Genomic DNA, 144179 nt, shown 5'->3' on the forward strand with positions numbered 1-144179 from the left:
GAATTTCTGTATCTTTGAGATAATATACCGGTAATTATATCTAATTGAATATAAATGAGAAAACCTAGCAGCTAATGTTGTGTACTCAGATTACACTCTCAGTCTGGCACAGTCTTGGTGCATGAGTATTTGTTTTCCTCTTTTCTGTTGTCCATTTTTCATGTCTCATTGTACATTAAGATTGAAGTTGGCATCATGCACTTTAACAAATTACCGGAGGTTATTTTTGTACACTGTAGTGAATATAAATTGCTTGAATATCCTATTTCTAGATTTCCTTTTACTTTCTTTAGTTGAGTAGTCCTTATTTGGACTATGCATTCTGGTTAGTTTTGTATGCTATGGTGAATTACATAACTCTTGGAATATGTTATGATATACCCATGTGAGTTAAACACCTGGAACATGTTATGATGTACTCAAGTGGGTTAAAGCAACTGGGAATGTATTAAATCTTTGATGTAAGAATTCCTTACTGTGTCTTAGTTATATTAGTTAGATGGGTTCAAAAGGGAGGCATGTCTTCTGCTGAATGGATATTCTTTCTTGTTTTGCAATTTCATTACAAATATTAAGGTCTTGTTTGGAGTGTAGGGGCCTACAGACTCCAATACAGATGAAATATCAGTGATCAGAGTTAAGGGGTGCTGAGATAGTATTCCTCCTTGAAATTCACCTATGCCCATAAGCACTTACGCACATATTTAACTTCAAGCATGTCACTAGTGCCATTGACATCAATGGAATGACTGATGTGCTTGAAGATAAGTACATGTTTAAGAGCTTTGCTGAGTCAGGATCTTAATCAGTAGAAAACAAACTGTACTAAACCCAAAGAAATGTAAGTAGATCAAGTTTTGTTTTCTTCCTTTAATTCTCACAGTTGTGATGGGACAATTTTAATACATAAATTGTTTAAACTTGTAGTTATGGATAGTGGATGTGAAATCCTGGACCCACTGAAGTCAATGGCTTCAGTACAGGCAGGATTTCACCTATAATTTCATACTGAATTAGTTTCTGTTTCATAATGATGAGGATGCCCTGTGTTGCAAACTACGTATTTGTACTACATTTGTATCCAATAGTTCTGACTTGAATTTCTTTAAAAATATCTTGGCATTAGTCACAACAAATTTTGTGTGCCCACTTGATAGCTCTGGGTGTTTATTTTATGTATCTATTTAATATCGGATGCTGTGCTCATTGGTTTCTCTTTCTTTCTCACACACAAAACTTTTTTTGTTCATTCTGTACCAAGGAAATAGTGCTTTAACAACATTTGTTGGATGGAGGATTCTTAACATTAATTTGAAATGGTAATCTTATTCATAAATGACTGATTATGAAAAATAGTCAGATAAATAGTATGGAGTACTTTCACATGGACAAAATAGATTACTGGATCCATTTAGATTGCTTTTGTGTGGTTATATTAAGTTCCTGGAGGATTAGGTCCATCAATGGCTATTTGCCAGGATGGGCAGGGATGCCAAACCATACTCTGAAATGTCCCTAACCTCTGTTTGCTAGAAGCTAGGAATGGGCGACAGGGGATGAACCACTTGATGATTACGTGTTCTGTTCATTCCCTCTGAAGCACCTGGCATTGGCTACTGTCGGAAGACAGGATACTGGGCTAGATGGACCATTGGTCTGACACAGTATGGCCATTCTTATGTTCTTATTGTGACAGCATTTGGACTCCATCATCAGTAATGCCCTGGACAGGAGTTTCAGGACTGACAAGAAAGTAACTGAAAGAAGAGTATATTCATTTTCAAGATTACATTTTTAAAATGTAATCCATTTTTATAATCACTTACTTAAAATTTGATTATATATGGCTGTTTCTTGTAAACAATTTCATAAACATCCTCGGTCACAGGGCAAGCATTTTAAACACTATTTGTTTTCTGGATTGTTTCATAAGAGATATTATTTCATATAAAACTGCTAAACAAAAAAGTCTAAGCAAATTTAGATTAGAGAATTCCAAAAGCCATCTGTGATTATGAGAGAATTTACCAAAAAAGTATTTCAGTAAAAATATCTTAGAATTGAAAGCCAGAAATACAGCTTTGAGTAATTACATTGACTAAAATAATATGTCCAAATTATGGTTCAAAGTGAAGTTTTTCACATATGGAAGTAAATCCATTAGATTACTTTTACAGCCTGTCAATGTTATGGGGGCTGCTAACATGATATCAGCTGTGAGGACTGAGAAGGGGCAGAATAATTTGTATTTGGGTTATCCAAATGGCATTAGAAAGGAGGAGTGTCTTGTAAGGCAAAACTCTGGCTTTCAACTATAGTATTCTTTGAAGGTTTTAACTTTGCATTGTTGATATATATTAACAACTGTATACTTCCAGCTTAATTTTTGTTATGGAAGTTTTTTTACTGTTTTGATGAATGACTCTGTGACACTTTGATGTCCATTACTGTTTCAAAAATTGGAGTGTATTTTAATCTATATTGATTTGATACAGGTATCACTTGCTTAAATTCTATGCTTTGTGTTCTGGAGGTCAGACTAAATCATAATGGGCCTTTCTACAGGACTGAAAAGCTCTACAGTAGTCCAGCCAGAAGTTCAAAGTTCTGCAAAAGCCATGCAAAGTTTATAATAACTATAATCTCAGCCAAACTCCATGTAGGTTTTATGGACATATTAAGAGGCACAACAGACCACACAGAGCTTGCAGTATTTGTAGGCTGCCCCTGTAGGTATTGTAATGTCCATGTCGATGTCATAATGCCGATGATTACATTATTAGTAGGCTGCTCTTGCCAATCCTGTAAGATTCACATCAGATATCACAGATAATAAAGTGTACATCTGACCTCATGGAACTCTCAAAATTCTCCACAAATGGACTGAATTCACTACTCAACTTTTCAGTATCATTGAAGGCAACAAAATAAATTGATATTGGAGTCCAAGCTGTTCATGCCACAATGTTCCCAAAAAAAACACCCCAAAAGTTTAGGAGACTTTTCAAAAGTGAAATACTTCTGACTTTTCACATTATCATGCCTTGTCTCATAACTACACCTCAAAAGTACATTTCCTAAAAATTCTCCTCTGCCAGAGGAGCACACTTGATAAGTTTCAGACAGATTATTACTGTTTTGATGAAACTGGAGGGGGTTGAAATCTAATTTATAACAGAAAGCTAAACCAGCTCAGTGGCAGATTAATGATTTTGCCGCCCCTGGGCCCTGAAATAATTGCTGCCCCTCCCCCAGCAGCTCCCGGCCCCCCCGCCGCAGCTCACCTCCACTCCAACTCCGCCTCTGCCTCCTCCCCTGAGTGCACCGCCGGGTCCTGCTTCTCCCCGCTCCCTGCCAGTGCTTATGCGCGAAACAGCTTTGCGAAGGAGGGGGAAAGAGGAGGGAACGCAGTGTGCTCAGAAGAGGAGGTGGGGCCAGGGCGGGGATTTGGGGAAGGGGACCAATAGGGGCAGGGAGGGGGTGGGAATGGGGGCGGGGAAAGGGTGGAGTTGGGGTGGGGCCAGAGGCGGAGGGCGCAAACCGGCGCCAAGGGAAGCAGCCTCTGGCTATTATGAATTTGCCATCCCTGCAAATTTGCCACCCTAGGCCTAGGCCTTCTCGGCCTAGGAGTTAATATGCCGCTGAACCAGCTGCTATGGAGATACTACCTGTCTACTGTCCAGAAGATATAAAGATGGAGTTATGGCTCAGTACTTTTTGTATATGCTAGAAATCCAATAGCACTTAGATGAGATGGATATTTTAACAGATGATGGAACCAAAGACCTCTTTCCTGCCAGTATCTGGAATGAGTGTGAGGAAAAAAATCTATCCTTTGCATTTTCAAAGTGATGTGCTGGGGTTTGGTCACATGAATTTAATCAATAATTACTTCTTATATGCTATATTGCATGTAATAATGTTAATAAAGAGTTGCATGGCTGCTTAGTCTGTCATTTGCTTTGAATATTTTGAAGTTTTTCTACATGTATTTTGACATTTCAGTTTTATTTGCAGCTGAAACTGGTTCGCCCCATTAGGCTTTTAGTTTGTTTGTTTTTTGTTTCCCAAAGTTTATTTTCAATATAACATTTCCGAAGTTCTAAAATTAGCAGGATGTTGTTTTTTTCTTTTGGAGGATTTATAATTACTGGCCACTGTTAGGGGTTTTTGCAAGATTGTGCCACGTGAGCATTCAGAAAAATTCAGGAGCACCTTATTTTTAATAATGTCTCTATCACAAGTTGTTATTGAAATTGTAGGATTATGTCTATATAGTTGCATAACATTTAAGTTGTTACATGCTGATGGATTTCCCTGTGAGTGTAATCTTACACTTCTAATAGATTCTGCCTGTAACAAATACAGTAAATGAAAAGGTTAAATTATGCCATTCCTATTTTCAAATATAAACTTCTCTGTCAAGAGGAAATTAATATAATGCAAATATATTTGGGATTATTCCATGGTTGAATCAGCAAAAGACTGCATAAGCATCTGCAGAAGCAGTTTTGTGGGTAGAAAGATTGAATAGCTGTCCATAGGTGCTGTTATAGTGGAATCCCTTTGCTCAATATTCTCCTGTCCAATGAGGTGGAATGTTTCAAAGGCACATGGTTTATGCTGCTCAAAATAACTTGGGACCTGCAAACTGACAAATGCTATTGCTCCGGTGGTGACAGGTTGTCCGGCTTCTTACAGCCATCCTCACTATAACTAAGGTTAACTCCTTTCACCTATGGACTTCTAGTTGTTTCTGTTCCTAAGAACCTGAAGAATTCCTGTGCTTCTATAACTTTAAGTTTATAATTGCATCGTTGCTGAGTGCCAGAGTTGGACATCAACATCTGGAGAAATTGAAAAAGGTAATGTCTTTACTTTAGATTGTTACTGTGTTTTGATAACACTGCACAGGTGCACAGAGGGTCGATGAAAATGTATACCGCAGTGCTACTTTTTGCAGATCAGAAATATGCAGGGAGCAGATCGCTTTTAAACCATCTGATTTAAATTACACTGAAGCATTTGAGTTAGAGTGAAAGAGAAACAATGTCCTGTAGGATCGTAAAGAGCTTGAATAGGATTGGTGGGGTTCCTAAATTCCCTCAGCCTGTTTGCCTCTGAGGGAAGAATCAACAGAAGGCAGCAATGACATGAAAATTGCATTGCTGGAATTTTACTTTTGTTTTCCCCCCTTTTACCATATAGCGAAATGATTACTTTATAATTGCTAGAATTACACCAATATACAGTAATTTGCATTTCCTTCATCAAGAAAATCGAGCCTAATTTAATATGACTCCTTGGTTAAATACTTTCTTTCTTTTTTTCAAGTAAAATGACACTGCTGGCTATATTTAGTGTTGGGAGATCTGCTCTCTGGATTAATGTACACAACAGCTGCAGAAACACTCCAGATAGAAGGGCATTGCTCTCTCCCCGGCCCCACCTCACTCAGAAAGACATTGACTGTCAGTGGCAAGTGTTTGGCCCAATATATTGCAACATTAAGCAGTAATCAGAAGCACATCTTGAATTATATTAAATAATACATAATTTAAAAGAGAATAGAGTAGCTCTTGAGCTCATCTGCTTTGTCAGGATAGTATTATGCAGATCATGTTAAGCAAATTGATCACTATATTGTTAGATTTTTGTTCACATCATTAGGTTTAAATTTACTTAGAAGCTCTTAGGTTTGTAAACTAAATAAAAAATCAGCAAATATTAAAGGATCCAATTTCATATATTTCAACTCTACTCTTTCCCCTGGCCTTCCTAAAAGTTCATGAGTACAGGATATATTTTCTTTCCTCTTTTTTCCTCAGAGAATGCTATCAACATTAAATAAAATTAAATGTATTTGTACTGATAACTAAAAGTAATTACTTATTTAAGCTAATAAAAACTCCTTCTACAATAAGTTCAGGAGCAAGCTTTTATAGACAATAGTCTATCATAGTTAAAGACCATGACACAACATAGTTCAGACTTTTTAGGTACTATTCCTGTATATTCTTTTAAAATTTTACAACAGTTTTGTTATGGGACTGAAGGAATTATACAGACCTTCAATGTTTCCTGCCAACAGCTAGCATTAGCAGGGTAAGTAAATTTTTATAAGTAATGCTATAGTGAGATTTTGGGCTTTAAAAATTACATAGAACAATAAAGAACAATTGTATAATGCAGTCAAAGATCATAAACCATTGTCTGAGTGATTAGTAAATCAGTATCGCTCAGTACAAATCAGTCCATTATACTAATTAATATTTCACTTGTTTTAATAACCAATGTACTGCAGGGATGGGCAAACTCATTTTGCCTAATTTCATACTCACTCAAATCTCGTAGTTTGAAAGTCTGATAACTTCAGTGTTAATTGATTTCACATTTTGTTTAGGAGAGGCTGCAAAAAAAAAAAAAGGAAGAAAAATGTAGTGAAAAAATTGGGGTGAAAATGGAGCATACAACAGGCAGAGAGAAAAACAAATATAGCGGGACTGTGGGGAAAAAAGAGTGAAGAAAAGTAGTCAGAAAAAAATTCTAATGAGGAAAAATACAGGTTATCTATTGTAAATAAGGCATCCACCTGTGACAGCCCAGTATTTGGCAGGAGGAAAGGCTTCCTTTTCACTAGAAAATGTTTTTATTTAAACTGAATCTCCCTTGAGAAATCATAGGTTTAAATTACAAGAGGAAAAGTTTTGTGATCTCAAGCAAGTTTGCACACCCAAAAACCAGGACTACCCAACAAGAAATCTCAAATACCACTAAGTTTGTCCATCCCTATCATACAGACTGTTAGCTGAATTCTGCTTCAGGTATACCAGTACAACCCCACTGAAGTAATGCCCTCGTGTGCATGGTATAACACAGCAGAACATAGCTCATTGTTTAAATAATGTAAAATACCACACAGTACCTTGTTGGGTATCTTAATGTGTCAGCCTAACAATGAACACATGAAATATATTAAAATTATATCTGAGCGCTAACATTTAAGTTTTGGCTTCAGACATGAACTAAGGTTGTATTCAAGCTGTCCTCAGTCCTATTCATAGTGCTCCCATGCATTGATCAGTCCTAATACGAGCAAGAATAATATAAAGAATTGGGGTGGATAAGACTGAGGCTAAATCAGGCTACATATTCCATAAAACATTTGGGCCCCAATCTCTGATCTTTAACTTCTGCCTGGAAAGCTTATCTATAGTTCTGGGCACAGAGGACCCATCGAGTCAAGTCTCCTTATGTTTGGATGGGAGCCAGAATAGAAGCACAAAGTTTTGTCACTCTTACTTTGCTTTATAGTTGTGGCTTTTTTGTATCTATACATAACATCCTGTTCTCCCTTTGGGTTTACCAAAGCAGTGCTGTGCAAAATCTTTGGGACAAATATTTTATTAGCCAAAGAGTGCATTTTTGGGTTGAGCAAAACTACTAAAAAATTTGTGTTGAATTCAGTGAATAGTTTCATCTGAAAAAAAATTAGTTTTAATGTAGAAGAATTCAAACCATTTTTATACAAGTTTCTAAACAAAACATTTTGATTTTTTTTACATTTTAAATATTTTTTTTACATTTTGATGTTTGTTTTGAAACTTGTTTAAACTAATTTTTAAAGGGTTAAAGAATCTAAAAATGAAACTAAACGTTTTTGTTTCAGGTTGAACAAAATGTTTCAATCAACCCGAAACTTATTTTTGTTTGTTTTTCATTTCACTGAGAAAACTGATATTTTTTGTTTGTTTGTTTGTTTGTTTTAGGTAGACCCAAAATGAATTTTTTATGGTATTTTGGGCTGGGCAGCAAACAGAAAAATCAGTTGTTCACACAGCTCTAGAGAGCTAAATCTCAAAGTCTACAAACTGTGGGCCCAGAATCAGAGGTGATGCGTGTGGGAGCGGAGCACCCAGGGGTCATGTGACACCCCCACCCCCCTCCCCGATTTCTCGGGATGCCTCTCACCAGGACACCCAGTAACAAGAAGGATGTGGGTCCCCCTAGCGGCAGCACTCGCCGTGTGTCCATGCAGCATGGGGAGAGAGGAAGCAACAGGGAGGCTGGCTGAGCTCCCCACATCTGCTACACGGGGCTGCTTCTCCTCCCTGCTGCTGGAGTCTCAGCACTTTCTGCTGCCTGCCTTGCAGACCGACTGATGTGAGTCGGAGATGGAGGCAGAGGCAACACATGGGGTGGTCACATATCCCTGCCCCCCCAAATGTTTTAATGGTGCCCCTCCCCCCACTATCCACAGTTATGCATCATCTCTGGGCCCAGTTATACAAACTCTTTCTTATGGGGGTAATCCTTGATGTAAATGGGACGGTCCATGTGATTAAGGACTACTTGAGTCAAAAAAGGCTTACAGTATCAGGGTGTACAATACTGTATTTAGGGCCCATTGACATTGGTTCCGGCCTCACATCCCAGTAGGAGAGGAAGACATCTGGTTGTGGAAAAGCAACTACGTCAGCCCTCGAAGACTGCAGCACTAATGCTGACTTCTGATAAGTAATAGATAATTTAGAAAACATGTTCATCTTTAGCAGTTTTATATTTTAAAATTAATCCTGAATTTATTTAAATTTCAATCTGACTTCAGCTAGTATTGCTCAAAGATATTGTTTGCTTTGCAGTCCAAAGAGAGCTGCTGAGAAGGCAAAAACAACTCAAAATCAGGGTAAGAGAGGGTCTTAACTAGTCTCATTTTATTAGAGCACCATGCATCTAAACTTTGAACTAGGGATAATATCTGTTGTGCACGATAATCACAAAAGTGGTTTATTGTGACCATACTCCAATACCATATATATAGTTCCTAATATATGGCAAGATTAAAGAAGCTTTAAAAAAGAACAATATAAAGGAAAAGGGAAATTTTCTATGTGTTTTTTTAATTTCATGAAGGTTTGAAAGTTCTACGTTGCTTCTTTCTTCGACATCCCATTGATGTAACTCTGAGATTGAGGGTCAGGTGAATAAATATTCAAGGGCAAGGCTTAAAATATATATTCATAAGAATGGCCTCTGCAGAAATATGTCAACACTCACTAATAAAAATGTAATTGTCCTCCACAATTCAGCAACACTCTACCTTGTTCATTAGATTTTGTTCACACAGAAGACCTGGTTCTGATCCAATCTAAGTCAATGACAAAATTCCCATTGACTTCCGTAGAAGCTGTAGCAGTCCCAAAGGGAGTCAGTGTTTTCTCCATAGATCCTCAGTTTACATCAATTATAACCACAATTTTCAAAAAATCCATGAGAAACTAGATACTTACATACAACCTAGAGGCTGGAATAACAGTATGTGGAGATATTTAAATTATTTTTACTTATTTACAAAATTATGTAACAATGAGCAAACACTTGTAAGAATTTCTTAGCCTCCCAATCAAATTATGTTTGTAACTATTAGGGATTCTAAAATGTATTATAGATTAAACAAAGCAGGATGCATATTAAAATGTGAATGATGAAAAGTAAATTATCTAGAAAAATATATCTGAAGCAATAGACAGACTTGCATTTTACCCCACTTATTATTATAGGTATTTTTCCTATCAGAGGCTGTTCCTTTCTCTGAGAACTGGGAAGCTTCCTTTATTTTTCTTTGTTTTCATGCCAGTATTTTGAAATGCAATTTCTATTATGAAGTTAACAGCAATTGGTGTGGGCAGCTGAATTAAAAACTACTACCTGTATCTAAAAACTACTACCTGTATCTAAAAGTGATATACCATTTTCTTGTAAGTAATTTTCCATAATACATTTTTTTTAAAAAGCCTTAGGAACACAGAACACAGCTGACTTAACTCCCCAGCTCCAGCCTAACCTTTCATGAGTGTCTCAAAGTCTGTCATATCAACAGGCAGTAACCGGAAACAGAAACTAGGACAACTGTTATGTGACAATTCCCACAAGCATGTGGGAATGTGATTGTGATCTTTAGATATCTGAAAGATCACTTGTGACATCTATGTGCTTGTTTTTTAATTGCCTATGTACCATTTTAATTATTAAAAACTAATTTGTTTAGTGTTTGTGTTTGATTAACGTTACATTTTATAAATTGGGTAGGGATGACTTATGTTAAATGAAATTAATTGGAGATGGATATAGTCTAATATCACTAATGATTTAGATTTTTAACCAGAAGCAGTAGAAATACAGGAAGAAGGCCTCAGCTCGTGTGACATGAACAGAGCAACATCAATTCTCAACCTCTCAGCATCTGACCCACAAATTTCAATATGCAAGAAAAAAGGTCAAACTAGCAATTTGCTAGTTATTCTATGGCTGGAGGTTTTAAACCTCAGTTTCTTTCATATTCTATTAATGGGAGTTAGAAGTGGCAGGCAGAAATGATATATATTGACTAAATCTACTCATTTTAAAATCAGACTGAATGCCAAAGAAGGTGTTTGAATGCTTCACTTCCAGATTACCACTTTATTATTATATCGCTTGTAACATCAGGCATTCAAATTTTTCCCTAGCCAAACACAGGAGCTGACTTGTGTCCAAGAATTCTCCCTATTTGCTAAGATTTCACTATCATTTATCTCAACAAGACTCAAGATTCTTTCGGTGACAAGAAGAGAATGAATTTAAGTGACTCCATACTAAACAAAATGAATTGGCATGTGACAGTCTCATGGGACAAGCTTCTGTCATTTAGGAATCCCCTTGCTTTCAACATATGACATTTAGGTCAAGCCATTGCCAAAATCGACTTGTGGAAGCCAATTCGAGCATTGTGGTATATCTTACCCTAAAGGACATTTGGCTCACAACAGAACATTGGCAGAAATGTAGGCTTTTTGGAACTCAGTGTTTATCCAGTTAATTGAATCCAAATTAGCACGGTGGACAGAAGAACCATGTATAGTCAATGTTGCTAGACTCTGTCCTTGTGTCAGTGGAGAAAATCAGGTTTTATCTCCCCATTTTCCATCCTAAATATCACTAACAAGCTATTTAGAAATAGCTCACAATTTCTCCTGTTGACTTTTGGTTTACTAAAACAGATGCTCTTTTTTCCAATCTCCACTAAAAATTTGGCTAAGGTTTTGGTGCTTTGATTTATCTGAGAAAATCTAGTCTAGTGTGTCCTTGCTAGAGACTGTCTCTGTTGAGTAGCGCTTTACTGCGGTGGGAGGGTGTCAAGTCACAGAGTCTAAATAGAGAGATGCATAACTCTGTATAAGCTTTATTGATCACATCAGCACTGTATGGGTATCTCACACATCACTGACTAATCTCTCAAACTTCTATCCTGCTATGCATTGGGTTCACTGTGAAGCATGGAATAGATTATGTGGGGCAAACTCTTCTTTGGCTGTTCCAACATTCTGATGAGAAAAATGAAGAGGAAATCCCCAAGACATAACCAGGCCAAACCAAAATCCTGATATTTGAGCCAGAAAGGAGATGTTAAAGCCAAATCTGGATACTTTGCAGTTCAGATACCAATTTGAAATCAGGACAGTTTTAGCTTACCCAAATGTACTTCACATTCCTCTGTAGTCCCTACCATTGCAATATAGGAACTCTCTATGTACTTCTTTATCACTTTGCTCTGTGGAGTCCTTGAAGAGTACAACTTCTTTTAATAAAATAAAATAAATTGCACATCTCTCAAGGCTTATTTGTAATTAGGTTGTTCGATTTTCTCAAAGCAAGTCCTTGGTGAAACTCAGCATTTTTTCATTTGACTCTAGCTATCATATTGTTCACAATATTTCTGATTTTAGATAACCAAATGCTGTCTCAAAGTGTGATGTTTGACTAGCAGCCAACTTCTACCTTACTAAAAATAGAACAAAAGAATTATCTTCTAGGCAAGCTGAAAATAGAGTTAGATACAACAATTTGACCCTGAATGATCTCTAAAGAAAAATGTAAGCATAACTAGGATTAGATTGAGCTTTTTATGTTCAGCCTAAGTATGAAGATATGCCTAGATGCACTTTCCTAGGAGGAACTCTGTGCTCCACTCCTGCTCTGATGGATAGGAGGAAGAAAGTTAACTCATCCCCTTTCTGGGGTACTGTTTGTTTTCCCACCTCATGCCTGACCAGATTTGCTGGCTGGCACATAGTTGGGTGGAGCCTTAGTTTTGCCTATTTCCTGCCCACATGCTTACAGGGGTCAGTGTTAGGTACAGAGCCTCAGCTCTCCCCCAGTGTCTGAGGTCTGAGTCATCAGGCAAGCAGCCCTAGTCTGGCCACATGAGAGGGGAGACACTTTGTACTCCCCTATGTGATTGTGTTATAACTAGTCAAAATCTAGCCATTGGTATTTTAAAGTTATCAGGCTTCAGTTATACATGTTTTGGTTTTTGTTATTTTTATTAAAGATCCTTTCTGAAGAATTTGCATGACCATAAGAATTTGCATAAAATATCTGCTATTTTATATTTTCAAAGTAATGCTCCTTTTTTTGTTATTGAAAGATGCCTATTTATTGTACTCTTTTGCTAGTGTACATTCTCCAACTACTTTGCTAAGCCAAATGTTCCTCCTAATGACTGGCTTCAGTGACCTACCAGACATCAGAATTTTACTTCTTCAGGGAATTAGAGATCATTTTATTTGTGTTTCAATGTTTTTTATGAAGAATCCAGAGGAACAACAAAGCCCTAGCACAAAGATTCAGAAGAAACACACAGAAACACAACTGTTTGTTTTGTCTAGGTGCAGAAAAACTGCATGATGATTAATGAGGACCGTGGGAATAGACATCACACTGAAATGAGAAATTTGTAATCCCAATAGATCTATATAAATGAAATCTGGATTAGTCATCATTAGATGAGTCCATATATCTTCTCCATCCAATCAATTTATGAAGCATTTACCTTTATTTCTCTGCAGGAGATGACAGGGTTTGGTCTCATCGAGTTATTTTTCAACTTGTATCTCCTCCTGTGACCACCCATTGTGCTCATATTTGTACAGGAATGCATCCTTCCTCTTCAGGTCTTGATGGACAATGCATTTAGTTTTACAGAGAGCACAGAAATGGAGTGACATTGTGGTTAAATATAATGAATTTTTCAGGATAACAAACGTGCCCAGGCAAATCAGTGGGACAAATACTGCTGTTAGTTACACTTGTACAATTCATGTAAAATATCAAACCATTCCCATGTATAAAACCACAAAGAGACAGATTGTAACATTTAGCCTCAGCCTTAAATGGAGTGATATGAAACTGCCCCAGTCCAGAGACACTCTGTAAGGGATTGTGTCTCTGACAGCCTTAAATGGGAACAGGCAATGTGCTTTCCTCCCCATGCCCAGCCAGCTCCATAGTATGGAGTAGGAACGAGGCTATGGCTCTGCCTCTTCTTCCCCACCTGCTCTGGAATGATTTATGCCCCTGGTGAGCCCAACAGAGGGACTGAAATTGTCCATGGCCCAGGTGTGATATAGATAAATAGGAGAAGAAGTCTCCTTGTGCCCTCCCATTTACATACACATATACATGCTAAGGACAACTTGGCTGACAAGTTAGGTTATTACAATCTTGGAGGGTCTACCAGTTCTTCTTGTTTGATGTTATCTGCCTTTCTGATAGTCATCTCCTTAGGGCAGTGGTTGTGTCTTTATTTGTGGCTTGTACAGCATCTTGCACGCTATCAGCAGATACAATATTCTACTTTAGCTCCATTATATTTCAGTAAGATTGCATGGTTGTAAACGAGATCAGAAGCTGGCCCAGCAATTATTGTAGCATCTATACTGGCATTGACCTATGTATTAGAAAGACATTGTCCTCTAAGAGGTAATATTCCCTTCTCTGTCCAGTCATTTACAAAGCTGTGAGCCTCCCAAATCACTGTTCTTTTATGTGCCAAAATTCCACTGGAATGTTGTGTCAACCAAGCACAGCGGGGCAGGAGGGTATGGTCAAGAGCTGGTACCTATCTCTCTCCCCAGGAGACAGGTCCTTGGGAGCCAGTTCTCTCTCTCTCCAGCTGAGCTGCAGCTCCTCCAGGCAGCAGCAGCTGCTCTCCCTGCCCTCCTGGTGGGGAGGTTTATTGCAGTTACTCCTGTAACTGGACTTTTAGTGTCAGGACACTGCCAGGTCTGCTTTTTGACTGGACTTTCCAGTTGAAAACTGGACAGGCTGGCAACCATAATGGGCCCCTTCCGAGTGTAGGCCTGGTGCAATGGCACCATTGGCAACATTGTAAACCCAGTACTGGATGCAAGGGTTGACTTGTCCTGGTTGGCTAAGCCTGACTCTTACGAACAGAAGACAAAAAGAGAAAGATAGAGAAGAGACAGAAGCAGTAAGTTTTGTGAGGAAACTGACCCACTATGGAAGCAGTAATAGTAGAACATTAGGTTCCAATTTTAGGAGTTGCTTAAGATAAAGCCATGGAAATAATGATAATGTCTGGTTCCCCTCCTTCCATCTGGTCTGTGGAGAACATCTTACAGGATCAGGAAAAATAAAATGTAGTGGTGTCTCTGAGTCACAGCATGGGTTGGTGATGATGAAGGCCAAGATGACAGTGATCCTTGTTAATGCGTCCTCCAGGCATAAACCAGTTGCCAAGTACTCCCCAGAAAGGGAGTGTACAAAAGGGATGGCAACCTTGCCCCATCCAAACTGGCTAATGAAAACAAGTGTCTGATGGTCCACATATGCACACTTTCTCTGATCTTGCATTTGGGCCTGTTGCTATAACAATTCTGTAATCCTGAAAATCCTTTATCAGCAGTTCTTTTAGTTCAGAAAAATTCAGTTTACACTGTTCTTTGACTTCTTTCTGTGCTTCTTTCCGCAACAACTTTACATAACATGTGTATAGCTAAAATGGTCTTTCTACCACCTTTTACCCACTTTGGATAATTTAAGGCTTCAAGCCTGATGTAGTTCCAATCTATAAAATTAAGACTGGGATTCAGGCAGCACTTTGGGAAATGGGCTGCTTATTGCAGAATTATAGCTAGGAGGTGACAGGGCAGCAAGAGAAGTATAATAGCACAGTCCATCAGCAGGGCTAGCTAGACAGGGGACGTTTCAGGTCTCAAGGTATGGATGAGAAAATGATGTAAAGAGGAGGGATTTACATTTATTAGACACTAGAAGTCTGTTGGGGGAAGGTGGAACCTATATAAATATAAAATAGATGTTTCACCTTTAAGAACCTTTCCTTTTAACAAACACTAAGATAAGGAATAAATAAAGTAAGAAAGAGGTACTCTACTTTGCATCTTTTGGTATTGGTAAACTCAGTAACTAGCCATACCTGTATTAACTTCATTCAGAGAACATTTACTATATATATACACACACACATCTACTACCTAGTCCTCTGCATGGAATCTCTCCTTTTCTTCTAAACAACTTCAAGCTGAATTTTCAAAATATAAGCACCTTAATAGGATATTCAAGTCCCACATTTGGATATTCATATTGGGCCTTATATGCATAAAACAAGAATTTATGTGCTGAAATGCTGATCTGAGCATCCAAATGTAGGATTTCGAATTCTTATTAAGGCATTTAGAATTGAAATTTGGGCTTCCCAATACCATCTTGTCATCTTTAATGGTTCACTGCATCTTGGCTCACTTGACTCAAATAGTTTTATATGGTCCAATTATAGAAATTATAGAAATGGCATTCTTGTCAAAGTATAAAATCAATATCCACCTTTACTCAAATACATATTGTGAAGTTAATGTGCTGAACTGTGTGTCTTAATCAATGGATAAAACAATTCATAATATTCTAAGTATGTAAAGTAAGTAAAGTACAGTACATGCTGTGCCATAATTTGTTTTTTGTAATGGTTGAAGCTATAGTAAAGAACAGTATTATCAGACGCATAGATAAACATGATGTTGGGAGTCAACATGGCTATTATAAAAGGAAATCATGCCTCACTCATCTATTAGAATTCTCTGAGAGTGCCAACAAGCATGTGGACAAGGCAGGAGCGTTGGAAGCTCTCTAGAAGTGCGGAGGTGACTAACGCTTGAACTGTAGCCTGATCTGCCCCTCCCACGTGAGGCTCCATTCCACCTCTTCCCTTGCGCCCCCATCCCTGCTCCACCGAGGCCCCGCCCCCACTCTGCCTCTTCCTCTGAGACCCTGCCCTCACTGCGCCTCTTCTCCCGAGGCTCTGCACACTGCTTGCTCCTCTCCGCCCCCCTGCCCCCCATCACTTGCCCTTAAGGCAGGAAAAAAGTTATGGAGCCATGGCCACTTCCTCCCTCCCACCCCATTCCAGCGCCCCTCAATATATTGCCAGTCAATATAGTGTACTTGGACTTTCAGAAAGCCCTTGACAAGGTCCCTCACCAAAGGTACTTAAGCAAAGTAAGCAGTCATGGGATAAGAGGGAATGTCCTCTCATGGATCAGTAACTAGTAAAAAGATAGGAAACAAAGGGTAGGAATTAGGGCTGTCAAGCAATTAAAAAAATTAATCGCAATTAATCACGATTAATCGTGCTGTGAAACAGTAATAGAATACTATTTACTTAAATATTTTGGATGTTTTCCACATTTTCAAATATATTGATTTCAATTACAATACAGAATGCAAAGTTTACAGTGCTCACTTTATATTTTTTTTATTATAAATATTTGGACTGTAAAAATAAAAGTAATAGTATTTTTCAATTCACTTAATACAAGTACTGTAGTGCAATCTCTTTATCATGAAAGTTGAACTTACAACTTATGTACAAAAAATAACTGCATTCAAAAATAAAACAACGAAAAACTTTAGAGCCTACAAATCCACTCAGTCCTACTTCTTGTTGAGCCAATCACAGACAAACAAGTTTGTTTACATTTGCAGGTGATAATGCTTCCCGCTTCTTGTTTACAATGTCACCTGAAAGTGAGAATAGGCATTCGCATGGCATTGTTGTAGCCGGTGTTGCAAAATATTTACACGCCAGATGCGCTAAAGATTCATATGTCTCTTGATGCTTCAACCACCATTCCAGAGGACATGCGTCCATTTTGATGATGGGTTCTGCTCAATGATCCAAAGCAGTGCAGACCAATGTATGTTCATTTTCATCATCCTGAGTCAGATGCCACCAGCAGAAGGTTGATTTTCTTTTTCGGTGGTTTTGGGTTCTGTAGTTTCCGCATCGGAGTGTTGCTCTTTTAAGACTTCTAAAAGCATGCTTCACACCCCGTCCCGATCAGATTTTGGAAGGCACTTCAGATTCTTAAATCTTGGGTTGAAAGCTGTAGTTATCTTTAGAAATCTCACATTAGGATACCTTCTTTGTGTTTTGTCAAATCTGCAGTGAAAGTGTTCTTAAAATGAACAACATGATGGGTCATCATCCGAGACTGATATAACATGAAATATATGGCAGGATGCAGGTAAAACACACAGCAGCAAACATACAATTCTCCCCCAAGTAGTTCAGTCACAAATTTAATTAACACATTTTTTAACAAGTTTCATCAGCATAGAAGCATGTCCTCTGGAACAGTGGCCAAAGCATGAAGGGGCATATGTTTAGCATATCTGGCACGTAAATACCTTGCAATGCTGGCTACAAAAGTCCCATGTGAACATCTGTCTTCACTTTCAGGTGACATTGTAAATAAGAAGTGGGAAGCATTATCTGCCATAAATGTAAACAAACTTGTTTCTCGTAGTGATTGGCTGAACAAGAAGTAGGACTGAGTGGACTTGTAGGCTCTAAAGTTTTACATTGTTTTAGTTTTTAATGCAGTTTTTTTTGTACATAATTCTACACTTGTAAGTTCAACTTTCATGATAAAGAGATTGCACTACAGTACTTGTATTAGGTGAATTAAAAATACTATTTCTTTTGTCATTTTTACAGTGCAAATATTTGTAATAAAAATAATATAAAGTGAGTACTGTACACTTTGTATTCTGTATTGTAATTTAAATCAATATATTTGAAAACGTAGAAAAAATATTTAATAAATTTCAATTGGTATTCTATTGTTTAACAGTGCGATTAAAACTGTGATTAATCGCAATTAATTTTTTTGAGTTAATCTGGTGAGTTAACTGCAATTAATAGACAGCCTAGTAGGAATAAATTTAGAGAGTTAAATAGCGAGGTCCCCCAAGGGTCTGTATGGAGACCTGTCCTGTTCAACATATTCATAAATGATCTGTAAAAGGGGATGAACATGGGAAATTGTGAAGGCCTAAAGTATAACTGGGTTTCAAAAAGAATTAGATAAGTTCATGGAGGATAGATCCATCAGTGGCTATTAGCCAAGATGTTAAGAGACACAACCGTATTCTCCAGGTGTCCCTAAGGCTTCAACTGCCAGAAGCTGGGACAGGATGACAGGGGATGGATCACTCAAAATTACCCTGTTCTGTTCATACCCTCTGAAGTATCTGGCACTGGTCACTGTTAGAGACGGAATACTGAGTTAGATGGACCATTGGTCTGACCTAGCATGGCTATTCTTATGTACTTAATATATTATTTTCTATGAGTTTTCAATGAAAAATTGCCATTAGAGTGTGTTTTAACCCCAAAAATTGACTTTGTGGGGTTATATACTTATTGACTCTCAGTGATTTCAAACCAAAGTTGCTCAGTTTATAAGTACCGTAAAGCTGTTTGTTTGTTTTTTCTCCTAATTGTCAGTCCTACAAATTCAGCATCAAATCTAAAAGTCAAAGCTGGCTTGCACATAGTCAACCATAAAGGCTTTGCAACTGGAAGTTATTTAACAATTTTCTTGACCTATTACCTGGGAATAGAATAGTTCTGCAAGTCTAACAGGAGTAAAAAGTAATAAAAACTGATTTTAGTTCACAAAGGAAGCAGATCTGACTCTGAATTACACAAGAACAGGTCTATTTAATAAAAAGAGCCCATTTTTAAAAGAAAATGTTTAGAATAGAAGTACAATTTAAAATCTTTGTGTTCTGCTTTTCAGACGCATATAATTCTGTGCTGGTAACTAATTTACTATTGATGAGGTGTGGTCCTATTTGTCCTTTTTGTTGACAGCATGCAAGACAACAGTTTAGAATCTTCCACTTCAATATCTCAACTTCTGAGAGAGAGTTATTTAGCTGAAACCAGACATCAAGGGAACAGTGAAAGAAGTAGATCAGAAGCATCTCCACACACTTTCCATTATGGCAGTACTTCTGGGGCTTCAGAGGAAGTAGATGGCCAAGATGACCTTCCAGATCTCTCTGCCTTTTTGAGCCAAGAAGAATTAGATGAAAGTGTAAATCTGGCAAGACAAGCAATTGATCAAGATCCACTTGAAAAACAGGATGAGCAACAGACACATGTACATTATAGCTCTGATCAAGTGAAAAACTGTGGAAAAACAGTTTCAAACAAACAAGTGCCCCAGTCCACAGTTTTGCCAACTTCAGACAATGGTCTCCACTCAAACTTTTGCCTGGATCATGTCACAGAAACAAAAGGTTTCAAAGAGAGCACTCAGGATCTAAAGAAACAACAGTTTGGTTCTGAAGCAGAATCCAAAAAGGAATTCCTAAACAAGGCAGCAGATTTTATTGAGGAGCTTTCTTCACTTTTCAAAGCACATAATTCTAAAAGAATAAGACCTAAAACGTGCAAAAACTACAGGAGCAAACTTGAAAAATCTAAAAATAAGGCTGCTCAAGAAGGTAGCCCTAGTTTCCCAAAGCTGTCAGAAAAGAGAGAACGACCTTCTATTCCAGTACCTCAAGACTTGGATAATAAAGCAGAGCATATACTTGAAAAAACAAATGATCAACAGGAGGAAAACTTGGAAGCTATAAATCAATTAGAAAGTACAGACTTAAGAACAGAGGCAGCACCCACATCTTTATATTTTGAGGAGCCCATCGGACAGCCACCACGCTTTACACAAAAACTGAAAAGCAGAGAAGTTCCTGAAGGAACCAAAGTGCAGTTGGACTGCATTGTGGTAGGAATTCCAGCACCTGAAGTCAGGTAAACATATTCAACTTTTGCCATTTTGCATTTCTGTAATGGCAGGTGGATGTGTTACACCTCTAAGATGGTTTTGTGTATATGTTTTAAAAGTTTGTAGCAGAAATTCTTTGATCTTGGTTATTAACATTAATTAGGAAAAACAATTGCTTTCTTTAAATCATCCAGAGGGTTGTTGCTGTTTAAACTTAAGACATTTAGGGGGCATGCTTTTTCTCTGAATTGTAGAGGAGATACCTGTTAAGAGCTACACTTCTGTAATTAGAAAATGTGTTATCTCCTTTCTGAGAAAGATTTGTTCTTTTTATGGGAACTGAGTGATTAATCAAAGTGAACCAGGTGAAAATAGCTATGTGCATGATTCTTGTTGCTATAGTTTGAATGCATTTGGGTTGAGTAAGTACAAGATTGTATGACCAAGAGGTTTTCACTAATAAATGCATAATATAAATGATGAGAGATTAAAAATCCCCTCTTCAGTTATTACACTCGGAGCCAGGAATTTCTTAATTCTAATACAGGGTCTGACAAGGATTCCCTCTGTAGCCTTGGGAAAGTCACGTAACCTTAGAGTCTTCAACTGTGAAATGCTTTAACTAATCACTGTTTGTTACCCATGTGGTTGAACAGCTACACCATGTGGTATAGTTTCTGCCTACATCTCAGGGGAATGTCAAGGATTAATTAGGTAATATTTGTAAAGACCTTTGGTGATGAAAGGCACTATAAAAGTGCTAAACATTATATGCCAGGGACACAGATTGGGAAATAGTTTATTAAAATTTTCACTTTTACCTTCAAATTCTCAGATTTTATTAGTGTTTCTCAACCTAAACTTGTTTAAAGATAGCCCATAGACTAAATGTTCTCAGTCACCTGGGTGCAACCCCAGTGACTGCAATGAGGATGCATCACAGTGACTGAAAGGAGAATTCAACCTATCCTCTAACGAAAAGTCATGCTATTTACTTTTATTTCCCAATTAATATTGACAGTATCTTAAATAGCCCAATAGCTCAGACAGTCATCTACTATTTTCTTCATAGTTTAGAAGTCCCTTTTAAAATATATTGCAGGGTCTTTCTTGCATCTTCAGAGTCGCCATTCCCAACTAGGTTTATCATTTCTCTCACAAGAATAACAGGCTTCAGCATCAAGTGAAAGACATACCGAGATTTTTGTAGTAAAAAATCTTTGTCTTCCACTCTCCCAGCTTTTTTCCCCAAGAATTGCTACTTCTCAGAAAGAAGCAGTCACGGCAGCACATTTCTGTAATAAGAACAAAGGAATGAGCATCTACAAACAAATCCTTTGGTTTTGGCCACGTTTCAGCTATGAGAAATCCTTCCAAGAAGACAAGAAGTGGGATAGGATACAGAGGGATCTAGACAAATTGGAGGATTGGGCCAAAAGAAATCTGATGAGGTTCAATAAGGATAAGTGCAGGGTCCTGCACTTAGGACGGAAGAACCCAATGCACAGCTACAGACTAGGGACCGAATGGCTAGGCAGCAGTTCTGCGGAAAAGGACCTAGGGGTGACAGTGGACAAGAAGCTGGATATGAGTCAGCAGTGTGCCCTTGTTGCCAAGAAGGCCAATGGCATTTTGGGATGTATAAGTAGGGGCATAGCGAGCAGATCGAGGGACGTGATCGTCGCCCTCTATTCGACATTGGTGAGGCCTCATCTGGAGTACTGTGTCCAGTTTTGGGCCCCACACTACAAGAAGGATGTGGATAAATTGGAAAGAGTCCAGCGAAGGGCAACAAAAATTATTAGGGGTCTGGAACACATGACTTATGAGGAGAGGCTGAGGGAACTGGGATTGTTTAGTCTGCAGAAGAGAAGAATGAGGGGGGATTTGATAGTTTCTTTCAACTACCTGAGAGGTGGTTCCAGAGAGGATGGTTCTAGACTATTCTCAGTGGTAGAAGAGGACAGGACAAGGAGTAATGGTCTCAAGTTGCAGTGGGGGAGGTTTAGGTTGGATATTAGGAAAAACTTTTTCACTAGGAGGGTGGTGAAACACTGGAATGCGTTACCTAGGGAGGTTGTAGAATCTCCTTCCTTAGAAGTTTTTAAGGTCAGGCTTGACAAAGCCCTGGCTGGGATGATTTTATTGGGGATTGGTCCTGCTTTTGAGCAGGGGGTTGGACTAGATGACCTCCTGAGGTCCCTTCCAACCCTGATATTCTATGATTCTATGATTCTAAGTCCTGAAATGTATGGGGCTCCACTCTTATCTGACACTGCCAGATCATTTTTATTCTTGGTGAGCCTAGCTTCTGAACCCCCAACCAGGTCACAACCCATGGTGCCACAAAGAATTTCTTGCTAAGTTTCTCAATAGCAATAATGTGCCCTTCCTCCACAGGAACTGATTGTTATTAATAGAGGAGGTAAGGGTATATTATTTCTAGGCTGAAATCAAAGGGAAGCATCTTAATGGGTAGCAATGTGCATTCCAGTATGTTCCCTGCCCAAACTCACTGCTCTGATTAACAGTTTCCTCTGAGCCTTTCTTTGTACTCCTCTTGTTCAGCCTCCATCATCACAAATGCCAAATTGAATTCAGCTCTTTGTTTGGTAGAAGAGAAAGAGGATGAAAGAAGATAGTAGTGTAAGGGAGTTGATTTTCCTGAAGAGACTAGAGGGGAAACATTGCCAAGTCCTAGATACAAATTCCCTACTTTGAAGAAATCTCTAACTTCTCAGATTCCAAAGACTCCGGGGCTGACTTGTCCAGGCACTTTGCCTTCAAGGATCTTTCCTATAATACATTTTAAAAAATTCCACAAGACCCACACTGACTCACACTGGGAGCCAGACAAGTGGGTCCTATGAGATGTAACTTTGTGAGAATGAGTGAGAGCATTATGTGGTATTTTGTGCTGCTTGATTGCATCGGTCTATATTATACATTTCCATATACAATGATCCTGACTTACTCATAGTCATTAGTTCCAGGAAAAATAAAATCCGAAAATAATTTACTTGTGGACCAACTTCCAATGAGCTATGGGGACTTGAGCATACAACTCACTAAAAATATTGGGTATCTTTGGCCTGGTGTATAGAGCTGTCAATGACAGTAAAGAAGGTATCTTGTTGCCTGTAGATGCTGAAATGTGTTGACCATGGATTAGAAAAAGTATTGGAGATCAGCCTACTTTGAGGGTAGCACTTTTTAAGAAGGTGTGTGGTTGGTTAATGTAATGGCTGAGAAGTTATGCAAGGAGCAGACAGCTATATTCTAATAGCCAAGAAAGACAGATACAAAAAAGTCAGCAGCCTCTGGAAAGCAGGAATTTATCACCAGTTCATGAAGCAGAACTTAATGCGGGGTTCATGGAATGCTTGTCCCTTCCCCTAACCTTGCAGAAGCCCCTCTCTGAATGCTCAATTGCTTTAATAGTCTGTGGTTAGAGAAGGGCAATGGCTTCTCTCCAAATCATAATTCACCCCCCTCCTCCCCACCACTCCTAGGCCTGTAGGACATTCTGGCACAAGTTAATACGAGAGTGTGTCAGTAGTAACTCGTGGAAGGTAGCCTGAGGAATGAGGGCATGGATTGTCATGTTGGATGTGACAGCATGGCTTCTGATGGAGTATTTGAGTGGCAGAAAGGTAATTTGTTTCTATGGTACAACCTGGGTCTTAAAAATATACCCCTACAAAGACTATTTCAAAAACTGTGTAGAAGAGATGGTTCAAACTACAACCTCTAGTCTGAGGTTTGGATACAAGCTATTGCCTGGAACCTATAATTCCTAAATCCAAATACCAAATTTGAATGAATATGACTTGAAGGAAGTTTTGATTTGGACTTTGAAACTCCAGGTTTAGAAGTGCTTAGTTCCATCATGTTGGTTTGATCTATTAGAGTTATTCTGACCTCATTTACACTGGTGTAAATCTGAATAACTCCACTGACGTCAAAAAAGAATGATTGTCAACACAAAATGTTGTTTAAACAGGTTCCTTTTCTGATTCATAAACCTGTGTTAAGATAGTATTAAGAAAGAATAGAAACTAACTTTATCATTTGACATTCGGTTCACATTGCTGGTATCAGCCATCTTGACAGAATGTACTGGCCTTCTGCACACAAAGTGGTGGAATAGATGACCTAGAGAAGAATGCCTAAAAGGAACACAGTATCGTGGGTTGTCTGCAGCTACAATTTTGATTTATGTTTTTGCTGGGCTTCAAAGCAAATGATAGTGATCCTTCTTTTTCCAAGAGTGCATTTACTTTTTGTAGCCACTATCTGAGGTAAATGTCAATTAACTTTTAGCAGATATTGGGATTGCAATGTGGGTTTTGTTATTACTGATTTACTTTTCACATGTTAGCTTGTCATTACTGCTGCTGAACAAGCACTTTTCTAAACAAGTAATTTAAATCCAAAATGTTATCATGATTTCAGTGCTTCTAAATCAACGAGTTTCAGTACTGCAGAGAGATGGGTGCAAAGAATTTCCATCAGAGACAGATGGATTAATAGGAATAACTGCCACCAAATGGGCAATAGTAGCAAGAAATCAGACAGTCTAGTTCTTCTGACTCAATGGCAAGATGGAAGAAGTCAGAGGTTTGAGATAAAATATCCTGATTATCATATTAGAGGTTGGAGTCTTGAACTGAACCTCTCATCCCTGAGACTGCCTGAATGATTTGAGGGGTGGGGACTGGAAGTTTCCTAAGGGATCTGATTGGAAATAGTAATGTAGGGAGGGGACACTGTCTACTCTATGACCACTAGACCTGATTGAACTATTCATTATGCATATGATTCAATGTTAATTTAGCCACTTATTTGCCTAATGAATTATTCATACAGTGATGATTTTCTTTAAATATATTTCTCATTTGTAAATTTTTGCTGAATAATTAGAAAAATAACTTTCAGACTATAAGAGACAAGATGAGTGAAACAGACAAGCTTTCAGACCTGAAGAAGAGCTCTGTGTCTCTTGTCTCTCTCACCAACAGAAGTCCATCCAAAAAGAGATATTACCTCACTCACCTGATCTCTCTAATATCCTGGGACCAACACAGCAATAACACTCCAAACTTTCAGACTGAGTTGTTCATAAACTGTTCACTTTGACTATTCATTGTTTCCATTGTGTGATGGAACAGCTAAGATACATGATATAATTTCTGCTTTGATTGGCTGACAAAAACTCTTTTTAAAGGATGAATAATGAATAGTAAATAACATACTTCAGTATGAATTTTCAGACAAATAATCATTTGTGCTAAAATTTTCCAAACTTTAGGATTCACAGATATTTTCACAAATGCCCAGCAGTTGTCTGAACACCTATTCATAATAAATAATACAACTTCACGAACCGTAGCAAACCAAACTTGGCATTTTTGTTTGCAAAAGTGTCCATTAATTTTTAGAAAACTATTTGACCAGCTCTGGTGAGAACACTTAAAGCATGTTATTATAGCAACAATGAGGTATCAGGGAGACAACTTTTACCCCAGAAAATGTATACAAATAAAATATGAGTTATTTGATGGCAACAGAATTCATTTGTAAATTTCCCTCTAAACCCAAACACAAAATTCCCTTATTTAGCTCAGCTTTTATATCTCCAGAACCATCTGAGACATCAATAAAAATCATTCTTTTAAAGTTACATTTGTACAGCAGTATTCAGTATCCACTTGTTGTGTCTATAGTGTTCTCTGAAATACTGCTATTTGAAATGGGAATATGGCAAAGAGCATTACAGAACTCCCAGTGTGCTGTAGTAAGGGCCATACAACCAGTTAGTATGCAACAAGGTCGTGCACTGTAGATTCACATCCTGGCTTGCTGTACGCTAACTCATTGTGTAGACAGGCTCCTTGTCTCAGGTGTGAGTCACTTTGGAACATATCTCTCTTATTTTTTAATGGTATTGATATACTGCCATGTATTTGCACCTGATTTGACAGTGCCACTCTGTATGTGGTTAATTCCATGTGCAGTGACTTGTTCATGTGTTTGTGGTTATAAGTTTCAGTTACTATATGTGGAAATAGAGTGCAATGTGATGAAAACCTAGGCTTTGCTGCAGTGTCATTTCTCCTTTCCATTTTCAAGTTTTACACTTGTATAACATGAAACTGTTTCAGAATAGCAGCCGTGTTAGTCTGTATTCGCAAAAAGAAAAGGAGTACTTGTGGCACCTTAGAAACTAACAAATTTATTTGAGCACAAGCTTTCATGAGCTACAGCTCATTGTTTCAGAGTAACAGCCGTGTGCCACAAGTACTCCAGCTCACTGTTTGTTTACTTCAAGAAAAAGGGTTAATAATCCAGTTACTCCCTGTACATGATCAAGTTTCTTTACACTCTGTTTGTTCAGCACTTGACTTACTGTTTGTAAAAGTGGCATTGTAAGAATATTTTGTACTTGTTATAAGGAAGGACTTAACTGATATTTTTAACATAAGAACATAAGAATGGCCATATTGGCTCAGACCAGTATCCTGTCTACCGACAGTGGCCAACACCAGGTGCCCCAGAGGGAGCAAACCTAACAGGCAAGGATCAAGTGATCTCTCTCCTGCCATCCACCTCCACCCTCTGACAAACAGAGGCCAGGGACACCATTCCTTATCCATCCTGACAAATAGACATTAATGGACTTGACCTCCATGAATTTATCCAGCCCTCTTTCAAACCCTGTTATAATCCTAGCCTTCACAACCTCCTCAGGCAAGGAATTCCACAGGTTGACTGTGCGCTGTGTGAAGAAGAACTTCCTTTTATTTGTTTTAAACCTGCTGCCCATTAATTTCATTTGGTGGCCCCCAGTTCTTATATTATGGGAACAAGTAACTAAGGTTTCCTTATTCACTTTCTCCACACCACTCATGATTTTATATACCTCTATCTTATCCCCGCTTAGTCTCCTCTTTTCCAAGCTGAAAATCCTAACCTCTTTAATCTCTCCTCATATGGGACCCGTTCCAAACCCCTAATCATTTTAGTTGCCCTTCTCTGAACCTTTTCTAATGCCAGTATATCTTTTTTGAGATGAGGAGACCACATCTGTATGCAGTATTCAAGATGTGGGCATACCATGGATTTGTATACGTTGTATATAGATACACTTATATATATAAATATATATATGTGTATTTATAGATACATACGTTATATATAGATACACTTACATAGATAAGTTGTATATAGATACATTTTTGTATCTATATTTTAATGTTGCATTTATAATATTGTAATTTTTCTTTCTAAATGAGAACTCTTACATTTAGTGGATGTAACATAGAGACTTGCAAAATTAAATTAAATAATTTACTGTATTTTAATGCTAATTATGTAACTGTAATTACTAAAAATTACAAACTACAGAACTGGCCAAACCAATCCCACTCAGTGTCTTCTGCAGGAGTTCTCTCTGAAACTTGGACAACAGCCATCCAGGGACAGGAAAGCCATTTTTAAGGTGTAACACAGAGCCCCTTTGTGGATCATCATCCATAAGGAATGAACCCAAGACCTCAGGATATAAAAGTATGAGCCTCTACTGCCTGAGCTAAAAGATCCTGCTCTGTCAACCAAGGCTGCTGCAGACCTATCAACCTATACCTGTAGCCCAGCAACCACCATTAGAGGGGGACCAAGCACCACACTGAATGGGTGGAGGTCAGATGATGTTACAGAGATAAGAAGTTTAGATACTAGGTGAAATACAAAAAGAGCAGAAGTCCATGATTGGAATTTTGATATGTCTGACATTCATAAGTCAAATTGAAAAATAAAACACTATGGAACGAATACAATGGTAATGTAAATAGTAGTGTAAATCATGTTGGGTGGAACTGGGCCAGAAAACAGGTGTAAATGGTGAAGTAGTGTAATCTACCAATTGGGCAAGTATTTGTGGGTAATCAGTGAGGGACAGAAAGAGGGGTGGCACAAGAAGCTGATTTAAAATAGTGGTAAGTGAGCCTCTGAAGATTTGATTGTTTTGATTTGGATACTTATCCGGACCCATCCAAACCTTTGAGGCAACCAGGGCTTAATGTAAAGATGGTTGTGTGTAAAATGTAGTGTAAATAAGCCCACAGGTGGCAAATGAGGCAATGCCAGATGCCTCAGGAAGATTTAAGAAATTAAGCACATCACTAGGTGAAGTTGGTTAAGCTTATCTACAAAGACGTTTCAATGTATCCAAACTTTATCCCTTTTATTTTATATCAGTTTTATGCAATGCCATAAAAAAAGGAAAAATCAAAGAATGACAACACAAAATCTGGGTATACTGACCCCAAAACTGAGTTCACAGCTAGAGAGAAACACTTAGCTTATTATTATTTAACATTTATGTTGAGGTAGCACCTAGAGGCCACCGAAGATCCAGCTTCATTGTACAAGGCATTGCATGAAGACATAGAAAACAACTGCCTTGCTCCAAAGCATGTATAGTTTAAAAAGTTAATTTGAATTACAATTTAACCCCTGCCCCCAAAAAACTCTGAAACAGTGAGTCACATTTACTTTAGCTACAGGTCAGATATACAATAGGTATTTGGGGTGAGGACCATTAAATTATTTTCATGGAGCTAAAGATTGTGAGGACTTCTCTCCATGCTTCCTTCTGCATCTCTCTTTTTTTTTAATTACTAAAGTAGTAGGTATAACATACATCCTTCGTATTGGTGGCAGATGGCCCCTCCTTATCCGCTCAGGCTAAGAGAGGTCTAAATTTTTTCCAAACTGTTTGGCTCCTCTCTGATAAGTTAATTTTACTTATGAATCACATTGCATGATTTGGCACACACAACCATTCTGTAAGTGTCATGAGGATTTGAAGTGCTATAAACAGGCTGCATGTCATGAAATTTCTATGAGAACACTCTCTAACATACACACAGATAGCTAAAAAAGGTTCATTTGAGCACTGCTTTGTTTAAGAAAATAGATCTGTGATTGATTAATTTGTAGTTAAATTTAAAAGTCATATAATCTCCATTAAGTTGAAAATATTTCTGAGTTTAATAAAAACTCATTTATTGTTTTTTATCTCTTTAAGCCATGGGGCCAATCTTGTCTTTGATATAACTCCATTCAAGTCAGTGGAGTTATGCCAGAGATGAATTTGGCCATAAGTGTTTGATGCTGGTCGGGCTTCATGTGAATCTGACTTGTGTAGTGGAACTATCACCACAATTTGTGGCAGGAATAAAATGTCAGTGACAGAGAGTATTGATACTTTAGTCACGCCACGTATCTCAGTGTCAGTACTCCTTTTATGACTAACATTTCATTGCTGCCATGGACAGTATTTCAATGGTAAGAATAAAATGTTCATTAATAAGGATTATATCACAATCTGACATTTTATATGATGGATGAAAAATCCTACTAAAACATTTCCTAAAATGTTATTTTACAATTTGTGGTAGTGAGGAGAGGACTATTGGTGTAAAAACATACCTTTTATTTATAAAAATTACAAGGGTATATTGTACTCTTGATCTTTTTGGGTTTTGTTTCTGTAATCTCAAAATAATTAGTGTACGAACTTTAAGTAAGATGGAAGTAGTGATTAAAAATATACTTCTTGGGAAAACTGAGCCTATGTCTGAAAACTCTGAAATATGTCTGAAGCATAAGTTGAAGTTTACTTTACTAACTTATGCTGCTCATTTTGAAGGGATGAGAGAAATAGTAACTGCAGAGGAAAGAACAGCAGTTACTGAGTTATACATTGTCATCTGTAGTGCTCTGTAACAGAAGACTGCATTCATGCAAGTTAATAGGAAGAAATGGTTTACATGACAATACACTTGATAAACAATGGAATGAAGAATAGATTCCGACCTACCCCAATAGAATTTTATTCAAAAAGTTGATCAGAAGGAGCACATATAGCCTTTCCATTTTAGTGTTTCTTGCTTTGTCTGTGCTTTGTCATACACAAACACACACACAGAGCAAAGAACCATATAATCTTACTGTAGCCAGTAGAATAGCTCTAGTACTAGGCTGCCCAATCAGTCCTTTAAAAGAGAGGCTTCTTTTGAAGCTTCTTTATTTTCAGTCCCCTGCCTTTGTCTTTTTATACTAATTTTGAAGATTTGTCTCTTTGGCCATTTTGGAAATTTTCTATAGTCCGTTTGGCTTTTTAAGGAATGTGTGACTGTCTCTGCTCCTTTTATAATAACGATTGCAGATAATGGTATTTTGTAAACTTCTGACTGAGCTCCTCACTACTGAATTTGGCTTCCAATAACAGAGTTTTTAAGAAGTGTTTTGAAACATATTTAACAAGGTCCATGAAGCTTAGAGGCAGCATCAGTGGTTGCTATGAAGTACAGTATATTGGATCACAGCTCTGTCCTGGTCAAATTGCTGACTGAAAAAACATGCCAGGGCATCTAATTATGCCCACCCAAGAGTTGAAGACCTAGAAAATGAGCAAAGCAGGACTGGAAGGGATACAGGAATGTGATCCAAGTCTTCCCTAGATGATGACCAATTAAGAGATCAGGGCTTTGAGCATAAAATGTTGCCATTTTCTCAATGGCAAAATTTCACAAAAACAATGTGAATATATTTCACATAAGCAAATCTGTATTTCATCTGTGAAAAATTTAGGAAGTGAAAATTGAGTATATGTCAAAGTTCTCTCTATTCTCAGTCTGTTGTAATAAAATTATGTTACAGGGCTCTTTTCTTTATATATGCTTACATATTTGTCAGTTGTAATTGGTGGTTTTAAATTTGTAAGTACTTATTCATTAAATCAGTTTATAGTGCTTGTTACAGTAGAGGCTAGTAATTTGTGAAAGTGGATAGGTAAAACTGACACTTAAAGGCACAGAACTGATACATACAGTCATTCAGCCTTGAAATCCTACTCTGCGGTTATAAAGGAGTGTCTTTCTAACAGGATGCCAGTGTGGTAGGCAACTGAGTTCACTCTGCAAGGCAGAAACTCCCCTGAAGAATAGATAGAGTTTACAAGTTCCAGGACTGAACACTCAAAGTCAATTAATTGGACAGGTATAGCTCATACTATGTCTTATTCAAAATAATAGGGAATATACCCTGTCCTCACATTAGGCTTTTAGGATTTATGGGGCACAAATAGTAACTAGTTTGCATCTCAGTTATGTAATAAGTATTGAAGTTCCACTTCTTCCTGCGTGCCTATCGTGCTGTGTTTGTTACAGAGCTCCCTCAGGCCTCACTTATCAGTCTGCACATAATTCTGTTAGAGTTCATCTTTCAGTGGTATAGGCTACTTACCCTTCTTTTCTCAGGAAGATCTTTTGGGGATCCAGAGTTTATATACTGTCTGATATACACCCCAAACTGATCTGAAATGCAGTACTTCCAACATGCTAATGCAACTAAAGTGTTAAATGTGAGCAATTTTATTTGTTTAGTCATATTCTTAAAGATCTGAGGTACAAACAAATTCTTTATGATCTGACCCTCATGATGTGTGCTAAGAGACACTGTGCAAGCACAGTATAGTTTATTGTTTGAAAGTCTTTCCTAAAGTTTTCTACAATGAATTTAAATTTGCTGTAATATAGTTTTACTTGCCAGTTCTTTGATAATATTTGCTTGTTCTCAGTGGCTTGTATACAGCTTTTACTTAGTTGAATTATTTCTAGAGCTGGGTGAAGAGTTAAATCATAAGAACAGTTATACTGGGTCAGACAAATGATCCGTCTAGCTCAGTATCCTGTCTTTGACAGTGGCCAGTGCAAGATGCTTCAGAGGGAATGAACAGAACAGGGCAATTTTGCGTGATCCATCCGCTGTCATCCAGTCCCAGCTCTTGGAGGTTTAGGGACATCTGGAGCATGAGCTTGCATCCATGATCATATTAGCTAATAGCCATTGATGGACCTATTCTCCATTATCTTATCTAATTCTTTTTTTAACCCAGTTATACTTTTGGCATTCACACCATCCCTGGCAATGAATTCCACAGGTTGACTGTGAGTAGTGTGAAAAAGTACTTCCCTTTGGTTTAAACCTGCTGCCTATTAATTTCAATGGGTGCCCCTGGCTCTTCTGTTATGTGAAAGGGGTAAATGACACTTCCTTATTCACTTTTTCCATGCCATTCATGATTATATAGACCTCAATCAGTAGGGCTCCGTGTCTGTCAAGGAGATCACAGAAGTCAGAGTTTCCGTGACTTCCTGAGACCTCTGTGACTTTTGCAGTGGCTGGTGTGGCTGACCCCAGGGCGTCCCAAGCAGCTGGCCCTGGGGCCAGCAGCTCAGGCAGACCTGGAGACACCACACCAGCTGCTGCTGGAGCAGCTCTGCAGCCAGCCACTCATGTAGCCCCGCAGTCAGCCTCACCGGCCACTGCTGGAGCAGCCCCAGCTCCGTGGCCAGCCACACCAGCCAATAGGACCTGGGGGCGGTGCCTGCGGGCAAGAGCAGCATGCGGAGCCTCCTGCCCCCCAATCCTCTCCCGACCCCCACCACCTAGGTGCTGGACCTACTGGCCACTTCCGGGGGGCAGCACGGAGCCAGGACAGGCGGGGAGCCTGCCTTAGCCCTGCTGTGCCACTGACCAGGAGCCGCCTGAAGTAAGCCCACGCCCCAACCCCCTGCCCAGCTCTAAGCCCCCCCCACACCATGAGCCCCCTCACGAACCCCAAACCCCTCATCCCCAACCCCACCCCAGAGCCCGCACCCCCAGCCAGAGCCCTCAACCCCTCCCACATCCCAACCCCCTGCCTCAACCCGCAGTCCCCTCCCACACACCAAATCCCTCAGCCCTACCCCCCAGCGTAGACCCCTCCCCGCACACCAAACCCCTCATCCCTGGTGCCAGCCCAGAGCCCACACCCCCAGCCCAGAGCCCATACCCTCTTCCATGTCCTAACCCCCTGCCTCAACCCACAGTCCTCTCCCACACACCAAATCCCTCAGCCCCACCCCCAGCCTAAACCCCCCCATCCTGCACCCCAAACCCCTCATCCCCAGCTCCAGTCTAGAGCCCACACCCCCAGCCCAGAGCCCGAACCCCCTTCCGTATCCTAACCCCCACCTCAACCCACAGCCCCCTCCCACACACCAAATCCCTTGGCCCCACCCCCCAAGTTCTGAGCCCCCTCCCACACCCCAATCCCCTCATCCCCGGCCCCGCCCCAGACCCTGCACCCCCAGCCAGAGACCTCACCCCCACCGCACTCCAACCCTCTGCCCCAGCCCTGAGCCCCCTCCCACGCTCCGAACCCCTCAGCCCCGCCCTCACCACATGAATTTTGTTATTGACACATCACCTTCATATTGGTCACATAACAAAATTCATTCTGTGCATGAATGTAAAAAATTAAAGGGAACATTGATGCCTGAGCAATGGTCCCCTTAGCTTTTTTGACTGCCACTGCACACTAAGTGCATATTTTCAGGGAATTATGTTATTTGACAATCAAATGTATTTGAAAAAAATCAGAATTCACTGAATAATATCCACGGAATACTTTATTCAACCAGTCTTAATTATTTCTTTGAGTTAATTAGAAAAATGGCAGAAAACAGAAAATACAACTATTGCTTGTAAGAAACAGTATTGCATATACGTGGAAACCATTGGGCTGGATAAACTGGACAGACCTCAAAAGGTTTATAGTTCAGAATTAGTTTAGTTCAAAATCTAAAAACAGATGCTTCTGCACTTTACCCAGAACTTTTAATTCCTGACTTCAATAAACCATAGTACCTTTCCTTCTCCCCACCCTCCATCAATCTGAGTTTTGCTTTGGAGTGAAACCCAGCTGCTTTTTACCTTCCTCCATCATTCCCTCCACATCATTACAGGGCAGCAGAATGACCTCCTCTCTCCTCCAGCTTGTTTGCGTAAGGGTGAGCTGATTGGTGCTGAGATTGCCTATCTCATGGAGCTGCCTTCTGAGGTGCTGCTTTTCAAACAAAATCTAGACATGCTCCTTTGTTTCCTGCATCTTCTACTGCATTGGCTCTTTGAAATGCTGAAGAGATTTGATATCTCTAAGTGTCTAATGAAATGTTGTGAAATCCCTGTTTTTACATGAGAAATTGGATTTGGGATTTCAGGTTCACACCCAGTGTAATCTGCAGCATCTAAATGAGGGTTAAAAAGCAAATGGAGCAACAGGACCTAGAGAAGAATTTAGGGTCCAGCTGCCTGAATGGCCATCTGCCCCTGAGAAGACTTGTCCATGGAGATGTCTTACAATGTGGAAGAAAGCCTCTTTTCCTTGGGATATAAACATTAACCTTATATATGTAATCATCAAGTGGTCATAAATATGCAGCAACACATGACAATGTAAAGAGTCATGTTAAATTAAATTCCAGTCCTTTTCTTTACTTTGTTCCAAGCTGAACGTGACATTTTACAGGGATGAAGTTTAAGAGAAATTTCTATATCAGGAATTTATACCAGGCAAGTACAGATGGGTCTGAACTAAAACACCAGACCTGAACACTCCCAAACTTTGGATGAGTTCAGATCTGGATCTGAACTTTATGGGTTGGGCCTAGCTGTGCTGGAAAGGCGGATGAGGCGCCACCTCCTTTGGCCCACACAGAGTAACCCATCTTATCTGCTCCCTCTTGGACTTTCATAACTGCATTGATCTTTTTAAAAAGTTGTTAAACTCATGTACCAGAAACATGGATACCACAACAAAAAACAAGGAAGAATAACAATCTTTACTACTGTGCAGTGATCCAGTCAATCTTTCCAATCCCCAGGCCACACATAACAGATATCAGAAAGGTATTCTATTTGAACGATAAGATACTTACGTAAACAAGCTAGTGAAATGGAGTCAGTCAAGAGATGCTTGAAAGTTTGAGATTAGATTTTTCTATATGTCCAAAAACTAACGTACATTGTACATTACATAATGTTTTTGAAGTAAATCTAATGTAATTCATATGACGTAATGAGAAACTAAAGCTGAGTTCAAATTAGGAGTCTATTCTCTTCCCCTGTCATGTTAGCAGTGAGATCCCTATGCCTGGAAAAATACCTCATTGTTGTCTGACATAAACTAGTATGTTAATAGGTATAAGTACTGTACAGATTGTAGCTCTATTATTTGCTGTAATTATGTGTTCCAAAAACAATCAACCATTTATTCTTTCAACTGTCAGTTTAATTTGCCTAAGGTATCTCTCTGCTTAGGGCAATAAGCCATCTGTTTTGTTGTTAAACTGCCTTCTGGTTGTCAAGTTTTTGTTATGATAAACTGTAATCTTGCCTTGCAGGTGGTACAGTGAAGGAAAGGAGCTTGAAAACTCACCAGATATTCACATTATCCAGTCAGGAGATCTGCACTCATTGATTATAGTTGAAGCTTTTGAAGAGGACACCGGACGTTATTCTTGCTTTGCTTCAAACATCTATGGGACAGACTCAACTTCTGCAGAGATATACATAGAAGGTAACATTATAAATCTTTGCAAAATGAACTGATTATAAATCTTTAAAAACAGAAAGATGTGTTTTATTTACTAGCACTAAATTTACTGGTTTGCTGCACAGCTGATCAGCGGAAAGTCAACAATTCCAGTCTATTAATACATTTTATCATTTTCTCTCTGAAAGTTCTTTTATATAGGTATTCTTATTGCTCTTTAAATACATTTTTACTAAGCCTTGAGCCTGCAACAAACTCAGATCCAGGACCTCTTGCAGATCTCATTGTAAGATCAGGGACTAAAAGTGCTGAGATTGTTATACCGCTCTATAGTGCTTTTCTGTAGCTCCTCTAGAAAAAAGAAAACTCAACCTATGTGTCTAATTCCCCATCAATCTGTTTTTCTCGCACTTGTTGCACAAACATTTGAGGAATATGATAGTTCTAGCAATAATTATTATTTCAACAAGGAAAACTGAAATGTAGCCTGAGATTAACCTGTTATCCCCAACTTGCAGCTGTATACAAACAAGTCCGACACATACTTTGATCCTTATATCTGCATATAATATGTACTGTAAATGAAACTGAATGTATTTGTTTTCACAGATTTAAGCCTCTTATCTCATATTTTCCATCCTTATGTTCCAAAACCAAGCCATTTAGCTTAAAGTGAGTTCTGTCTATCATGGCTAGGTTTTTACACTGGACCCATTATCATAGTAGCTGGAGGGCCTCACAAGTTTTAAAAGAAATTCATAGGATCTTGGTTTCTCTCTCTCTTTCCAGACTCTAAGCAGAAGGGGTTTTTATGTCATATTTTTGTTAAGAGTGTGTGTTTATTGTGAGTTATATGACCTAACTTAGTTTGGCACTATTCCCCTCCTAACTGGTCAGCTGCTCTTGGTGCCAAAAACTATTAACTGGCTAAACACTGGCTGTAACACTACTACCGACAATAAAGAAATCTCAGTACGAGGTAACTCTTGTATTGTAGCTCATGTAGGGCAAAATTACCTTCTATTTCAGACATTTACACTTTTGCTTGGTTTCAGCCTTGTGAGCCACATTTTGGAGAAAAACGGGAAAACAAAATAAAATTGTGCAAAAATATTAACATGCAGTTTAATATTTGTGGTTGCACGGGAAAGAACAGGGGGGCCTTCAATCAAGCAGACAGTGACCCTTTATTGAGTTCTGATTGGTTAAAGATGTCTCACTTTGGGATCTACATCTCTGTGTAGATAGAATGAGGGTCACCTCACCAGAGCCTTTTCATTTTTTATGGGAATGAAGAGGCACCTCTTTTGTAAACTTAATTGCTCTTCAGTTGATTCAGGCCCTGAATTAACAAAGGACTCTTATAAGCTTAGTTTATTTTAATGGCTTATCCCAACGCTTTACTCAACTCTGTCCTAAGGGTCAAAGGCAAAGTTTAAACCTTGTTACCCCAATTTCATTTGTGATTTCAGTCTCATAAAATGTAATAGAATAACAACATTATTCTATTTTTTCAGTCATTTTAATTGTAATAATATATTTCCATGGGTGTATTCTCTTATTTTTATATAATAGAAAGATAGTTTTCAAGTTTTCAGTTATTTATCTTACTACTTCCAATCATTACATTTTTAAAAATTGCTCTGGAATGGGAATATTGATTTTAATATACATTTTGATATCTATGTAGAGTAAAGTTTTTCCTTGTATCTATTTGGTTCCAAAATTGAATATTTAAAGTGTAAGAGTATTTATGGGATATATATATATGTGCCTTCTACTTGGTTTGGCAATGTAATATTACATTGCCAAACCTAGCAAAACCTGCTGTAGTTCCATTTTCTATGTATTTTGTACATGCTACTGTATTTAGGGCCAGATTGTGAGATCCTTACTCTTGCTAATGAGTATCTTACACCGTGACTACTCCCATTAAACTCAATGAGACTGTTTGCGGAGGAAGGTACTACTCAATATAAAGGTATCACAAACTATCCCTTAATAATATTCTCTCTCTGTTTCTGTAATTTGCCAATGAAGAGACAAATCATGGGAAGTGCTGATTACCTGCAACACCCACTTAAAACAGTGGGAGTTGTGGGTACTCAGCAGGCGCTTACTACCTCTCCAGATTTGGGCCACAATCTGCTTTTATAAAAGACAATTGGAATTGGATAGGAGACACCGCAATGGAGACATTCTCTACTAGGCACCTCAAAGAAAAAAACAGATTCTGATCACAGGGAAAGCAGAGTCAGATATTGTCTTGAGTACCAGGCCACTGACAAATGGAGCTATGATTCCTCTTACCAAAACAGTGCTAAATGGGCAGTGGCTGGAGGAGGAACCAGTAACCCGAAGAATACTATATGTGGTTACAGGTCCCTGATGTTTTTGTGGTAGTAATACCAAACATCTAAGTATAAGCTCTTATTTGACTACACAATATTTCCAAAGGCATGTGCCACAGAGCATAGAACAGTCAAAAGACTTAGATATTAGTGACATTTTAAGGAGGAATTGTGGGGCATCGAGCCAGACATTCACTTCAGATGCTGTTTTCCTCGCTTGAATCCATCCCATTTCAAATCTGTATTGGCCCAAGATTTATCATTAGTAGTGTTGGATTTAATTCAGTATACTGTATTACTTCGTTTTTACTGCACATAATCTTTTGGTTTGTTTTAACTTTATAATCCTAATTTTAAAAGGCTATATAAGAAATCCTAATAATGGAGGTTTGCGTACTTGCTAGACAAATTACTGAAAATTTTGATTCCATGTGAAATGTTTTTCCCTTCCACAGGTGCCTCCTCTTCTGAATCTGAAGGTGAAATTAGCACAGAAGAAATGGATCAGTAAGTACTGCTTGTGTTAAGATATTCCAAAAATGTTATTGAAAAAAAAAAGTAGGTGTGTGATTAAGTTTTTAAAATATTTTTAACCTCTAAAATATAAAATGGGAGAATTTGTGGTTGTTTAAGTGAGCAGTTTCCCTTCTGCAAAGTGGTAGGTGCACAGATTCTCAGTGTGGGTCACCACCTGTCTGTAGCCATAAAGTACAGAACCAGAAGTTGACTGGATGCTTGACAAAAGACTACAAAAGACTACCCCCCCTTTCCAGGGACCCCCGCAGTTTCAAGACACTTCCAAAGCTAGCCCCTCTGGACTCTGAAACAAAAAACCCGAATCTCTCGTTCTGCATCAGCACCTTGCAAAAATAATACTCAGCAAGAAAAATTTTACTACTGCAGAGAACTGTAACCATAAGTTTAAAAGATCTCCCTTTTTCAGGAGGTCTGGATCCATGGACCTATCCCTTCAAAGAAGGGGAAATTGTCAGGTAAGCAACCACAAATTCTCCAATTCTCTCTCAGGGCTAGCTCCATAGATCCTCAGTGTGCGATTTTTTCAACAGTAACAAAATTCCTAGGGAACGATCAAAATAATGTCACTGAGAGAAAAGGATTCCCCTACTCTATGAAAGCACTGCAGCGTGCAAGACTTGCCTGTCAACATCTGCATCAGCTGAATACTGTGTATATCTTGTAAAACTTGGTAAATGAATACAGGGATGACCATGTCGTAGCTTTACAGATTTCATCATAAGAGACCTCCCTTTCTCATCTCATGATGCCACCAGCGCTTGTACTAAGTGAGCTCTGATGCCCATTGGAGGTTTGAATTGTTTTGCTCTATATGCCTCAGCAATGCATCAGCATATCCACTGTGAGATTGATGATTCTGATGCCTTAGTACTTTTATTTTTTTTGGATGAAATAAGACCAGTAAGGCTGTTTTTCTTATGCAGTTCTTTTCAGACAAAACTTTAAAGCTTTCCTTACATTCAGCTAATGCCATAGCTTCTCCTTTGGATGAGACGGATGTGGACAAAAAGAAGGCAATGAGATCTCTTGTGCTCAATGAAAAATCAAATCTACTTTTGGAATAAAGGTGGGATGCATTCTCAAATTCACCTTATCTTTGTGAAACTTGCAGCAGGATGGATCAACTGAAAAAGCTCCCTACTCTGACAACCTTCTTGCCAAAGTGATAGCGATCAAAAACGTCTTTTGATAGTCAATTAATACAATGAAACTGATTTCATAGGTTCAAAGGGCGCCTGGATTAAGGCATTGAGCAGCACAATGTTCAAATCCCAAGACAAAGCTTGCTGCACCTTATGGAGATGCAATAGCTGAACAACTGTAATGAAGCACTGAGATTGTTGAAGATGACTCAGAAATTTACTATACATCTATGCTGTTGCCACATTTGGATCAGTGACTGAGTCGCTTGAGTGAGCCCCTCCTTGGATGGGACTCTGATTAGAATGTTGCCCAGAAAAGGGTATACCTGTATCCTCTTCTGCCTGCGAAGGTCCATTATAAAGTAAAATTATGAACATAAGCTAAAATTATGACTGAAATGTATTTATCAGACTAGTATGGGGAGTGGGTAAACCTGTTCCTCGAAGACAAAGGACAAGCTGATGCCTCTAGCCAGGTGTCATCAAAGTTGATTGTCATCACCTGTCAAGAGGCCATTCTTTGGCAATGAAGAGGGACAGGAATAGGTTGAGCTGCATTTTAACAAACAACATGGAACCTCTTTCACCACAAGACTCTGTGTCTCCATCCTCACAGTGGGAAGGCATTTTATCTAGGCATAACTCCAGGAAAATGCAGGAACTCTGCTGAACAAGTGAGGCATTATATCTAGTGTTGGAATTTGTATTGCAGGAAGATTTGTTTCTCCCCTTTCAGGCTTAGCCTTGGTCCATTTGCTTTTGCAATAGTCTTGCCTTCTGTGATTAGAGGAGTAGTCATGAAAAGGATATATAGGCTGTAATAAGACCAGCTATTCCTTTTCCTGGATTTGGAGTTAAGAGGGTTCCGTAAAGCCATTTTTAATTTAATTGAGGATTCCACCACCATTTTGTCAAACTACTCCCCACATAAGCAACTTCCTGAATATTTTGAAGCCCCTAACATGATTTCAGCCTGTATATTTCCAGCTCATTATGAGAGGTGCCATCTGGTCACCAAATTGGAGGCCAAGATATGTGCTGAAAACATCAAAGCATCCCTGGTTGCATCAACTTTGAATGCTGAAACCATTGAGATGTTCTTTAACTCCAAACCTAACTACAATGATTTCTTAGCCTTTTTTGGCAGTTTGGCTGCCAAACTGTCAGTCAAAGCCAGTACCACAGAGAGGAACATACAGCCTCAAATGACTCAGGTTGGCTTGGTTCATGAATCTTCCTCAAATTTTGGAATTGACATGAAGCTAGAGTTGAGCAAATAACTGATTTTTCAGCTTGGTGACTGTACCAACTTTTTTGTTTGTTTGTTTTGTTTCTGCTTTGGGTGTTTTTTAAACTCCCTATTTCTGTTGTTCTTCTTTGTTTTTTAAATAAGTCTAGCTGAATTTCAAAATGAAATGTCATTTCAAAACAAAAAGTCAAAACATTTTGTTTCAAAAATGTTGAAATAAAACATTCAGACTTTTTTTAAAATAATTTGTTTTGGCTGAAACTATTAACTGAATTTGACCAATCAACTGCATTTTTTGGCAAATAAAACTATTTGAAATTTTTGCCCTGCTCTACCAAAAGCCCTACATGAAATCAGGAGAGTTCCACCAGTCTTCAAGTTTCAAAATGAAAGTTTTGCACAGCACTAGCAATGGCTTTTCTAAGGGTCTCATTCCTAACCGTTCTTCTCTTTCGCAAGATTATTATAGGATGAGCTATTTGATGCCTCCAGGTCTGTCAACTATTTTCCTGCTCTTAAAAAGATGGGAAAACACCACCTGATTGTTGTCTCCAGGTTGCTTGCTTCAGTTAGGTTTTGAAGCCATGTACTGCAGTCCTATATTTCTTGGTAAAGAGAATGCTGCTCTGAGTTAGTAGCTAGATGTCCCCAAAGAACAGGATGATGTTGGACTAGATGTAGGATAACCAGAATTTCCTTTTCTTGCTACTTAGCTTCCAGCTGTCATCACATGAACCTGAATATTCTATATTTAAAGGAAATGAATACTACATCATCTGCTAAAAACATAACAATTCTCACATTTGCAAATAAGAAAGCAATGTTTCCTAAAGCTGAATACTCAGTTTGCAGCAGTGTTTTTTCAGACTCTTGAGTCTGGCTTCCCTGGGAAGGCTCTGATACCTTCCAGAGGAGGTGCACATATGGCCCAAAGAAAATGAAAAAGAAGACTGGCTCTTCGTTTTAATCATTTTTACTTAGCGCTAAAAATAAAACAGAACCAGCTATCATATTCAGGATGTTAGCTGAATTATAAATGGAAATGACATAGCAGAAATAAAAAAACCGTAATTACATCTGTAAAATGTGCTACCAAAATTCTTAATATTTTTGTCAAAGTGAAGATATTCCTGCTGCTCTTTTTTAAGAACCAGATTATTTATTCTGTGTCATAGTGGACAACAACATTTCTGTTAGACTCTGAGAGCCAGATCCTCACATGTGCCTAAGGAGTATTGAGTACAATTGAGGAAGGAATGGTATGCACCCCTTGTTCCTAAAGTTGGCTCTGTGCTGGTCCAATCCCCCACAATAGATTGGAGCAGTTTTAGAGATACAAATTTGGTTAATCCATGCTGGTTTTTATAATATACTGTAAAACTAAATCAGCCACCTGAGTAGTATATGGCAAATTTATGCAACAAAATTATTAACTCCACATATATATTCCCACATGAAATTGACTTTATCATATTGATTTAGATGAGACCTAAAGTTAATCCTAAAATGAAGTTTTTATAGTATTGTAATACCGTGCATATTATGGGAGCATAATCAGAGAGAACATCTATGCAATACTATCCACTACTCACAAAAGCACAGTGCTCATTTTTAGAAAAAATTGTTTGTTTGTTTAAATATTTCACAGAGTCCAGAAACCAACTGATGTCTCTTTGAATGCACCATCTCCTGCTACTAACAGTACAACCACTCATCAAGAGACACCAAAGGTGCCATCTACTGTGGGTCAGCCAGTTTATCAGGTACAGGAGACAATATTCTATATGATCTATTTAAGAAAAATCTTTCTTTAAAATATACATCTTATACAGTTCAATTTTTACACACGATGTGCCTGTCTGATAGACTTGTAGCTCTGCACCTCATGACGATACGTGGCTGCATGCACACATAGATATCATGACTGCTAGCTAACCATATAACACATGGCAGAGAGAGTGGAGCCTCTTGCTCCCAGAGCATAGGCATCAGAAGCCCCGGGAAAGTGGTGGGTTTCAGAGCCCAAGCCTAAAGGTCTACACAGCTTTTTTTAGCTCTATAGCACGAGCCTGACACTGTAGACCTAGGCTCGCCTCTGAGATTTGCTGCCAAGGGTTTTAAAATGCAGCATAGCCATACCCTATGGGTATGTCTACACTATGAAATTAGGTTGAATTTACAGAAATCGTTTTTTTAGAAATCGTTTTATACAGTCGATTGTGTGTGTCCCCACACAAAATGCTCTAAGTGCATTAAGTGCATTAACTCGGCAGAGTGCTTCCACAGTACCGAGGCAAGCATCGACTTCCGGAGTGTTGCACTGTGAGTAGCTATCCCACAGTTCCCGCAGTCTCCGCTGCCCATTGGAATTCTGGGTTGAGATCCCAATGCCTGATGGGGCAAAAAACATTGTCGCGCGTGGTTCTGGGTACATGTTGTCAGGCCCTCCCTCCCTCCCTCTGTGAAAGCAACGGCAGACAATCATTTCACGCCTTTTTTCCTGAGTTACCTGTGCAGACGCCATACCACAGCAAGCATGGAGCCCACTCAGCTCACTGTCACCGTATGTCTCCTGGGTGCTGGCAGACGCGGTACTGCATTGCTACACAGCAGCAGCAACCCATTGCCTTGTGGCAGCAGATGGTGCAATAGGCCTGAAAATCATCCTCATCGTGTCCGAGGTGCTCCTGGCCGCCTCAGTAAGGTTGGTCAGGAGCGCCCGGGCAGACATGGGTGCAGGGACTAAATTAGGAGTGACTCGACCAGATCATTCTCTTTAGTCCTGCAGGCAGTCCTATTGCACCATCTTCTGCCGAGCAGCCAGGAGATGTGGATGGCTTGCAGTCCTACTGCACTGTCTGCTGCCAGCCAAAGATGTAAAAGATAGATGGAGTGGATCAAAACAAGAAATAGACCAGATTTGTTTTGTATTCATTTGCTCCCCCCTCCCTCCCTCCTTCCCTCTGTGATACCAACGGCCGACAATCGTTTTGGTGAGGTCTGTCAGGGGCACCTTGAAAACTTTAATAAGAGATTCAGTCCTGCCTGAAATACCAGAGGGAGGGATAGCTTAGTGGGTTGAGCATTGGCCTGCTAAACCCAGGGTTTTGAGTTCAATCGTTGACGGGGCCATTCTGTGTGACAGTTGTTTTTGTTTCTCCTTGATGTAAAGCCACCCCCTTTGTTGATTTTAATTCCCTGTAAGCCAACCCTGTAAGCCATGTCATCATTCACCCCTCCCTCCATCAGAGCAACGGCAGACAATCGTTCTGCGCCTTTTTTCTGTGCAGACGCCATACCACGGCAAGCATGGAGCCCACTCAGATCACTTTGGCAATTAGGAGCACATTAAACACAACGCGCATTATCCAGCAGTATATGCAGCACCAGAATCTGGCAAAGCGAAATCGGGCCAGTAGGCGACGTCAGCGCGCTGACGAGAGTGATGAGGACATGGACACAGACTTCTCTCAAAGCACGGGCCCTGGCAATGAGGGCTTCATGGTGCTAATGGGGCAGGTTAATGCGGTGGAACACCGATTCTGGGTCCGGGAAAAAAGCACAGACTGGTGGGACCGCATAGTGTTGCAGGTCTGGGAGGATTCCCAGTGGCTGTGAAACTTTTGCATGCGTAAGGGCACTTTCATGGAAGTTTGTGACTTGCTTTCCCCTGCCCTGAAGCGCATGAATACCAAGATGAGAGCAGCCCTCACAGTTGAGAAGCAAGTGGCAATAGCCGTGTGGAAGCTTGCAACACCAGCTACCAGTCAGTCGGGAATCAATTTGGAGTGGGCAAATCTACTGTGGGAGCTGCTGTGATGCAAGTAGCCAACGCAATCAAAGATCTGCTGATATCAAGGGTAGTGACCCTGGGAAATGTGCAGGTCATAGTGGATGGCTTTGCTGAAATGGGATTTCCTAACTGTGGTGGGGCCATAGATGGAACTCATATCCCTATCTTGGCACCGGAGCACCACGCCGGCGAGTACATAAACCACAAGGGGTACTTTTCAATAGTGCTGCAAGCACTGGTGGATCACAAGGGACGTTTCACCAACATCAACGTGGGATGGCTGGGAAAGGTACATGACGCTCGCATCTTCAGGAACTCTGGTCTGTTTCAAAAGCTGCAAGAAGGGACTTTATTCCCAGACCAGAAAATAACCGTTGGGGATGTTGAAATGCCTATAGTTATCGTTGGGGACCCAGCCTACCCCTTAATGCCATGGCTCATGAAGCCATACACAGGCAGCCTGGACAGTAGTCAGGAGCTGTTCAACTACAGGCTGAGCAAGTGCAGAATGGTGGTAGAATGTGCATTTGGACATTTATAAGCGCGCTGGCGCAGTTTACTGACTCGGTTAGACCTCAGCGAAACCAATATTCCCACTGTTATTACTGCTTGCTGTGTGCTCCACAATATCTTTGAGAGTAAGGGGGAGACGTTTATGGTGGAGTGGGAGTTTGAGGCAAATCACCTGGCCGCTGGTTACACGCAGCCAGACACCAGGGCGGTTAGAAGAGCACAGGAGGGCGTGATGCGCATCAGAGAAGCTTTGAAAACCAGTTTCATGACTGGACAGGCTACGGTGTGAAAATTCTGTTTGTTTCTCCTTGATGAAACCCCCCGCCCCTTGGTTCACTCTACTTCCCTGTAAGCTAACCGCCCTCCCCTCCTCCCTTCGATCACCACTTGTAGAGGCAATAACGTCATTGTTGCTTCACATTCATGCATTCTTTATTAATTCATCACACAAATAGGGGGATAACTGCCAAGGTAGCCCGGGAGGGGTGGTGGAGGACAGAAGCACCAGGAAGGGTGGTGGAAGAGGGAGAGACAAGGCCACACAGCACTTTAAAAGTTTAAAACTTTAAAACTTATTGAATGCCAGCCTTCTGTTGCTTGGGCAATCCTCTGGGGTGGAGTGGCTGGGTGACCGGAGGGCACCTCACCGTGTTCTTGGGCATCTGGGTGAGGAGGCTATGGAACTTGGGGAGGAAGGCGGTTGGTTACACAGGGGCTGTAGTGGCGGTCTTTGCTCCTGCTGCCTTTCCTGCAGCTCAACCATACGCTGGAGCATATTAGTTTGATCCTCCAGCAGCCTCAGCATTGAATCCTGCCTCCTCTCATCATGCTGCTGCCACCTTTCAGCTTCAGCCCTCTCTTCAGCCCGCCACTTACTCTCTTCCACTCGCCACCTCTCCTCCCGGTCATTTTGTGCTTTCCTGCACTCTGACATTGTCTGCCTTCACGCATTCATATGTGCTCTGTCAGAGTGGGAGGACAGCATGAGCTCAGAGAACATTTCATTGCAAGTGCATTTTTTTCACCTTCTAATCTTCACTAGTCTCTGGGAAGGAGAAGATCCTGTAATACTTGAAACACATGCAGCTGGTGGAGGAAAAAAACAGGACAGTGGTATTTCAAAAGACACATTTTATAGCACAATGGGTACACTCTTTCACGGTAAACCTTGCTGTTAACATTACATACATAGCACATGTGCTTTCGTTCCAAGGTCGCATTTTGCCTCCCCCCACCACGTGGCTAGCCCCTCAACCCTCACTCTTCCACATGGCTAACAGCGGGGAACATTTCTGTTCAGCCACAGGCAAACAGCCCAGCAGGAACAGCACCTCTGAATGTCCCCTTAAGAAAAGAACCCTATTTCAACCAGGTGACCATGAATGATATCACTCTCCTGAGGATAACAAAGAGAGATAAAGAACGGATGTTGTTTGAATGCCAGCAAACATACACTGCAATGCTTTGTTCTACAATGATTTCCAAGTATGTGCTACTGGCCTGGAGTGGTAAAGTGTCCTACCACAGTGGCCAGAATAAGGATGCCCTCCCCAGAAACCTTTTGCAAAGGCTTTGGGAGTACATCCAGGAGAGCCGCGAATGCCAGGGCAAATTAATCATTAAACATGCTTGCTTTTAAACCATGTATAGTATTTTAAAAGGTACACTCACCAGAGGTCCCTTCTCCACCTGGCGGGTCCGGGAGGCAGCCTTGGGTGGGTTCCGGGGGTACTGGCTCCAGGTCCAGGGTGAGAAACAGTTCTTGGCTGTCGGGAAAAGCGGTTTCTCCGCTTGCTTGCTGTGAGCTATCTACAACTTCATCATCATCATCTTCCTCATCCCCAAAACTTGCTTCCGTGTTGCCTCCATTTCCACTGAAGGAGTCAAACAACACAGCTGGGATAGTGGTGGCTGAACCCCCTAAAATGGCATGCAGCTCATCATAGAAGTGGCATGTTTGGGGCTCTGACCCGGAGAGGCCGTTTGCCTCTCTGGTTTTCTGGTAGGCTTGCCTCAGCTCCTTAAGTTTCCACGTGGCACTGCTTCAGGTCCCTGTTATGGCCTCTGTCCTTCATGCCCTGGGAGATTTTGACAAATGTTTTGGCATTTCAAAAACTGGAATGGAGTTCTGATAGCATGGATTCCTCTCCCCATACAGCGATCAGATCCCATACCTCCTGTTCGGTCCATGTTGGAGCTCTTTTGCGATTCTGGACTTCTTCATGGTCCCCTCTGCTGATGAGCTCTGCATGGTCACCTCTGCTGACAAGCTCTGCACTCACCTGCAGCTTGCCACGCTGTCCAAACAGGAAATTGAAATTCAAAAGTTCGCAGGCCTTTACCTGGCCAGTGCATCTGAGTTGAGAGTGCTGTCCAGAGTGGTCACAATGGAGCACTCTGAGATAGCTCCCAGAGGCCAATACTGTCAAATTGGTCCACAGTACCCCAAATTCGACCCAGCAAGGCCAATTTCAGGGCTAATCCCCTTGTCGGGGGTGGAGTAAGGAAATGGATTTTAAGAGCCCTCTAAGTCAAAAAAAAGGGCTTCATCGTGTGGACAGGTGCAGGGTTAAATTGATTTAACGCAGCTAAATTCAACCTCTACTCCTAGTGTAGATCAGGGCTAAGACTATGAGGCAATGAGCAAAAGGAGCAGCTGTACCATCTCAGCCAATAGAGGGAATTCATGCACTCTCTACCAGGTCAGACATTCCATGTAGTAAAGGGCAGTTGCATCTGTAGATCAGTTCATTAGTGTCTTCACATTACAGACTGATTTGTTCACATTCAGTAGTGATAGACATATCATATAATGTAGCCTCTTTTTTCCTGATGGGACTCATTGCAATTAATTTTAATTCAGTGACACTGCTATGATTTGTGTTAAAATAGTTTCTATAATGTTTTTATTTAGCATATTATTTCATATTTTAATATTCCTATTTAGAGTTTTCTAATTGATCTTAGCTTATAATTCTTCTCCTTTCTGAAGGCAGAATATTTGCCTTTAAGAGTAAACTATTTCCCTCTGTACAGGAAACCGCTAGCCATATTGTTTAATTGAAAAGTTGTGAGCAGATATGACTGAATCCTTGATGACCAACTTCCTTAAAATGTTATGTCTAAGCCTATTTGCCTACTCTTTGCCAAGAGTATAAATGAGCTATTTATTTCGCCGGACTTCATTATACAGATAGTTAGTGGTGTATTGTATTGTACCTATATAATATTTAGGAAAGGTATGAAATACACTGGCAAAATATTATTTGTACAACACATTTTTACTATATTTTATGGCTTGATGAGCTAACAAAATAGTGCACCAAATTCAGCTCTCACTTATATTACGGTATAGCTGAATTAACCTCCTTTAAAGCAGAGTTACTCTGGATGTACACCACTGTAACTGAGAGCTGAATTTCTTTCAGGAAGTTAAATGTAAATAATGGCAGTTACACAATGGAATCGTGGTAACAATAGCACAAAGTAAAGATACCCATTTAACTGGACATCTTAGGTCTATTAGGAGGGAGTAAAATGGATAATAGCCAAGGTGTTAGACACAGTAGGTACAAGTCCTCCTTTGTTAAACTCTCTACACCTTCATTATCTTTTCCATTTTCTTATGTGAAATCATATAGATGAGGCATGCTCTCAAGAGACAAAGTGCTGTATATCAGTTCTGATTGACAAGGGAACAGGCCTTTCATTCTGTGACACTATACCAGTACAGAGAGGAGGATGTGTATAAGGATATTCAAAGTAGTTTTCACTCACCCATCTTTTCCTGGAAAATAATCTCTTACCGTTGTTTTGTTTTCCTCCTATGGACTCTAACGACTTAATTGCTCATCAGCTTTTTTCTCCTACAGACTTTGAGGGTCACATTTTCAAGAGTGGGCTTTCATTTTGTACTTTTATACTTGAATTAAACACAAATTGAGTAGTTAGGTGTGCAAATGTCCAGTTTGCAAACACAAATGCAGAAATTGTGCTCCCATGGTTGCATACACAATTTACTTCAGCAAAATTAAAGGCCATCTTAAAATGTGCTTCTATATGCTATCAAAATAAGATTACCTTGTGATTTCTGTAAGTCATTTTCACCTCAGAGGCTCAGTTTAGTTAACCAAAGGCTCACCATCATAGTCATTAGCACATCTCACTTACAAGAACTGAAAGGTTTATACATCTGCATAAGAAGTCTGTATACAGTAGCAAGTTACTGTGAAACAATTAGCCATCTTGGGCCAGATTTGTAAAGATATTTGGGCACTCAAAGATGCAGGTAGTTACCCAGTGGAATTTACAAAAGCCCACCTAATGCCTACCTGTATCTTTAGGCACTTGAATACCTTTAAAAATCTGGCCCCTTATGTATAGAAAACTCTCTGTGATGCTTTCCAGGGATACCTAGGGTCATGAGGCCCCTCGCTACCACCTGACCTTAGCATTAGGATGTCTTGTCAGTTCCCTGATTCTTGCTGTCTATGTTAGCAATAGACACACATTAACCCCCAAGGCCTCGAAGCCTCCCTCAGGCCTGCCCAGCCCATGACCCACTGAACACTCACTGAATTTATAGATTCTCTACTCCCAAAGGAAGAGTACACATCAGCTTACTACCTGTGACTCAGGATCACCACTCTTCTTAACACATCACATTTATATATATATTTATAGTGAAAACAAGATTACATTTATTATCAAAGAACAAAAATTCGAATTATAGTAAGTAAAAATATTGGAAACAAATGGTTACATATAAAACAAAATCATAACATGCTTTCTAGAGCCTAAACTTAATTCACGGGACATTCCTTAGCCTCATATAGCATGGCTTACCCCAAATCCTTTCTCCAGTGTTTTCAGCCAAGATGGCTGAGATCCTCCTTTCATAAGATCAAGCCCATTGCCAGTTTCTCTGCCCAGACTGAAGGATGCCCAGTGCACCTCTGTTTCCCCCAGTTACACCCCTAAAAGTTCATTATCTGTACTTGTAAACAGGATAACCCCTCTGTTGTTTTTTCCTCTAGCACTCGCAATCTATTCATAAGCATTTGAATTAATATGCAAATAGACTTCCATTGTAAAATACACAATACACAATGGTCAGCCAGGGAGATAAGTATCTCCTATCTCCTGCCTGGAGAAGTCTGACTCATTGCATATTATCTCTGTGTGACCTGCCTTTACCTACAAGACCTTAAGGATATAATGTTCTGTATATGTACAAAACTGATTACACATTATCTGCAGATACATTTCACAATAATTATGACGACGAATGTGACACATGCTTTCAGTAGAGACCTTACATGACCTCTTTTGGTGAACCCAGGGGATACCTGTAACCCTATGTACCCCTGTTTCCTGTCTGCCAGTGGCCATCAAGTAGTCCTTGGGTCACACTCCTCACTCTTAAATTCTGATGAACTAAAAATCTTGATTGTACTACCCTGGGGAGCCTGCTATACTTTTCAGCTCTTTACCAGACATTTTCAAGATATCAGTCAACACGGATTTTAGATGCCTATGTAAAAATGAGGTCTGCTGCACCATGGTAAATTTCTCCATTTCCTGGAATTAGGCTGGTAACGTCCAACCTGATGCTAAATCACTGAACTAATGGGAATTTGCTGTTGACTTCAACAAGAACAGGTCCTTTGAGTGAACCCAGCTTTGACAGCATTGCCTGGGGCATGCAAGCAAGTCCATCAGTTGTCCAGAAAAAGTCATCAGTTTCAATTTTGTTGGCTTGTAAGAGACTGCCTTTGAAATTTGAAAGCCTCCTCTCTCCAGTGAAACTGAAAATTTAATTATACTGCTTTTGGGCTATTTCTCCTCCCCCAGAAAGGAATTGTATATCAAGTTTTCGTCAGCAAGTTATGCAATGTAGATTAGAGAAACTCTGCCAGCAGCATGATATTTTCATTTTGATTCCACTCACCCAGCTGAGTAAGGTCAGTGCTGAGGTATTCCACCTCTGTAAATCTGTTTGCTTTGGCAGATGAAGGTCACATGTATGATTTAAATTTCTAAGAATTAACACCCCCTAAGTATTTTGTAAATCGGAATGCTCACTTAAAAGGAGCCTACCTCTCAGGCAGCCTACATGGATTTGCCTTGCTGCAGTACCCATGGCAGATACAATGCCTGTAATGAAGAATTCAGTCCTCTTTTTTAGGGTTAACATAGTCAAACAACTCTTTTTAAAAGGTTTAGTGGTACACAGGCAACAGCATACCCAGGAAGATTACTACCGTTATCAGTCTTCTACAGATCAACTTCTTTTCTCCAGTTTAAATATCCTAGTCTGGATCCTGAACCCCATTGTTTTTCATACTGTATACTAGGTAATGCCATGAAAGAACTCATGACTGTAAAACTAAACAGGCTTTTTATTATGAAAATTATTTACAGAAAAGCAACTGTAGCTATCATTCTAGTCACATGCACACAAACTGGCTTCCTCGTAACTAGGGTTGCCCACTCCCTATTTGCAGAAAACCTAATGCCCTTGCCACGCCCCGTCATGCCCCTTCTCTGAGGCTCCGCCCCTGCTCACTCCATCCGCCCCCCCCCATCGCTCGCTCTCCCCCACCCTCGCTCATTTTCACTGGGCTGAGGCACGAGATTGGGGTACGAGAGTGGGTGAAAGCTCCAGCTGGGGATGAGGGGTCTGGGGTGGGGCTGGCGATGAGGAGTATGGGGTGCAGGAGGGACTTTGGGCTCAGGGTAGGGGCCAAAGGGTTCAGAGTGTGGGAGGGGGCTCCAGGCTGGGGCAGGATGTTGGGATGTGGGAGCGGGTACGAGCTCTGGGCAGGTGGCACAGGCTCCAAAGTGGGGCCAGAAATGAGGGGTTCAGGGTGTCGGAGGGGACTCCGGGCTAGGGCCGAGGGGTTCAGATTGCAGGAGGGGGCTCAGGGCTGGAGTAGGGGGTTGGGGCATGGGAGGAGGTTTGGGGTGGGGGCTCTGGGCAGCACTTACCTCAGGTAGCTCCCGGGAAGCTGCCGGCATGTCTGGCTCCTAGGTGGAGGCACTGCCAGGTGGCTCTGCAGTCTGCACACTGTCCCTGCCTGCAAGCGCCACCCCAACAGCTCCCATTGTCCGGGAACTGCGGAGCCGGTGCTAGGGGGAGAGGGGAAAGCAGTGCGTGGAGCTCCCCTGGCATCCCATAATCCTAGGAACCAGAGGGAGATGCTGGCAGCTTTCTGGGAGCTGCGTGGAGCTGGGCAGGCACCCTGCCTGCTCCACTGTGGGCAGCCAACTGAACTTTTAATGGCCTGGTCAGCAGTGTTGACCAGAGCCACCACGATCCCTTTTCAATGGGTCTTCCAGTCAAAAAACCCTACTCGTACCGCCTCCAAACTCTTCCCTCCTGCAACCTGTGCTCCTCCTTGCAAGTTCTATGCAGTTTGCTACCCCCACTAAATCTACTTTGTGACATTCTAGTAACACAAAGCACACTTAACATAAAGCTGGTCACAATTCAGCCTGCTAAGGATTCCCCTTGCATGCTGCTATAAAGCCTGTGTAGCCATCTCCCTTTGTAGAATAATTTTATGAAGGAAAACCAAATGTGTTTTGTGTTTCTTTGGTACACAATACCTGAATGGTTTTTCAATTTATAGTTCATTAACAAGAAATTCAGGCAAACACTTCTCCAATTTCTCTTGTTCTTTGTTCCATTTTTTCTTAGTAAAGAACCAGTGTATTGATTTGATTAGAAATCACGGGGGCTTTTTGCCTATCATACAGCCATTTTACAAGGTGGGCTGTAGTTGTAACTGTGAGCAATGATTTATATACATTTGTTTAATTTTGCTTAAATGGGCTGTTCAATAAGTAAAACTAAAGTCTTCAAATTTAGTAAGAGTGCTTAACAAATTTAGAAAGAAAACTCATGGTGGAATCAGGGCTGGATTAAGGTTATGAAGGGCCTCAGGCTAATGGGAGTGAAGGGCCAAAGTATGAATTACATATTGCAAAAAAAATTATGAAGTCATCAAATATTTAGCTACATACATATTTACATATTATTTATTTATTTAAATTTAAAATGTTTATTCTACTCTCACTACACTCAATTCTTCAAACAGATACTTCTGAGTAAGAGGTAGCACGAGGGATGCTGCACTGTCCTTCTCTTAGGGTATGTCTACACTACGAAATTAGGTCGAATTTATAAAAGTCAGTTTTGTAGAAAGCGGTTTTATACAGTTGATTGTGTGTGTCCCCACACAAGTGCTCTAAGTGCATGTAGTCGGCGGAGTGTGTCCACAGTACCGAGGCAACTGTCAACTTCCAGAGCGTTGCACTGTGGGTGGCTATCCCACAGTTCCCGCAGTCTCCACCGCCCATCTGAATTCTGGGTAGAAATCCCAGTGCCTGATGGGGCTAAAACATTGTCGTGGGTGGTTCTGGGTACATATCGTCAGGCCCCCATTCCCTCCCTCCCTCCATGAAAGCAAGGGCAGACAATCGTTTTGCACCTTTTTTCTTGAGTTACCTGTGCAGACGCCATACCACAGCAACCATGGAGCCCACTCAGCAAACCGTCACCGTATGTCTCCTGGGTGCTGGCAGATGTGGTACTGCATTGCTACACAGCAGCAGTTAATTGCCTTTTGGCAGCAGACAGTGCAGTATGACTGGTAGCCGTCATCGACGTAGTCCTGGGTGCTCTTTTAATCGGGCGCCTGGGCAAACATGGGAGTGACTCAGCCAGGTCATTTCCCTTTTAAGTTTCGTCTCGTGGTGATTCAGTCCTACCGGCAGTGCACTGTCTTTTAACCTCCAGCCAGCAGAAGATGATGGCTAGTCGTCATACTGCACCGTCTTCTGCCAAGCACCCAGGAGATGATGACAGCTAGCAGTCGTACTGCATAGTCTGCTGCCAGCAAGATGTACAAAGATAGATGAAGTGGCTCAAAACGAGAAATAGACCAGATTTGTTTTGTATTCATTTTCTCCTCTTTCCCTCTGTGAAATCAGTGGCCTGCCAAACCCAGTTTTGAGTTCTATCCTTGAGGTTTTGAGTTCTATCCTTGAGGGGGCCATTCAGCTTCTCACAAAGCCACCCCCTTTGTTGATTTTAATTCCCTGTAAGCCATGTCGTCAGTTGCCCCTCCCTCCGTCAGAGCAATGGCAGACAATTGTTCTGCACCTTTTTTCTGTGCAGACGCCATACCACGGCAAGCATGGAGCCCGCTCAGATCACTTTGGCAATTAGGAGCACATTAAACACCACGCGCATTAGCCAGCAGTATATGCAGCACCAGAACCTGGCAAAGCAAAATCGGGACAGTAGGCAAGATCAGCACACTGACGAGAGTGATGAGGACATGGACACAGACTTGCTCAAAGCACGGGCCCTGGCAATGTGGGCATCATGGTGCTAATGGGCCAGGTTCATGCGGTGGAATGCCGATTCTGGGTCCGGGAAAAAAGCACAGACTGGTGGGACTGCACAGTGTTGCAGGTCTGGGACGATTCCCAGTGGTTGAGAAACTTTCGCATGCGTAAGGGCACTTTTATGGAACTTTGTGACTTGCTTTCCCCTGCCCTGAGGCGCAAGAACACCAAGATGAGAGCAGCCCTCACAGTTGAGAAGCGAGTGGCAATAGCCGTGTGGAAGCTTGCAATGTCAGACAGTTACCGGTCAGTCCGGAATCAATTTGGAGTGGGCAAATCTACTGTGGGGGCTGCTGTGATGCAAGTAGCCCACGCAATCAATAGTGCTGCAAGCACTGGTGGATCACAAGGGACGTTTCACCAACATCAACGTGGGATGGCTGGGAAAGGTACATGACGCTCGCATCTTCAGGAACTCTGGTCTGTTTCAAAAGCTGCAAGAAGGGACTTTATTCCCAGACCAGAAAATAACCGTTGGGGATGTTGAAATGCCTATAGTTATCGTTGGGGACCCAGCCTACCCCTTAATGCCATGGCTCATGAAGCCATACACAGGCAGCCTGGACAGTAGTCAGGAGCTGTTCAACTACAGGCTGAGCAAGTGCAGAATGGTGGTAGAATGTGCACTTGGACGTTTAAAAGCGCGCTGGCGCAGTTTACTGACTCAGTTAGACCTCAGCGAAACCAATATTCCCACTGTTATTACTGCTTGCTGTGCGCTCCATAATATCTGTGAGAGTAAGGGAGAGACGTTTATGGCGGGGTGGGAGGTTGAAGCAAATCACCTGGCTGCTGGTTTTGCACAGCCAGACACCAGGGCGGTTAGAAGAGCACAGGAGGGCGTGATGCGCATCAGAGAAGCTTTGAAAACCAGTTTCATGACTGGACAGGCTACAGTATGAAAGTTCTGTTTGTTTCTCCTTGATGAAACCCCCCGCCTCTTGGTTCACTCTACTTCCCTGTAAGTTAACCACCCTCCCCTCCTCCCTTCACTCACCGCTGTCAGAGGCAATAAAGTCATTGTTGCTTCACATTCATGCATTCTTTATTAATTCATCACACAAATAGGGGGATAACTGCCAAGGTAGCCCAGGAGGGGTGGTGGAGGAGAGAAGCACCAGGAGGGGTGGTGGAGGAGGGAAGGACAAGGCCACACAGCACTTTAAAAGTTTAAAACTTTAAAACTTATTGAATGCCGGCCTTCTGTTGCTTGGGCAATCCTCTGGGGTGGAGTGGCCGGGTGGCCGGAGGCCCCCCCACCGCGTTCTTGGGCGTCCGGGTGAGAAGGCTATGGAACGTGGGGAGGAGGGCAGTTGGTTACACAGGGGCTGTAGCGGCGGTCTGTGCTCCTGCTGCCTTTCCTGCAGCTCAACCATACGCTGGAGCATATTAGTTTGATCCTCCAGCAGCCTCAGCATTGAATCCTGACTCCTCTCATCATGCTGCCGCCACATTTGAGCTTCAGCCCTCTCTTCAGCCCCCCACTTTCTCTCTTCAGCCTGCCACTTACTCTCTTCAGCCTGATGAGCTCTGACCAGTGTGGCAAGCTGCAAGTGACCATGCAAACAGGAAATTGAAATTCAAAAGTTCACGGGCCTTTTCTGTCTACCGGGCCAGTGCATCTAAGTTGAGAGTGCTGTCCAGAGCGGTCACAATAGAGCACTCTGGGATAGCTCCCGGATGCCAATACTGTCTAATTGCATCCACAGTACCCCAAATTCGACCCGGCAAGGCCGATTTAAGCGCTAATCCACTTGTCAGAGGTGGATTAAGGAAATCGATTTTAAGAGCCCTTTAAGTCGAAAAAAGGGCTTCATCGTGTGGACGGGTGCAGGTTTACATTGATTTAATGCTGCTAAATTCGACCTAAACTCCTAGTGTAGACCAGGGCTTAGGCATCCTTCCTCCTAGGTAGTGGAGTGTTCATCTATATGAGGATACACACTGCAACATTCTCCATCCTGCTCACCTCTTTTAACCTTGTGCTTCTACCCTTAGCTCAGTGCATGGCACAGGGCAAAGCCAAGCCCTGCAGGCATTTCCCCCAAGCTATGGACTCTACACCACATCCCTATCTCACTCTGACTGCAGTCTGGGAGGCAGTCAGCTTTTATTATGTACAAGAACACCACGCAAGTGTAAAATCCACTGAAGTAGAGGAAGTAGTAGTGGGAAAATTACATTGGATGGCATTGTATTTTAGGCTGTCTTGCGCTGAAAGCTGCCTCCCAGTGTTGCACTGGCTGAGGACAATGAATTACTGTTTTGACATTGAACCCAAATATTATTTGTGGGATGATACCCAGTTTGTGTCGTTAATCTCCAGTGATTCACCACATCAGGCCATTCTGTCACCAAGCTCTTCCACAATTAGAATCATAGAATAGAATCATCGGACTTGAAGGGACCTCAAGAGGTCATCTAGTCCAGTCCCCTGTATTATCTAGAATGGGTGATCACCAGCTCCGACATGAGGTGTTTTAAGCATGAGTTCTGTGTGCACCAGCCTCTTATGGTTTGCATTTGTTTGTTTTAAGCTTTCTGTAAGAAAAAGGTAACAGCTAGAAGGGACACAGATCTTTAGATGGTTGCCCAGTCATAATATTTAGCACTTCTGTACTATGTTAGCTCTTCAAAATCACTGTAAAAAGATTAAACAAACAATCTAAAGCCTTTCAGCTTTTGAATGACTAGGAACTGACAAAACAGAGCTATTCCCTGTTGTGTTCTCTGCCCCCCTGAACAAGAAGACTTCACTGAAAATCAGCATCTTAAAAGAACCATTAGGGATCTTTCAAAAGAACAGTCCAACCAAGGCTGCTGTAGTGACACCCTTGTTACATCAGGTCTGGTGTTTGTTTAAGGCTGGTGTTTCTGTTTCATTTGCGTGTGTAAATCAAGCAGACCTTGCTTATTTTTTTCCTTAAAGTGCTCAGAGTTTAGGGGAGGAAAGTAAATGAGATTCCGCTTATACCAGGTGTGAAAAAGCAGAAGGGACCAAAATCTATTCTTGTGCAAAAATCTGTTCTCCCTGAAGTCAATAAAGCTACACAGGTGTACCTGTCAGCAGGAATTGGCCTGTGTTCTCATTCCCTTCTCAAATCACATTCCATGCTTACCCAACATTTTCCACTTGGGAAAGAAGTTAGTTTTAGTTGGGGCAGAAAAATGAGGACTAACTTCAGGTTTATTTAACTTTAAGTTTTTGGAATGAAACTCAAAAGAAATTAAATGTGAGGTACTTTTATGATGGATTGAACTGCTAGAGTACCAGCAAATGGACAGAATTTGCCTTTAGTCTATTCAGCCAATCTTTCTATCATAGCCTGCTAAGAAGTGGATTTAAAATCCTGAGGGAGAGGGGAGGGAGAAACCTTCAACATTGTGTGTTGAGCTTCCTCCAGTACTTTTGCAACCCCTTAAAAGTACAAAGATGCATTGGCCTGTGGAACTAGGCTGATCATAAGGAAATAGCTTGGTTCCCTGTGCATCCCAGTGCAGAAAAATACATCAAAGAAAAAGATTGGATTTCTTTGATTTTTAATACAGTTCAATACAGTATTGAACACAGTGTATCATAAATCTGAAGCCCCTCGATGGAAGGTTCTGTAAAAGTTAAAGTACTGGTATCCAGAATGGGATGTTTTGTTTTGTTTTTCCTACAAATGTGTGGGCATTTATTCCTTATACATGGGAGGGGCAATAGTTCTGCCTGGAGCGGGATAGAGTTTGTGCAGATTCTGTGCAAGCTGCCCACCCTACCGCTCTGGTACTGGCTCTTCCCCTGCCAGCCCCTTGCCCTGCCCTCCCACAGGCACTCACCAGTTGTCCAGAAACGGGACTCAGCACACATAAAAGATTATGGTTACAGGCACTAGGACCCAGGAGGAAGCTTCCTGGAGCTGTCTGTCAGGCTCAGCAGAGGAGAGGGACAGAGGGAGCCTCTTCCCTCCCTGACAGCTAAGCAGAGCTCTGGAGAAATTGGGAGTGGGGGAATAATACCTGCTTAAACTACACCCATAGCTGGCATGGGTTCCCATGGTAACTGGATTTTTAGTGTCCGGTCACCAGTGTTAAGCGGATACCTGGCAGTGTGTTCCTCCAGCTGGTGATGGCTACTGGCTGAGCTCCTTCCTAGCCACAGGGGGCTGCTTTGCCTTTCCTGCTGGCAGGGAAGTGCTCCAGTAGGGCTACATGAGGAAGCTCACTCTCCGCCCCCTCTCCCCCTCCCCCGGCCCTGCCTGCACCCCTGCCTGACCAATAGGGCCTAAAAAATAGGTGGGCCTAAGGCTATAGCCTTACTAGCCTAATGGTTAATCCAGCCCTGGGTAGAATATATTTTCCTACCTGCAATCCGAAGTTTGGACTGGAGAGTCAAGGGGTCCCCCATGGAAATCAATGGCAAAACTCCATTGACTTAAATGGGGATAGGATTTCTCCTAAGATTTTTGTGTGGAAAGCCTATCTTTCAGCCTATAAAGCTCCCTATCCAGTTTGGAGATTAACTCATTCAACATACTTTTAAAAATGAACAGCCAATAGTTTTAGAAGAAAACTTTTGTATATTATGCTTTAAAGATCTGCATGTTACTATGCTTAACTGTGGTATAATCAAATCTGCCATATCAATCCATTGTCTATTTTATTTATTTTATTTTAAATTTAGAAGTGCACATGCTAAGATATAGTTGTCCAGTTACTGAGAGACAAATCTCATTATGGACTGTCTCAGCCAGTCAGAGGAATTACTCTTTAGCCCTAGTCTTTTTTCTAAAATGTTTTCTGCGATTAGTAACACCTCGTCGGTCCCACCAGCAGTGACAATGTGGGAGCACTAGCTCAGGGCTCTGCCAGCTCCCAGCATTTTTACCACTGTCAAGAAGACTTGCTATGACCAGGATTAGACAGCACAATGTGCTTAAGAGCTCGGCATATCTCTAGAGTTTTACCTATGCTAGCACGCCCACTGCTGCTACTGCTGGTACAACTGCAGATGTATTTTATACATGTTTTTTAAATGCTAGAATAGATACAGGGTTGGTGGTCAGAGGGCAGGGTGTGGGGAATACGCTTTTTTCAAAGGACACAGAGGAGAAACATGAGTAGATAGCGACAGGATTGGGGTTATGTGGGGTAGGGCTATGAAAGGGTCAAGTGAGATGCTGAGGCAGCCATTTGTTATGGGTAAATAGACCAAGTTCTGAGGACAGTAGCCAATCAGAGCAGAGTGATGTACAGTAGCCAGTCAAGCAAGGACTGATATAACTGCAAGGACATTTCAGTGTAGCAACAACTTGAGGATGTTCCCTGTTAATTTGGTAATAACTATCCTGAACTAAATAAATTCCTCAGAATTTATTAGAGAAGGGAACAGTTATAAACTTGTGAACACAAAACACTTTCAAGGTAACATGTAAATAGACTGGTAATGAGCCTTCTGACTTTTCAGCAGATTCCATTTGAAGTGTGAGGGATATCGTATGTTTCTCTTGTCTACTGCATAATACCCATTGTATATCTAAACTTCACCATTGCATGTCTCTTAACCTCCAGAGTCAAAGCCCCACTAATTATTTGCAAGGATTGGATGGAAGACCCTTAATAGCTGCTCCTGTGTTTACAAAGGTAATTTGTTTTGAATACACATTTCAAAATGAAACAAGTCAACTAATTTTTATGCATACATAACTTAAAACATTGTTTCCTACTGTTGCTATATAGCAAAAAAGGAAATCTACAGCATTCTTGTCTATCAGATTTTTTTTAATATGTTGCAAAGTCATAAAGACTTAGTTTTACTTCCAGAATCATTAAACAATGTATTGATCTTTTTTATATTTTAGATGCTACAGGATATTTCAGCTTCTGAGGGTCAGCTGGTTGTCTTTGAGTGCAGGGTGAAAGGAGCTCCTTCTCCAAAGGTTGAATGGTACAGAGAAGGGACATTAATACAAGATTCTCCAGATTTTAGAATATTACAAAAAAGTATGTTTCCTGCATGGAAATGGTTTGTGTGCCATATTATAGACATTTAAACAAAAATTCGGACATATTTGCTCTTGGACTGTTTGGTTACAATGTATAGAGCTATATTAAACTGTGATTTATGCTAACAGACCAGAGTCCTCATCAGCAGTAGTGTTGCATTGGCTCAAGATACACACAAGTCTCACTTCTCTGGAATCCCTCAAGGAGCCAGTGTTGCCTCAAAGAGTGGGTGGTGCTTCACGGAAGGGTGTAGCGAAGGGGCTGTACTCATTCAGAGCATCTCCTCAGTAGGTGCTATTTGCAATTTAAAATTGGTGTCCTGTGGCAGAATGCCTGAATGTGGTATGAACAGCAATGCAAAGACTGTGTGCTCTCCCATGGGGTAAAGCTTGCTCTCCTTTACATCTGTGGAAGATAATCTACATCATTATGTGACAAGTAGAGTCCTTGCTAGTGGGCCCCAATTCTGAAGTTCTGATTTAGAATTTAGTTGTCAGAATTCACATTGTTTTATCGTGGGGTTTACTGAGGAAGGACTGGGAAATGATTCCAGTCTAACCAGTCCTACATACTCAGACTGATTTCCTGAATGGACAGAGTAGACACAAGTCCTTGGAGACATCACTGTAACACTCTATAATAGGCGCTGACTCCGTGGGTGCTCTGGGGCTGGAGCACCCACAAAAAAAGAATACTGGGTGCTCAGCACCCACCAGCGGACCCTGCCAATCAACTCCTCCCCCTCCCGCACAGCACCTCCTGCCCACCACTGATCAGCTGTTCAGTGACGGGCAGGAGGTACTGGGGAGGAGAGGGAAGAGCGGAGTCAGGAAGAGGCAGAGTGAGGACAGGATGTGTTCAGGGGAGGGGGCAGAATGGGGAGGGAAGAGGCGGGGCGGGGTGAAGTGGGGGCAGAAAGAGGCGGGAGGGGATGGGGTTTTGGGGGAAGGGGTGGAGTGGGGGCAGGGCCTGGGGCGGAGCAGGGTTGAGCACTCCCGAGGAAATCAGAAAGTCAGTGCCTGTGATTCTATATGCTGATTTCACCTACATATAAAGGGCCAGATTATGGCTTTTCCCATATGACTGCACTTTAGAGTGGGGCCACAAGCAATCACAATTTCTATTTGTTTGTTTTTTGTTTTTGTTTCTCTTGAGTTTGCGACCAAATATTCCTTTGTCTTCCTATCCTTACATAGTTTCTTTGAGTTCTATGTTACTGCTTTCTTTTGCTTCCATCTCCCTCTACTCCTCCTTTGCCTGTTTCCTGGTTTGTCTGTCTTCTTTCTCTATTTGTCTCCTACTCCATTTCTGTATAATCCCATCAACTGAGATGTGTTTAATCTTTAATGGTAACCCCTAGTATATTGGTGTTTATGGACTGCTAGCTACCTATTTGCCTACGCAGTTAGCCTCATTCACACACTAACTCCACACATTTGTGGTAAATAATCAGTAAAATTTCACGTGTATGTATACATATGGACTTACAAACAACTATTTTTAAAATGTGGATAATGTCTTTCTGCTGTTTTTAAAGAGTTAATTGGAACATTACTCTCTGTTGACCAGCCCAGAGCAGGAGAATGCACTTTATGGATTTGCTATTCTCTTGACACTAAAAATTCAGGTTTTTTGCTGGCACATCAACAGAAATTTATATTGCAAGGTATGTTACAGTAAATGGAGAATTGAGACATCACTTCATAGTGGGTCATAGTGAGAAAAATGAAGCATATTCATAAAATAAATCATATATTTAATCCAATAATTATTTTGCTATTGTTTTTCCCCTTTAGAACCTCGATCTATGACTGAGCCAGGTAAATATAATCTATCATTTTATTTCTTTAGGATTATATAAACATGAGGATTTAGTCGGATAAAATAAAAAGAATGATAACAATGAAAACAAATAAGGTCGGTGGTAATGTTTACTCATGGTTGCAGTTTTTTTCTGGGTGCAAATTTCTGTATTTGAATGCAAAAAGTAAATTTCACATAGACTTTTCTTTTATCCATTTAGCTGTTATGCAAATATTTACTGTACAGTGTTCCATAAAGGTGAAAGTATAGAAGCTCTGAAAAAGAGAAAACCCACTAAAACAAAATAACTTCTCTCATTTTAGAAGAAAACAATAAGGCCTCCACTCTGTTCTGATGTGACCTGACCTGGGACCCAAGTATTCTTTCTCACAGGCTAAACCTGAATGGAATAGTCTGTATTAAGGTCCCCTATTTTCTTGGGGTCAGATGTACATCAGATGATGTAGAAATAGACTATTTTTATCCAGTTTGCCAGTCAGGGAGCATTGTCTCAGATGTTTAGCCATGTCAGCTATTCCCTCTTACCTCCCCAGCCCCCAACAAATGAAATCTGAGAGTGCCACATCAGACATTCGACCCCTGACATCAGAGAATCCTCTCAGTGGCTGGATTTGCCAATGTCAGGGGCCAGGGCTGAGCATGGGCTACCCTTCACAGTGTAATTTAGAAATACAAAAATAAACATACAAAAACGCAGAAGATTTGGAATTTGTGATTGCTTCCCCATAAGGAAGTCTCTGCTCTAACTATTAAAGAATAAAGGTGCCTATTTGAAAACAGAAAGTTCCCTGCACCTGAGAAAGTAGCCGTAAATTACTGAATCACTATTTTTAACTGTCAGTTTTATAAATAAGAAGTTTAACATCAGCCCCTTGCAGAGAGGTTTTTTGTTTTGTTTTAAGGTCTCCAACAAATCCCTGTGGATTCCTACATTTTCTCCTGCTCCACAATAGCTTTCACGTCAGCTCAGGAATGACTAGATGGAACTTCCACCAGAATCTACCAATGCCATCATTTATCAGCTAGTGGTATCACTGCTTAATGTGAAGCAGTTGTTAGCAGGTAATCAGCTGGGTGCAGTTGCCACTGACTCATCATCCACTGCTCATTCAAAAAGAATCTGGATTTCCACATAAGCAGTGGTTGGCAAATCTTAGCATAAGCTAGGTACTATAATACGACAAACTAGCATTATAATAAACTATCATTCTGTTACCATCATTGGCAAGTAACCTCTGTACTGCTACTGGATTCTCCCAATAAGTACAAAGGGTTAACAAATCAAAATGTGGCATGGTCCGTCCCCCCACAAGATACTAATAGAAGATTGATCACCTGTTCTTCCTGGCAAAGTTCTTACAAAGCAACAGTAAAACCTTCACTGGTCCTTGAAGAAAACTTTGTCAGCCCAGACTTCTATAATCTTGAAATGCTATCCAAACTTGACTAAATACAAACAATCCTACCATGATGGGTATTTATCAGCTTGCAGCAGCTGCCAGGACATGTCAGACACTGGTCAGCCAGGAACAGCATAGTCACAGATTTCATTTTCAAACCAAGTTACCAAATTTGTATTCAGAATTTGGTGCCCACAACGAGTCTCCATGGTACAGAAAGAGTGACTTTCTGATGTGGGTGACAGTTCACTCCATGTGCAAAATTGTACCTGTAAATTTGAAAGTCAGGACCTAAGTGTAGGTTTGGTCTTTGTTTTTTCACCACAGGGGATGATCCTACCAAAACTGTTTCCAGCTAACTGCACCCATTTTTCCACCTATCTTAGGGCCTTAAGCGCCTTTTTGTGGTAGTTTGGAAAAATTTGGCCCATTGTATTTGCTTAAATTCAATTTTAAGCTCCTTAGTGAAGGGGAGCTTGTTTTCTGGCCTTGTATATAGTAGGGACTAAGAATGCCAGGTGTCCAGTTTTCGACTTGAAAGTCCAGTCGAAAGGGGCACCTGGCAATGTCCGGTCAGAAGCAGTAACCGGACACCGAAAGTATGGTTAGGCGACGCGTTGGGGGGTGCACATACAGGGTCGAGTCCCCCCCACAGCAGCTGGCCCAGGCGGGGAGTGGAAGGGGTGGGACCAGAGCAGCTGCCTGGGAGAGAACCTGGCAGGGAAGGGGCAGCAGTGGCAGGCTGCTCCCTGCCCAGGCTCAGCTTCCGGGGGCAGCGACTGAGCATGTCCCCCCTGGCATGCTTGTCTCCTGTCTAGGGTTGCCAACTTTCTAATGGCACAAAACCGAACACCCCTTCCCCGTGGCCCTGCCCATGCCCTGCCCCTTCTCCGAGGCCCCACTCCCGCTCGCCCCATACCCTCTCCCTCCATTGCTGCTCTCCCCCACCCTCACTTGCTTTCACTCGGTTGGGGCAGGGGATTGGGGTGTGGGAGGGGGGTGAGGGCTCCAGCTGGGGGTGCAGGCTCTGAGGTGGGGCTGGGGATGAGGGCTTTGGGGCGTGGGACGGGGCTCTGAGCTGGGGCAGGGGGTTGCGGTGTGAGGGGGAGTATGGGCTGTGGGTGCGGGCTCCAGGTGGGGCCAGAAATGAGGGGTTCAGGATGCTGGAGAGGGCTCCAGGATGGGGCAGGGTATTGAGGTGCAGGGCGGGTGGTGAGGACTCCAGCTGGGGGTGTAGGCTCTGGGGTGGGGTTGGGGATGAGGAGTTTGGGGTATAGGAGGGGGCTCAGGGCTGGGTGTTGAGGGGATGCAGGGTGCGGGCTCTGGGAGGGAGTTTGGGTGCAGGAGGGGACTCTGGGCTGGGGGAGGGGGTTGGTGTGCGGGATCCCGGCGGCGCTTACCGCAGCTCCCAGGAAGCGTCCGCCAGGTCCCTTCAGCCCCTAGGCTCATGGGTGGCTAGAGAGGTTCCACATGCAGCCCTCCCACCCACAGGTGCCGCCTCCGCATCGCCCATTGGTCGTGGTTCCCGGCCAATGTGAGCTGTAGAGCCGGCACTGGGGGTGGGGACAGCGTGCAGAGCCTCCCTGGCAGCCCATGCGCCTAGGGGCTGAAGGGACCTGGCAGCTGCTTCCTGGAGCCACACGGAGCTAGGGCAGGCAGGGAGCCTGCCTTAGACCCAGGCCCCTGCTGCACTGCCGACCACACTTTTAACGGCCCAGTCAGCAGAGCCGACCAGAGCCGCCAGGTCCCTTTTAAACCGGGTGTTCTGGTTGAAAAGCGGACACCTGGCAACCCTATTCCTGTCCCCGGAAGCCGAGCCCTGGCAGGCAGTAGGCTGCCACTGCCACCCCTCCCCAGCCAGGCTCTCTCCCAAGCAGCTGGCCACACTGCACAGAGCAGCAACCGGGAGCAGCTCCCTCCCACTCCCCACTCAGGCCTGGCTGCCAGGGAGGGCGGCCGAACATGGTGTGGGGAGCCGGCGCAAGGGAGGACAGAGCACCTCTCCCGCCCCCAGGTAACGTGGAATGGGGAGGGGCATGGGGAGAACATGGGGTGCCCTGGGCTGGGGAGGTGGGCCGGGGGAGGTTCTAGCACTCCTGCTGGAGTGTCTGGGTTTTAAATATTACAAAGTTGGCATCCCTAGTAAGGACATTTTAGAAAATGTTCCCAATATTGCTATCACCTGTTCAGCTTCACTTGTGCAAGCAATGTTAGAGCCCTATTATAGATTGGACACCAATTGCTGCAGATCTGCCAATGACAGCTGGTAGCCAACTTATGCTAGGGCTGCCAACATTGTTAACACTGGTGAAGCTAAATCACTCTTAGCAGTAGTGGGAAATTTTTAGAAAATGTCCTAATGTAGGCAAGGCCTTTATGTGTTTCATTAGCATGACTTCACTTACAGTGGGCTATAAAACACTAATATTTCTGCTGATGAATTTCAGAGGACATTTGCACTTTGGTAATTGCTGAGGTGTTTTCAGAAGATTCTGGGAATTTCACATGTACTGCAAGCAATAAATATGGCACTGTCTCTAGCATTGCTTGTCTAACTGTTAAAGGTAAGAGAGAATTTTTAGTAACTTTCTTGCAAGTACATATAAATGGATCAGGCTGTGATATTGTATAGAGCAGATTGCTGTGTCTTTTCAGAACTTCACTTCTCCAGTTAGAGTACTTCTGTCCATCCTGGTAGGACATGAAGGGACAAATCCTGCAGCATCTTTTCTCGAGCTAAACTGTCACTGACCTCAGGATTTGATCAATAATCTTTTTTGTAATCTCCCTGGATTCTCTCCAGTGTATCAGTTCTCTTACTATAGTATAAAGCCCAAAACAAACACGTTGGCCCAGATCCTCAACTGCCACTCTCCTGCTCTGAGCTTCTGAGATACAAAGCAGCTGGTTGAGTAACGCATCAATAAATGGAAAGAAAGACTCAGCACAGCATTAGTTTGCATTTCGCTCATGTTTGGAAGGTTTCCTTTGCAACCATAAAAGCTAGAGAATTTTTCTGACTGATTCTGAGATGCTTGCAAACTCATTGGGGAACAGGGGTGTAGTCACCTCTAGATCTTTCCAATTGTAGAAAAATTATTTTTTTTCTCTTTATAATATTCCCTGTTAAGTTTAAGAAATAGGTATGTGTATGTGTATGAATACAGCAAAGCAATTCATTCCAAAGCTAGGTAAGGCATTAATCTGAGCTTTCCCAACTGCAACAGTTATGATTTTACTGTAATCTAATTCACCACATTTAAGTAACAATATAAGTTTAATATTTGCCATTTCAGGGCCTGAGGACCATAGCAATACTGCTGCCCTTCATACAATGAGTTCAATCAACTTAATTGCTGCTGAACAACATCCTACCGCACTCATCCCTTCACTTCCAGTGGTGGATCAGCCTCCAAAACCTAAATTAGAAGGAGTTCTTGTGAACCACAATGAACCCAGGTCAAGTTCTAAGATAGGCCTCCGGGTGCACTTTAAACTGCCTGAAGATGATAAAGAAAGTGAAACATCATCAGAAGATGGAGGAGTATCTGCAAACCAGATTAGACCACACTACTTCCAGGCAAGTAGTGGACAGACAATGAAAATACCAGAGCCAACCTCACCTACAAAAGAGCCCCCTCCAGTACTGGCTAAACCAAAACTGTAAGTAAAAGGGATTTTAAGTCTTAATATGAGTGTTAGAAATCACATTCCATTAAATTAACTCTGATTTCATGTGTATTTCATGAGAAAATGAAAGTGCATTACAACATTTTTTTAAAATTCAAAAATATTTTCCCATTTCTTTTTGTGTTATGAATTCTGTGATATTTTGTGTGTGTTGTTGCAAGTAAGAGATTAATCATACTGCCTGGATCCAGGCAAAATGCAAGCACACTCTGCAAGTTTCTCACTCAGCTCTGCTTATGTAATCTTATCTGGAGTAGATACATACAATTGGGTATTTCATATAGATAAGTAGGTGTAGTATTTCTTGACTGAAACTGAAGATTCATGAGACCTTCCCTTATAACTTTATAACCCAGAAAATTAATCTCATCCTGAGACAAATCAAATATTTAGAGGTTTAAGACGGTGTGATACCAGTGCAGGATTACAGCACTGTGTGGTCTGAGGGGAGATTTTAAGGACCAGTGTAATTTTGTTCAAGGGCAACTTCTGGAATCCCAGCCATGATTTACACTCAAACTGCATCCTCTTTTATCTGGACACCCTTTTGCAGTTAATTAAAGAAATAAACTTCTATCTTTTTGCTAATGGAACTTACAGAGCTCCTTGCCTCAAATCCAATTTAGCAAGCAGTGTAGAGCCCTTCATAAAAAACAAACAAACAAACAAGCAAACCTACATAGCATCTTTCATTTAAAGATCTAAAAGTACTTTACAAAATTAACTAATTAATACTCTGAGGCAAGTGTGTAGTATTTTACAGATGAGAAAACAGAGAGTAAGTGACTTGCCAACAGCTTGTTTGGCACATTTGGAAGGAAAAATCAAATGCACAACTACAAAATGTGGAATAATAAGCTAGATGGTAGTACTGCAGAAAAGGATTTGGGAGTTATAACGGATCACAAATTGAATCTGAGTCAACAGTGTGATGCTTTTGTGAAAAAGGAAAATGTAATTCTGGGATGTATTATGTAAGCCAAGGGAGGTAGCTGTTCTACTCTATTTGGCACTGCTGAGGCCTCAACTGGAGTAACGTGTCCAGTTTTGGGTACCACACATTAAGAAAGAAACAAACTGGAGAGAGTCCAAAAGAGAGCAACAATAATGATAAGAGATGTAGAAAACCTGACATGATGAACGGTTGAAAGAATTGCGCATGTTTAGTCTAGAGACAAAAAGGCCGAGGAGGGACATGGTAAGTCTTCACAACATTATTAATGTTGCCGAACACGTGAATGACTACGGAGTTCTGTGGAAAAAATAATATGTGATCATGTAATTACAGGCTGTATCATAATGCAGATGCCCAAGGAGGCCAAACTAAACTTGCACAGGCAACCTTAATTCTGGCATTTTGTAACTTTTCAGTGCTTGACTTTGAAATCTTAATAATGTTCTTTTAACATAGTTTTTTGTGGGTACTAAATTATGTGAAGAACAACAGTTACATTTAAATAAATCTGAAGGTCCACTAAATTCATGGGGTTTGGATTTGGAGTGCCAGAAAGATAAATTTTCATATGCAATTTATAAATCTTGTGAAGAAAATGTAAGTCAATTCATAGACAGATGAATGCACCATAAGGTTTGAAGACTCTGCATAGAATGGTGAAGATTAAAGTGCAATATAAAATGAACATTAAAAAAATAAGCAATAGCAGTTTGTCTATCTTTCTTTGTTAGATATTAAAGAAAAATTGAGCAATTTATTACATGATGACTCTTCACATCCCATATTGGTTATTTATGTTGTTTTTCACTAAGGGGAAAGGCAGCCTATTATCCATATGCTATATTTCCACATGCATAATAACAAAATATATCACATAATGTGGGAAAGAATTTGCCTTGACTGCAAAGTAAACAAAGACATCCACTATAAATAACATCTAGGAAATAAAAATTGCATGAAATGCAGCTACTCCCTGAATGATGTACTCCAGCCCTGCACTGAATATCAACACTAGCCAAATTAAGGCTGATTACATTTACTCTTGAAGTGTAGTTATTACAGAGTTTTGTTTACCATACTATTGGTTTCAGCACTCAGTTTAAACTCTTAACCCATGTTAACAAGGTAGGCTTGATATTGGATTGTAAAAGTTAATTTTAATTGTTCTCTCAGTTACACCAGTGCAAGCTCACAGACTTCAGTGGAGATGAACTACTGAGTACTAACTATAACAGCAAAATCTGACTCTCTTAAAATAAAGGAAGTGAAGTCTCCAGATCAGAGTTTTATATTCCTGCGAATAGTTCTCTTCACCTGTTAAAGTTTAAAAAAACAAAACTGTCCCAATCAAATAGTATGTATTATGGCAGTGGGAAGAAAGGGGAAGGGCTTTTAGCAGGGGAAAGGAGTGGTTTATTTTAACAGTATTTTCTTTCCACCCGATATCATTCTCTTTGCTTGATGCCACAGTACATGGTATGTAACTGGAGCTGGGAGAAGGAAAGACGCTCTCCCTAGTTTTTGTTATCAGTATCACAATTTCCTCCCCTTTCCTTTTGAGCCCAAGGTGTGACCAGCTGCACATGAAAATTTATACTCTCAGAATTACAGTGGCAGCGCAGACAATCTGTTTAACAGTTTGGTGTGGCACATGACAGATTTCACCTATCCTTGTTTTGTATACAGCGATCCCACCCAGTTACAACAGCTCCACAACCAAGTCTTGCTTGAACAGCAGCATCTACAGCAGCCATCTCCCACATCTCCAAGAGAACTGCCATTCAACACAGGTATATTGAACTCTGCTACTTCATTCAACCAGCAGTCTACATCAACTATATACAAGCAGGCCAAAGTCTCTCCTTCCCAGACATTCAGCTATACCCGACCGAAACAGTTCCTTGTTTCCCAGAACACCACACCACCTATCAACTCCCCTTCCAGCTCCCCAGTGCCTACATTCAGCAGCATGTCTCAAGGAACCGAAAGAACAATGAACAAGGAAAATTTCGTAGGATCTCCTCCACCAATCCAGACAAGGTCTCCAGGAAGGTTTACAAGCCAAAGTGAGCAGCCTCTAGCAAGTCCCAAAGAATCAGTGTTGCCTCCACTATTGCTTTCTATATCTAGCCTGAACCAGTTTCAGCCCCACAGCGTACTTCCTACTCCTGTCTCTCCAATCAGCCGGATTCAGAACCCAGTAGCCTTTCTCAGTTCTGTCCTTCCTTCACTTCCTTCTATACCACCAACCAATGCTATGGGTCTGCCTAGAAGCGCACCAGCTGCGTAAGTAGCACAAACTTACAAGCTGAAGTTGGTACAGGAGGTTACTTTGAAACCATGGTTAATTTCTGTTTTGTGCTCACATGGATGTTTTGTTGAAATAATGTCATTCATGAAAGAGAAATAAAAAGATATTGGTGGGTTTTTATCCTTTAGCAGCATGCCCACTTCTTGGAAAGGAGGATTTGATTCATTCAACCCTTATGCCCAATTAAGGAAGCTTTGAGGCAGGCCCATCTGGAAGGATGGTAGCTACAACATGATACCTGGAGGACAGGGTGGACTCAGGATGACAAGATGGTAGGGTTAAAATGGATGGAGGTGGGAGATATTGAGGACTCTCAAGACTTCGTCAGGGATGCAGAGAATTCTGTTAGTGGGAGGAAGAGATTTTACAGAATAAGTAATCTAAACCCTATCTAAAATTTATCTGTGAGCTATAAAAGCTATATAAATCTAAAATTTATCTGTGAGCTATAAAAGCTCATTTACCTACTGTGCGTAAATTATTTAAAATTTTTTAAAGGATTTGGTAACCAAGACACGGTGACCCAATGGTAGGCATATAGAATAGGTATATCTAAAAATAATTTACAAAAGGATGCTGTTTTGTTTGCAATTGTTAAATATTTAAAGACCCGTATAAAAGTTCTGATGAATTAATAGTTTCCAAATAAATGGTAATTTAATTATTAGAACAAGCGGTAGAGAGAGGTTTATGTGACAGACTAGTGTGCTCTATGTAACCAAACAAGTAAGATGTTATACCCAAAAGATTAATGTTTCAAGTGTCTCGTTTTTTTGTTAGAGAAACAAGGTGAGTGAGGTAATATCTTTTATTGGACCAACTTCTATTGGTGAGAGAGACAAGCTTTTGAGCTTACACAGAGCTCCTCTTCAGGTCTGGGAAATGTACTCAGTGTGGAACAGATTGTTAAGAATAAGTAGATGACACATATTTCAAGGGACTGTTCAAGGTGTTCAAGGCCAGTTAATACCGCTGCAGTCATGGGGGGAAAGAGGAAAAAAAAGCTGGGTGTGGGGGGGTTAGTGGGTTATATAGTGTTTTACATAAATCTAGTGCCTCTATTCAGTCCAGGATTTTTAGAGTCTAGTAAAGTTATGAATTTAAGCTCCCAGGCTTGTTTTTTGAAGGTGTTGTGCAGGTGTCCTTTGAGAATGAAGACTGATAGGTCAGATATGGAGTGATTGCTTTGTGAAAAGTGTTCACCATGGTGTTTTTGTCTTTTATTATTTTCCTGTGTGAGTTCATTTGAGAGCGTAGGGATTGTCTGGGATTGTTATTGGGGAATTTAGTACACTGGATGAGGTATACCCCATATTGTGATTGGCATGTGTAGGACCCATAGATCTTGAAAGGTATGTGGTTGGGGGTATTGATAATCGTAGCAGTGAAGATAACATCTAGAGTTTTTGCATCTATTGTTCTGGCTGGGTCTGGTGCTACTTGGAGTTGGTGTGTCCTGGTCTGTAGGAAGCTTGTTTCTGATGATGAGCTGGGAGAGGCTGGGGGGTTGCCTGAAGGCCAGAAGAGGGTGTTCTGTCATTGTTTTCTTGACAGAGTTGAGATTAATAATAATAATAACTGCTGTATCTCACACCAACACTGCGTGAGACTGTAACACTTTTAAAGATCTTTTCATGAATAGACCTCCAAACTCTTTACAAAGGGGGAGTTAGCATTACTATCCTTATCTTACACATGGAGTAAATGAGAGACAGCAAGGCAGTGACTGTCAAGAATAAACCTAGAGTCTCCTAACTCACAGTCCTGTGTGCAGTCCCCATGACCATAACTTTATGTCAAATACAGACAAATCTAGGAATTTACAAAAATTTATGTCTACTCCCAACACTCACCAGTCTTTCACAGTAAAGTTCGAAGAAACCTCTCCCCTTGTACATTTAAGATTGCTCAGCACCACCAGGTAATTGGTTTCTGCTGAGCTCAGCAACATTTCTAGAACACATGCCTGGAGTCTTCTGTAGTCTCAGCATGGAAAGCAGACACATGAAACAGAGCTGTAATGTTCTTAGTTACGATTTTAACCCTACCCCACCAAACAGTGAATGAGATCTCTGCAGGCTTTTACAACCTCACAACAACAACAATAGGCAAAAAACAAACAAACAAAAACCCAGTTGGAGCTAGTGCATAAGTACTGCAGAATAATTGTTCCCTTCACATTAATCACACTTCATGTTTATATAGCACTTTACAATCATTAACTAATTAATCCTCAGAATACTGAGGTATGGTAGGTAACTATTATTTTCCATATTATTCAGTTCCTGGCTCATAGCCCAGAGCTAACTCCACATGTAAATAGCTCCTAAACTGCCAAGGGCCACATGTGCATCTTAATATGGGAGCAAGCATCAAAATGAGGGGCACAAAAATAATCATACAGAGGAGCTGAAAATTATTTGAGTTAACAGATGAACATTTAGGTCTAGATATACTTGGTCCTACCTCAGTGAAGTGTGTTGGACTAGATGACCTCTTGAGGTGCCTTCCAGCCCTACATTTCCATGATTTACCAGAACTTTAGCTTCATTATTTTTCATTGGTGATGTTAAGAGTTACTGCAGTAGGAATGGTGAGATAACACCAAACTTGTGCGGGATGATCTAAAATAAATGTGCTTTTCATAGTGAGGGACTGTTACCCCTTCTACCGTTACTTCCCATTAGTCAGAACACAACTAATTAATTATATTAGTACATTCCAGATTTACTCCCCAATTGCTTTTGGGGCAGGAAGGCCATCGTGTTCCAATATCATAGTCGCTTAGTGTAGAGACTGTTGTTTAATATTCAAACATTTATTAAAGTTTTATTTAGTTTAAAAAGAGACAGCATCTCAGAAATTGAAAAGTAGCGATTTGGCTTAGAAGAACCAGGAAGGGGAGGGCACAGAAAGGAAAGAATGATCAGGGAAAATATCAGAAGAGAAGGGGAGAATGAAGACACACCCACTGCATGGTTACCCTGGTAAGGTAAACACCATTAACTGTTTTGGTATGTTACATCTATGTCTCTGTGTACCTATGCCTAGATGTACACACATTTCTTGAACAGCTTGGTGTTATTCTGATGACATCATTCCAGAAAGGAAGGATCTGGAACCAAGATGTAGTATATAATGTGTATTCTTTTCTAGATGTGCATTCTTAATTCCTACTGGCATTAAGGAGAGTTAAATGCACACAGTAAGATAGTAAGTTTTTTTCTCTGTTTAATAGATAAAGCAGTCAGCTGATTTCTTTGCATATTTAGAGTATAATGAATGACATTACAAAAGTGATTGACTACTATTTATCATTATCAGCATTTTAGTAACAGATCTGTTTTCTAGAGCAACCCATGGACTAATGAAGAAAAATGTAAAGCCCCAGCAATTAGCAACAGATGATTATATTCATGACAATAAAGCTGCAGTTGTAAGGGACCTGCAGAGAAAAATGAATTTCAAAGAGGATGTCCATCGACATAGTAGTCAGCAGGTAAAAATATTGATTGTTATTAAAGTGCACTTCATTCACTCATCACAAGCAAGATAGATGTTGAGTCTTATGGGACATAGATGCTTGTAAGGCTGTGAGGTCTCGTAGTACGTACTGCTTTACAATAACAAACTGGAGTTTTTAAAAGGATAGAAAGAGGTATGGATTGTAGAATTTTGTACTGTGAGAGTTCTTATGACTGAATTACATTTTTGCTTGATAATCTCTAATAGAGAAAATTTAGGTAGCAATGCAGGAATATAAAACCTTATCTGGGCATAGGCTCCTCACCTGTAATGGATTTCACTTCCTCACTTTTCATGACATTTAATTAATTACACACATCTTAATTCATCTACTATACATATCTGTTACAACTTAAGTAGAGGCAACTAATTGTATGAAAGATTGCTTGTTTACTTGGGTTGAAATAGTATGAATTAATATGCCATTTTAATTCTTTTTGTTATGAACATTTTTTCAGACAGCTTAGTAATATTAGTTGAGAGGTTATTTCATTATCAGCTTATCATAAAAATGTTTGTGGTAGCCGTTATGTCCTTCAGTAGGAACTTCAAAGCCAGTTTTAGGTGAGCTTGATTAAATAAGTTTTTAACAAAGCTCAAGAAAGTGAATATCAGTTGAAATAAGTATGATCAGTAAATACTTCAAAATGTGGGTGAATAAGAAATTAAGGTGGCAACAAAATGTTGGGGGAGGCTGGGGAAATTCCTTGATAATGCAGATTCAACAGCCATTTAATAATATTGGTATGAACTTGGACATGAAGGACTGAGCATGTACTAATGGCTACAGAGTAGCCATTTTATCTGTGGGAAAGTATTCTATCCTCACCACTTACATGGGACCCCTGGTACTAAACCTGTTTACTGAGGCTTAGTCCCAAAAGGAAGGATTTGCCCAAGTTTCTCACAAAGAAGAACTTTTTAAAAAGTGTATGTAAGCATCTCTGAAAGAGAATACACAGGTATCTGAAAACTGTGGCTCTGTGGAGTCAGTTACCCACTGTTACAACTGCTGTTGTAATCTCTGGCTTTTTAATTATGCTGTTAACCTTTCCTCTCATGGATTCCCCTCCTAGAATACTTCTAGTAAAACAATTGGCATGTGGTATGTTTTGCAGATGAATCACAAGTGTTACAGTTTGTACTTGCTATGGTAGTAAGACAAATTATTTAGATAACTACTGTGAAATACACGTCAGTCTGTAAAGTTAACTGCATGATAATCTCTGTAGAAACAAGGGGCACTGCATAGTATTAAAGTTATCTGCTGATACTACAAGTTATTTATATACTGTATTTATCATTGGGAATGAGGCCAAATCAAAATCCTGAATCCTGCAGCCCAAGAACTTCAAGGAAGTTCAGATTTGACCCATCTCTAATTACTAAAATAACTTGCCAGACAACATACAATTTTGGGGAGGTTCAACAAAAGTTAATGTTAAAAAAGAGGGGAAGTCTAGTTCCACCGCAAAATGAACAATCCATCTCCTCCGCAATGGACTCAGTGTTAGAGCTAAATCCACTGTTTTCACCTCTGCTTCCAGATCCCCACCTGAGTCACTAACATTTTTATACCTCCACAACTCGGGGAGGATACTGGTTTGGTTGATACTAGCACCTGAAAGTTTGAGAGAAAACCTCTTGGTATTGGTCTTCAGACAGAACATGAAATGAAGGAGGGGGAAAAAAAGAACAGTGGACATATGGTGTTTTCCACTAATACCATTGTTTTTGGCAGGTGGGCAAAAATCACCATACTGAAATTGATGCACTATATCTAGATGTTTCTGTACTTTGTCCCAACAAATGAAATATTGAAAAATATTTTTTTTTAATTTTGTATCAGGTATTTCTTCATTAACTTGGCTTTTTGTTTGTTTATTTGTGGGGGTTATTTATTTATTTATTTATTTATTTTGAGTACCAGGAGACAGTTCTTTTTTAGGAATTTGTATTCAGCTTTTATCAAACATTGATAAATCAGTCCTGCATAGAAAAGACAAGTATTTAATGAATGGATATGAGTATTGTCCTATATTGAGCTTAGCTAGTAGTTTCACTATATTTGATTTTCTCAATATTGTTTTTACTAGGGCTGTCAAGCGATTTAAAAAATTAATCGCAATTAATCGCACAATTAAAAAAATTAATTGTGATTAATTGCGCTGTTAAACAATAACAGATTACCATTTATTTAAATACTCTTCAATTTTTCTACATTTTCAAATGTATTGATTTCAATTACAACACAGAATACAAAGTGTACAGTACTCACTGTATATTTATTTTTTATTACAAATATTTGCACTGTAAAAAAAATAGTATTTTTCAATTCACATAATACAAGTGCTGTAGTGCAATTTCTTTATCATGAAAGTTGAACTTACAAATGTAAAATTATGTGCAAAAAAACCCTGCAGTCAAAAATAAAACAATGTAAAACTTTAGAGCCTACAAGTCCAATCAGTCGTACTTCAGACAAACAAGTTTGTTTACAGTTGCAGAAGATAATGCTGCCTGTTTCTTGTTTACAGTGTCACCTGAAAGTGAGAACAGGCGTTTGTATGGCACTGTTCTAGCTGGTGTCGCAAGATATTTACATGCTAAATGCGCTAAAGATTCATATGTCCCTTGATGCTTCAACCACCATTCCAGAGGACATGCGTCCATGCTGATAATGGGTTCTGCTCAATAACTATCCAAACAGAGTGGACCGACACATGTTCATTTTCATCATCTGAGTCAGATGCCACCAGCAGAAGGTTGATTTTCTTTTTTGGTGGTTCAGGTTCTGTAGTTTCCGCATCAGAGTGTTGCTCTTTTAAGACATCTGAAAGCGTGCTCCACACCTCGTGCATCTCAGATTTTGAAAGGCACTTCAGATTCTTAAACCTTGGGTTGAGTGCTGTAACTATCTTTAGAAATCTCACATTGGTATCTTCTTTGCATGTTGTCAAATCTTTAATGACAGTGTTCTTAAAATGAACAACATGTGCTGGGTCATCATCTGAGACTGCTATAACATGAAATATATGGCAGAATGCAGGTAGAACAGAGCAGGAGACATACAATTTTCCCCCAAGTAGTTCAATCACAAATCTCATTAACGCATTGTTTTTTTAACGAGCGCCATCAGCATGGAAACATGTCCTCTGGAACGATGGCCGAAGCATGAAGAGGCACATGAATCTTTAGCACATCTGGCGCGTAAATATCTTGCGACACCAGCTGCAACAGTGCCATGTGAATGCCTATTCTCACTTTCAGGTGACATTGTAATTAAGAAGTGGGAAGCATTATCTCCCATAAATGTAAACAAACTTGTTTCTCTTAGCGATTGGCTGAACAAGAAGTAGGACTGAGTGGACTTGTAGGCTCTAAAGTTTTACATTGTTTTATTTTTGAATGCAGGGGTTTTTTGTACATAATTCTCTATTTGTTAGTTCAGCTTTCATGATAAAGAGATTGTACTACAGTACTTGTATGAGGTGAATTAAAAAATACTATTTCTTTTATCATTTTTACAGAGCAAATATCTGTAATCAAAAATAATATAAAGTGAGCATTGTACACTTTGTATGTTGTGTTGTAATTGAAATTGATATATTTGAAAATGTAGAAAACCACCCAAAAATATTTAATAAATTTCAATTGGCATTCTATTGTTTAACAGTGCAGTTAATCGCCATTAATTTTTTAAATCACAATTAATTTTTTGAGTTAATCGCGTGAGTTAACTGTGATTAATCGACAGCCTTAGTTTGTACACATATTACCTCCACCTCCTCCTAAAAATTGTTGTATAGGATTTCTCTTTTGCAGAGTGTTGTATTATATCTCAAGTATCAGAGGGGTAGCCGTGTTAGTCTGTATCCACAAAAACAACTGAAGAGGTGGGTTTTTTACCCACGAAAGCTTATGCCCAAATAAATTTGTTAGTCTTTAAGGTGCCACTGGACTCCGCATTGGTATTGTATCTTAGAGTTGTCCGAATTTCAGTGGCAGGGAAAGTGATTGCTGTATAATACAATTTGTGAAGCATCTTGGGATCATCCGGAATGAAAGATGTACTATGCTGAACTGTAAATATAAAGTGCTGCTATCATTTTATTATATTACTATAATTACTATTATATTACACAAGAGTGATTCCATATACATTTACATCTTGATTTCCTATTATCCAACAAGGACTTTCATGTGAAATCTGTTCAGCTTACAAGTCAAGAGTTTGCTAACTGTGCACTCAGCATGATATTTTATAATCCAGATGTGTTCCTTAGCTTCATCCAGTATATCATTCATCACCAACAATAAAGGATTCTAGATTCAGAATATAGCCAGTAATTTTGCTGATGATGCATGAGGTGGAATAGATTATAATATAGTCTTCCCCAGCTATGTTAGCTGTGCAGTGCTGGCAGGAGTAAAAACATGTTTTTACTAATAGCAGATGTAAATTTTACTGTGTGTGCAGTAATAAGATGCCATTTTTACTAAATACGTTAATCCTCATAACCATACTTTAAACTGAATTATACTTACAAGGTTCATTTCAATGGGACTATGAATGGGAAAAGTTCTACTATTTGGACAACATTTGTGAGTTAACATCAGTGTTATTTCCTTGGAAAGCTACCATACAAGTTATATAATTGATTGGAAAACAAAGATAAATAAATCTCAGAACCCTGTGTTACAGTAAAATTAAGGGAACTAGATCTACAATAATCAAGGAAAGTTAGAGTTAAGGAATGAGAACAAGGAGTTGGATTAGTTGTGTGAGTAGAACCCTTGCAGCCCTAAGAATTATGAATTGTACCCACCCATTTATGTTGTTTACCAGGAAGAAAACCATGCAGCAGTGCTTTCTGGCTATATCTCATATGAGACATTGAGAGCAGCATGTGATTGTTTTATTGTTAGTACAAAGAGTAAAGCTGCAGATGATTAAGTAATGGACATTTTGGGCCCTTTCACAATACAGGAGGGAGAGAGTTTATCCAATGGCTCATCTAGGCACCCTAACCAAAAACAGAACGACACCTCATGAAAACCAAACACAGCAACAGCAGATCAGAGTTCATTTCCTTTTCAATCATTCTGCACCACCAACAACAAAACAACCAATCATTGATAACCACAATTATCTCATCTCAGAGCCCACAAAACACAGTCACACCCCACAAAGACCCCCCAAAACTCCCTCAGAAAACCCTGTACCCTAAAGCACGATAATCACACATACTTCAGCCATCCCAAAAAGCAACATACAAATGTAGGCTATTTTGGATAAAGGGAGGGAACTAAATTCCAAAGTCAAGGTGCCCTCATGGAGAATGCCCAGTTGTATAATACAAGACAAAACAGGGTTAGTAATTGGCAATATGCCAAAGGATATAATTCAAGACCTTGGTATTAATATGTAAAACTCTTAGCAATCTAGGCTCTCTGGAAATGTCTACACAGCAAAAACAATCCTGTGGCAGTGAGTCTCAGAGCCCGGGTCAACTGGTTTAGGATTGAGGGGCTCACGCTGGCTAAAAACAGCAATGTAGACTTTCAGGCTTGGGCTGGAGCCCAGGTTCTGAGACCTGGCAAGAGGGGAACGGTCTCAGAGCCCAGATTCCAGCCAGAGCATCTACACTGCTATTTTTATCCCACCAGCACAAGCCTCATGAGCCCAGGCTCCAAGAGTTGCTGTTGTGAGGGGGTGGGGGAGTTGCTGTGTAGATGTACCCTAATTACTTGAGCAGTCACCAGTTGCGTTATGTCCCTGGCTGACTGTTATGGTCTTTTTTAAGGCCCTAGGTCTAATCAAGATCAAAGAGAAAGGTCTCTTTTGGACAACGGTCCTCACTGATAGAATTCACCACCTAGAAAACAGTCATTGAGATTTTCACATTCTGCTTGTTGGGACACTGCAAACCCATTAATTTCAGTTGATCTGCCTTGTACAGTTTGCGTGCACCTTGCCCTCCCCTCTGACACCCCCCCTCCCCACATTTGCTCTTTCTTCTGTTTTAGTCTTGCATCTGACTACTTGAGAACTGATCATTTGGGGGTGGTTTGTATTTTTGATGCCTGTGTATTATATGTGAGTGGCTGTGATATTAGATTTTTACTATTTTATATTTCATTTTTGACTGTATAGCAAGATGTCACCGTGACGGTTTCCCCCTGGGATGCCACTTGGAACTGGGGTACCACTGACCTCACCTGACCCACCAGCCTGGGCTCCTTTTCACACTTTGGTGCTGTGATAAGTTGCCAAACTCTCCAAGCTTGCTCTTTCACCAGCATACACACAGATAGGGACACGCCCAGCTGCAGCTTTACAAATAGATGCTGAGATCATCTGCATGGAAGGCTCAGCTAAGGCACCTCCCAGTTGCTAAGGCATGCACCCCCCTCCCGGAGTGTAAATCCAAAATTGTACCATCTCACGCTGCACAGGGAACTACACAGCATAAGCTCATAAAATTCGCCTCCTCCCTCAATGTGGAGAGAGATATGCAATAGCTTTCTGCCCTAAATTATAATCTACACACGCACTGGTTTTAGACAAAACAAAAACAAGTTTATTAACCACAAAAGATAGATTTTAAGTGATTATAAGTGCTAGCAAACAGATCAAAGCAGATTACCTTAGTAAATAAACAAAACCACAAACTGAGTTTAACACACTAGATAGGAAGGATATGAATTAGCAAATTCTCACCCTGAGTGATAAACAGGCTGGCAGATTCTTAAGGCACAAGCTGCCTTGGCTTTCCCAGGTTTTCATACACAGGCTAAAAATCCCTCTAGCCTGGGACCATCACTTTCCACAGTTCTGTCCTTGCCCCTCAGGTGTTTCCAGGTGTGTTGTTGTAGGGAGAATGAGGTACCATCATTGAACCCCTTTTATATCTTCTTCCCACTTGGTGGAAAGCTCTTTTGCTGTGACCTGGGTCAAACAGTTCCCATTGTGTAGTACTATCTCTGAGAGGTTTCTATTGTACACAGTTCCTGGGGTAATCCTCGGGGTATTTCCTCAATAAGCCATTAACATTCTTTGGCCTTTTTAATTTTGTACCTGAAAGGCTGCTTGTGGATGTTTTCAACCTTAAATGTTTCAGAAACACATATATAGCCAAACTTCATAACTTCACATATGATGATAGCACATACAATCCAATGAGATATTACTGTCTAGCAGATCAAGACTTTTAGAATGATACCTCACAAGGCATACTTTGTACAAAATATATCCTAATTACATCACAGTGGTGAATATTGGGATACCAGGGTGTCACAGTCACCACCAGCTGAAGGAACAAAGAACCTTGAATTTTAGTCCTTAAATTGCAGCTCAAGCCTTTGTTCTCTTCCCTTCAGCCAGTTTATTGTCCAGGACTCCAGTCTAGATTTATTACTCAAACTTGTGATCATAAATTACTTTACTGTGTGATGCTTTATGAAATGCTTTACTGATGTCCAAGTTAGTCCCAATCAGAACCACCTTTCTCTAATCTTTCTATGTAAATCACCCTTTAAAAAATTCTATAACCTTTGTTTGACAAGATCAGTCATTCAGAAAACCTGTCGGCAATCACTTTGTTTCTGTTCTTTCATACTAATCCTACAAACAAAAACAAATCAAACACACACACACAATGAGTAAATAGACAAATAGACTAAAGTCTATTAAATTTTACAGTATTTACTTACTTCAGCAAGAGATTCATGTTCCCCATTTTAAGTTTCTTATGATACCTTCACTCAATAAAAGTTAAAGTTAAGATTCCTACAGCAATATTAACATGGCCTTGTTTTACTTTATATATTATTATAGTTTTTACAAATCTATTGAATTATAGACATAACAAGAAAAAACAGGAAGAGGAAATACGACACCTACAACTTTCCTGAGTTAATTCTACTGTAGGAACCTTATCTTCGTCATTTCCTGACTTTTAAAATTTAAACTGTGCAAATCTAGGCCATGATTCTGCATAGTCATCTGGGTGCACAGACTGCTGTGTCTGCATGAAGCCCCACTTACATCTCTGGGACTCCACATGAGCACAACAGTTTGCCAGCATGTATCACAGTGCAGGATCAGGATGTTGCAATAACATGGTCATTTTTGCATGCCATACTTTTAATTAAAGAAACACACAAGAAAGAAAAAATGCCTATGGTTGACTTTTAAATGGCTCCATCAGATGGACTCTCTCCTCCCATATTCTCTGCTGTAAAGTAGCACAATATAAAGAAGAAAATGCCCTTATTTTGTAATTACATACTGCATCTTTTTTTTGATAGCAGCCAGTATAAAATAAAAATCTGCAGAAAAACTGCTGAAATACCCCAAGTATCTAGAACAAGTATCAGACTCTCCAATTATGTTGTAATATTTCATTACTTCTGAACTTCATTCATTATATTTTTATTCCGAAATCAGCTCCAGATTCATTAAAATTATGCCTTTAAGTGTTATGGTACTATCTTCCTAATCCCATTACTTCCCTCTGCTAGAGAACAACATATGATGAAAAACTGACCCGCAGACTTCAGGGACCAAGCAATGATTCCCCAGTCTTCAACTATATAACTCAAGATGTATCAAAGGTACAACATTATTATCCAACTTTTGTTACAACATATGTAATTCTTGTCACTAGATTTTTCTTTTCCAAATTCTGCCTTTGACACAATTGGTTAAAAAAAAGGTGATATGAAAATAATTGCTTCATTGTTCTAAAAAGTTATTATATTTGCATTTCTTTGTAGGTTTGAAAAATTGCATGATCAGCATTTGTGCTGCTAAACACACTAATATAGTTTAAAACTATACAGTTGAGCCAGTCCAGTAGCAGGTCTTTGCACTGCTACACAAAGACCCTATGTAAAAATCTCTGGGCTCAAACTGTGGTCCTTACGGTAGCAGGGGCTGGGAGTGCTGTGAAGACATCACACTTGGCAGAATGGAATGCCTTTTGTTGCTTGATATTGACTACTCTGGAGGTTTAAAGAGCAGTAACCATTCCAACAATTCTGCTGTGTTGGGTTGGGTTCTCCTTTGTACTGTAATAACTCAAATGACTATACGAGAGAAGATTCATGTGCTATGCGTTCTTCTTTGTTCCTTTGTTCTTTATTACAATGTGCGTAAAAACCAAGGGTTTATTAGCTTCTGTAGTCCAACTCCCCATCCTCTAAATTTTCAGTTGTGGTCACGCAACTTGCTTACTCCATGAAGACATAACACTCCCCATCCTCATTCAAGTTCCATCTCATTCAACTGTAGCTAAAAGTTGCCTTCTTGAATTCTCCAAATTGTTCATGGATTTACTGTACCTTACTTCTGATCCCATATCCTCTACCTAATCACCTGTTCAATCACCCTATTTTTCCTCCGAGCCCTGTAGCTACACAAATGCACATGACACTTTACAAAACAGTGTAGCCAGGGCACTGCTGAGAGATAAAAGCTGTTGGAAGAGATTTTCTGATGTCCTAAATATACAAAAAACAACATTTTTGTTTAGTAACTCACAGACAACTTCACAATTGTTAATCTGCAACCACAGTTTAAAGGTGAGATAATGGATGCAGGAAAAGATCCCTGATATTAAGGTGTAACTGGAACTAAACCTCCAGTATAGTTTGATTTGACAGGTATGGTACTTGGGGAAGCCATGCCTGGAAAGTAAATGATCAACATAGATCAGAAGTCTCCCTAATACAATGTATCCTGTTCAGATCAAGATACTTATTTGATGGGTTATTCTTTCAACATTCCAAGGAAGGAATGGAAAAGTGCTTAACATACTAGTCTGGGACATGGGAGACCTAGATTCAATGACTTGCTCCACCACAGACTTCCCATATGATGTTGGACAAGTCACTTAGTATCTGTAAAATGGGAAAAACAGTACTTTCCTACCTCTCTGAGGTGTTGTGAGGGTAAATGCAGTAAAAAGTGATTGTCAGCTGCTCAGATACTATGATAAATGGGGACTATATAAGTACTTGAGATACAGTAGAACCTCAAAGTTACGAACTGAACAGTCAACCACACATCTCATTTGGAACCAGAAGTATGCAATCAGGCAACATCAGAGACAACCAAAACCAGCAAATACAGTACAATAGGGCAGTGGTTTTCAAACTGTGGGTTGGTCGCGACCCAGTACTGGGTCGTGGAATGTAAGGCACTGGGTTGCGACAACTCTGGTCAGCACCGCTGACCAGGCCATTAAAAGTGCCCACCTGTACGCTAGTGCCTACCTGTTCTGACACCATGCTGTGCCCCAGAAGTGGCCAGCAGCAAGTCTGGCTCTTAGGTGGGGGGGCCGCAGGGCTCCACGTAAGGGCCCGAGCACCAGCTCCACACTCCCATTGGCCAGTTCCTGGCCAATGGGAGCTGGGGGGGGTGGGGTGCCTGCGGGCAAGAGCTGCGCGAAGTCGCTTATGTACCTCCGCCTAGGAGCTGGACCTCCTGCTGACTGCTTCTGGGTCACAGTGCGGTCCGCGGTGCCTGGACAGGCAGGAAGCCTGCCTCTGCACCCCTGCTGTGCCGCTGACTGGGAGCCGCTCGAGGTAAGCCTGTGCCCCAACCCCGTGCCCCAATCCCCTGCCCTGAGCCCCCCTCAAACCCAGAGCCCCTGTCTGCACCCCAAACCCCTCACCCCAGAGTTTGCACCCCCAGCCCACAGCCCTGAACCTCTCCCACACTCCAGCCCCCTGCCCCAGCCCTGAGCCCCTACCATACCCCAAACCCCTCTTCCCAGCTCCGTTGGGTCGCAGGCTTCAACAATTTTCTTCAACTGGATCACCAGAAAAAAAGTTTGAAAACCACTGCAATAGTGTGTTAAATGTAAACAACTAAAAAAAGGGGGGAAAGCAGCATTTTTTCTTCTGCATAGTAAAGTTTCAAAGCTGCTTTAAGTCAGTGTTCAGTCGTAAACTTTTGAAAGAACAACCATAACGTTTTGTTCAGAGTTGAGAACATTTCAGAGTTACTAACAACCTCCATTCCCAAGGTGTTCGTAACTCTGAGATGCTACTGTAGATAGATTTCTTCCTAACAGCATGTTACGAAGCAACATATTGTGCTAGTTTCTGATCATAAGCCATAAGTCAAAAAATCAATATCCCTTGAGCAAAATAAAAGGAAAAGGAAGAGAAAATGTTTCCCAATGTTTCTATAAATCTAGCCAAATACTCTGAAGTATGTGCCTTCCTACTTTAAAGTTATGCTGTAACAAACCTCAATGTCAGGACACAATTGTATCATTTGTGGGGAAAGTAAAGTGTGTGATAGGTATATGATCATGATCCCTTGAAATATGTTTACTTATGCTAAACAAACAATCTGTTCCACCTTGTATTTACCTGTGACACTCTGAATACTTTCCCCAGACCTGAAGAAGAGCTCTGTGTGGCTCAAAAGCTTGTCTCTGTGACCAACAGAAGCAGGTCCAATAAAAGACATGACCTCACCCACCTTGTCTCTCAAAGGAAATACAGGATGTCAAGACCAAGAAAAAAATTCTGTTCTGGTGGTAGACAAGCTATTTGTCCAGTTTGAAACCAGACAGTCCTGTTTTCATATGGTTTGTGCCTGTCTGATACTAATAAACAACTAGACATGGTTTTGTCTGGTATCATACACGAAGGATGCCATTTTCCAGAGAACACCCCTCTGCCCCCACTGGCATGACCTCACATGCACCGTGTGTGTGAGGTCACGCTGGCTAGGGTGGGGCAGTACACTCTGAACAATGGCATCCTCTGTGCAATTTGTGAGAGGTCATGCTGGCAAGGGTGGAGAGGTCACGTAGGTCGGGGTGGGGAGAACCGAGAGAATGTCCTATATTCTGGAGATGCATCAGTGGCCATCCTGTGGGGCCTTAGAGAAACTAGTAATAATGTCTTCAGGTCTTGGGAGATGGTGGGGGGAGTCTGCACAAGTGTTTGCTCTCTGCTCTCAGGAGCTACCTGAAGAATTCCAAAGAAGCCCTTAGAAGTTCTCACAGCAAATTTCAAATCTAAGAAGAATGAAATGAGATATCAGAAAAGTGTGGACATGGAAAAAAAGAGAAATATCTGCTTAGAATCACAGCTTATGAGAGAAACTGGTGTATCTGAATTTGGATGATTTAATTTATGAGTAACTCCAGGAAAAAGGGAGATGACTATGAAGCATTTTAATGCCAAGGTTATTTCTTAAAATACACAAATCACTCTCTGATTTCATATGGAATCTGCCCCCACACAGTCCTGTTTCCAACACCAGAAAAAACAATTGATTGCTTAACTTCCCCGTAGACATGTACAAAGGCCAAGACCTGTAGTCTGCTGGAAAACATGATAAACTTGGTAAATCTGAAATCAGAGTAACTCCTGATTTATGCTAGTGTAACAGATTAGAATTTCGCCTGTCATATAAAGTGATGTGCTAAGACACGCTTTGTGAAAGAAAAAACTAAACAAGATGAAATTCAGTCAGGATGTAGAGTAACAGCCGTGTTAGTCTGTATTCTGCATGCATCCGATGAAGTGAGCTGTAGCTCACAAAAGCTTATGCTCAAATAAATTGGTTAGTCTCTAAGGTGCCACAAGTACTCCTTTTCTTTTTGCGAGCAATGTTGTATTCAGCTTGCCAGATGGTGGTGAGCCATAGGGTAAATCTTAACCAACCATTACAGCAGGTAACACCATCTTGCACAATACCACAGACTTGTGGGCTCAGGAACTCTGATCTGGCTGTGTGGTGTTCACTGCAGGGGAGGGAGACAAAAATGTGTTTCCCCAACCTTTCTGCTCCCTCAACTCCCATTCTGGGTTAGCCAGTTCAGCATCCCACAGAAGTTAGAGAAGTCTGAAGGCTGTAGTGTGCACGGGCTGGTAACTGTATCTTAGGGCATCAGAATGTACAGTATCCCTCCTCAGCCACACACCCTCATATCCCCACCATGCCCCCTACACTGGGTTGTTAGGACAGGGGAGTGATGAGCCAGATCTATGCCAGCCAGGGATTCCCTTACACAGGGAAATCTATAACTAGCCTAGTAAGGCAGTTCCTGTGGTACAAGGAGGGCTGGGCAGTGGAGAAGGAGCCTACGGTCTGTAGGTAGCAACTTTTAACGACCACAAAAAGGAGAGTCCTTCTAGTTGAGTAAAAGGAACTGTGCTGCACTTCTTATCTGACAGGCGATCTTTGCTTATCTTGCACATGAGGGTATTAACGTAAGTCATGTGGGGTGTTAAGAGGGTTGATTCATAAATATTTGTAAATCTTTAGAGGGAAGATGCTTTAGAAATTCAAGTATTATTATCCTGAATAAAGAAAAATCATCACTATCTTTTCAGAAATACTTAATTTCTGAAATATGTCTCTTAGGGTCTTGGAACCTTTCCTTACTGAATATTCTTAGATCAAAGCAGCCTGTATTTTATCACAGTTCCAGTCCCTGTTTGCAGGCAGTTAAAACTCAGTTTTGATGACACACATCTGCGTCAGAAATAGGATAAGGACAGAATCTATTCCCAGTGAAATCAATGGCAAAAACTACTATGGACTTCAACAGAAGCAGGAGCAATGGTGTATTTTCGCCTAGGCCGACAAATTTGCAGGGGCGGCAAATTTATAATAGCAGCATTTTTGTAATCGAGGCATTTTTGCACACGCCCACTGGCTGTCGGATGCCTGTATCGTTGTTTGTTCATATTGTAACTGCCCACCAAACTGAAGCATCAGTGATGCCGCGATTCTACCAATCATAGCGCGTATTAAAACCACCCATGACAGCACGACGCCATTTAGTAAACATACTTGCGACAATCCTAAGTGTTAATAATATGACCGGAAGGAAGAAATTAAGCGGTTCTCAGTTAAAAATAAATGCTATACAAAAGAAAGAAAGAGAAAATCAAATGATAGCAAAAATGCACAAAATAGATTCCTTTGTTGTATCAGTTAGTATGGTTCACAAGTTCATATGGGGGCGGCAAAATCATTAATCCGCCACTGAGTAGGAGACATATCTTTGTGTCAAATAGAGAGGAGGCTGACACTGTATGTACAGATCTCATAATAAGAGAAGTTTTGGATAGACTTCTCATTGGCATTGAGAGGAAGGTGCAGCTGAGCAATTTGTGAGTCTTTCCATTGATTTCAGTGGCTTTGGATCAGGCCCTTAATGATTCAAACAGATTATAACTGGTTGTTCACACTGGAATGGTCACTGTTGCACCATACATTTTATCATCTAAAGACCAGTTTCAAACTTACATTTTTACATCATGGGCCAGATTGTGCTCTCAGTTACACCAGTGCAAATCCAAAGTAATTCCACTGGTCAAGATTTTGGCAGTAAGGTAAGTAAACCCGAAAATGTTTCATATTTTTTAATCTTGATATCTTTGTCTTTTGGCAGCTATACTTTCGTTTATTTAAATATGAATTAAATTATTACACAAAAAGGCAGTACTTTGTATATTTAGCAGGCTATTAGTTCTGGAAAACACCCTTGAAAATCGCAGTCTACTCTTTCAGTGTGCCACATTCTCGAGAGAGGCCTAAAGGAGTTATGTGCACAGCTCCCATTGAAGAGGTGCAACTCCCTTTGACAAATCTCAGTCTTAGTCTCATTTTCATGAAACATACACACCGAAGTTACAATAAGAGCCTGTGGGTGCACATATTGGTGTATACTGCTGCACAATGCACAATGCACCAGTTCACCTACTGTTGGGGTTAGGGTTTTTTAGCTTTTCAGGTCTTTTAGATGACATTTGGTTTAAGACAACAAGTGACTGGAAATACCTTTGAGTGTAATAGTGTTCTTCAGATCACTGCCAATATAATTCTGCAGGAATACAAGATTTCAAGCTTTGAACAGAGGTTGATGAATGAAATAGAGTTTCGCCTGGAACGCACCCCAGTGGATGAATCAGATGATGAAATCCAACATGATGAAATACCTATGGGCAAGTGCATAGCACCCATCTTTGACAAGAGACTCAAGCATTTTCGGGTCATGGAAGGATCTCCTATTACATTCACCTGCAAAATTGTTGGAATACCCATACCCAAGGTAGGTGATGCTTATAGTCAGATGGACAGAAATAAAGGGTACTTACCATTAATTCCAGTATATCACTTCTGCAGACCCTCACTCCCAAGACTGTTGTTCTGCATAGGTAGTTCTCAAAGTAATCAGTAAAGCAGTTAATATAGCAACATCTCCCCACTACTACTTAGTGAAAGTCAGCCCTAAGTGATCTGTATGGACTGATCTCCAGATCTCTTTTGATCAAAGGAAAACAAAACTTGACAAAAATATTATGGTCTGATTCAGTCTCATATACGTGGGCTGATTTGATGAGATGTCTAGCAGTGCACATACTCATACAGCCAAGATAACAGTTCTGTAATGTTAACTTACATTACCCCAATACTGAAACATTCAGTCGTTTATTTTAAATGTGCGGTAGCAAATGTTCAGCAAACACATTTTACTCTTATCTGCAGATTGCCTTGTCACTATTCAACTGCAAAACAAATGTAAATAGCTGTTTTTCTTTATGATCACTTTCAGGTATATTGGTTCAAGGATGGCAAGCAGATTTCAAAGAAAAATGAACATTGCAAAATGAAGAGAGAGGGAGATGGAACATGTTCTCTACACATTGAAGCTACTACTAATGATGATGATGGAAACTATACAATAATGGCGGCAAATCCTCAAGTAAGGGAATTTTTTCTTTCCAAATGAGTGTTTTTTTTCCAGCTTATAAAGATAAGTAATTAGGAACATAAGAATTGCCATACCGGATGAGACCAGTGGTTCATTTAGTCCAGCAATCTGTTTGTGACAATGGCTAGAACCAGATGCGTAGAAGCAGCCACGTAGTAGACAGTTATGGAAAACTTGCCTATGCTCTTACTCATTTCCTCTCTGAATTAAACGGTCACAATCAGTTTCCCTTTGTATGAACGTGTCTGTGCCTCTAATCATTTTTGGTCACCCATTCCAAATATCTTCTATTTCTGCTATATCTTTTTTGAGACAAGGAGATAGGAAATGGATGCAATATTTCAGGTGGGAGCAATATTTATATAAATGCCATTATAATATTTTCAGTATTAGTTTTTGTTCCATTCTTTATACATTCTAATATTTTGTTTTCTTTTTTAACAACTGCTGTAAATTGACCACAGATCAGTGCATAATGAGGTTTGCATGGTGACCTGTTTAAAAATTGTAAATCTAAAACGTTACCTTTGTTTTGCTCAAAATTTCCCATCTATTCTTAGCAAGTTTCACTATTATAGTTTTACTATAAATATTTTTGATTATATAGTCCCCAAACCAGATAGATTAAGTTGTTATGGTGCATTTGCTATGGTGCATTTGCTTAAAGTAACATGATAGTTGACAACAGCTTGATTCTCCACTCTGTTACTGCAGTTTTGTGTTCGTGGAATGATATTGAAGTCAATTGAATTACACTGGTGTAAAAGTACTTGTGGCACCTTAGAGACTAACAAATTTATTTGAGCTACAGCTCATGAAAGCTTATGCTCAAATAAATTTGTTAGTCTCTAAGGTGCCACAAGTACTCCTTTTCTTTTTGTGGATACAGACTAACACGGCTGCTACTCTGAAAACTGGCGTAAAACGGGTTGAACCTATGGTGGGTCTAGCAAAGCAGAGTAGAGTTCTATGTGTGGACAACAGTTGTGTTGTCAAATACATGTTCTTTGATTGACAAATGTCTGGTGAGGATGAGGTTAGTCACACAGTTGGTGGGTTCCTTTGTTTGTGTTTTACTCTATAAAGATAGAACTGCTATAATTTATATATAGTGGGCCAAATTCATCCCTGGTGTAATTCTAGGCTTGTATGATCTTTCCTTTATTTCATTGACTTGTATGGATTTGATTTCAATAGATTTACCCTGTTCCAGTAGAGCTACACAGGAGATGAACTTGGACCCTTAAATGTTAATATACTTTGAAAGATGTGAAATTGCAAATTGTTTTGTGGCACTTCCCAGTACTTAAGTAATACTGTTTTATTAAAGATATTATATAAAAGCCCTGTAGTACATTCACAGTTTAAAATATATTAGTTCTGTAATGTACTGTAGAGGATCAAACACTTGTAATGAAGAATTGAACGAGTAGTTAACTGACAATTGATTCTATTTCCATTGTTTTTTAGGGAAGAATCAGTTGTTCTGGCCACTTGATGGTTCAGACTGTTCCCATGCGTGGCCGATTAACAACTACTCAGTCTCATAGGTAAGATGAAGTACAATACCAGAATCATACAGTTTTGCTTTACTGAGGTTGCCATTTTGACCCAGAATATTTTTCAGGTTGAGTGATTTACTTGAATTTCTTGGTGCTGATTGGTCCAGAGCCATAGAATTTTATGGGCATGGTTAAAATTTGCTATCTGTCCCAACATTATCTGCTCATCTTTTGATCCTTCATTGATATTTTGGTGTAATTTAGTTTCTAGAGGGTTTGCACTTAGCAGATTAATTGAGGAAGGATGGTCTGTGACCAAAAGCACAGAACTTTGAGTTGGTGAGTGAAATCCTGGCTCCATTGAAGTCAAAGGCAAAACTCCCACTGTCTTCAATGGGAGCAAGATTTCACCCAGAGGATCCAAGTTCCATTCCTGCTCCTGCCATGGACTTCCTGTGTTAATGCGTTCAAATCACTCAGGTCAAGGTTTTCAAATGTTACCAGTGAATTTGGGTGCCAGACTGGAGGCACCCTAAAGTGACTTGATTTTCAGAAACTGCTGAGCACCCACCTTCTGAAAATCAAGCCCCTTTAATGTGTCTCAATTTGGACACTCAACATCACTGGTCATTTTTTAAAATTTGGCTTCAGTCCCACCGTCTGTATCTCACTCTCCACATCTGTAAAATGAGGATAATAATGCTTCCCTATCTCCCTAGTTGTGGGCTTTAATTCACGAATGTCAATACAGTGTTTGATATCATCAGGTGGAAGGTACTAATTAAATACAAAGTATTATTATTACAGTTAGTTAATCACAATTGCAATGGAGTTAGTGGAAATGGATGGAATAATAAAAATAAATTCTGCCAGAAAAATATGGAATGACTTAGGAATCCAGTTTTACTTACTAAATTAAAAGTTCATTTGATAATCCTAACAAATCTAAAATATGCACTCATTATATTGTACTTAATGCTTTTCTTTGTACACCTGTTCTGGTCATTACTTTTTGGACCTAAATATCTGTTGATCATTTTCTACAGTTTGAGCCCCATACCAAATTTTAGGAAAATAATTTATATTTCTTCCAAGCACATACTGCAGTTTTGTATTGCAGAGCAAGGTCCCGTGTGCAAGAAGGAGATAAAGAACCACTACAAGAACGCTTTTTCCGGCCATATTTTTTGCAGGCACCTGGAGACATGGTAGCTCATGAGGGGCGACTTTGTAGACTGGACTGTAAGGTATTTTCATGGCTCACTCTTACTCTCTCTGTATACATACTGGAAGCTGTCTTCTTTAATAGGCGTTCTTCAATACTTTCTTCTAATATTTAATGCCTTTCTTGTGTTTGTTCTCTCATTTCTTACTACCACTCTGTCTGAGCTTCAGGTGTTTTCTACGTAGCACATGCCAAATGGAATGAAAAACGCTGTATAAATTTCACCAAAACTAGAAGGCTCATTTACAACAGAGTTCATACAATTTATGTGGCTTAGTTTCTAACAGCCTTTTAGCAGAGTGGCAAACTGAAGGAACTTCCATAGAGATGTAGGGCTCCTCTGCTGAGTCATTGAGTCATCCTGTAAACAGGTGCTTGAACACACCCCCATATAGCTATAAAAGTGGGGCAGAAATGATTGAAGATACTGTATGCTGTTCATTCCAAGGTTCATACTGTATTTTATTGATAGTAAGAAGACTAATATTTTTAGAAAAATGCAACAGAGCCTCGATCATTCCCTCTTTCTCTCAAGGGCACAGAGAAGAAAAACTCCCAACCTACTGACCCATGCTCCCAACTCTGAGGAGTTGTGGGTCACAGTGATCAGTGTCTGCCCAAATGAGCTAAGCAGTGGTATAGCATTTGTGCAGAACCCAGGGACTTTTAAGCAATTCATAGCCTCCACCATTCCAGATCTGAGGATGTGTACACACACACACACACACACACACACACACACTGCTGACACGAGTCCCATTGCCATGCAAGTAGCTCTTCCCTAGCCCTGAAAGGAGTAGAAGACAGAGTGGAAGTTATAGCCCATTTTGAGTGAATTTTCCTTAGGAATAATTCAGAGTTTAGTAGGTGAGCATGCCACAGTGGCTGGTTACTCTCTACCACTGCTCTCCTACCAGTGCTTGTGGGGACCTAAAAGCAAAGTGGAGATTTCACAAGATTGGAGAAAAGTAATCTCCACGCCAGGTAGGTTCCATTTCCCTTCTCCAATTTGTGGAATTTGGACATTTGCCTCTCTCCATTGAAGGGAAGCTTTTGACCCTGAGTGAGCACCTATCTCTAATGGAACAATCCTATAGAATGTAATTGAGGTATAAAATAATCATATTAACTGACAAAATTCTATTGTGTGTTGATTTAAGCCTTCTACAGAAATACCTCATTCTGTATTATTAAATTCTATGTGTTTCAAGTGAGTTCTGTAGAACCCAGTTGATTTCATCCCGATTAAATTCTACAAAAGTTCGGATCTAGTGTTTTGGTTTCAGCCAATCACAATCTGAAAACAAGCAGAATACTAACATTTTGCCTTTTATAAATCTTATTTGTGGAACAAATTTTTTTCCTGGAAATAATCACCAACAGCAGTTAGCAGTTCTATCTCCGGCCTCACTTTCTATTCTACATTCTCATGTACATCATTCATATGTTATCTTAAGATAGTTAATTTATTGGGTTGTTGAATTTGTGTGTCAGTCTGTCACTTCGCTTTAGCTGTTTCATTGTCTGTTAGGTGAGTGGGTTACCAACTCCAGACCTGATGTGGCTTCTGAATGGCAAACCTGTATTACCAGATAGCACTCACAAGATGTTGGTCAGAGAGACTGGTGTTCACTCTTTGCTTATTGATCCTCTCACACAAAATGATGCTGGAACTTATACTTGCATTGCAACCAACAAAACAGGACAAAATTCATTTAGCCTGGAGCTCAGTGTTGTAGGTAAGACTTACTGAAAGGTTTTAACAAAAGACTATGTACAGTATGATACTGTAATTACTTGTATCTATTACTTTGTATGTATTGAGACTGAGTCTCCTCTCACGCCACTGTACGTCAAAAGTAACTCCATTGCAGTCAGTGGAATTACACTAGTGTAAAACTGATATAAAGAAGAGAATCAAATCCAGTGCTTCCTTTGTAGAGGTATTCCAGTTGTTCCTTCAGGGCTGTGATGAGCCTATACAGTATCTATGTGCAAACCCCTGCCTATTCATCCATAATCTTTTTCTTTTTCAGTCCCTGCCTTCATACATTGCTGTTCTCGATCTCTTCCCCAGGAAAGACATAGTCTTGGGTTTTAAAAATACTCTATGGCCTCCCTACCATGTCACAGTTACAGTTTTATTAGTTTAAAAAAATATTTAAATGTAAAAATGCTGAATGCTACTCATTTTATTTAATAAGCCTGATGAAACCTGAGCAGCCATGGTAAAAGTGCTGTTGAAATCCACATCTCCAGCACTCATTTCCTGCAATGGTAGCATGTTTGGACCCCATATATACATTCATCTATAGAAAAAAATCAGTTCTTTATATGATTTTCAGTACATTCCCTTAAGGATCTTGGATCTTAAACAGGTTGGTAATCTTTCATTAGAAAATAAAATCACAACCTGTTAAGGCCGTGTCTACACAACCAATTTTTGTCAACAAAAGTGATGTCAACACCCGAAAGTCAACATGTAGACTCCCTCCTTAGGCCCTATACTACCAGCACTCCCAGCTATCTTCAAGACACCACTGACTTCCTGAGGAAACTACAATCCATCGGTGATCTTCCTTAAAACACCATCCTGGCCACTATGGATGTAGAAGCCCTCTACACCAACATTCCACGTAAAGATGGACTACAAGCCGTCAGGAACAGTATCCCCGATAACATCACGACAAACCTGGTGGCTGAACTTTGTGACTTTGTCCTCACCCACAACTATTTCACATTTGGGGACAATGTATACCTTCAAATCAGCGGCATTGCTATGGGTACCCGCATGGCCCCACAGTATGCCAACATTTTTATGGCTGACTTAGAACAATGCTTCCTCAGCTCTCGTCCCCTAATGCCCCTACTCTACTTGTGCTACACTGATGACATCTTCATCATCTGGATCCATGGAAAAGAAGCCCTTGAAGAATTCCACCATGATTTCAACAATTTCCATCCCACTGTCAACCTCAGCCCGGACCAGTCCACACAAGAGATCCACTTCCTGGACACTACGGTGATAATAAGCGATGGTCACATAAACACCACCCTATACGGGAAACCTACTGACCGCTATTCCTACCTACATGCCTCCAGCTTTCATCCAGACCACACCACACGATCCATTGTCTTCAGGCAAGCCCTACGATATAACCACATTTGCTCCAACCCCTCAGACAGAGACAAACACCTACAAGATCTCTATCAAGCGTTCTTACAACAACAATACCCACCTGCTGAAGTGAAGAAACAGATTGACAGAGCCAGAAGAGTATCCAGAAGTTACCTACTACAGGACAGGCCCAACAAAGAAAATAACAGAACGCCATTAGCTATCACCTTCAGCCCGCAACTAAAACCTCTCCAACGCATCATCAAGGATCTACAACCTATCCTGAAGGACAACCCATCACTCTCACAGATCTTGGGAGATGGGCCAGTCCTTGCTTACAGACAGCCCCCCAACCTGAAGCAAATACTCACCAGCATCCACACACCACACAACAGAACCACTAACCCAGGAACCTATCCTTGCAACAAAGCCCGTTGCCAATTGTGTCCACATATCTATTCAGGGGACACCATCATAGGGCCTAATCACATCAGCCACACTATCAGAGGCTCATTCACCTGCACATCTACCAATGTGATATATGCCATCATGTGCCAGCAGTGCCCCTCTGCCATGTACATTGGCCAAACTGGACAGTCTCTACGTAAAAGAATCAATGGACACAAATCAGACGTCAAGAATTATAACGTTCAAAAACCAGTTGGAGAACACTTCAATCTCTTTGGTCACTCGATTACAGACCTAAAAGTGGCAATTCTTCAACAAAAAAACTTCAAAAACAGACTCCGAGAGACTGCTGAATTGGAATTAATTTGCAAACTGGATACAATTAATTTAGGCTTGAATAAAGACTGGGAGTGGATGGGTTATTACACAAAGTAAAACTATTTTCCCATGTTTATTCCCCACCCCATCCCCACTGTTCCTCAGACGTTCTTGTCAACTGCTGGAAATGGCCCACCTTGATTATCACTACAAAAGGTTCCCCCCCCCCCGCTCTCCTGCTGGTAATAGCTCACCTTACCTGATCATTCTCATTACAGTGTGTATGGTAACACCCATTGTTTCATGTTCTCTGTGTATATAAATCTCCCCACTGTGTTTTCTACAGAATGCATCTGATGAAGTGAGCTGTAGCTCACGAAAGCTTATGCTCAAATAAATTGGTTAGTCTCTAAGGTGCCACAAGTACTCCTTTTCTTTTTGCGGATACAGACTAACATAGCTGCTACTCTGAAACCTGTCATAATAAAAATCTGAATTTCATGTTCTCACTTGCTCCCTCTGTCAGCACATCGCATACACATTGGGGGCTCCATCGTCAACAGTATGAGCATTGCACTGTGGGTACCTATTCCACAGCCCAGCTCAACACCTTCTGTTACTAGGTGTTGTGGGAAGGCAGAACGGATCGTGGCACATCTTGAGACCTGGCTAAATGACCTGTGATGCATTGCTTTGTGTCCCAGCACTCCATCGACTTCCGGCTTTATTTCACGGCATTTTTGCAACAGCCATTCTCTGCTGTGCACCCCAGCATCTTTGTCAGAAGGGATGGATCCCGCACTGCTCTCCTATTCTCTGTTAACTGTCATGAAGACATTGCAGATGGCAGTGCAGTTAATCGTCAAGCTCCTAACTGAAGAAGACTCACAGGCACCCGACATTCTGCATGACATGAATAGGAGCAACTTTAGATTGCTTTTGGCATTCACAGAGCAGCTGCATAGGGTAGACCATCACTTTTGGGCTCAGGAAACAAGCACTAAATGGTGGGATCGTATCATCATGCAGGTATGGTCTCAAGAGTAGCGGCTATGGCACTTTCAGATGTGGAAAGCCACTTTCCTGGAACTGTGTGTGGTGCAAGACACCAGAATGAGAACCGCCCCCTCGGCAGAGAAGCATGTGGCAATTGCTGTGTGGAAGCTGGCAACTCCAAACTGCTACCGGTCAGCTGAGAATCAATTTGGAGCGGGGAAGTCGACCGTTGGGGCTGCATTAATGCAAGTGTGCAAGGCAATAAATCGAATCCTGCTACGAAGAACCATGACTCTGGTGCATGAAATAGTGCACAGCTTTGCAGAAATGGGGTTCTCTAACTGTGGAGGGGCGACAGATGGCGCATATATTCCAATTTTGGCACCAGACCACCTTGCGACAGAGTACATCAATTGGAAGGGCTAATTCTCCATGGTGTTGCAGGTGCTTGTGGATCACCGTGGGTGTTTCATTGACATCAACGCGGAGTGGTCTGGAAAGGTGCATGCATCTTCATGAACACCAGCCTGTACAGAAAGCTACAAGTGGGAACTTCCTGTTGTGATGTTAAATGCTCATAGTGATCCTGGGAGACCCTTCAGCCGTGGCTCATGAAACCTTACACAGGACACTTGGACAGCAGTAAGGAGCGGTTCAACAACAGGCTGAGTAGGTGCTGGATGACAGTTGAATGTGCCTTTGGTAGATTAAAGGCGCGCTGGAGATGCCTTTATGGCAGACTAGATCCTAATGAGGATAACATTCCCATAGTCACAGCCGCATGCTATACGTTGCATAATCTCTGAGAAGCTAAGGGTGAAAGGTTTGCTCAGAGGTGGAGTGCTGAGGCAGACCACTTGGCCTCTGATTTTGAGCAGCCAGATACTGAGGCTGTCACAAGAGCCCGGAGAGGGGCAATTAGAATCAGGGAGGGTTTGAGGCAGCACTTTGACAATGAGCACCAGTAATGTATATCTCTGTCACTGTGTTAGTTTTCCTAGGAAGCAATTGTGTCATTTTGGGCCTTATATTCCTGTGAGACAATGATTACAATGCCTGTGCATGTATTGGTAGTGCCTACAATCTGAATTTGTAGAAAAAAAATTAAGGTGATTCACCAATAAAAAACTTTGTTTTTATTGAACAAGAAACAGCACACACAGACACACAGATGCCTGCTGGGAAAAGAGGAACCAGGGAAGGGCAGACTTTCACAGCTGTGTGTAGATCCAGCTATCATTGTGAAAGTTGTTCGAGGGGGTGGAGTGAAGGGGAAGCCAAGAAGTCCCGGAAAGTGGAAGGGAATGTGCAGGTGGAGTTGGGGGGTGGGGCATGGAAAAGTGTTCTGAATGTGTTGCAGGGGTGGGCGAGCATAGATCTCTCAGTCTGCAGCACTATTAAGGACTGCAGCATCTACTTTTGCTCCTCCATTACTTTAATCATCCGCTCTGTAGCGTCCTTAACAAATTCCTGATTCTCTTTTCTGTCTTACTGTTTGGCTTCCCAGAACTCCTGGCATTCCCTTTTCTCTGCATTGGAGCATGTCATCTTTTCTGTGTCTTGGGTGCTTTCTTATCTGGTGAAGACGCTCAGCAGAGGGGTGGGGGGTGTTCCTGAAAGCCACATCTGGTGAAGCACAGGGGACAATGCACAGAAGTGGGATAGTTAAATTCACGGACAGCATTGTAACTTTTCAGTTATATACATCTTTTGCTACATTACAATCACCTTCTCACTGACCCTAATCAGGCACACATATCTGCGAACAGCCAAAGCATGGTGAGTGTTGGGGGGATGAAGGGGAGCTCCACATGGGGAAAAGAGCACACACTCTCTGCAAGGGTCGCGGTGCAGCATTCTATGGAAAAAATTCTAAAATTCTCCCGCACTTTTCCACTGGCAGGGATCATTCTTCCAGAAATCTCACTGCTAAGAGTAAGCAGGGAAATAAGGGTACATCTGCTCCATGCTTGTGGCTTCCGCCCTGCTCCCTATGCTGCTTGCCTGTCTGCCACTTTGGTCCCTGCAGAAGTGATTGCCGAATGGCACAGGAAAGTTTCCTACAATGGGGGAAGAAACCTTCGGCAGAAGATTACCAAGTACCTCCAGGAAACTTTCCTGGAGATCTCTCTGGAGGATTCCCGTGAGATCTTGGCATGCATCAATGCACTATTCTACCATACCAATTAGCTACACAGGGAAATGTCCAGCTCACAGAAACGCAGCCGGCCTCCCACATTTCTATACCCTGAACCCACCCTCCGCACCACACAAGCCACAGCCACTTACCAGGCATCTCATCTCCTGCTTCTTGCTCCCCAGAGAGTGACTGCTGAGACTGGCTAGACACCTCTGGAGTGGGGAACAGTTCCTGGCTGCCTGCCCTACCGGGCGACCCCGCCGGGAGCTGCACATCCTCGTCTAACTCCACCTCTTCATCAATAACTTCTTCCTCCAGGTTAGGACCTCTTTCCACTACCTCCATTCCCTCTGAAGTATCCACTGGGCTCTTGGCGATGGAGGTGGGGTCGCCACCAAGGATAGTGTCCAGCTCCTTATAGAACTGACAGGTCTTAGGTGAAGCACTGGAGCAACAGTTTGCCTCCCTTGCCTTATGGTACGCCTGCCTCAGCTCCTTTATCTTTTTTCTGCACTGCAGTGTGTCCTAATCATAGCCTTTTTCATATAAGCCTTGAGAAATTGGTATCCCAATTCCTATGGCTCAACCACAGCTGGGACTGCACAGCCTCCTCTCCCCAGATACAGATCAGATCTAACAGCTGGTGGTCCAAGCGGGAGAGCGTTTGGTGCGATAACCCGCAAAGGTCACCAGGGAAGATGCGATGAGATCTCTCCACGCCAAACCAGCAGGAAATGGAATTTCAAAAATTCCTGGGGCTTCTAAGGGGGAGGAGCAGATGGTCATTTACCTGGCTGCAGGGCAGTGGAGTTCAAAATGCTGACCAGAAAGGTCATGATGGGCATTGTGGGACACCTCCTGGTGGCCAATTACAGCGATGAAATCAAGCATGTTATATACTCTGGCACTTTGTTGAGAAATATGTAGAGGAAAAAGACATAAGTCTCTTGGTTGGGGTGGAGATACTTAGTCACCAAAACCGGGCATCTTTCCCAACAAAAGTCGCATTGCAATGTGTAGGCACGCACTGTTTGGTCAACAAAAGGCAGTTTTTGGAGAAAAAACTTAGTAGTGTAGACAAGGCCTAAGATGTCATAGGAATCATTTTGCATTGTTTCCACATGGTTCAGTGCAAAAGACTGAATAAAGTCATTGATGCACAGTAATTGTTCCTCCTCCTTTCCAGCAAAGGAAGTCAAAAGAGCCCCAGCATTCCTGGAGAAGTTACAGAATTGTGGTGTGCCTGAAGGGCACCCAGTCAGATTAGAAGGCAGAGTGATTGGAATGCCACCACCAATATTCTACTGGAAGAAAGACAATGAAACCATCCCTGCAAACAGAGAAAGGATGAGGTATTGTACAGTCATTCACACAGTTAATGTCCCCTTGAGCCTTGGCTGGTTGTTGGCACAAAAGTTTTGTTGTCAGAGCAGGTTTTATCCTCTCTCTAGATGAAATTCATTTCACCCACTTAAAGCCTAAGGAACTGGTCTTTAGTATGAAGGATAAGGGAATAAAATCCACTTCCCTAATTTGGGATCAGAGTGCAGAAGTGCAGCACAGCTCCCTACACCCCACAGCCACTGCTCCAGCCAATAGACTAGAATAGAGGTGATAGTGTTTTTGGGCCACTTGCATAGTATGGTACTTATACTTTATCACCACAGATCCTTTTGCCCCTTCCCATACTCACCCCAGCACAGTCCTTTGCTACATGGGGCCAGTTTTGAAACACATATATGCCTTTCTGGCAATACATAATCCATCCCTGAAGGGTTTAAGAAGTGCCTTGAACTGCGCCTTTGTACCAGGATGAATTTCATCCCAGCTGCCTCTCAGTTCTTCATCACCTCCTATGTGCTTGCTGCTCAGTGCATCCTACCAATATAGGCATCAGCACTTCAATGCCATAACCTTTCCAATTTAACAATATAATTTTATATTTAAAGATGAGCTTCTCTTTTATATTTATGTTAGTTTAGCTTTTAAAACTAAACTTAAAAGAGATGAGCTGGCTGAGCTGTGAGTAAAGTGTTGCTGGGATCCATCATCGCAATGATCATTTGATCTTTCAAATTGCCTTTTTACTGGTAGATTTGGGGGAAAATCATAAATGATACTGACCTTTATTAAGGGGATTTTTAAAGCAATATCTCATTTTAGGATAAGAGGGAAATATTTGATTTAAGAGTATAGGCAATTATTATGCAAAATATGAAATTCACAAATGAGCTACAGCTCAGTTTACATAGTGGACTAAAATGTAATACAATACATTGTAGGTGTAAATAATAAATAAGAAAGTCAAACTCATCATAATCACAGAAGTCAGAGATGGAAAACCATATAGGTCCTGTCTAGTTCCTCACCCAGCTGTCAACATAGGAATGTACTGTACAGTATATTATAGCCACTGCCTTGTCCAGTCTAGTTTTAAATATTCCAAGAGATGGGGCTTCCGCCCCTTCCCTAGTCCACAGCCTAACAGATCTCCCTTTCAGCAAGTTTTTATTTATTTCATCCCATTACTTGCAGTTATATACACATTCTGCCCCTTTCCACCCTAAATAATGTCTCTTCATTCATGTTCCCTAAATGCTGGCTGGCTAGTACACAGAGGAGGACACCAGAATCTGCACCTAGAAGTGGGAGGATAGGAGGCAGAAGTTGGCTACCCAGATTTGATCTCTCCCAGAACTCAGGGAGGAGAGTTCTGTAGGTCCTGCCATAGAAGGGATTAGCAGAGCAGGATCCAGCAGTCAGGAAGCTCCTTGGTCCCAAACTGGCATCTATCCACACTCCAACCCTTGGTGCAGATTTATTCCTGCTCTGGACAGGAATACTCCTTCCTTAATACAGAGACACACTACTAGTCTGCAGCATTAATGTGCTTCCATTTTTGTGGCCCAGAAATACTGTTTCAGAATTTGGCCTTTGGTATTAAACACCTTCCACATAGTCACAGCCAGTTCTGTCCCCTCTTAGTTATTGCTAAGCATAATTAACTTTTTAATCTTTCCTCATGGGGAATCCCTCCAGTCTTCTAACTGACATTGTTCCCTCTTTGGATTTCTTCCAAGTAGTTAGTATCTTTGATACTAAGATTCCTAGCAGAGATCTCATCAGTGCTGTAGATAAAATAATTATTTTCCTCTTCCTTAAAATGGAAACTCTGAAACCCACAATTGCACTGTCTTTTTCTTTTTTTGCCAGTAAAATTCTAGAAACTTTAATCTCCCCAAGGTTTGAAGGGTGCAGAAAAGTAAAGGTTCAATTTTATATCGTAGATTTTAAAATAATGTTCATTATTCATACAGTGACAAGCAAATTTGCATTAAGTATCTGATTAATTCTTTTGAAGTGAGCATAAAAGTGGTTGTGTCAGACATTAAATCCACCATTAGATAAAATCAGCATCAGCAAATAGGCTTGTGCTTGTAACAAATGCTGGTGTTGAAGCCTTGTATTTTTTTGTGGGCAACAGCAGCTAATTTTCTCTCAGACAAGATAATTTTTTCGTGCATTCACTTTTTAGTACAGATAGGCCCAATACCAGAGTATTCAGATAATTATTTTTAATGCCCTGAATTTCAGATCTAGAGTTCTAGTTTAGCACGTGAAAGACAGGAACTGACTGCAAAATTTGGGCCCAAGCCCAGGTACAGACTTCAGTCCACATTTCTAAAACTCAGAAGTGTTTGGAATCCAGCATTTTGGCTCAAATACATCACTGCTTTCTAGCTGAATAAAGAAAATCTGCTATAAAATATTTCCTTGGTTTTATTTAGCTTAGAAATTAATTATATTTTATGATTTCTTTGCCAGGATTCCTACTCCTATGTAAATCTGTGAGTCAATGTAATGTTTGAATTAGATTCACAGTCTCCAAGTTCAACATGGAGTCATTGGCTCCCTGCTGGCTAGTCTGCTAAGTAGTTAAAAACAGGATGGAGCTCTGTCCTGGCTTGCCTCATTTTTAATTAATTTTGCAACATCCACAACATTGACAGGAAGTCTGAGTATTCGTCCAGTCTGTGTGTTGTGCAGCAAGGAGGTGACATACACCACCACAGCCCAAGGCCAGAGTGTGGGACTGCTCTATGAGGCCTGCCCTACACAGCTTCTATTTCAGCCTATCATAAATCCAACCCGAGCCCTGCAGTGCCACCTGTGCAGCGTTAAGATGCCTGGATGAACATAAAATGTCAGTCCTTTTCCCTGGCTCATCCCTCTCTTGCCAGCAAGCTTATCTTCTATGTTGGCCTGCGTGAGGCCAGGAGACCCTTTCTCCACAGCTGCTGTGTCCCTGGTACATCAGCATAGCCCATATGGGTGAGTTAAGTGGGGAGCTGAACAACAGTGAATGTTACCCTTTAGGAAAGCTGTTCCTACCAGAGCTGGCCAGAAGATGGAATTTCCATCACCTGGGAAATTCAGAATGTTTGAGATTTTGTTTCATTCTGAATCAGAACAAAACTGTGAACCTCAGAATTTCTCAGAATTTCCTGAGAAACTGAATATTCCCATTTGGGAATATGTTATTGCTGCCTATCCTTGCTTTTCCTGTCTGCCACTGCTGTTGCTGGGGGAAGGAAAACTCCAGGGCTCATAATAGGAGAGGATGGGAGGGGAAGGAGGAAAACCACCAGGGTGATGAGAGGAGAGCAGCCCCCAGAGCAAACTCATCCCATTCTATGACATCTTGCCTTGTGAGCTGCTGAGGACCTCGGGAGGTGGGCAAGCTGGCAGGGAACCAGGCAGGTTTCCACTTGGATTTTGTTGAAATCAATAATTCCCCTGGTACATTTCAATTTTAATGAATCTGCATTTTCCAACAGAAAAATATTTTACATGAAAATTTCCAACCAGCTCTAATTACTACCTTTATGAATGTTCTCCTCCAGGATTAATATTAAAATTTTGCTGGCATTTCATATATTGCATCTCCAGTTTCTGCATTAGAAAAATAAATACTTTACAACTGTTTTAAATGGGTTTGCATAGGTATAACTAATTGGAAACTTACTAACAATTCTGTAGCTGATGCATAATAAAGAATAGAATCCAGCTCACTCTCTCTCTTAGTTGTGATGGCTCTGCAGGGCTGAGAGGAGAAAACACATATTTGAATCACTAGAATGAACAGATCAGACTCCAAGAACATGCAAGGAGCAGATACGTTGAGTATGAAGTTGCTGCTTTTATACAGGCCTTCAGAGTAAAGCTGCACTCTAAGACTATGATTTAGTATGTATTTAATCTATGTGATACTAAACCTAAACAGCAGATGCACACTTGGGAAATACTAATTCTGTACACTTATTTTTCCAGCATGCATCAAGACACAACGGGGTACGTCTGCCTTTTGATTCAACCTGCCAAGAAAATAGATGCTGGTTGGTACACTCTGTCTGCGAAAAATGAAGCTGGTATTGTTTCATGCACTGCTAGACTTGATATATATGGTAGGTGTCCTACTATTGACTACTAAGTAAAGCAAAGCAAAACTTACGTGGTTTGGTTCTTATTGTACTCTTTGCAGTTCTTGCTGAAATCTTTTTATTTACATTGATGGGAATTGAATAGACCCATTCTTAGTATAGAGTCAGAGTATGTCCGCAGCCTAATATGGCCACAAAGAGAAGTAAGAACCACACACATCCTGCATGGTCATATTAGCACTCTTGCATCACAATTTGGTTGCAGGTGAGAGGTAGAGCAGGAGCTGTACACCAGACTCAGGAGATCTGGGTTCACTTTCCAGTGCTACCATGGCTTGTGTGACTTGGGCAAATCACTTAAACAGTCTGTTCCTCAGTTCCCCCATCTGTAAAATGGGGATAATACTTCCTCTGTCCTGTTTATTTTGACTATAAGAATCTTTGGAGCAGAGATTTGTCTTGCTATGTTTTTGCACAGTGCCTAGTTACAATGGGCCCCTGCTTTCTCATAGGGCCTCTAGGCACTACCATAATATAAATAAATAATAATAAACAGTTCCTCCTGAGGAAGCAAAGCTAAGCATTGCCTCTTACACCAGGATAAGCTGACAGACTCAATGTAGCCCACAGGTCAGGGGTGAGCAAACTTTTTGACCTGAGGGCCGCATCTGGGTATGGAAATTGTATGGCAGGCCATGAATGCCCAGTTGCGGAGAGGGACTCTGTGGAGTGTAGCATGGAGGGGCTCTATAAGGGATGTTACTGAGGTGGGGGGAGATGGGACTCATGGGGTGTGGCACAGGGGGTGGAGGGGCTTGACAGGGGAGGTACCAGGGACTCCTAGGGGCCCTGCTGGCACTGAAACCAAGGCGGCTGTACCAGGCACCACCACGGGCAGAGATATCCTAGCTGGGACGGATGCCACCCCTGGGCGGTTTCGAGGCTCTCGAGGATGGTGCCATAGAAGACCAGGAGGGGACTGGGTGTGCTGCTGCATAGAGGGGGCTGCTGCGTAGGGTCAGGGTTCCAATCCCGGAAACAGCATGGTGAAGTCATGCCTGGGCAGTGTGGCTCTGCACGTGCCAGAAGAGGGTGGAATGATGAGTTGGGGGCTGGGAAGCACCAGGTGGGTGGAGCGGAACAAGCCTCTGACCCCACTCCCTGGCAGTTTTTATTGCAAGATGTGCAGTAAACAATACAGAGATAAAAGAACAAATCGGATACACTCTGTTTCCACTGACTTCATTGAGGGACACGATCAGCACAGATATAAGCAATTACCTGCAGAATCATTAGAGGTTTCCAAGATATACATTTATGGAGAGAAATTTCACATAGAAACAGGTTTTGGAATCATAAGGTTACTTTCTGCATATATAATTCAATGAAATCATTGAGTCAAGCAGCAATGTTCATTCTCTCTTGAGCATCTCTCAGATTTTATTAGTCAATTTTCCATTTAGGCAAGTGAGAATTATGCAGTTCTGTGGCTAGAACAATTTGAGAAGCCAAAGGAAGGAACTGAATAAATTGGTATATTTTTCTATCAGAGTTTCAGTCCGTATTAAAAAAATGGCTGTCTTGGCTTTATGAAAATGTCCAGTAGAAGATGGCAGGGATGCAACCACTAGAGCTCCATAGCAATTACTCTAAAAACTGATTAGGCCACTGAACAACTTTGGCAATCAAATCAATCTGTCCTCTGTTGAAGCCAGTGACTTAATGCTAAAAGGCTCCGTTCTTCTTTACCAGTCCAGCACCCTGTTCTTTTCCTCCATGTCTTTTTAAAACAAATTCATTCAGTTTGTCTTGTTAGAAAAGAAAATCTTGCATTTAAGAGGAGGTCCAAATTCTGTTCTTTCAGGAATGTGTTCTGTTCACTAATAGTCTTTTCTACAAGTAGGTATCTGAGCATTTCATTTGATTTAATCAACCACTTTGTATGCTTCCACAAGAACATATAGAGCCACCATGCACAGTTCATCTGACATAGAACACTCTGTTTGAAACTATGATATTCAGCAACTATGAACCCCTAGATGAAAGTAAATGCCATTGTAACAACAGCATAGCCATTATCTGTAGCTAGTAAGCAATTAAAAAACGTTTATCCTGAATGCCTAAGCTGTGTAATAAGATAGCTCACATATACTTTGTAGGCCGTTTTTCTGCAGCATTAGTCACAAGCTGAGAATTTTCAATCCTTTTAATCTACATTTTAAAAGGAATTACTAGGCTACTTTACCTGGAAAAAAAGAAAAAAGCCAGGCTGCCAGTGCCATGGAATTAGTCCACATCCTTGTCAGATTCCGCCACTCAGTGGCCTTATGGAGAATTGCATTTTAAACTTCATTAATGCTTGATGATAGACATAGGGAGCCAGAGAGAGATTGGCATATTTAAAAAAGATTAAATAAATATATATCTAAAGCATCCCATATTTTGAAGGAGATATGAATAGCACACACCTAAAGAGTGCAAACCGCAAGAACAGAAAGGAATTGTTTAGGTGGTCCAATTAAGAGAAATGATATACGAAAATTTGGACTGAGTGTCAGAAAACATTTTCTAAGAGACTCTGGAAAATCTGCCAAGGGAAGTGACAGAAGCCTCATCATTTGTGCCATTTAGAACTGAGCTAGAACTAACAGAGAAGGGAACAGTTCTGCAGTGTCAGGTGGTTCTGGTAGTTAATAGTCTTCTCCAGCTCCAGTGTCTCCAATTCAGTGAAGAAACATTTTAAAGAAAAAAATATGTATAATCAACATAAAGGGTATCACCAGAGGGGGAACCTGTTTGAGACTGGGAGAAAGAAAAGGCTGTTTATCCAAAACCGTCTGAATCTTAAAGAAGGCTAGAGTTAAAGTTCAGTGCAGAAAAGGGAAAAAGGATTCTACTCTTGTGTAACAGTTAGTTCCTTATTTACAGGTCTCCCACATAGTACTGCTCATCCAGCTACTACAATGCTGCAGCCTAAATATTTACTGTGTTCCTAGTTATCCCAGAAATAACCCCTGTTGTATAACTCTGCCCCAATTTCCTGTAAATCTTTTTATTGATTTTACTATTCTTTTATTTATTTACAAATACTCTTACAGTGGACCCAAGCATCTTTCCAGTGATTAGCTGCTTTGTTTTTCTAATTGATCAGTGTTGATTACATCTGCCAATTGTCTGTTATGCCCTAAATATCACTATGATGTTTGAATATGAAATGATCTATTATGAAATTGCATTTGTCAGCTACGGAATCAACTACATGTCAAAATTTAAGAAGATGGATCTACTTTTTAAAGGACACTTTTTCCAAATGGGTTTCAAATCTGCACACCAACTCCTGAATTTGTGCATCCAATTAGCACAAAGATACACAAATGATTTCTGGTAGAAATATGTTTGTCACATTTGCGTGCAGAATTGGAGGTTTTGTGCACAAAAGTAGAGTCTTATTAAGGTGGTGAAAGAGGCTGTGAGAGCTACATTGTTATAGAACAGCTAAGTATTATTAGTATTCCTATTAACTTCAAAAACGTTCAATGTTACTTTTAAATGTGCAAGTACAAGCTGTATTTGTATTTTAATATCACTGAATCTAATTAACTGTTAGCAACTAAATTTCTAATGATGTAAAGTAATATATTTCCTTTCATTTTGCATAATAACTTGATTAACAAATTGATAATTTGTTCATAATCAGTCCCCTAAAGTAGCTGCAATGAAAATTAGAGATGGACCAAAGTCAGAACTATTTATCTTTTAAATAAAAAATAATTAAAAAAATCTTTCCCTGATTTTTTGAGGGGGTTTTGGGGATAGGGACTGGGAGGGAAATCACTGCTGAGGGAGATTTCTGGTTTTGTTTATCTCTATTTGCTGATCCACAAACTCTTACTATTGACTGTAGTGCTTACAACCATGAGTAGGCTCAGTAGGTGAAATCCTGGTCCTATTGTAGTCAATGGAAATTTTGCTATTGAATTCAGTAGAGCCAGGATTTCACCCATTGGCTCTAACAGGACTTTGCATCATTGTAAAACACTGTACTTGAGGATATCTGAAGGAACAGACCCTACATTGTAATAGTTTTTTTTAAAAGGACTTGAGAGGGGTTCCCGTCTAGAAACATGGAAAGCAGCACTTTCCAAACGGGTGTGAAAATTTCCATTGGCTTTTTATATATGTTAAAATAAATGTGGGACTTGACTTGGAATTATGTTTTCTCTTCACTGTTTTTGTTTCTTCAGCCCAATGGCACCAACAGATTCCACTACCAATAAAGTTTCGACCTAGTGGTAGCCGGTATGCAAACCTCACTGGTCAAGGGCTCGACATTTTTTCTGCCTTTTCAGCTGTTGAAAGTCCAAAGTTGTTTTCATCCCCATCCCAGAGCGTGGTAGAAAGTGAAGAACTTTAAAAACCTACAGTTCCAATTATACCCGCAGAAATATTAGAACTATGGGGAAAAAGAAGAGAGAGAGAGAAGGTACAAACCAAGAGACTCAAGGTTTACAAGCAACTTGTTTTTAGTAAGTGTTCTGCTGCTGGAACTGCTGCAAGTTACATATTGTACAAGATGTCTGCTTGTATTTTACTCCAGTATGATTATTGTATAGAGTGTAGCGCAAAAAGTTCAGTGCTATGTCTTTTTCTGAGAATCTCAGAGTGAAGAGACATAGTTTGAGCACTTAAAAATCAACACCATTTTTAATGCTTCAGTTAAAGCTCCTGTAACAAGCAAAGTTAAGGATTTGTGGTTTTTAAGTGGATACTGCCAATGAAAGGACTGACACTGTGATAGAGAGTAAAGAATGTGACTTGAATGTAATCCTAAAAGGATTTCCATAAGGAAAAGAAAAGAAGTTGGAACATAATTTTTGTATGTGATCATACTAGATAAAACATAGCATTTCATGGAGGTACAGCTATATACAGTATACATTTATATTTGTGTGTGTGTGTATATATGTATGTACATACCATGCCGTGTGTACTCATGGTGTTTTGAAACATACAGTAAGATATAAGGCATGTGCTTAGAAAATTAACACATGAAACTAAACATCCTATTTTGTATGAAGCACATACTGTAGAGATCACAGCTGAAACTACTGTATATTTCCATGTATGTTTCATATTTGTTCCTTTTCAGTTTTAGTGACTCCCTGATTTTAAACACACAGAATACTGTTCTTGTAACTTCATGGTTTTTAAATTCAAGTCTCTTTTTCCACGAGTTTTTGACATGCCTAGACAAAAAAAGCACATCATATGGCTCATTTGCTAAACTGACTAAAGAGGAACTGTGGCCTGGTGCAGTTAAAACTTCTTTCAGGATCATTTAGAAAACTTAATCACAGGTAGAGTTCCTACTGTTAAAACAGGGGAAAAATCCATCTGCAACATGCAAAGAAGGTTATAATATTTAAGAAACATAGTGGTTAGTATAAACAACTAAAGTAAGTATTGTACCCTGATAAATGGTAGGTAAACCAGGGAATGCTATAGGAGGACGATAACGAAGGATATTTAATAACAGCACTAAAACAAACAATTTCAGTATATTTCTCTTTTACATAATTTTATTGACACCCTTCTGACCCCAATGGTTAGAGGTTAGGAATGTATCTGATGCTTTCTTGCACATGATTTGGACTTTATTTTCAGCAGTTCTAACTCACTACTTTAAACTTGATCAGGAACAGCCATGGGGTCCTAACTAGAATCATACAGGGGCTTAAAGATCACCTTTACAGATGCTGTAATTTTAGGTTTTATTTGGCTTGCTTTGCAATTCAGTGTTTTTTCAGTTTAAAAAAAGGTACTAAATTCAGAGAAAGAAAGAAGAGATTAAAGCAAGGAGAAACTACACTTTAAAAGAAATAAATTACCACTGAAAATAAAATGTGCCTAAATTAGAAATGTACATGCACTAAATATGAAAATATGAAGGCATAAGAGTTAATGAGACATTGGGTATATTGGGACAGTGGGAAGGAGATAAACAGTGTTTTACTGTTTGGTCACTTTCAAATCTAACCTATGAGTTACTCTCTGAGAGCCATCTAAGGTTCAGATCAAGTAATATGTGGTCATGGTGTATTTCCTAGTAATGTTTCTAAAAAGAAAATAATTGGATTTTGTAAATTAAATTAATGTTGTTTATGGGTTTCTTTTTGAAGAAGGGCCAAATTCTGCTCCCATCTACAACTCTGAAACCTCCAACTATTTCAGCGGTGTAAATAAAAAGCAGATTTTGATCCAACATAATAAAATTTTACAGCAATTGTAGCACTTTATATACATAGAAATAATAAAGCTACAGTGCACTGCCAGAAACTTGACTGAATATCTTTAGGCTTGACAGAATTTGATTTTTTTTTTATGATTTCAATGGATGACATTTTAAAAATTTGTATTGATTTAAATTTCCACAGTTGCACAAAATGATGAGTTTTAAGCATTCGTTTATATCAATTTAAATGTTCACAGTTGTAGAAAATTGGGGTGAGGGAATCAGACAATAATTGCTTAATGACAGTACACGTTAAGATTCAAAAAGTTAAAGCTTTTGAAACACAAACTGTCAACATATACAAAGTATCTTAAGCAGCATTTTTTTTTTTTACTTTGCCTTATGTAAACTTCAATGATCAATGGAAATATTTTTTTGCCAGTCTGTGTATGGTGAAATCAATATTTATTGATAAAAATCTAACCCTTTCAAGCCTAAATATATAGACTAAGTTATTAAATAATATAAACTAAAAAACTAAATCTGTACAAACTTTTAAGGTTTAGAAGAAATGAATGAATCCTCCTTTATTAGGTAGTAGGTCCAAGAGCAATCATGTTACCTGCATTCTGTGTATAGTTTGAAAGACAGGAAAAGCAGTATGTTAAACTTGTTAGTATATATAAATATCATACCATAAGGATATTTTATTTTAGGTACCAATATTATAATTACTAGTATTACTGACAGCAGTAAATGTTCTCACAGCTTTACAAATTCAGAGAAAGATGTGATTTCCACCCCAAAGAACTTACAATGTAAATTAAAACACAAAGAACACAGACCAAACATGTGGCTTGAATCTCTTCTCCCTTATGCCAATTTTACACCAGTGTAATTCCATTGACTTCACTGTAATCTCTCTTGATTTACATCACCACAAGTGAGAGGTGATTCACACCCATGACAGGTAGGCTGAAGGTCAAGTGGTACAATGTTTTCCAAAACACAACTTCTGTACTTTTGCAGGGGGGAGGAGAGGCTGATATTATTGAAAGACTTGCTGGAAGAAATGTTGTAAAGGAGGGAGATGAATGAAGGGTTGATCCTTGGTCAGTAAGAAGTTCCTAATACCTCCCAATGTGAGAGGTTAAGCCAAACTGGGTCCCCAAAATCTGGCAGTCGAATACTGGCAGCTGACAACACTGTCTTTCACTCTTATTTACTAGCTAAGGGTCATGATCTCATTCATACTAGCATACATTGAATACTGAAGTCAATGGAGATACTTCAATGTACACGGAATAAATGAGATCAGAATCTGATCCTAAAGTTGCAGAAGTCTCTGTAGATCAAATTATGTTGCCCGTAATCCAACAAATTTCCTTTTCATTTAAATAGGCATTTTGCTATGAGACAGACAACAAAATTTTGTCCAGTATAAGTAACTTGTATCAAAAAAGATATTGAGATCTTTACCAAATAGATTAATTCTTGTTAAGAAACAAGAAATTAATTTCCAGTATTGTTAATAACTACAGAATCCTTCTGTTCTGCTTACACTGAGCCCAAAATGGGAATATAAAAAGGAAGTTCAGGTGCATAGATATTAATGCTAATAGATCTGACTGTGCTTGTCGTAATGAAACCTTTATAGAGAAAGGCGTAAGTTATCATGTGTGTTGGTGACTATTGAAAAAGCTGAGGAAAAACTGTAAGTAGATTTATGTAAGCAGCAGAGGGCAACAGTGAATTATCACATAACTTGTGTGATATCCATTTGAGAAGTTAATATTATGTGACGAATGCTCTATGTAATGATACGGTGTCAAGAAGCATTAGGGATTCTGTGATTGTGCTTTCTTCCTGAACAGCTTGCTTAGCATTTCATTGTTTTGTTTTATTTAATGAACAGTAACTAATTTGACCTTGCACAAAAAAGGCATCCTGTTCAGTATTCAGTAGAGGCCATAACGAAAAATTCATGCCAGAATCCAAGAAGTCAGTAAGTTATCATCTAAATGTCCATTTAATAACTACAATACTAAGTAGAATTTTGCACCAATTAAATGTAGTGACTCTAAAATTGTATATGTTAAATAACGGAATATTTCCAAATTCACACATTTGTAGCTTTATTTGCCTTCTGGTTCCTTTTCAGCCTTATAGTTTCACACATGTTAACACACAGGCTCACGGTATTTCAGAGGGTAGTCAAGTGGCTGTATTTTTGTTCAAAATTCTAGAAAGCACGAGTATTGCATCTTTGCTTCGAAAATAGTAAACATGTAAAATCTGTAGATCCAATTCTCAGCAGCCTTGCCCAGTCTAAGGAGAACTGGACTGGGCCTTCTTGTCTCTGAAAGCAAGGACTGAAGACAATTTTTGAATGCTTCATGTGGGCAAGTGTGGAGGGCAAAAAGGACACATACTTTGGAAAATTTGAGCCAACATGTGCAGTCTTCTCCTAAATATGTAAATAGTTGCTACTTGCAACTGTTAGTAATAGAAGTACTGCAAAAAGAACTCAATTCTGCTGTTGATGCAAGAACCATTAAAACAGTCTCTGAAAAGTGACCTCTGATACCCACTAAAAATGGTACCTGAGCAAATATACAAAAGAAGATCTAATGAAATACTATAATCTGTTAAATTAAATACTGAACAAGTGATTCATTGTTAATTGCCTTATTAATTCCAATAGGGAAATCTTCACTTTGAGCTTTAAAACATTTTACTTTTTTTCTTGATTTAAATGGATTTATTAATTATTAATTATTATTATTATTATTTTGGTCTAATGATTCAAAGTCATCCTCAAAAGGAAGAAAGAGTTAACATAGAGGTTTCAAAATATACTTTAAATGCACATAAAAGAAAAAAAGCCTGACTGTTCAATAATGTATTGTCCCTCATCCCATTTAAATAAATGCTTCAGAGTTGCATATCAAAGTGTGTCTCTTTGACATGTTTTTAGATAAATTAATTGTAGGCAAAAGTGTGTAACAGGACCACGAGTCTCCTCAGGGCTTGTTTTTGAGAGCCGATGATGTCAGTGGAGGCTCCATGCACAGAATAACTATAGGACAGGCCCTAAATCATTTGGAGGAAAACCCTAAAATACTATTAGACAAGTGTTTATTAGCCATACTTCTAGCAAGCAGCAATTTTGTGAAGTACAGCAGTGGTCTTTTTAAAAAATAAATGCACCGGACACATTTCAACTGGGAGTGAATCTTTTTGCTAAATTTGCCTTTGTTTTAATTTGTGCTCTCACTCTGTCGGTGTAATTCTCATCCCCTCCACCACAGTCTAAATAAATGGACTTTTGCACAGGGGACCAGTGCAGGGGTAGACAGCCAAGAGCATTTCTCCCTCAATCTGGTAGTGAGCATAGAGAAACAGAATGAGTTAATCAAATACAAATACTGATGGTTTTACAGCATTTTGTTCTTCCCTAAGTGGGTTTTTACTGTGATTGGTTCAACACACTTTTGTGAAGGGGCCTATCAGCATACTTCGCAGTGACTTTGAAATACACTGCAAGTTTAAAGCCAACAGTGAGGGAAGTTGGATGCAGATATGGGTGTAAATTAAGAACATGGATATGCCCCAGTATATTTGCTAATCCTGATTTTGCTCTTATTTTCCCATATTTCTCAATTACTGCTGGCCTGAATTCAATCAGTCTCTGCCTGTTAGCTGAGAAGCAATATTCTGAGCGCTACATTAGTAGTTCAGCTATTGTTCCGTGATCAAAAGTGGATCTCCTGTGTCTTCTCATTTCTGCTGGGGTACTAGCCAGCTGCCTAAGCTACTGTGAACTAACCTACTTGCCCCTTGAATCCATCACAGCTACACAGAGCCATTATTATATCACACATACTCAAATCTTGAGCCACATTGCACCATCAGTTTAAGCAGAGTTCTCCATTAAAATCAACGGGGAGTTCTGCTCAGAAACTGATGGCACAGTATGGTCCCTTTATTAGGATTGTGACACAGCTTTCTAAATGTCAGTTGGTAAAATCTGGAAAAATACTGAAGTCACCATTCTCAAATGCTGAAAATATGACAATGGACTACAGAGCATGGCTGATTGCGGGAAACCAGTTCAGAGTTTGATCAGGCCCTTCTTACGCCTTGAAGTAAAGCATGTGGTCACTTTGAGAAATTTCTGTATGCATTAACATACATTTTGCATGCTAGTTTTCTGTATGATTTAAGACTAAACTACAAGTTAGGAGACACATTTGTGTACACAGTCTATCATTTATAATGTAATTAAATGATACAGGGGGTTTGTGTTGGTTTTTTTAGCAATGTTTTCTTGCAGTTTTATTAATCTTTGCTTTATAACGTATTTAAGCATTTTTTAAAAAGTATGCCAGGATGAGTGGCTGAAACCAAACTGATTAAAGATAAACCTGTGTAGAGGAAATGGACTGTTTCTTCAATAAAGCAATGTTTATTGTTCTTAATAAATTCCTGGACTTCTTACAGTGCTAGAATAGATGCATACTTTTAGAACATTAAAAGGAATTATTCTGTAAATTCTTACTGAAATTAAAAAAAAATCTAGATCAAATTTAGTATGAGATACACCTTAAAAATGGGTTTCTTAATGAAAACTGAACCCACAAATCTGGAAGCCTAAATGTAAGCAGTGCTCATCACCACAAATAGAGTGTAACATGTATTGGAAAATAAAGTTTTGCTTAGTGGGTATTGTTTCTAAACTAGTGTTTATTGGTCCATATCATGTCAGTCACTTTTCCCAGTGAAATCAGTGGGAAGTTCTGCTTAACAATCACAGGAAAATGTGGATGTTATATTTTCATAGTATACATGATAGATTATAATCCTATGAAGCCAATGGCATAGAAACTCTTGTGTGAGTAAAGTGAGCAGAATTAAATTTGAGTAAGGCTAGCAGCATTTTATTATTACTATTAATTATTTGTATTACAATAGCACTTAGAGACCTCAGTTGAGATTGAGGCTCCACTGTACTAGGCACTGGATGGACACAGAATATGAAACAGCCCTTGCCCCATAAAGCTTGCAATCTTAATAGACAACAAGACATATGGCGAGAGGGAAATGACTTATCGTCACACTATGAGTCACTGGAAGAGATAGGAATGGAACCCAGGTCCCCTGACTCCCAGTCTAGAGCCACATTCACTGCCCTAGTTTGGCCCATAGTAGAGTCCAACACTGCTCCATGTAAGTCAACAGCAAACTTCCACTGGCTTGAAGATCAACTCCATAGGTTATATTTATGAGTCTCTTGCATATGGTGAGCATGTTGCTGAAAAGTGACATGTCTCAGAGTTATACAGCCACTGTGTCTGTGAAGCAGTTTCATCCCGTCATAATTTCACAATCATGTAAAGAACTTCCTTCTTTTCTTTAGCAACAATCTTTCAAAAAATCAGGACAAGCTCCATGAAAAATGGGCATCCAACCCTACCATACCAGAGAAGATCAATGGTGAGAGAAGCATTGCCTTTTTGTTTTATGTTTGTCCAGCACTTAGCACAACAGAGCCCTGACCACGCACTGGGGCCCGTATGCACTACAGCAATACAAACTAGTAATAATAAATGAGTGCTCCTCAGTGCAGACCACATTATGAGCTGTCAGCTGAGAAAGAAAGTGTCCTGCCCACTCCCCATAGCAATCATGTGGGAGAAGGAGAGAGACTATGCAGAGCTCCCACCACAAACCATGTGTGCTTCCCCAGGTAACACACTGGTTGGGTTCCCTTTCTCAGTCATAGCAGGTTCTCAAAGGTTACTGCAGCTCTGTGAGTTCCAAAATTACTGCAGCAACCTCTGTGGCAAAACAAGCAGGCTGGGATCTAAAGGGAACCACAGAGGACAGCAGTGACCTCACAAATCTATATAGAGCCCTGCACATTGACTTCAATGTGAATCATACTTAGGCCAAGGCAGAGCACTTTTGAAAATTCCCCCCTATACATTCCAGCTCTTAAAAAAGGTTATTTATTTTTCTGCCATGCGATTATTCATTTAGGATTAGATTTTCCCATTTAGGAAGATCAACAAATACATCATCCCATATCCTTGTCTGTGCATTAGGATCTGGGTGTTGCAGATCTGACAGAGTGGTTTTCAGCTCCACATTTCCGCCAAGCAGGTTAATAATAAATAATAATAAAAAGTATGTAGCACTTTATACTATTAAAGCACTGTACAAAAAATAAAAATCCTCAGAGAATCCCTGCGAGATTGGTAAAATGTGCATTTTTAACATGGCGATGGCTCCATTCATAATTATCATCATTTATACACTTATAAAGCACCTCCCCCCATCTCCAGGTTCCCCACACAAGACGCCAAAGATTCTATAACTGGGTCTGTTGGATCTTGGATAGAGCTTGAGAGCCTAGCAGTTGTCACTAGATATAAGGAATAACAACAACTGCCCATCCTGTTACATGAGAATCGGTATGAGCACGTGACAGGAAAAATAATGCAAAAGGGCCAAACTCATGGAGTTCTTTAAACTACAAAAATGTAAACAATCTGACTAGATTTTCCCTTCCCAGTTTTCTGAGGTTAATATTGTCCTTCCCCAGAGGAATCTGTCTCAAAAGGTTTTCTAAATGAACACAGATGAAAGAAAACAAAACAAAACCCTAGGTTATTTGTCCCACCTGGGAGAGATTCTGCAGTCCCTCTTGCTCCCCACCAAGTCTCTCCTTCATACAGGGTTTGCCCCAGCCAAGAAGTATAAACTGGCTGTTAGTGAATTACATTTCCCCACAATCCCTCAGCACATAAGAGAAAAGGGAGTTCTAGCCCATCCTGCACTTGGAATTTGGGTTTCACTCCCTACACAGAGAGCAGCCTGTTTTTTTCCCTCCCAAATCACAAATTGCCACTCAAGGCCCGCAGCGACCATGGGCCTTGTCCCACAGGTAAGTTCAAAGATGGAAACCCTGGAATGGGATTTGAGCTTGTTACTGGCACTGAGCATATTATTTAAGGACAAGCATTAATTTCCCATTAGTATACAATTTTTAATATCCGTTACAAGTATATTTAGTAGAGCAACAAATATTTAACAAAACAAGTATTTCTAGCCTCCATCAATACATTAATTTTAATAGCAGAGGCAAATCACAATCCAAGAGAGTGAACACTTACTTAACATTACTGGAAGAGGATGACTGAATAGCCCAGGTGATGTGTAATAATGGGATATTATGGGACCCAATTCTGATCTCATGTTCACTGTTTTTACAAAGGTGTAATTGCATTTGACACAGTATCTTGATAATAAAATTGAGTTACTCCTGGTTTGCACAGATGCAAGTGGGATCAGAATCTGTGTCAACAGTTAGAATTCAGCCTGGGTGGGTAAATGTACCAAGTTCCACGTGGCTGGGCCTCTGCTTGCATTTGGAGTCCCACTGAAGTGAAGAGGAATGTGTGTGGGCACATAGGTCTGCCCATAGGGAACTTGGTGCAGGATCAGGGCCTAATTTAAACAATCCGACTACATTTTCCCTTCCCAGTCTATTCTGAGGTTCTCTGACAGCTGTTCAACAGCCTGTGTGAAATTAACTGGTGTCTCAATCAGTGGTCAAGTATCCACATCACAAAAACCTTGGCAGTCTTAGACAGAGAGGCCTCAAGCAGCTGCTGATTTCAGGGTGTCCAACTGATTTTCAGAAGTGCTGAGCACTTCCACTTCACACTGACTTCAACTGATGGTGTGGACACTCAGACTTCAAAAAAAAAAAAAAAAAAAAAAAAATCAGGCCAAGGTGCCTCAAATCCAAACTCAGAGAAAGCAAGACATCCAAAAGTGGTCACTTCTGAAAATCTGGGCTTGAATGCTAAGTCGACAGTGTTATGCATTCTCTCCTTGTAAGGGCCAATCCAGATCAGAATTAAAGCACATTGCCAGATAAACATGGGGAAACTTGTACTACTGCCAACTGTGCTGTAGATAAATCGGAAATTTCAACTTCCAGTCTAGCATTATATCCACCTTAAGAACAAAGCCACTGCAAAGTTATGTATAGCAGAGAAATGGCTTTTTGTTGCTAATTATTATTAAGTTGATAAACATAAGATCATAATAATGGCCATACTGGGTCAGACCAAAGGTCCATCTAGCCCAGTATCCTGTCTTCCGACAGTGGCCAATGCCAGGTGCCCTACAGGGAATGAACAGAACAGGTAATCATCAAGTGATCCACCTTGCCCAAGTAGTTTATTGAGTTTGAACTCCCAGTAGTATAATCAAGACTAAGAGGATGGAGATTTTAATTTTCTTTTACTGTAGTTCAACAGCAGATATGTATCCAGTGGCCTTATTTACAATGTGTTTACATCCAATCCATTGCACTATGGTGTCTTTCAAGGAGACGATGTGTTTAAATTCTTTAGTAATAGGATTGTAGGTCTTTGATCTCTTATCTTGATTCACTTTTCCCTTTGTGGGCTTAACAGCAGTATTATAATGTAATTCTTTACACACTATTCCAATATTTTTATACTTAAATCTACCAGTTATACTTCACTGGAAGATAAATAATAATATATGGAATATGCAATGGGAGGAGCATGTGTATGAATTACTTTTACATGGATTATGTATGGCATGAAATCATACAGTAGTTTGTGTACCACAAGATTACATGTGAAAAAAAGTAATTTTAGAAGTGCTTTATCATTTAATTATAAACTTGTAGCCCACCAATGCTGTTTCTAAACACTAAATATATTTTTTCGTTTACGCTTGTGTATTGTCCCATGTGTCTGCCAAGAGACTTAAAAGGATAATTTTCCCTGAGGCAAAGTCTGTGCTGTACATGCCAGGCAACCCCATTATCTAGGTGCCTGCAGGCTAGGGGCTATCCAAATAAAGAGGAAGACACTGTCTCTGCTCAGAGGTTACATGGATTGAACGGGTGTAAGTCAGCACAGATTTTCCCCATTAATACTAGTGGAAGGTATGTACCTGAATCCCGCATCTATTAGTGGGAAAACAATCTTCAGAGTATCCATATCATACAGCATTAATTGGACAACGTGATAAAACAAAGTCATGGGTCAAATTCTGCCCTCTGTGTATATGCATTCCTAATAAGGTCAATAGCATAATCTAAGTGGGGCTGCATTCCCCAAGAGGGCAGAATTTGGCTCCCTGTATGTAAAAATGCTTTCCTTGCAGACAATTTACACATTGACATATGTTATCTAATTTATGAGAAGTAAAACAGTGTTTTGGTGATCTACCATATATGTTGTTGAAGAGAGAGGATTGCTGATGTATGATATGCAGCTACAGCAACATTATAACTAAGGCTACATTTTAGTCATGGGTATTTTTAGTAAAAGTCATGGATAGGTCATGGGCAGTAAACAAAAATTCATGGCCTGAGACCTGTCCATGACTTTTATTATATACCCTTAATTAAAACTTGGGCAGGGGGCTGTGGGTACTTTGGGGGAGGTGGCCTGGGACACCTCTGGTGCTAGGGGAGAGGCAGGCCACAGTGCACAGCCCGGGACCCCTACTGGTGCTGGGAGGAGGGTTGGCGAGGCTGGCAGGGGCTCCCTACCCGGTTCCGCATGTTCCTACAGCTCCTAGGCGGCGGAGGAGTCAGGGGGCTCCACGCACTGTTCCTACCACAAGCACTGGCCCCTCTGCCTAGGAGCTTCAGTGCCATGTCCGTGGGAGCCAGGGAGCTCCCTACCCCAAGGTAAGCGCCCTTCCGCACCCACTAACCCCCTGCCCCTAGCCCGCTTCCAAACTGCTGCTGCTGGCTCAGGGGCTGCCCAGCTCAGGCAGCCCCTGAGCCAGCACCAGCCACTGCAGAAGTCATGGAAAGTCATGGAATCCGTGACCTCCATGACAGACTTGCAGCCTTAATTATAACATATGCCAGCATTTTCCGGACAAAGTTGTTCACAAAAAATAGGATTTCCTTTTTATGTGTACTAAACATAGGTTTAGTAGAGCCCAGTCCTGCAGCCTTTATTCCAGTAAAACTTCCATTGGGTCAATTTCCTCCTGGGTAGCCAGTCTGACTCCTATGAAATCTGTGGGGCTGCAGAGTAGTAACTAAGAGCAAAATTTTGATAATTTATTTCAGTGAAAGTTCTGCCAGAATAAAGACTACACGACCATAGGCGCCGACTTCTACTGGCACCGGTGGGTGCTCGACCCCCCTCTGCCCCCGGCCCTGCCCCGACTCCACCCCTGCCCCTCCCCCTCCATTCCAACCTCTTCCCCAAAGTCCTCGCCCCAACTCCGCCCCCTCCCTGCCCCTATTCTGACTCCTTCCCCAAATCCCCGCCCCAGCCCCGCCTCTTCCCCACCTCCTTCCCTGATCATGCCACATTCCCGCTCCTCCCCCCTGGAGCTTGCTACAGCTGTTTGGCAGCAGCAAGCGCTAGGAAATAGGCGGAGGAGCAGGGACGCGGCGTGCTCAGGGGAGGAGGCGGAGGTGAGATGGGGCAGGGAGTTTGGCCGCCAGTGGGTGCAGAGCACCCACTAATTTTTCCCCCTGGGTGATCCACCCCTGGAGCACCCACAGAGTCAGTGCCTATGTGCAAGATCACAGCTTTTGAGTCTAACCATTCTCAGTATTCAGACATCTCTTTCACATCAGGGCTCAGTTTCTACTGCTGATTTTGCTCTTCATTCAAAGTTCCCTAGTTATTTCAGCAACACCTTTCATTTGAGAAAAAGATATAATACAGGATATGGCAGGACCCTGCAAGGAACCCGACTGCCTTCCCTGCAGCTCCCATACCCTTAACCTACAAAGCCAGGACCAACAAGTAGCTGGTTCTTGGAAGCCGCCCACCAGCAGCACCAGCAGGAGCAGCCTTCAAACATCACAATGGACATCATCTGCACTTGAAGTTATGTAGGACTATGAACTCTGCTACAATCACCTCTACCTTTCTCCCTGCCCTACTCCTCACTTTCACCTCCTCCAACATTTCATCAACTTCGTCCCATCCCTTCCTCCTCTTCCCTTTTTATCTACTTCCCATCTACCTCCCCCAAAAGAAAAAAAAGTCTATGGAATGAACAAGAGGTATGCCAGCCTTCAATCTGACTACTTTACTTGGATGTTTTTTCACCTTTCTCCACACTTAGTCTTTTAGATTATAAATTCTTTGGGGCATGGACTAAGTCTGACCATGTGTTTGTACAGCACCTAGCACAGTGATTCTGACTGTAGTAGCACCCAAAGGCAAAATCATTTCATATAGTAAGTAGTTGCTTTTTCTTCATGATAATTGATGAGAGCCTGATTGAGGTAGTGTAACATTCACTGTAGCAAACCCACCAACGCACAACACCCATAGTAGGACTCCAACCATTTCAGGTAGTCAGAAAGGTCATTTCAAATGGAAAAAAAAAATTTTATTTACAAAATTGATTATTGTTTCCAGATACTAGGGAGAAAAAAGGAAAGAAAAACAAAACAAAAACACCCACAGAGCATACATGTAGGTAAAACCTACAAAATTTAAGAGTTAGATCTCTACTTTCATGCGAGTATTCACTTTACAATATATAAACATCTGCTTTTACAGCCAGCTTAAAGAAAAAATATTCTGTACACTACTTGAAATTAGCTCTTTTCTGATAAACTGTTTAGTATTAAAGTAAACCTACACAACCCATATATCAAACTGACAAAGTTTAAAGTTAGTTCTCTGACTTGAATGCATTTTAATTATCTTTTTCATGGTATCCATTGGATAGGAAACAAAAATGTAACCTCAAAGCTGGGGAGGGGTGGGGGAGACACATGGGAACAAATTTATCCATGTTTAATTGCATTGAGTTAAACCATGGATCAATTTGGCCACTGGTGTGTAAAATATTATGTGACATGATCCATCACAGCAAAGATAATGTAAAATTTAATAACTTTCAAATGAAATATGAAGGGATTGTTACAAATATTTCATAAATAAAATATACAACACAAATTTATTATACACATTTCATTAGTAACCAGGAAAACAAACAAACAAACAAACAATCTTCTCAGAGGCATAGCAATTAAAATTTTTCAAAACAAACTTATTTAAGCAACATCAGCATAAGTAGTAAACAAGAATACAGCTGTTATAATGACAAGATTACCTTATTCAGCAGCTTAATTCTTGCTAACTGTTCAAAATTACTCAGTTGGTCTGTTGAATTATACTAGCCCATACATAATTCGTTCTAATTAGCTATTTGAAAATGGTCAGGTGGATAACTGAAGATTCTTTGTGCATATGGGTCATTGTCAGTTTCCATTTTCTGTCCCATATAAGTGTGGTAGCTCTCCTGATGGAAGTGTTCACAGTGAAAGTTTATCCAGTCTCTTTCAGTGCTGTATCTCTCTGCTTCAGCAAGGATCCTAGTTAGAGCCATAATGTAACTTAATGCCATCTGAAGGGTCTCATATTTGGAGAGTTTTTTATCTTGACCCCACTGTGGAACCACCTTTCTTAGTCGATCGAAGGCTGTGTTCAGTCCTTGCATTCTTCTCCTTTCCCTGGCATTAGCAGCCAGTCTCCTTTTGGCAGCACTCTCCATTCTTTCTGAGCCACATTTCACTACACAGCCTGTTCCACTTTTGCACTGGGTATCTGACTCTAAACCGGAATCCACGTTTGATTTAGAAGATTTCATATTTGTCGCCACTTTAATACTGAGCCTTCCTCACCCTCCCAAAAAATTTGTAGTAGCTGGAATGTGTTGGGAAAAACAGTCTTAGAATACAATATCTGTACTTCGAGTGTGTTCCCAGAAGTCAGTGTGAAAGGTTTTTGGGGTTTTTTTAGGTTTTTTTTTTACAGCATCTCCAAAAAAATAACCATTTTCCAGGAGTTTTACAATTGTTGCTTATTGTTTAATAAAGAAAAAACAAACAGAACTGTAGTTAGCAACTAGTCTGTTTCTGTCATTCTTTACATTTCTTTAAGCTTGGCAATGAGAGAAATAAACACCATCTCCATTCTCAAAAATTCAGTTTCTGAAGGAAAAAAAAGTCTGTTTAATCCAACAAGATTTTAATGGATTAAACACATTTATTCCGGTGGTCAGTTTGTGTCAACTGGCAGAAAAAGCCCCAGGTCTTCTCAGGATAATGTATTTTGTAATTGAGAACTGTGGCAATCTGAAAAAGACTTTCTGAGAGTGAAAGAAAGATTGCTCCTTCCTCAATTACTGTGGGTATGCAGTGATCATATCTTACAGGCAAGAAGAGGCTTTATAAAAGCAGCAGCAAGAGCTGAGCAGGTGGCAGCAGGTGGGCGGGCAGCTCTCTGCTTCCATCCCAGTACCTTCCCACCCTGGGAACAACGGGGGGGGGGGGGGGGGGGGGCGCGGAGGGGGGGACGACGACGCAAAATTAAAAAAACCCAGAGCCATGTCCAAAGCCATGTCTGTCCAGCACTAACAGCGTGCCATCTGGACTAATGTCTGGCTGGCCTCACAAGAATCACAAACAGTGAGGCAAAAGTCTTTTCAGTGAATAATCTTTTGCAACTCAGCAAAAAATCTCTCTCAACATATAACTAAAAGTATTTATTAGAAACTACTAGGGGTGGCAGAGGTAACCATTAAAAGGATAATTTCATGCTTTGTGGAAATGTATAATACAGTCTAGGACTGTACAATGTTGACTCCAGATGACTGTTTATCTATTAGAAAAGCTTTATGACGCAGAATTTAAATACTATTGTATACACTATGTGGAACATTTCTGTAGGGAGCACAATAGTTCAGTGGGTACTGGAGAGGTGCAATATATTTAATTTTTAAGATATTGAAATTTTGAAAAATATTTCTATAGTAATTAAGATGTAAATATGGACTTATTTAATGGAAAATTAATTCAAAATATATGAGGAGAGAGTGATACACACACATGAACCCTCTGGTTATGTACATAATGCATGCAAACACACAGTATATACAAGTGCCTAAAATTTATATAGAAAGGAAATGTTGCTACTTAGAAATATCTCCAAATAGGTAAAAGGAGTAAAAGGAGCTCAGAACAATTAAAATTAAAAGAAACAAAGATAATCTGTTCACCATCACCAAAAGATAATTTCTGCTGTTGATTATAAAGACCATGTTTAATTTTGGTATTTAATATAATTTCAGCATGTTTTTATTGCTCTCTTTAAAACAGAGATTCACAAATTTACAAGGAACTTTTATTTATTTTATTCTGTCTTTATGAAATATGCAGAACCTCAAAAATGTGTCACACTATGATTTATTCTGTGTATTTGATTTCAAGCTTGATTAAATTGTTACCAAGTACTTGTAAATTAGTAATTTTTCATTAGGGATTGAATACTGTATATTTGTCGAAAACTCTATACTAATTGGTTCCATTATGACTCCAAAACCCCATGTAGTTGTAAACAGTTGATTAATCCCTAGCAGAAACAATGACAATGAAATGAGGTTGAATAATCTGAAAACAATAGAATGCAATTGAACATTAATGGACTCCAGCATGACAGATGTTGAACACCGGCTGTTATGCACAGTTGCTCTGCTCTTAATATTCTGAATCCCAAATGGTCTTGATCATGGGTGGTGATGGGTAGTCCACATTATTCCATTATTAAAATGTCTACTGTGATTTCAATTTTTAAATAAACGTCTTGTTGACATTTCATCAGAATGTCTCACTTATTTTTTTCTACGTGCATTGACCTATTCTCCCCACAGTCAAAAGAGTTCTACCCACTACATATTAAAATATTACTGTCCAAACAACGATTTGTGAGACATTGTTTTTGGTGCTTTTGTCTAAGAGAAAGAGTTGGAACAGTAACTTCCAGAAGACTTGTGCCTACCAACAAATGTAGTTAATTTGTACAGCTCACTACCTACATGAAAAAGGGGAGATCGGAGACTGGTAAATCAATTCTATTTTACTGCTTACTCGGCAAAAGAGAAATAGAAGAGACATGGATGAAGTTTTTCCTTCTGTATTTTTCACTTGCTCTCATACAGTTTGATTTCCCATATATTTTGGTCAGTCTCAGATATTGCTTATGTTGCCTTATTTCCCTTCCCTATTCAGTTCCCAACTTCAATTCATTTTGCAGGTATTTTATCCTTTGATCCAATTTTCTCAATAGTTTCTCAAGTGCTTCATAAGACCTTCCTGGGATTCATCTTCCAAAGGGTACATTACATCTATGTTCTAGACTGCCATAATACTGTGGTGGTAGAAGTCTTTAGAGATCTCTAGCGATAGCAGTCCCATCTGTGTCTCTTACATACAACTGTTTCCCAAGCACACTCTTTTAATCTTACTGAATAGAAAAGTATCATCTCAAATCAGCAAATTAGAAATACCGGAAAGAAATGCTGGATGTATTCAGTGAACCAGATTTCAACAACATACAAAGGACCAAAGTCTACTGTTAATTACTCAAGTGCAAATCCAAGATAACTGCACTGGCTTTTGCAGAGTTATTCTGGATTTATCCTTGCATAACTAAGAACAAAATTTTTCTTAAAATCTCATGTTTTTCTGTTGAAAACAGAAAAAACATAGCTAAGAATATTTCCTTCAGGCTATCTTGATCATGTGTGGTGATAAAAAAAAAAGTCACCAATACTGACTGTACTGTTAAATAACCACGAATACTACAACTACAGAAATGTATTGCTAGTAACTAATGTGTAGTTGATATTTTTATTTTTCTGTTAAATATTATATTACTGTCAGTGTTTTCAGGATTTATCAGTGGCTCCTGAGTTATGGATTTGAGATGTCTTCAGCATGTGACTAAGATTTAAAGCAGTAAAAAGTATGTTAAAAATTACCTGCTGGATCTTAAAGTTAGTTACTGAATTGCCAATTATTATAACAGCTAACAAGAGGAATTTAAGGTCACCTACCTCTGTTACCATAGCAAATATGATTTAATCCTTTTTGTACTAGGATGCCTGGGACCAAGCTCTAATTTTAAAAGGAAGTGGTGGGAGCCAAATAAAACTCATACCACTCAGTAGCATTTCAGATGGAAACCTAGGAACTCACACATTACCTTCTCCAACTATATTAAGAATGGGATGTGTGAAACATCAATGACAACAGCTATTTTACCTGTTCTTTCAGGCTAGAACTAGCTCTTTTCCTTCCTCTCAGGTAGATCCCTTCCAAATACTTTTCCCAAATACTGTTCCCCTGGTGAAGTCTCTTGATCACTGCAGCAGGCTCAAAGGCAATTTATACTGCTTAATTGAAAGACTAGTGCCCTGTATACTGCTTAACTGATAGCAGGGGGATAACTACCAAAATATGTATCTCATTAAGGGACCAACTTCAGGTAATGTTTGACTCAGTTCAGAATAAAAGCTCAGGATGAGGAGCTTAGACCAGACTGGACAGCATAACTGATATAATATACCCAGGGAGTAAGGTACTTGTATGTTCTTTGGCTATACAAACAAACACAAATACTCAGGAAGCTGAGCAGAACTGTATTGAAATATGATAAAAATCCCTTGCAATAACTTTTTCCAGGGCATCTTTAACTTACCTATGCAAGACTTACTTTTCTACACACAGTTCTTCCAAAGCTTAATTTGCCGCAAGTGCTCTTAGGAGTAAGCTTCTCTGACTGTCCAATAGTTTCACCAGTGAAAGCAAATTCCTGCAATCATGTTGATGGGACCTTTTTTTCTTCTCTTTTTTCTCTCTTTCTCACCAGGTCATCTCTTGCTGTTCCCCACTCACCCAGTCTTATTTCCTAAAGTGACACCGAGGGCCTGCCACCTGGAAGCCATAAAGAACAGCCTCCCCAATGGCCCAGGTTGGATTTATATCTCCCATTTCAGCTCTCTTTGAACAAAACACTCAATTTAACTTTGTTTTAAAACATGTTTCTAGAATACAAATATCACTATAGTCCTCAAACAACAATACTGAAAAAAAGGACTCATACTTCCATGAACAGTTTGTGAACTTCCAATAGCCTGAAAGTTGCTTATCCAAACTATTTGTTGAGTAATATGAACAATGAATACACACACTGATATCAGAATTGGTTCATAAAGAGAAAAAAAGGGCTAGGTTAATTGGATAGTTTATTTTGTATGTTCATAGGATGGTTTTAAGGTACCTTTGAACTATTATGGTAGCACAAAGGAACCTTGGCATAGGCCATTGGAAGCCAAGAAATTGTTCAGAGTACTTAGCATTATGTAGCATGTTGTATGTACAACTCCCATTGTCTTCAGTTGCAGTCATGACAGCTCAGCAATTTAGCAAATCTGGCCCCAGGTGTATCACATAGGAGAAACATGCAAATAGTGGCCACCTGTGAAAAGACTGATTTAAGAGACTTGCCCAGCATCACACAGGAACTTGATGGATACATAGCTAGAATCCAGTTCTCCACAGTAGCATTCGACTTCCTTAACCATAAAACCATCCTCTCTTCCTTCAACCATCTGCTTCATTCACACCTTCCAGCTTCTGCAACAAATGAGGCAGGGGTCTTACAAACAGCAGCGTCATTCACTACACAACCCTAATTCATCCCCAGAGCATCATCATCCTGTGCACTGAATGAGGCAGGGAACCTGTGGGAAAAACAGTATGTGATCATATAATTAAAGACTGCATTATAATGCATAGGCATAAGGGAGCCAAAGTCAGCCTACATAGGCAGCCTTAATTCTGGCATTTTCTGACTTTTAAGTGCTTGACTTTGCAACCTTAATGACCTTTAACCACAGGATTTTAAATATAATTTTCAAGAAATTGAAATAACAGAAATTCCAGGTGGAGTCATACTGACTCCCATTTGAGTTTCCAGAAGAGCACTTTAAATCTACAGCACAGACCTCTACCACTTGAGCTAACACACTACATAAAGAAGCAGTAGTAGGGTGTTATCCTCTGTGTGGACAAGCTATTAGAGGCAGAATGAGACCCACTTTGTTAGTGGGTTTCACAGCTATTTGCTCACAGAAGTGGAATGTTGAGACTCAGGAAGGACTCATGCATTGAATTCCAGGCTCAGTAGCGGAGTGTCCTCTAGTGGTTACAAATCCTTCTGATCCCATCTCATGGCCCCTGCCCTGCTCCTATCCAAATCCCCTTCCCTAGCTCCTGTCCCCCTCCCTCCCTGCTGCTCCACCTACACTCTCCAGCTCCTGTAACCCTCTCTCCCTCTGCTTTTACCCTGTCCATTTTTTTACAACGCTGTGTCCCACTTACCTGTGTTACGAATTATACCCAATAGGTCACATACAGGAACTGCTGCGAATTATACCCGATAGGTCACGCACAGTTCGAGTCTAGGCTGAGGCACACGAACAAAGTCCACAACTGCAGAGTTCCCAAAGATACTAAGTTTATTACTCTCGAGCGTGGTGCCCCCCTGCTAATCAGGAGGGGTCCCCAAATGCAGGTTATACAGAGATCATGTACCTTTTAGCAAAGCATGTTGCCCTCGTGCATTGGAAACCTTAGCCAATAGACAAACCCTTCCCTTATCTACCACCTATCCCTGCTAAGTGCATCCCCCGTGCTAAACCATTATTTCAACTAGACAACATGGTCCTAAAGCAATGCACCAGTAGCCTTTCTTATCAGGATGGAAGGCTCACATCAGGGCCAGGAGGCAGGGAGTTAGGAACAGACAAAGAACAGAAACTAGGAGTCGAGACAGGCTGGAAACAAAGGGGGGAGGGGTTTACAGGAATGCAGTATCTAAGGAACACTCCTCCTGGTGCATGATGTGTTTGCTTTTAGACAATGGTGGGCCCCAAACCAAAATGGAGTCACATATGCACATATGCTAACTTTTCCTTAACACTTGCAAGCGGAACATTGAAAGCACAGGGAAGACAGCTTCCCTGTTTTCAGTTGTTGTGCCCAGCCCCACAGCTTCTGGGAGAAGTAATTGCATAGAAAGGCCTGCTCATTCCTGGCAATCCCAGGTTGCTAGCATGCTCACTGCAGATGAGATCTTAGAAGCTGTGTTATCAGTTCTGTCTATAATACAAAACTACAAGGTAACATCCACAACCACTTCCCTCCCAGCAGCTATGAAACACCAACTTGAATTCAGCGACTCCCTTTCTTCTTCTACCCTTAGCACAGACAGTGAGAGCCTCTCACATATCATTTTTATCCTATATATGTTCCAGAAACAAGACCATCTCAAATCTACCACTGTGCAAAACATATATTATTTTCTTAAATTGCAAAAGTGATTCCCTGCATAATTTCTTAAAACTTTTTCTGAGGAACAAATATAAAAAATGTTAGTTACCATTTGCATTAATAATTTAACCTGTCAAATGGATTATTTTTTTCAGATTTCATAAGGAAAATAATCCATTTCTATGCTACAACCTGGAGTGTATGTAAATCAATAATTATTTTAATAAGTTAACGATGGAAATGTTGAAAAAGTTAAAAATTTCATCCGGATATAACATTACTCGGCCCATGGGGTTTATATCTTATCCCAACCCTCCTTTTTTTTTTTTTTTGCCTAATATAAACCTCAAATTTACCAAAATGCCTCCTATTGGTTTGCCTAATCCTACATTGTAGTCTCCAGCCTTATAGGTGACTATGGAGCAGTATCCCCCGATGGAAGGAAGGGCTTCGGAGCATCTCTGCTGATGGTGGATAGCACCAATTGTCCGAACTGCGGGTCAGCAGCAGAATGTTGTTCTAAGGCATAGTGTTTGGTAAATGTGTGTGCCGGGGCCCTGCAAATGTCTAGAATGGGTACATTACTGAGAAATGCCACTGATGTGGCTAGTGCTCTGGTGGAGTGCATATGAATCCCAGCTGGAGTTGGAATGTTGCTCTGATGATAGCACAGGTGGATATAGCCAGAAATCGACTTAAATAGTCTTTATTTGGAGATGACCTCACTCTTCATAGAATATCACGGTTGGAAGGGACCTCAGGAGGTCATCTAGTCCAACCCCCTGCTCAAAGCAGGACCAATCCCCAACTAAATCATCCCAGCCAGGGCTTTGTCAAGCCTGACCTTAAAAATATCTAAGGAAGAAGATTCCACCACCTAGGTACGCATTCCAGTGTTTCACCACCCTCCTAGTGAAAAAGTTTTTCCTAATATCCAGCCTAAACCTCCACCACTGCAACTTGAGACCATTACTCCTTGTTCTGTCATCAGCTACCACTGAGAACAGTCTAGATCCGCCCTCTTTGGAACCCCCTTTCAGGTAGTTGAAAGCAGCTATCAAATCCCCCCTCATTCTTCTCTTCTGCAGACTAAACAATCCCAGTTCCCTCAGCCTCTCCTCATAACTCATGTGTTCCAGTCCCCTAATCATTTTTGTTGCCCTCCGCTGGACTCTTTCCAATTTTTCCACATCCTTCTTGTAGCGTGCAGTCCAAAATCGGACACAGTACTCCAGATGAGGCCTCACCAATGTCGAATAGAATGGAACGATCACGTCCCTCGATCTGCTGGCAATGCCCCTACATATACATCCCAAAAGGCCACTGGCCTTCTTGGCAACAAGGGCACACTGCTGACTCATATCCAGCTTCTCGTCCACTGTTACCCCTAGGTCCTTTTCTGCAGAACTGCTGCCTAGCCATTCGGTCCCTAGTCTGTAGCAGTGCATGGGATTCTTCTATCCTAAGTGCAGGACTCTGCACTTGTCCTTGTTGAACCTCATCAGATTTCTTTTGGCCCAATCCTCTAATTTGTCTAGGGCCCTCTGTATCCTCTCCCTACCCTCCAGCGTATCTACCTCTCCTCCCAGTTTAGTGTCATCTGCAAACTTGCTGAGGGTGCAGTACACACCATCCTCCAGATCATTTATGAAGATATTGAACAAAACCGGCCTCTGGACTGACCCTTGGGGCACTCCACTTGATACCGGCTGCCAACTAGACATGGAGCCATTGATCACTACCCGTTGAGCCCGACAATCCAGCCAACTTTCTATCCACCTTATCGTCCATTCATCCAGCCCATACTTCTTTAACTTGCTGACAAGAATACTGTGGGAGACCATGTCAAAAGCTTTGCTAAAGTCAAGGAACAACACGTCAACCGCTTTCCCTTCATCCACAGAGCCAGTTATCTTGTCATAGAAGGCAATTAGATTAGTCAGGCATGACTTGCCCTTGGTGAATCCATGCTGACTCTTCCTGATCACTTTCCTCTCCTCTAAGTGCTTCAGAATTGATTCCTTGAGGACCTGGCTCCATGATTTTTCCAGGGACTGAGGTGAGGCTTACTGGCCTGTAGTTTTCTGGATCCTCCTCCTTCCCTTTTCAAAAATGGGCACTACATTAGCCTTTTTCCAGTTGTCCGGGAAACCCCGCCCCCCCCGATCGCCATGAGTTTTCAAAGATAATGGCCAATGGCTCTGCAATCACATCCGCCAACTCCTTTTGCAATCTCGGATGCAGCACATCCGGCCCCACAGACTTGTGCTAGTCCAGCTTTTCTAAATAGTCCCGTACCACTTCTTTCTCCACAGAGGGCTGGTCACCTCCTCCCCATGCTGTGCTGCCCAGTGCAGTAGTCTGGGAGCTGACCTTGTTCGTGAAGACAGAGGCAAAACACGCATTGAGTACATTAGCTTTTTCCACATCCTCTGTCACTAGGTTGCCTCCCTCATTCAGTAAGGGGCCCACACTTTCCTTGACTTTCTTCTTGTTGCTAACATACCTGAAGAAACCCTTCTTGTTACTCTTAACATCTCTTGCTAGCTGCAACTCCGTGTGTGATTTGGCCTTCCTGATTTCACTCCTGCATCCCCGAGCAATATTTTTATACACTCTGTGACTGATAGAAAGAGACGCGATGATTTTCTAAATGACTTTATTCTTTCTAGGTAGAAGGCCAGAGTTCTACAGACATTGAGAGTGTGAAGGGATGCCTCCCTGGCGTCGGCGTGAGGTTTTGGAATAAACACAGGTAAGTAAATCAGTTGGTTTAAATGAAATGTGGAGATGACTTTAGGTATAAATTTAGGGTGGGCTCTTAGGATCACTTTGTCTTTATGGAATATAGTATATGGCGGGTGTGCCATTAGGGCTCCTAGCTCCCCTACTCTTTTTGCTCAAGTGATCACGATAAAGGAAGGAGACCTTCATCAATACATGTAACAGTGAGCAAGTCGCAAGGGGTTCGAATGGTTTCCCCATGAAGTTAAGGTCCCATATAGGAGTAGGGTATTTCAGGAGGGTAGATGTTGGTCATGCCCTTTAAGAATCGTTTGGTTGTTGGATGGGCAAAGATTGTGGTTCCATCTACTTTATCACGTAGGGAGGTGATTGCTGCTAAGTGCATCTTTATAGAGCTATTGGAAAGGCCCACCTTTTTAAGGCCTACTATGTAGTCCAGGACTCTGGGTAGAGGGACAGAGTGGGGCAACATATGATGAGCCTCATATCAGGTGCAGAAGCGTACCCACGTATGTTTTGCGTGTGCTCTGTTTGCAACTATTCAAGAGAATGTCTTTTACTTCCTCAGAGTAATCCTGGTCCAAGCTCATTAGCCATGGAATAACCAGGCCTTGAGGTGGAGAACTGCTAGGTCAGGGTGAATGATGCGACCAGCATCCTGTGTCAAGAGGTGAGGAAGCTGTGGAAGGGTTCAAGATGTGCTCACCGCCATCTGTGTTAGGCGTCTGTTCTTGTCCTGTCTGATTTTGTGTAACACACGGCTCAGTAGAGAAACTGGGGAGGGGACATGGAAGCGGTGCTTCCCATTTTATGAGGAGGGCATCGCCCAATGAATGATGTCCAAGCCCCACTCAGGAGCAATATTGAGGGCATTTCATATTGTGGGCTGTTGCAAATGAATCTACAGTTGAGAACCCCAAACAGGTTATGAGGGTCATATGGTCATGAGGGTAGGGTAGTCCATTTCCCAAGAGAAACTGAAGATTTCCTGGACAGACGTCAGGATATGCTTCTACAGGCACAATGTTGCAGGCCGCGCAGCAGGGACAGGAGGATGATGAAGAAATTTGGCAGCGTGTGACCTCCAGAAGAAGAAAGGGGAGCGTCAATGTACCAGCAGCACAGATACAGGTAAGCAACCGTTTTCATGTTCTCTCCACAGGTACTAATGCGGATAGTGGACTAGATGATACATCTGAGGGAAGGGAACAGAAGGAGACTCCGCCGATTGGAAGGCATGAGATCCACTGTCCTAGGGATGGGGGTTCCACGACCACAGCTCCGCAGAGCAGGAGGTGGGTTGTGGTGGTCAGGGACTCTGTCATCTATCTGCCGCCCCGACAGGGAAAACCAAGAAGTCTGCTGCTTGCCAGGAGCTAGGATTCACGATGTGACGGAGAGACTGCCGAGACTCATCAAGCCCTCGGATCATTACCCCTTCCTGCTTCTCCACGTGGGCACCAATGATACAGCCAAGAATGACCCTGAGCGGATCACTGCGGACTACGTGGCTCTGGGAAGAAGGATAAAAGGAGTTTGAGGCGCAAGTGGTGTTTTCGTCCATCCTCCCCATAGAAGGAAAAGGCCTGGGTAGACACCGTCGAATCGTGGAAGTCAACAAATGGCTACGCAGGTGGTGTCGGAGAGAAGGCTTTGGATTCTTTGACCATGGGATGGTGTTCCAAGAAGGAGGAGTGCTAGGCAGAGACGGGCTCCACCTAACGAAGAGAGGGAAGAGCATCTTCGGAAGGAGGCTGGCTAACCTAGTGAGGAGGGCTTTAAACTAGATTCACCGGGGGAAGGAGACCAAAGCCCTGAGGTAAGTGGGATACTGGGAGGAAGCACGAGCAGGAGAACACGAAAGCGGAGGGCTCCTGCCTCATACTAAGAAAGAAGGACAAACAGCAAGTTATCTCAAGTGCATATACACAAATGCAAGAAGGGAAACACGCAGGGAGAATTGGAAGTCCTGGCACAGTCAAGGAATTATGATGTGATTGGAATAACAGAGACTTGGTGGGATAACTCACATGACTGGAGTACTGTCATGGATGGATATAAACTGTTCAGGAAGGACAGGCAGGGCAGAAAAGGTGGGGAAGTTGCATTGTATGTAAGAGAGCAGTATGACTGCTCAGAGCTCCAGTATGAAACTGCAGAAAATCCTGAGTGTCTCTGGACTAAGTTTAGAAGTGTGAGCAACAAGGGTGATGTCGTGGTGGGAGTCTGCTGTAGACCACCGGATCAGGGGGATGAGGTGGACGAGGCTTTCTTCCGGCAACTAATGGAAGTTACTAGATCGCAGACCCTGGTTCTCATGGGAGACTTCAATCACCCTGATACCTGCTGGGAAAGCAATACAGTGGTGCACAGACAATCCAGGAAGTTTTTGGAAAGGGTAGGGGACAATTTCCTGGTGCAAGTGATGGAGGAACCAACTAGGGGCAGAGCTCTTCTTGACCTGCTGCTCACAAACCAGGAAAAATTAGTAGGGAAAGCAAAAGTGGATGGGAACCTGGGAGGCAGTGACCATGAGATGGTCGAGTTCAGGATCCTGACACAGAGAAGAAAGGAGAGCAGCAGAATACAGACCCTGGACTTCAGAAAAGCAGACTTTGACAACCTCAGGGATCTGATGGGCAGGATCCCCTGGGAGAATAACATAAGGGGGAAAGGAGTCCAGGAGAGCTGGCTATATTTTAAAGAATCCTTATTGAGGTTACAGGGACAAACCATCTCAAATGTGTAGAAAGAATAGTAAATATGGCAGGCAACCAGATTGGCTTAACAGTGAAATTCTTGCTGATCTTAAACACAAAAAAAAGCTTACAAGAAGTGGAAGATTGGACAAATGACCAGGGAAGAGTATAAAAATATTGCTCGGGCATGCAGGGGTGAAATCAGGAAGGCCAAATCACACCTGGAGTTGCAGCTAGCAAGAGATGTTAAGAGTAACAAGAAGGGTTTCTTCAGGTATGTTAGCAACATGAAGAAAGTCAAGGAAAGTGTAGGCCCCTTACTGAATGAGGGAGGCAACCTAGTGACAGAGGATGTGGAAAAAGCTAATGTACTCAATGCTTTCTTTGCCTCTGTTTTCACGAACAAGGTCAGCTCCCAGACTACTGCACTGGGCAGCACAGCATGGGGAGGAGGTGAGAGAAAGCCCTCTGTGGAGAAAGAAGTGGTTCAGGACTATGTAGAAAAGCTGGACGAGCACAAGTCCATGGGGCCGGATGCGCTGCATCCGAGAGTGCAAAAGGAGTTGGCGGATGTGATTGCAGAGCCATTGGCCATTATCTTTGAAAACTCATGGCGATTGGGGGGGGGGGAGGGGTTTCCCGGACAACTGGAAAAAGGCTAATGTAGTGCCCATTTTTGAAAAGGGAAGAAGGAGGATCCAGGGAACAACAGGCCAGTCAGCCTCACCTCAGTTCCTGGAAAAATCATGGAGCAGGTCCTCAAGGAATCAATTCTGAAGCACTTAGAGGAGAGGAAAGTGATCAGGAAGAGTCAGCATGGATTCACCAAGGGCAAGTCATGCCTGACTAATCTAATTGCCTTCTATGACGAGATAACTGGCTCTGTGGATGAAGGGAAAGCGGTTGACGTGTTGTTCCTTGACTTTAGCAAAGCTTTTGACATGGTCTCCCACAGTATTCTTGTCAGCAAGTTAAAGAAGTATGGGCTGGATGAATGGACGATAAGGTGGATAGAAAGTTGGCTGGATTGTCGGGCTCAACGGGTAGTGATCAATGGCTCCATGTCTAGTTGGCAGCTGATATCAAGTGGAGTGCCCCAAGGGTCAGTCCTGGGGCCAGTTTTGTTCAATATCTTCATTAATGATCTGGAGGTTGGTGTGTACTGCACCCTCAGCAAGTTTGCAGATGACACTAAACTGGGAGGAGAGGTAGATATGCTGGAGGGTAGGGAGAGGATACAGAGGGCCCTAGACAAATTAGAGGATTGGGCCAAAAGAAATCTGATGAGGTTCAACAAGGACAAGTGCAGAGTCCTGCACTTAGGACGGAAGAATCCCATGCACCGCTACAGACTAGGGACCTAATGGTTAGGCAGCAGTTCTGCAGAAAAGGACCTGGGGTTACAGTGGACAAAAAGCTGGATATGAGTCAACAGTGTGCACTTGTTGCCAAGAAGGCAATGGCATTTTGGGATGTATAAGTAGGGGCATTGCCAGCAGATCGAGGGACGTGATCGTTCCATTCTATTCGACATTGGTGAGGCCTCATCTGGAGTACTGTGTCCGATTTTGGACTGCACGCTACAAGAAGGATGTGGAAAAATTGGAAAGCGTCCAGCAGAAAGAGCAACAAAAATTATTAGGGGATTGGAACACATGACTTATGAGGAGAGGCTCAGGGAACTGGGGATGTTTAGTCTGCAAAAGAGAAGAATGAGGGGGGATTTGATAGCTGCTTTCAACTACCTGAAAGGGGGTTCCAAAGAGGGTAGATCTAGACTGTTGTCAGTGGTAGCTGATGACAGAACAAGGAGTAATTGTCTCAAGTTGCAGTAGGGGAGATTTAGGTTGGATATTAGGAAAAACTTTTTCACTAGGAGGGTGGTGAAACACTGGAATGCGTTACCTAGGGAGGTGGTGGAATCTCCTTCCTTAGATATTTTTAAGGTCAGGCTTGACAAAGCCCTGGCTGGGATGATTTAGTTGGGGGATTGGTCCTGCTTTGAGCAGGGGGTTGGACTAGATGTCCTCCTGAGGTCCCTTCCAACACTGATATTCTATGATTTGTTCAATAAAAGATGTCATTTTACTAAACAGGTTGTAAGTGTAGTTAGCTAACAGAGCAGAGTAGTTTGCTATGTGAAATTGCAGTGAGGACAAGGAATAGGCTTTACATCCAAAGAGGTGGAGCCTTTTCCAGTCTTTGTCATGAGGGGTGGTTTTGACTGGTGCTGCTTTCCCCTTCAGTTTACAGCCTCCACAACCAGTGAATTAGGAGCTGGACGTGTGAGTAAGAACTCGGCTCCTTTTGCTGGCACATAGGATTTCCTGTCCGAGCGTTTGCAGGACGGTGGGATAGTGGCAGGTGTCTGCCATATTGTCTTTGCAGGGTCCATGATGGCTGAATTAATGGGCAGGGCTACCTTCGCTGACGGGGATGCCTGCAGGATGTCAGTAAATTTGTGCTGGGTCTCTGGCAGCTCTGCTGAAGAGATATCAAGGGATTCTACCAGTCTTTTAAATAAGTCTTGGAAGGATTTAAAGTTGTCACCTGTAGTGGGAGGCCGTGGCATAATTGTTTTGTCCTAGGATGAGGACGAAATATGAGTGGGCGGCAGTGTATCACCTAAAGGGGCCTCTTCCGGCTCCTCTCCCTCTTCCTCCTGGTCTTCTGATGGCGGTGGTCCCCTCGATGATGGGGACTGAGTAGTCCTAGGTGCTGGAGGGTTGGGCGGTATAAGAGTTTGAGCCCTATAAATTGCCAATAGGTCCCATTATGGCCAAGCGGATGGAATACTAATGGGCAGGGGCATCCATGGTAGTGTCTGCCAGTTGTGCCCTTGCATGGGTGGCTGCTGGTGTGAGGGTCCAGGTTTCGGGGAGGAATGGCGAGGGGTGAAAAGACTTAAGTCATCCCCTTCCTCATCATTGCTAGAGAGTGGTGGTGCAGATCTAGCAGGAGTGCCTATTCGGCTTGGTCCTGGCCTGATTGGGGTGTCGTCGGTACCGAACAAAGGGGTTGCCAGCGTGGAGGAGATTGCCAGCTCCACCTGACTGGTAAAGAGCTGCAGTACTGGGAAACTCGGTGCCATGGATTGCAGCATGGTATGCTCTGACGGTGCCGAGGTCTTGCTAGGCTGTGTATATGTGGCAGATGGCACCATTACACTAGTCGGTGCCAAGGCGTTCTTAGGACTGTCAGTGCTGAGCTAGGGAGCTTAGCTTTTGCCCATGCACCTGAATGAGAGCCTGGCCGCGTCGGTGACTTGGCTCCTCGGGACATCTCGGTACCAGATGTTCCTGGTGCCTCTCAGTCCGAGGTTCTTGATGCTATCGGTACCAGGGCAGATTTTTCGCCAGGAGACCGCTTCTTTTTTTTTTTTGGGAGGGGGGGAAGGGGGGGAATCTCTTTGTGGAGATGACTGCGACTGATGTTTGGTCACCTTCTTAGGTGCAGGGTCCTTTGACACAGTTTATGTGGAATCCTTGTTTGAGGCTGTCGCCAGAGACTGTTGGCCAGGAGGGGTCCTGGACTCTGGGTCAGAGGCTGGCCGGAGGGATTTTTCCATCATTAGGAATTGTAGTTGGAGGTCCCTGGCTGTCAGTGTCCTGGCAGATATTTTTTTTGCAGTGTGGACACTTCTGAGATACGTGGGTTTCCCCAAGACAGCGGATGCACAGAGCGTGACCATCCGATATAGGAATTGATATCCTGAAGGTTAAGCACCGTTTAAATCCGGGGGAACCAGGCATGGCTGAGAAGGTTTGGAGTTCAGTCACCATTGGCGGAGCGCTGCTGTGCGGGGTGAGCGGGGGGAAGAGGGACGGGGGATGAAGAAAATAAGGGTTTTGGGGTTTTTTTTTAAACGGGTAAATAAGGATGGGAAGTGGGGAAGACGAGAAAGAGAACAAATAAAAGTGAAGATTAAGCAATATACGAGTTGGATGGAGCGCTGCTGTCATTCCGACCTGAGCCAAAGGCAGTAGAGAAGGAACTGAGGGACTGTTGGCAGCGCATGCTAAGTAGCCACTTGGAGTGGCACTGCTACTACAAATCTCCCACTACAAGCACAGGGCGCCAAGACACCTAAATTGGATTTCCATAGGGATGCTCCTTGAAGAAGAACCAAGAATTCAGTGATTAGAGAATTCTCCTGAGAGATACGACTTGAACAAGGGGTCTCTTTTCTCCCTTTCCGGCAGAGTTGAATCTTGGTTTCCCACATCCCAGATGAGTGCTCTAAAACTGGGCTAAAAGTTATAATGGGGGCATCTCTTCCTCCCGATTTTGAATGGGACCCAGGCCAGTAGGCAGCCTTGGAGCAATCCTCAAACCAGGTGTTCACTTTCCTGATCTACAAGTTGTGCTCAGAGCACATCTAGCTCCACATAAAATGGCAGGGGAGGCACAACCTACCTTATCTCCTTTAACCCAGTTCTTAAGCATTTACATTGGATGTGCAAGAACCTGGTTCAATTCCTCCTTCTGCCTGATGAGGAGAAGAGATGTGAAAAGGGGTTTCTCACCTCTCAGGTGGGTGCTGTAACTACTGGACTGTGGGATTTTCTGATGTGGGTCTCCCTTGTTCAAGCCATTCCACTTTGTATTAAATAATTAAATATTAATTGGAGCAGAAAAAGAGTGAGAATGACTCCATAGCCTAGTTATTAGGACACCATCATAGGACCTAATCACATCAGCCACACCATAAGAGACTCATTCACCTGTACATCTACCAATATGATATATGCCATCACGTGCTGACAAGTACTGTCATGTGCTGCCATGTACATTGGCCAAACTGGACAATCTCTACACAAAAGAATAAATGGACACAAATCAGACGTCAAGAATTATAACATTCAAAAACCAGTCAGAGAACACTTCAAACTCCCTGGTCACTCAATTTCAGACCTAAAAGTCACAATTCTCCGACAAAAAAAATCTTCAAAAACAGACTCCAACGAGAAACTGCAGAACTGGAATTAATTTGCAAACTGGACACTATTAAATTAGGCTTGAATAAAGACTGGGAGTGGATGGGTCATTACACAAAGTAAAAACTATTTCCCCATGCTAATTTTTCCCTTTACTGTTACTCACGCCTTCTTGTCAACTGTTTGAAATGGGCCATTCTGATTATCACTACAAAAGTTTTTTTTTCTCTTGTTGGTAATAGCCCACCTTAATTGATTGGTTTGGTCTCGTTACTGTTGGTATGGCAACACCCATTTTTTCATGTTCTCTGTGTATATATATCTTCCTACTGTATTTTCCACTGCATGCATCCCATGAAGTGGGTTTTAGCTCATGAAAGCTTACGGACAGATAAATTTATTAGTCTCTAAGGTGCCACAAATACTCCTAATTTTTTATTAATACAGCACTAATTTGAGAATTTAAATGCACAAAATCAAGGACTAATGGAACTCTCACTTATATTTTAAAATCTACACTAACAATCAGTCATCCAGAATATATCATCATTGTATGTGACTGTGACTGAGTTGATGTTGCCACAGAAACACTACACTAGTCTACATTGGCTAAGGACCTGGCTCTATAGTTTTTGAATCTTGACTTTTGTAAAGTTAAATCCTCAGCCTCAGCGTTTTATTATCATTAACAGAGTTTAATACACACTGGAATTGGATTACAATTAAATCTCCTATATATAACCAATTAGAAAGAAATCTCCAAATTGTCAAAGAACGAATAAACTTAACAAATGGCACAGTTTAACGCTGACAGAAAAAACAAATCATGACCAAACTGTGCAATGCAACTTACTGACAGAAACACAGATGTAAAACCATAATGGAGAATGATGTCAAAGGATGCTATAAGATTTTTTTTTTTTTTAGATTCAGGAGGAGTTATTTTCTTGTGCAAACAGCCATAAAATTACAGCCCACCCCCTGCTTCTCATTGATTTCCAATTGCCACAGTTTGCCAGATGCTGTTTGGTCTAAGTGCTGCCTTGACCTCCACTAGTGACGCTGGCCCCCTTTTGCTTTGTTGCACGGTATTTTCCCAGCAGGGAAGTCCCACCCCACTAATATTTGCTGTTGCAACTTTTGCTGGAGGCTTATAGGTTACCCATATGTTGTAGTATAAGGGCCAGCCTGACTGGAATTAACTCAGAAGTGGCGTCCAGCGTTGTGGCTGGAGCTGTCCCAGAAGAGATTATAAATGGCCCCAAACTAATTAAATATTTTGTCTCCTGCTGGTAAACAAAAAAGGACTGAGGGCAAAAACATAAAAATGCCTGATTTAACTAGGATCTGTAAGTAGCTTCACAAAGGCAACCCTGAAGTCAGCGATGCATGCTTTAAAAGCCTCTAATGGGTCAAAGCAGTTACATAAATGAGACATTTAGTTTATTTTTCTTAGGTATAGGTACTCACAATCAGTGTCCAGAGTATTTCATACTAAGATTGGTGGGGGTGGGAATCAAGCTATCTGTATTTAACTTGAAAACTTACTTAATTTTCATTTTTACAAATGAAAACAGCCAAAAGACAAAATACGATTCTTCCATAAAGAAATACAAACTGAGGAAAATTACTGTATTTTCAGCAATGTCTGGAGGATTTGTGGCTAAATTATCAAAGTGGTGTTTCATAAGGCTGAAATTAAAGGAGCCTTTTTTAAAAAGTCATAATTTTAAAAATCTTTGTTTTCACTCAAATGCCTCCCTGAATGTGGCAAAAACAAAACAGCTCATGTTGCCTAGATTATGGCTTAAGGGTCTTTGACATTCAGCATTAAGATGTATTTTATTCCATTTTCTCAATAAAAAAACAACAATGTGATAGAGTTTTAAAGGCTGGGATCCATTATAGGACTTAGGCACTGCAACACTGAGAGTGACAGCACTTAACTTTGAGGTGCCTAGAAAATAACAGGAACAACACTGAGATCCACAACTCCAAGTTAGGCGCCTACAATGAATGGGAAGAGACAGGCGCCTAAGAATGCCATCTCCAAAAGTGAGCATAGTAGGTTGTTCCTTACCTAAGCCAGTCAATGAGAGATACCAAGAGGGCTGCATGTCTGTATTTAACATTAAATTAATTTAGACAGACCATGTTATGTTTCTAAATATTAAGCTATCACTTAATCTTAAGAATATTCTATTTTGAGGTATGTTTTAGGATGTTATGTGAAAAATTACTGATGAGAGTTCTACAGCTAATTAGTTGTTTCAAGCTCTAATTTTGCAAAGACTTAGATGTGTGTAGTCCACTGAACTTAATATGACTATTCTTGTGCACAAATTTAAGCATGTGTAAGTTTTTTCAGGACTGGGACCTCAATTTTGCAATTCTCACAGTGTTAATGAAGATAGTGCTTTGTTAATAACAGCAGTGCATTAGCCTTTTCAGGGAGTGAATGAGTTACATTATTCTACCAACTGTACGCCCATTTTGAAGTACTCTGTCTTGTGGACTTTATTTCAAAAACCAGAGAGTAAGTACATTTTGGTCTTTTGTCTTATTTGCTGCAATTTGCAAAGACGGTTAGGAATTGGGTGAAAAGATAAAAAGATATGTAGAAACAAGACGGCTGGCTAAAGAGAAAAAAACATATACAACACTTCCCTTTTATGTTACTCCATCACCACATTTTAACATTGTAATTAGAGTAACTGCTATGCAAATTAAGTCATCCACACTGTTTAACTTATAGCTTATGCAGTTGGTTGTGAGAACTGCTGCAGTTTTAACTAAAGATCTCCAAAATTAAAAGGGAACATTAAAAACGTTTCTATGGCTACATAGCTATAAATTTCTATAGCTATAATGCTTTTTTGCTGGGACCCCCTTTGAAAATATTTCATGCTGTGACGATCCCCACACATGTACCATGCTACCCTTACTTCTGTGCTGCTGCTGGCAGTACTGCCTTCAGAGCTGGGTGCCCAAACAGCAGTTGCTGCTCTTGCAAATCCCCTACAATACTCTTGCAACCCTCTTTTGAGTCGGAACCCTCAGTTTGAGAAATGCTGCTATAGTGGTTTGTATTTTTCCCTAGACACTTTCATGCACAGCTGCTCATTGTCCTATTGGACAGCAGAATGCCACAGCTTTTTCCTCAGGACATGCAGGTGAATGAAAGACAGTTGAATGGATTTTAAGCAGAAGCCTGCACATGGGGCAGTATATGCCCACTCCATTTCACATACCAGGCACTTAACTAGTTCCAATGGGGGGTTTCAGGACTACCCAGAACCAATAATTCAAGCTGATCCCTGAGCTTACTCTCCAGGACTTAGCTCACTTATGAGTTTTC

The 144179-nt window shown here is 40.9% G+C and overlaps 2 protein-coding genes across 2 annotated transcripts; one reads left to right on the forward strand and one right to left on the reverse strand.

Moving 5' to 3' along the window:
- The first annotated feature begins 19016 nt into the window (after nt 1-19016).
- Nucleotides 19017-109400, forward strand: MYPN (myopalladin). Its single transcript, XM_077822842.1, has 20 exons — nt 19017-19401; nt 19456-19963; nt 35234-35409; nt 38192-38243; nt 42313-42427; nt 59941-60012; nt 60231-60372; nt 62172-62195; nt 66047-66163; nt 66896-67262; nt 69931-70530; nt 73907-74054; nt 88954-89175; nt 89680-89829; nt 91309-91388; nt 92461-92587; nt 94097-94304; nt 100732-100897; nt 104877-105010; nt 109231-109400. The coding sequence occupies exons 1-20, from the start codon at nt 19017-19019 to the stop codon at nt 109398-109400; spliced, it is 3963 nt and encodes a 1320-aa protein (XP_077678968.1).
- Nucleotides 109401-123461: 14061 nt separating this feature from the next.
- Nucleotides 123462-123914, reverse strand: ATOH7 (atonal bHLH transcription factor 7). Its single transcript, XM_077822843.1, has one exon. It carries the CDS (start codon nt 123912-123914, stop codon nt 123462-123464), a length of 453 nt encoding a protein of 150 aa, XP_077678969.1.
- Between the last annotated feature and the right edge of the window lie 20265 nt (nt 123915-144179).

This window comes from Eretmochelys imbricata, chromosome 7 (assembly GCF_965152235.1).
Source record: "Eretmochelys imbricata isolate rEreImb1 chromosome 7, rEreImb1.hap1, whole genome shotgun sequence".
Lineage (NCBI taxonomy): Eukaryota > Metazoa > Chordata > Testudines > Cheloniidae > Eretmochelys > Eretmochelys imbricata.

Bases quoted from the DNA above. Each gene is read 5' to 3' on its own strand.
- MYPN (XM_077822842.1), top strand. From the start codon at position 19,017: ATGCAAGACAACAGTTTAGAATCTTCCACTTCAATATCTCAACTTCTG. The intron at 60,373-62,171 runs GTATGTTTCCTG...TTTCCCCTTTAG, and splicing joins TTTTAGAATATTACAAAAAA to AACCTCGATCTATGACTGAG. The intron at 70,531-73,906 runs GTAAGTAGCACA...TCTGTTTTCTAG, and splicing joins CCTAGAAGCGCACCAGCTGC to AGCAACCCATGGACTAATGA.
- ATOH7 (XM_077822843.1), bottom strand. From the start codon at position 123,914: ATGAAATCTTCTAAATCAAACGTGGATTCCGGTTTAGAGTCAGATACC.